Source organism: Manis pentadactyla, chromosome X (assembly GCF_030020395.1).
Source record: "Manis pentadactyla isolate mManPen7 chromosome X, mManPen7.hap1, whole genome shotgun sequence".
Classification (NCBI taxonomy): Eukaryota; Metazoa; Chordata; class Mammalia; order Pholidota; family Manidae; genus Manis; species Manis pentadactyla.
In genome coordinates, this window is record NC_080038.1 from 142,523,556 (window position 1) to 142,649,185 (window position 125,630).

The following is a 125,630-nucleotide window of genomic DNA, read 5'->3' on the forward strand; positions in this document are numbered from 1 at the left end:
TGTCAGGCTGAGCCCCTCCTCATGTCTGGGTCGGTGTTCTCAGGGAGGGGAGGGCCTGTAAGTGACGCCTGGACCCAGGCCAGCTGAGACAGCACCCCAGGCCCCGACAGGCTTCTCCATGCCAGGAGCATCGCCAGCCCTGGGCCGGGCCTGGGTACGCGTGGTCCCCACACTTCCTTCTGATCCCTTCTGGGCGTGTGTGCCCTGTTCCAAGAGCTTTGTCTCAGGCCAGCATCCGTGGGGGGTGTGGACCCTGAGCGAGCCAGGAGGGGGCAACCTTCCCTGGCCTGGCAGAGACCTCACAGAGGCAGGCCCACCCCTCCTGTCAGCACGGGGCGCCCAGGGCTGGGCTGGCGGACCTCACCCTGAGATGCCTGCTCGTGTCCTCTGGCAGGGACATCAGGAAACGGCAGCTGAAGTCCTGCGGCACCTGTCCTGAGGTCGCAGAGCCATGGAGGACCAGGCTGAGCCAGGAGACAAGGTGGGGCGCCCGACCTGTATGTGTCCTCAGGGCTCTTGCATACGGGACGGGTCCCCTCAGCCTCCAGTCCCTCATCCTCGGGCTCGGCTGGCACACCACCAGGGACCCATCATTTCATCCTTTGGGTTGTGCATGGACAGACTGCCCGCCCAGCAGGGGAGACCCCTGGGAGGCAGGAGCCCACCCCCAAAGCAGAGCCCCAGGGTCCCCGGTGCCCACTTCCCCCCGTCACCCCTGCAGGTTGCCATTCCCCTGAGCAGCGTCAGCATGCCTCTGGGCGCGAGGAGTGTGCAGTGCCTGTTGGAGGAGGCCCAGCAGGAGGCGAGCGAAGCCCAGGGCCTGGAAGGGGCCCAGCCTTCGTCTCAGGATGGGCCAGCCACCCTGGGAAGTGAGCCCCACGCCCATAGCTCCAGCAGCCATGGGGACGAGGCCGCAGGGGATGCCAGGGCCTCTCTCCAAGATGCGCTGCGCAGGAAGGAGATCCAACTGGTGACCTTCCTGCTCCACAAGTACCGCGCCAAGGAGCCGACCACGAAGGCAGAGATGCTGGAGCTGGTCGCCCAGGATCACCAGGACCACTTCCCTGACATCCTCAGCCGTGCCTCCTTGTCCTTGGAGCTGACCTACGGCATTGATGTAAAGGAAGTAGATCCCAGCAGCCACTCCTATGTCCTGGTCCCCACCCTGGGCCTCACCTGGGATGGGGTGACCGAAGAGCAGCGCCTCCCCAAGACCGGCCTCCTGGCGCTGCTCCTGGGCAAGATTTTCCTGTGGGGGGGCCGGATCCCAGAGAAGTATATGTGGGAAATACTTAGTGCCAGGGGGGTGTACTCCGGGAGGGAGCACTGCATCTTCGGGGAGCCCAGGGAGCTCATCACCAGGGTCTGGGTGCAGGAGCAGTACCTGGAGTACCAGCAGGTTCCCGACAGCAATCCTGCTCGCTTCCATCTGCTCTGGGGCCCCAGGGCCCACGCAGAGGCCAGCAGGGTGCAGGTCCAGCAGTTTTTGCTCAGGCTCCTTAGCACACCTATAGGCCCTTTCCTGTGCCCATCTGAGGAGGCTAGGACCAATGAGGAACAGGGTCCCTGAGCAGAGGGGGGCCAGGCCCAGGCCAAGCCCCCGTCAGGCAGGCGCTTCTGCTGGGCATGCAGTCAGGCCCCTTCTCCCTCTGGCCTAGGAGAGAGAGCAGCCAGCACTCTAAGGAGCGCAGGTTCTGTGCCACGTGGGCTGGAGCCTCTGGGCTCCTGTTCTCCCCGACCCCATGGAAGTGGGTCTCTGTTACCTCTGGTGTGATTCCCCCTGTTGTTCCTTTTCATAGAAAGGGCGGTTAGCTTCATCGTCTGTTTCTGTATGACATGTATCCCATGTATGTTTGGACAGTTTACCAGTTCAGTGCGTTGCTGTTTTGTAGACACATGGGGACACCTTCCATCTGAGTTTGTGACCAGAGCTAGGTCACATGGCATTGGCCTCGCCACTCCCTCCCAAAAGTGATGGAAATTAGCAGTAAAATGGACGGTGTCCCGAAATGGAGAAATAAAAGTACAGTTGGTTAATTCTTGCTCCAGATTCCTTCTCTTCTGTCGCTTTACAGAAATAAAATACATGCTGGCACCCGAATGTGCTTGCTGTGTTCAAGAACCTGGGAGGCATGTAAGACTCGCAGTTAAGACCCATGCTCCCTGGCTCATGATTCCCAGGCACTCCCTGGTCCTGTGCTCACTTGCAGGCCCTGTGTTAGCAGTGGGGTAAGGACGCCCCCCAGTCCCTGTAGAGTGATTGTCTTACTAGAGGATTGGTTTATTATAAACGGATATAACTCAGGGACAACGGATGGCAGAGACGCATAGGGGAAACTGTGGCCGAGGGTGTACAGCTTCTGTGCGCTCAGAGCATGCCACTCTCCCCAAATCGCCACATGTTCACTGACCTGGACGCTTTCTCAACTCCATCTTTGGGGGTTTTAAGGCTTCATTTCGTAGGCATGATTGATTAAATCATTGGCCTCTGTTGGTTGCACTCAACCTACAGCCCCTCCCTTCCCACAGAGATGGGGGTAGTGGTTTGGGACTGGAAGTTCCAACCCTCTCAATTACATGTTTGATTCCACTAGCAACCAGCTCCCATCCTTAGCTGCGGTACAAAGTCACCTGGTTAAGCAACAAAAGACACCTTTATTGTTCTCTTTACTTTGAAAATTCCAAGGGATTTAGGAGCTCTGTGCCAGGAACAGGGGTCAAAAACCAAATATCTGTTTCCTATTATAGATCACATATCACTGGCACATATTTGTCATCACTGATGATGAGTCTCTAAGCTCCTCAGTGAACCGTATCACCAAGTTTCATGGCTTCACATATTCCTCTCATTGAGTGTCCATTGGCTTTGTGATTTTTTGGTAACTGATAGAATGAGGCATATGTGACCGTGTTTCTTCTGCTAGGCTTAAAGAAGCCTTGCAGCTTCTGACTTGGTTTCTTGGAATGCTGTCTTCAGAATGTTTGTTCCTTTGAAATGCTCCCTCTAGGCGTAGGCAGCCGCCACAAGAAGTCTGACTGAGACCTGCAACCTGTAAGGAAGCTCAGGTTAGCGGCTTGGTGAGAGATGCCTGGCTACCACCCAACCGTTCCGGCCATTCCAGCCCCCAGGAAACTGAGTATGAAGCCATGTTGGATATTTAACCAAACTGATACTGAACCTTCAGATGAAAATAAGTCCCACACAACATCTGACTGTAACTGTGTGGGCGATCTCAGCTGAGCCCACTCAATCTGCAGAACCATCAAACATAGTAATAAATTGTTTTAAGCCATTCCCTTTTGTAGAAGTTAGGCAACAATAGATAACGAGAATACTGACTTCAACACTGATCCCTTGGTTACGATAGTATCTGCCAGGTTTCTCCACTCTGCAGTTACTACTTTTTCTTTCTAATTGATAAATAATATGTGAGGAGATGATACTTTAAGATCTCCTTAATGTCTTTTCTTTCATCAAAGTTTGAGCTACTAGCTTTAGTAAGCCAGAATCAAATGTTACTGTTTGATGGTTGCAAAACCGTGATAAAAGTTTCATTTGGTTTTTCTATATGAATTGGCATTACGTAATTAGCGTTCTGCCGCAGGAAGAAGCTTTGTCTGATTTTCTTTTTTCTTTTCAGTATATATGCGTGAATTCTTATTTTAGTAAACGAGTTGTAGTCTGTTACTAGCATCGTTTATTCTGATGCCCAAACTGTCCCAGAGTTGTCCAGTGGGCGCCCATTTCAGCTGGCTCCTTGGTGCTCTGGTAGTTTCTGAAAGCTTCCTTGCTTTTTGCTATGGACTGATGTTTTAGGCTCATCTTACATATTTCCTGCCCCAGACCTGGTATGTTTTCTTCCCAAAGATGCTGGTTTCTTGTAATAGGAAATGGGATTTAGAGACCACAGTCTGTGCCAGCATGCCCATTGCTAATGGGTTGGTCATTGTTTATAGGCTTTTGTAATGGACAGAGCTAGGAAATCCTTTTTTTTTTTTTTGGAGATAATTTATCAAGAGTTCATAGTGATATTTCTAATTCAAATTTAGGAGTATACTGCTTTTTTTCCCCTTGTTTAAAAATGTAAGTATCACTGATACACAATCTTTCAAATGTACAACACAGTGGTTCCAGTCACCCACATTATTAAATGCTCACCTCCTCTAGTGTGGTTACTGTCTATCAACATAGAAAGATTTTGCAGAATCATTGACTATATTCTCCATGCTGTACTACAGTCCCGTGACCAACTTATACTGTGATTGGGAATTATCGTGCCCATTTATCCCCCTCAACTTCCTCACCCACCCACCCCAACCCCTCTCCCTTGGTCACCACTAGTCACTTCTCAAATGTCTGTGAGTGCACTGCTGCTTTGTTCATTTTATCTTGCTTTGTTTTTATAGTCCAGAAATAAGTGAAATCACATGGTATTTATCTTTCTCTGCCTGGCTTATTTCACTGAGCGTAATACCCTCTAGATCCATCCATATTGTTGCAAATGGCAGGATTAATTTTCTTTTTATGGCTTAGTAATACTCCATCGTGTCTATGTACCACGTCTTCTTTATCCATTCATCTATTAATGGGCATTTAGCTTGCTTCCATATCTTGGCTATTCCACATAGTGGTGATAAACCTAGAGGTGCATATGTCTTTTTGGATCGGGGATGTTGTTTTCTCTGGTTAAATTCCTAGGAGTGGAATTACTGGGTCAAATGGTATTTCAATTTTTAGTTTTTTGAGGAATCCCCATCATACTTCCCACAGTGGTTGCACGAATTTTAATTCCTACCAACAGTGTAGGAAGGTTTCCATTTCTGTACATCCTCACCAGCACTTGCTATTTTTTGTCTTTTCAATAGTACACTGCCCTGTTTCATATGGTACATATTTGTTGCCTAAGCTGTTTGAAATTGAGGGTGGCCAATTATAAAATCTTTAAAATTAACTTGTTTGGAATCTTTGTGCTACTCAGTAATATACCTTGTTTTGTGATATTGGGAATATGAATATTAATTTATGTTAACAATTCTACATTATGACTCTTAATACATATTTGTGTGGGGCCAATTTGTAAATTTTTTGCATTTGTCTCCAAACTTAGCACTTGGCTCTGGTTGTCCACTTAGTTATTTGGCTTATTTGACTTGAAGGAACAGGGTGCAGTCAACAGCTTTGTCTGTCTGCTGCGGTTGAATAAAAAGGACAGAAACTAAGGAAGAATATGTGACGTTTTTACGTTGGAGAAATTTGGGGTCTTTTAAAGCGACCATTTTGGTGGGTTGGTCCAATAGAATTTCCACCTCAGGGGACTGCTGGGCTTCTGCATTTGTGTGGCTCTGAGACTGTCTTTGATTGGTATAGCTTAAACAATTACCTGTCACAAGCCATTTCTGAATGCTTTTCAGGATCTTTATTTAGAGATTTAATATTTTTGACTTATGTGTACATAATTTTGAACTAATAAGCCATGTCTCTGGTAGCTGCTGGAACCTCCTAGTTCTAGATTTTGAAGTGAGTTCACAATCTACCTAGGGTTAGAGCAGTGAAATATGTGTGGTTAAGAAACATCTCATGGTCAACAATTATGTAGTGCAGACATCCCAGTGTTCAGGCATTTGTACGTTGCATCAAACTTGCTGGGATGGGTATTGGAACGGGTGAGTATGGTGAGTGTACGGGGTTTGCTCACTAACTGTAATGTGTCTTCTTAGACGACCATGAGACTAAGTCTACACAGTGATCACTTCTGACCTGACCTGTTTGCCTTTTTTTTTTTTGGTGGCATTTTTCAGAAGGTAAATACTCTTCTGATGAAAGTGGCAACAGCTTGAGATAATTAGTCCATCCTGAACTGTAATTATTATTATTATTTTGTTACCATTAATCTACAATTACATGCAGAACATTATGTTTACTAGCCTCACCCCTTCACCAAGTCCCCCCACAAACCCCATTACAGTCACTGTCCTTCAGCATCAGCATAGTAAGATGGTGTAGAATCACTACTTGTCTTCTGTGTGTTGCACAGCCCTCCCCATGCCCCCCCCACATTATACATGCTAATCGTAATGCCCTCTTTCTTTTTCCCTGCCCCTATCCCTCCCTTCCCACCCATCCTCCCCAGTCCCTTTCCCTTTGGTACCTGTTAGTCCATTCTTGGATTCTGTGATTCTGCTGCAGTTTTGTTCCTTCAGGTTTTTCTTTGTTCTTCTACTCCACATATGAGTGAAATTATTTGGTAATTATCTTTCTCTGCCTGGCTTATTTCACTGAGCATAATACCCTCTAGCTCTATCCATGTTGCCGCAAATGGTAGGATTTCTTTTCTTCTTGTGGCTGAATAATTCCATTGTGTATATGCACCACATCTTCTTTATCCAGTCATCTACTGATGGACACTTAGGTTGCTTCCATTTCTTGGCTATTGTAAACAGTGCTGCGATAAACATATGGGTGCATCTGTCTTTTTCAAACTGGAATGCTGCATTCTTAGGGTAAATTCCTAGAAGTGGAATTCCTGGGTCAAATGGTATGTCTATTTTGAGCATTTTGAGGAACCTCCATACTGCTTTCCACAATGGTTGACCTAATTTACATTCCCACCAGCAGTGTAGGAGAGTTTCCCTTTCTCGGCATCCTCGCCAACATTTGTTGTTGTTTGTCTTTTGGATGGTGGTGATCCTTACTGGTGTGAGGTGATATCTCATTGTGGTTTTAATTTGCATTTCTCTGAAGACAAGCGATGTGGAGCATCTTTTCATGTGTCTGTTGGCCACCTGAATTTCTTCTTTGGAGAACTGTCTGCTCAGCTCCTGTGCCCATTTTTTAATAGGAGTATTTGCTTTTTGTTTGTGGAGGTGAGTGAGCTCTTTATATATTTTGGATGTCAAGCCTTTATTGGATCTGTCATTTACGAATATATTCTCCCATACTGTAGGGTAACTTTTTGTTCTATTGATGGTGTCCTTTGTTGTACAGAAGCTTTTCAGCTTGATGTAGTCCCACTTGCTCATTTTTGCTTTTGTTTCCCTTGTCCGGGGAGATATGTTCATGAAGAAGTCGCTCATGTTTATGTCCAAGAGATTTTTGCCTATGGTTTTTTCTAAGAGTTTTATGGTTTCATGACTTTCATTCAGGTCTTTGATCCATTTTGAATTTACTTTTGTGTATGGTGTTAGACAGTGATCCAGTTTCATTCTCTTACATGTAGCTGTCCAGTTTTGCCAGCACCATCTGTTGAAGACACTGTCATTTCCCCATTGTATGTCCATGGCTCGTTTATCATATATCAATTGACCATATATGTTTGGGTTAATGTCTGGAGTCTCTATTCTGTTCCACTGGTCTGTGGCTCTGTTCTTGTGCCAGTACCAAATTGTCTTGACTACTATGGCTTTGTAGTAGAGCTTGAAGTTGGGGAGCGAGATCCCCCCCCTCTTTATTCTTCCTTCTCAGGATTACTTTCACTATTCGGGGTCTTTGTTGTTTCCATATGAATTTTTGAACTATTTGTTCCAGTTCGTTAAAGAATGTTGTTGGTAATTAGATAGGGATTGCATCAAATCTGTATATTGCTTTGGGCAGGATGGCCATTTTGACTATACTAATTCTTCCTAGCCAAGAGCATGGGATGAGTTTCCATTTGTTAGTGTCCTCTTTAATTTCTCTTAAGAGTGTCTTATAGTTTTCAGGGTATAGGTCTTTCACTTCCTTGGTTAGGCTTATTCCTAGATATTTTATTCTTTTTCATGCAGTTGTGAATGGAATTGTTTTCCTGATTTCTCTTTCTATTAGTTCATTGTTAGTGTATAGGAAAGCCACAGATTTCTGTGTGTTAATTTTGTATCGTGCCACTTTGCTGTATTCCTATATCAGTTCTAGTAGTTTTGGAGTGGAGTCTTTAGGGTTTTTTATGTACAGTATCATGTCATCTGTAAATAGTGACAGTTTAACTTCCTCTTTACCAATCTGGATTCCTTGTATTTCTTTGTTTTGTCTAGTTGCTGTGGCTAGGACCTCCAGTACTCTGTGAAATAACAGTGGGAAGAGTGGGCATCGCTGTCTTGTTCCTGATCTTGGAGGAAAAGCTTTCAGCTTCTTGCTGTTCATTATGATGTTAGCTGTGGGTTTATCATATATGGCATTTATTATGTTGAGGGACTTGCCCTCTCTACCCATTTTGCTGAGTTTTTATCATGAATGGATGTTGAATTTTGTCGCATGCTTTTTCAGCATCTCTAGACGTGATCTTGTGGTTTTTGTCTTTCTTTTTGTTTATGTGGTGTATGATGTTGATGGATTTTCGAATGTTGTACCATCCTTGCATCCCTGGGATTAATCCCACTTTTTACAGCGGCTACCGGCTTTTCTGGAGCTGCAGCGCATCTCCCTGACTGGGTGGCGCTCCTCGGGTAATCTTTTCTCTGGACCATATTCTCCACCAGCAGAGGCTTGTCTCTCTGAATGTTGGAGTTGCAATAGATCTGAAACAAAATTATTTCAGTCATTCCAGGAGAGAATGTTCCTTCTTCTCCAACCCCCTCTCTCCACTCCCTCCTTCCCCACCTTCCCCCAGCATCTGCCCTCCCTCCCCACCTTCCCCCACCGTCACCTTCTCCCCATCCTTCCCCCCATCCCCACAGCACCACCTCCCCCACTCCCCCGGTCCAAATGGTCTCATTTCACTCTGGAGAAGACATCTTTTTTAAACTGCTGGCAAGTTGGATTAGGCTTTACGGCCTGAGTACGCTAAAGATCAGCAATGCAGCAGTTAAGGTGCTACTGTCACTAGTTGGGGTTAACTGGCCTCAGCCTGTGGTCACACCTGCAGGTCATCTCTAAGGGGGCTGTAGTGTAACCTGAGGATCCATCCATACTGTCTCATCTCTCGGTAAGTAACGTCTCACGAGGAAAAAAAGTCACCCTCAGGAGCTAAACCCTCTGAGCGTGACGGTCCCCCGGGTCTACTCGGGAGGGGTGGGAGTGACACAACACGGGGAACGGAAGGACTTTCTACTTTACCATCATCCTCTTGTTCCCTGGAGAGCACGCACAATTGTCGTCGGGGCGTATTTTGCTGAATCCATACAGGTTCTTTTGGCGGATGGAAGTCGTCAGGCTGTCCATTTCAAAAATTCTGTCCGAGCCACTCCGGTGAGGGATCTCCCTCTGGAAGAGGTCTTGCTCGATGATCACAGCATCTCCATGGTCGTTCCAGTGCACAGACGTGAAGGCGTCATCCTGCACTATCAGCCACAGCTTTCTTGGCAAGGGCAGCCTGAGAATGTCCTTGATGTCTCCCATGCTGGTGGTGCCTGGGTGTGGGCCTAGGGCTTGGTCGCCGTGCTGCTCCACAGTGTCCCTGGAACCCAAACGTGGATCCGGGCATGAATCGGGGGACCCCTGTGTCCGGCTCTCCGTCACCTACCAGGGCCGGCTTGGCTTTGTGTACCTCGTCGGTACTCTGGCTAGCCATGGAAGTAATCTAGATCAGGAGCATTTTCTACCCGAGACCTAACCCCAGAACGCTTGAGTCAGAAATGCCTTGGCTCAGGGCGGGGATGCCCAGTGAATACTGCCCACGACATTCTAGAGTCTTGGTAGGGGGGCAACCCGCTGCTTAGGTCATCGTCCTCTGGCTGCCACGTGATGTCACAAAGGTGGCTCCCGGCCGGCCTGTAGAGGAGCCCTGGCCCTGAGTGGGGGAGGGGAGGGGTGTGGGGCGCCCCACTTCAGTCTTTGGGAGAAGCCTCGCGTGGTGTGGTTGGCGTTCCCAGAGGGGGCTCCCATGTGCTGCCAGGCACCCAGTTTCATTCACAGGCCGGGACCCAGCTGGGCTGGGAATCCATGATCCCGTGCCCACTCCCACCCCTAGAGGTGGGGGAGTACTGTTGCTGCCTTCTCTGCTTTGCTCAAGGGCCAGGCCCTGTTTAGTCCTAGCGTGGCTACCACCAAGACCGCCCACGGCGGTTGGGTCCCGGGGGTCCTGTGCCTCCCGGGGGTGGCGGTCCCAACGAGCAGGTCAGCCTACTCTCGCCCGTTCTCCCCGCGTGCCCCTCCCCCGCCAAGCCACCCCGCTTGGTCTCTTCCATCGGCTCATCTGCTCCTGCTGCTTGGTCGGTGCTGCTCACACCAGAGTTGGGCCCAAACAGAGAGTCCTGTAGTCTTGCCCCTGGGGTCACATTGTCCGCAGAGTCGGGCTGTGCCGAGCAGGGCGGGAGAGCTCCTGCAGCTCCTCGACCTCGGTGCTAGCCACAGCCCCTCAGACCCACGGTGGCCCCCAGTGCCGACGTGTGCTCGGGTGGCCCCGTGCCTCTGCTGTGCTTAGCACGCTCCCCTTGAGCTCTGCTTGCCTCCAGATCTCGTCCCTCTGCAGATCACAACGCACTTGTCTTTAGTTGCCATTTCCTCCCCATAGAGCCTCTTCTCACTGCCCAAGACGTGCTGGCCTGGGGACCACCTGCGTTGGCCCTTTCCATACAGCTGCCCCAGACACTCGGCTCCAGCCCCCCCACCCCTTGGCGGCCTGCCTCCATCCCGGAGCCCAGTTTCCTCCCTGTGGCGGAGTAGTTTGGCTTCTGCTCCCTCGGGTTTCTGACCTCCCGCTCCTGATTCGGTCTGCTCTGGCACCTTCCCTTTTGATCACTGGATTCTGGGCTTCGGCATATATTGTTCTGCGGCATATATTGGCTGCTTCACTGCAGGCTGAGTCCTATTGTATCAGAGACCGTCGGCACCCACCTCACATTCTCCCACGTCTGAGTGTTCCAAACAGACTAGCAGATGTTTGGCCACCTAGAGCCTGCCTGCTCTGGGTACCCCAGCGAACGTCACCCCACGCCGGCCACAATGAGGTCAGGTGTAGCCTTGTGCTTCTGAGAGCACAAGCCGCTCCCCAAGCTTCTGGGCGACATCGCTTGGACATGGAGACCCTCTCCAAGTGTCCGCCTCCCGGCAGCGCCCTTGCCCCCCTCCCTTAGTCCCTCGGGCTGCTGTGACCAAATGGGGTGATCTAGGAAGTCACAGAGTGGCCGAGGGCAGGCCGCCCTGAAATGTGCCACTTTGGCATGCAGATTATTTAGGAGCTGAAAACAGGAAGGCCCAGAATATTGAGAAAGAACCTTTGACCTTCCCCGAGTGCCTGAAAAGAGTTTAGCTAGAGGACCTGCCCCTGCAAGAGAGCTGTTGCTCTAGAAGACTCCATTACAAGAAGCACTGGGGTGGTAGACAGGGAGGAGCCCAGCAAATTCTGCTGAAATTCCTCTTGTATACAGGTCCCGTTGTTGCCGTGTGGCCCCGCGAGCACCTGCTCATCAGACCTTTACTCTTTCTCTTTCTCATCTTCCGGTGAATTGCCCTCCTTCCCTGTGAAGGGCCAGGCCCCACCACCTGCTCCTTAGCCCGGGGTGGCAGCCAGGCCTCCTTGTGCCCCACTGTCTGTGGACTCCCCCTTCTACGTAATTCAGTTTGACCTTCTCTGGTTCATCCGTCTCACGTCGATTTAATTTTTAGGCCTACTTAGTAGAACCTTGATGGGTAGAGGAAAATATTTCCCCCCCAACCAGACCCAGCTGAGATCCTGCTCCTCCAGCCTTTCCTACTCACCTGTTCCCCTGTATTTAATTCGTTTTTGCTTGAATTGACTAGAATGAGTTCCAGTTATCTACAGCTAATCCCTAACTAACACAGTGAGGAACAGAGATATGTGCTTAAAGCAATAGCTGTTGAAAACATTTATTTACCTATTTGCTCATTCATTCGTTCAACAAATGCTTAACATGGATCTCTGTAATATAGTTATATCTGTGTTGTGTTCAAATTTAGGGCTTTTTCTATTGCTAGCATTGAATCTGGGCTATGTGATCAAATGGTACACGTTGCGTTATCCTTCATTGTGAGACAGGATGGACAACTGTATTAGTCAGGAGGCATTTTGCTACTAGAAACAGAAACGCTAATGCAAAGCAGTTAAAACTATCAGGCAAGTAATTATCTTGCATAATCGGAAGTTCAAATATGGGTCAAGTTTGTGGTTGGCTCAGTGATGTCATTGGGGAACCCAGGTTTTTCCTGTGCCCCTCTTCTGCCGTCCTCTGTATTGACTTCATCCTTATACTGGTAGCGAAAAGCCTGCAGCTCTTCCAGAAGCATCAGTGATCTGAGGAAAAGAAGACAATATTTCTCTCTTCAGAGTAAGGGGACTGCTGCAGCTTTCTAGCTCCACTCACAAGTGATGAACAGGATAGTAGGCAAGGGAAGTCTTCCTAGTGGGCAGAACTTTGAGCAGCAGAACTGACTGTCCCCTTGGCCTGAAAGTCATTCCATTTGCCCAGAAATAAAGGGAGGCTGTGGCAAGGCTCTATGCTGATACCTGGCAGAGGCTGCTGTTGAGCTGGATGGTCAGGGTCTTGGAAGGAGCAGGTTTGCAGGATTGACAACAAGGAAATTTGGGAAAGAAGTAGGTGAATTGACATAAAATAGCTTTTGATAACATCTGTCTTGCATGTGAATATTCACTGAAAGTTTCTCTTTTTCATAGAAGAGGTGCTAAATAATTAGGTCCGTAAGACTTTCCCCATCATCCTGTGCTTGATTGCTGGGCCCACGTGTCCTGGCCACGGGGGCAGTGATGAAAGCCATGTAGGGCTCGATAATACGGGCTACTGATGATCACTGCTGCGTGAGTACCCAATTTGCCAGCAACAGCCTCCAGCCCTTGGTCCCTGAAATGGTATCATGACCTACAGGTAGCATCCAGACGCCATGAGACAGGCGGATCACATTGGATCCCTTCTATTGTGTAATGGGCAGTGATTTTATTTCTTTACTGGAACAGATTCTCCCTCTGGATTGGATTTGCTTTCCTGCCCCCCACACCTCTGCTAGCCTAACTATCCATAGGTTTGTTGAATACCTTATGTGCCACCACTGTATGTCACATAACATGGCCTCCATGAAGGGGACTCACATTACTCCAGTAGAAGTAAAACAGGGGACTGAGGCCAGCTGGTTTCACTGGTTTTACCATGCGCCACAGCACCCAGAAAAAGTTGGCCTAAACAGAGCTACATATGATCCAACAATCCCAACTCTGGGTACATATCCAAAGGAAGTGAAGATAGAGTATTGAGGAGATACTTGCGCCCCCGTGTTCATTGCAGCATTATACATAAGAGCCAAGCCATGGCAACAGCCGAAGTATCCGTCAAGGAATGAGTGGATAAAAGGATGTGTATATATGCTACAGTGAAATATTATTCAGCCATTAGAAAGAAGGACATCCTGTTATTGGCAGCAACATGGATGGACCTTGAAAGCATTATGCTGAGTGAAATTAGCCAGACCAAGAAAGACAAATACACTTATATGTGGAACCTAAAAAAAGAAAACTAAGTCAAACTCATAGAAATAGAAGCAGAATAGAAAAGTAGTTGCCAGAGTTTGGGATGGGAGACACAGGGAGAGGTTGGTAAAAGGATACAAACTTTCAGCTATGAGATGAATAAAGTGTGAGGATCTAATGTAAAACATAGTGACTCTAGCTGATAACACTGTATTGTATAATGGTTACTTGTTAGCGGAGTAGAATTTAAATGTTTTCATAAAGAGTGAATATATTTATCTATTAATTAAGGAGGATGTCTTAACTAATGAGGTGGGGGGAATCTTTTCACCATGTATACACATATCAAATCACTACATATACACATTAAATATCTTACCATTTTATTTGTCAATTACACCTCAAAACTCAAAGGAGGTTGACTTAATAGAATGATGAAACCCTCTGTCGATAACCTAGTTATGAGACCACGAAGGGAAAACGCCCTATGAGTTTGGGGTACTGTCCCACAAGATGTGTTGTGCACTCTGAACTCGGGTCAGTAATCAGCATAAAGCATGTAAAGTCTTGCATTTTCTGCCAGCATCCACAAAACTGCATCAGGGTACCTTGTGACTACCAAGTAGAGTAAAATCTCAGACACTTCACAGTTCCTCACAGTTAAAAGCAGTAGTTTGCAAAGCTGTTAAAAAGTGTTCTGTGGGACAGGTGTCTTTTGGTCAAACTAATTTCTCCCATGCCACGATACATGGGGCTAAGAACTAAGAGGCCATGGGGAGGATGATAGGTAATGACCCACTTGCAGACATCCTTCATTTTGCTTCTCATTCTTATAACTCTGGTTTCTGCTATTTTGGAAACTTATTATCCAAGAGAAGAATATTTCTTTCAGGGGACACAACAACTGAACTAGAAGCTGAGTCGGCCACCTCATGCCGCTGCACGCAAATCAACAAAATAAGAGTTATTATGTTGGTTAGAGTGATGGGTCCCGAGCATGATTAAGTACCATGTATTAGTTCACTATAGGAATGAACTACAGTTTGTTTCCATTTCTCTACGGAGGCATCATTTACACTGTTTTCACTATAATGGTGAAAAATGAGCATCCTTGCACATGTCTCCCTGTACTCGTGGGTGACAAGATACCTAAAAGTGGAGTTTCTGTGTCACAGGGTATGTGGATATTTAACTTTATAAAGTGCTGTCAAATTGCTCCCCAAAGTGTTTACACCCATTTGCACATCCACCAACAGTGATTGAATTCCTATTTCTGCACATTCTTGTAAATATTTAGTAGTTTCTGCCAATCTGACAAGCATAAAACACCTCATTTTTGGTTACTTTGCATTCCCCTGATTACCTGAGGGTGAGCACCTTTTCATGTCTGTCTGTAACGATATGTAAAAGATTTTGTCAATTCCCAGTTTTTCACATAAACAGTAGTTCCATTCTGAACAGTGCTATGTACCATCTCATGAAGCAGTTCTTGCATTCATGCCCATGCAACAGATTTTCCTCCCGAATTAGGTCTAGGCTGGTCAGTGTCAAATTTAGCTCCCTTAAAGGATATAGGATAAAAGAAGACAGCCAGTGCAGGATTTTAAATCTGCATCTGCTCATCTACCAATGAACACTTCACAGAGCTTTTGGCGGCCGCAATCTCAAATTAGTGTTGTGTAATCCAGGGAGTGCTCAGGTCTAACCTTAGGGATTTTGTGCCCCCGAGTTCCTGTTAGTATTTTGGGTTTCCAATGGCATAATGTAGCTTGCTCAGGACTATTGCACTGCTGTAGACTGCCGTGCCTTGCCTGTTTACAGCAACCCCAAATGCCACAGTTAAGTGTAAGTCATAGAAAGCCAGAGCTGAAAGGAACCTTCATTGTCAGGTTCTTCGGTCCACAATTTGCAGAAAGGGAAACTAAGGCTCAGAGAGTACAACCCATGAGGTGGTTGGAAGCTGAGTCCCCAGTTCCTGTGCTCTGGCTTAATTCCATGGGCCCTCGGGGTGATTGCATGGTGTCCGACCGTGAGCATTTTCCACATGTGCTATGAACATGAACAAGGTTGCTGTGGGGAGGCAATTGTTCATGGGTCTCTCAAGTTTTTGCATGTCTCCAGGGAGCTTCTGTCCTTTGTCTCTGACCTGGTAGTCCTGCATTTGACGCAGTAGTGCCAGCATCTATGAAACTGCAGCAGGCTACTTTGTCACCAGCAAGTAGAGTAAAATCTCAGATAATACCTCACAGTTTCTCACGGTGGCAAGCAGTAGTTTCCGACGCTGTTAGTGTTTTGTGGGACAGGTGTCCTCGGTCTAATTAGTTTTGAAAAAGCTGAGGTAAAAAAAAAAAAAAAGGAATGATTAAAAAAAGGAAAGGAAAGGGAAGTAGGTTCTTTTCCTGTCAGATCCTTTAATAAACTCAAGAGCATTATGAATTGCTTCTGGATGTGGGCATGGGGTGGAGTGTGCTAAGTTTCAAGAATTATTTGCATAGGAAATCTTCCTCCTTCCCCCTGTGGAATTCACATGGAAAGAACACTAGAATAAAGTTAGTTAACTGTAGTCAGCTAATGCTAACTCTCATGTCACCCATGCAGCCCCAACACTCAACAGGAGGAAAGCACTGAAGGCCCCTCCAGTTCATTGTTGGCAAATGATGGGAACACAACCTAAATGTTCTGAGTCACTCTTGAGTGTTCCTCACATGCTCTTTGTTCTCAGAGTGTCCTATTGTGTCATTTAACTGTAACTCAACCTTAAGGTCTGTGAAGGCAAATACCATTTTGATCCACTTAAAAGCTCCTACTTCATCATAACATTTGAGCATCTACCACATTTCCTAGTCACTGTGCACATCCGGTGCTGCCCAACACAGCCTTCTGCCGCGGTGGAAGTGCTCCTTATTTGCACTGTCCAATGTGGTGCCATGAGCTACTTATGGCTGTTGAGGACTTGACATGTGTGACTGAGGAACTGATTCCTTAACTCCATCTAAGTATACCTAAAATTTGCATCTAACTAACCACATTTGGCTAGAGCCTCCTGTGGGAAGCACCCAGTGACTGACTGCAGTGACCATAGCGCTACAGTTCCTGTCGTAGGATTGAATCTGAGGAGGATTTAGCAGCCATGGCTTACATCTGAATTCCAGTAAGCACTTTTTATTGGTCTGTGACAAGAAGTCACCCTACTGGGCTACTGGCCTGCTCATTCATTCAGGCCCCATTCATTCATTCAACGATATTTAACAAGCACTAGAAGGGCCGGGCCTTGAGTGGGGGCGGGGGAGCATGAGAACGAGGTGACAGTTTAAAAGGGCGGGGCCTGGGCTGACTGCTGGCACGTGCCGCTGTGGTGGGGCCACGTAGGCGTCCCAGCCGCGGGGGCTTCTGGGTTACAGGTCGACCGTTAGTGTTGAGGCGGCACCTCACCCAGGGGCCCCTGAGCCATGCCTTCTGACGGAGAGCTGTGGAAGGGCAACTCCTGGTGGGACGCCCAGGCAGAAGTGCACTCCAGGCAGATGAACCCTGAGGCGATCGGCAGTGCCGAGCAGCCCGGCCCCAGGCCGCACGTAGGGCGCAAGGGGCCCCGGCGCCAGGCCGTCCTGGCTGCCGCACGGCAGGGCCTCAGGGCTTCGGCGCGACGCCATCTGTCTCAGATGTGGGCCCGCAGGCGCCTCTGCCTGCTCGTGGCCGCCATCTGCGTCTCCCTGCTGGGCTACTCCCTGGGACCCGGTGAGTGTGGGCCCAGGACGGATGGCGGGCGGCCTCTGCGGGAAGGGGGGAGGGGGGCCTCGAGCTGCCCGGGCGCCACCCCCAGTCCTCCCCGCCCCTCCCTCTCTCCCCTCCGCGCTTCCAGGAAGGCCTTCCCTCCCTCAGCTCCCCCAGAAAGGCCTTCCCTCCCTCAGCTCCCCCAGAAAGGCCTTCCCTCCCTGAGTGACCCCAGAAAGGCCTTTCCTCCCTCAGATCCCCCAGGAAGGCCTTCTCTCCCTGTCTTCCCTCCCTTTTGAATGGTAGCCATCCTTAGTGCTGTGAGGTGATAAGTCATTGTGGTTTTAATTTGCATTTCTCTGATAACTAGCGATGTGGAGCATCTTTTCATGTGTCTGTTGGCTGTCTGCATTTCTTCTTTGGAGAGCTGTCTGGTCAGCTCCTCTGCCCATTTTTTAATTGGATTATTTGCTTTTTGTTTGTGGAGGTGAGTGAGCTCTTTATATATTTTGGATGTCAACCCTTTATCAGATCTGTCATTTATGAATATATTCTCCCATACTGTAGGGTACCTTTTTGTTCTACTGATGGTGTCCTTTGCTGTACAGAAGCTTTTCAGCTTAATATAGTCCCACTTGTTCATTTTTGCTTTTGTTTCCCTTGCCGGGGGAGATATGTTCATGAAGAAGTCGCTCATGTTTATGTCCAAGAGATTTTTGCCTATGGTTTTTTCTAAGAGTTTTACGGTTTCATGACTTACATTCAGGTCTTTGATCCATTTCAAATTTACTTTTGTGTATGGATTAGACAGTGATCCAGTTTCATTCTCTTACATGTAGCTGTCCAGTTTTGCCAGCACCATCTGTTGAAGAGACTGTCATTTCCCCATTGTATGTGCATGGCTCCTTTATCGTATATTAACTGACCATATATGTTTGGGTTAATGTCTGGAGTCTCTATTCTGTTCCACTGGCCTGTGGGTCTGTTCTTGTGCCAGTACCAAATTGTCTTGATTACTGTCACTGTGTAGTAGAGCTTGAAGTTGGGGAGCGAGATCCCCCGCATTTTATCCTTCCTTCTCAGGATTGCTTTGGCTATTCGGGTCTTTGGTGTTTCCATATGAATTATTGAACTATTTGTTCCAGGTCGTTGAAGAATGCTGTTGGTAATTTGATAGGGATTGCATCGAATCTGTATATTGCTTTGGGCAGGATGGCCATTTTGACAATATTAATTCTTCCTAGCCAGGAGCATGGGATGAGTTTCCATTTGTTAGTGTCCTCTTTAATTTCTCTTAAGAGTGTCTTATAGTTTTCAGGGTATCGGTCTTTCACTTCCTAGGTTAGGTCTATTCCTAGGTATTTTATTGTTTTTTATGCAGTTGTGAATGGAATTGTTTTCCCGATTTGTCTTTCTATTAATTCATTGTTAGTGTATAGGAAAGCCACAGATTTCTGTGTGTTAATTTTGTATCTGGCAACTTTGCTGAATTCCGATATTAGTTCTAGTAGTTTTGGAGAGGAGTCTTTAGGGTTTTTTATGTATAATATCATGTCATCTGCAAGTAGTGACACTTTAACTTCTTCTTTACCAATCTGGATTCCTTGTATTTCTTTGTTTTGTCTGATTGCCATTGCTAGGACCTCCAGTACTATGTTGAATAACAGTGGGGAGAGTGGGCATCCCTGTCTTGTTCCCGATCTCAGAGGAAAAGCTTTCAGCTTCTCGCTGTTCAGTATGATGTTGGCTGTGGGCTTATCATATATGGCCTTTATTATGTTGAGGTACTTGCCTTCTATACCCATTTTGTTGAGAGTTTTTATCATGAATGGATGTTGAAGTTTGTCGAATGCTTTTTCAGCATCTGTGGAGATGATCATGTGGTTTTTGTCCTTCTTTTTGTTGATGTGGTGGATGATATTTATGGATTTTCGAATGTTATACCATCCTTGCATCCCTGGGATGAATTCCACTTGGTCATGGTGTATGATCCGTTTAATGTATTTTTGAACTCGTTTTGCTAATATTTTGTTGAGTGTTTTTGCATCTATGTTCATCAGGGATATTGGTCTGTAATTTTCTTTTTTGTTGGGTTCTTTGCCTGGTTTTGGTATTAGGGTGATGTTGGCTTCATAGAATGAGTTTGGGAGTACTCCCTCCTCTTCTATTTTTTGGAAAACTTTAAGGAGAATGGGTATTATGTCTTCTCTGTATGTCTGATAAAAGTCCACGGTAAATCCATCTGGCCCGGGGGTTTTGCTCTTGGGAAGTTTTTTGATTACCGCTTCAATTTCATTGCTGGTAATTGTTCTGTTTAGATTTTGTGTTTCTTCCTTGGTCAGTCTTGGAAGGTTGTATTTTTCTTGGAAGTTGTCCATTTCTTGTAGGTTTTCCATCTTGTTAGCATATAGGTTTTCATAGTATTCTCTATAATAATTCTTTGTATTTCTGTGGGGTCTGTTGTGATTTTTCCTTTCTCTTTTCTGATTCTGTTGATGTGTGTTGATTCTCTTTTTCTCTTAATATCTGGCTAGAGGCTTATCTATTTTGTTTATTTTCTCAAAGAACCAGCTCTTGGTTTCATTGATTTTTTTCTATTGTTTTATTCTTCTCAATTTTGTTTACTTCTTCTCTGATCTTTATTATGTCCCTCCTTCTGCTGACTTTAGGCCTCATTTGTTCTTCTTTTTCCAATTTCGATAATTGTGACTTTAGACTATTCATTTGGGATTATTCTTCCTTCTTTAAATATGCCTGGGTTGCTATATACTTTCCTCTTAAAACTGCTTTCACTGTGTCCCACAGAAGTTGGGTCTTTGTGTTGTTGTTGTCATTTATTTCCGTATATTGTTTGAGCTCTATTTTAATTTAGTCGTTGATCCGTTGATTACTTATGAGCATGTTGTTAAGCCTCCACATGTTTGTGAGCCTTTTTGCTTTCTTTGTGCAATTTATTTCTAGTGTTATACCTTTGTGGTCTGAGAAGTTGGTTGGTAGAATTTCAATCTTTTTGAATTTACTGAGTCTCTTTTTGTGGCCTAGTATGTGGTCTATGCTGGAAAATGTTCCATGTGCACTTGAGAAGAATGTGTATCCTGGTCCTTTTGGGTGTACAGTTCTGTAGAAGTCTGTTAGGTCCATTTGTTCTAATGTGTTGCTCAGTGCCTGTGTCTCCTAACTTATTTTCTGTCTGATTGATCTGTCTTTTACAGTGAGTGGTGTGTTGAAGTCTCCTAAAATGAATGCACTGCATTCTATTTCCCCCTTTAATTCTGTTAGTGTTTGTTTCACATATGTAGGTGCTCCTGTGTTGGATGCATAGATATTTCTAATGGTTAGATCCTCTTGTTGGATTGACCCCTTTATCATTATATAATGTGCTTCTTTGTCTTTTGTGACTTTCTTTGTTTTGAAGTCTATTTTGTCTGACACAAGCACTGCAACACAAGCTTTTTTCTCCCTATTAGTTTCATGAAATATCTTTTTCCATCCCTTCACTTAAAACTAACTTACCAGTGATCTGTTAACAATTTATATTTTTCTGCGGTTCATCTAGAATTGAAAATGTTATGTTAAATAACTTTGTGGTAATTTCTTGTTTAGCTTGTATTTTTTCAGCGTTCATCACTGTTTGTATACGCCGTTCAATCACTTCTTTAAGTGTGCCCAGCTTAAATGTTTTTCTTTCTTTTGTGTTTTGTCCTGCAGTAATTATTTCATTAGGGAAAGTACTTATTAACTGTGCTGATTCTCTTTCTTGGATTCTGTTTCCAAAAGCATGCATTCCAAAGGGGAGTCAGGCGGCGAAGCCTTGCAGGGAGAGAAAAGATCTTAATAACTGTGACTGTTTGAGAGAGAAATGCTGTTATTCATCATCCCAGACCAGCAGCTTCAGATGTTTTGCCCCTTTAAAAGATGATAAGTTCATCCTCTTACATTTGTTATCGTTCTATTTAAGAAAATCTGACGAACAGCTCACAGTGGCTTACGTTTAAATTCATATCTCCCAGGTTACCACTTAAAGGGGGCCACCAGCCCTACAGCAATGCTGTCTGTAGGAAGTCCTGATGTGCTTAGGCCGCTATTCATGAGCACTTTTTGCTTAGCCCTTAAATGTGACTTGGGCAATTTGAAATTAGTCTCTTTTCTCTTGCTTTATTTATCATCTCTCTCATCCCAAAGATTCCAGGCTCTAGGAAATGTAATTCTCAACGCCTGGGAGAAGACAGCATTGGGCATGCCTTATCTCATCTTCTACTTATCCCATCTTCTCTTCCTGAGGAGAAGTCTTCCTATTTAACTTGTCTTCAGCATGTCAGTATGTGACTGTAGACTTGAATGTTTCTTCTTGAAGTCTGTTTATTAGTTTCTCTTTTTTTCTATTGTTTTTGAATTAGGTTCTTAAAACTTTTTTCCTCCACAAATTTTTGAGAACTAGACCATCTGTTTTGGCTCCTTCATTTGGATAGTGGGGATGTATTACCGGTTGGTTCCATGATAGACTTAGTTGATATGATTAAACACTAACAAATATGACAAAAGGATGCATGCAAAACAATGCCTTAGGTTAATAAAGTCCCTATTCAATTACAGCTCTGTGTTGAGCATCTAGTATTAAAAATGGAAACTGAAACCTGATCATGAATATAGTATTACAGTGTTAACACTGTCACATGGTATTTATAATTCATTCATCAGTGTAGTCTTTATGTTATGTGTGAAGACACATTTGGTTCTTGTAGAGGTAAAAATTGAACCGTGACTTACAATTCCCACATCATATTAGAATGTATTTCCAAATTAATATAAGAATAAAGTATGCTTATTCACCTGCAAATTTTTGATTTCTGGTTTAATTTAATGTTTTATAATTTGGAAATGAACAGTTAAGAAGCCATTCCTTCATCAAGTTAACTATTCATAGATAAATTCACTCCTTGAGTGCTCTAGGATGTATAACATATGTGCAGAGAAGAAAACACATTTGGGCCATGGGAAGAAATGTATAGTATGAATCATAATAATCTGATAACAAGACTTCCATTGGAGGATGTGTAATCAAGAACATGTCATAAACGTCTGCTACTTACAGAGGAGCAGTGATATTTACCTGTCATATAAGTATACCCCCTTATTTTACTTTATTAACTAATAGTTTTTTAAATAAAGACTGTATGAAAGAGCTCAGATTTGCCTCTCTTGCTTAAGTCATAAAAGTAACAGGATACAATTACCCCAACAGAGGATATCCAGATGTTCCAGATGTTTGTGCTTAGTGTGACCAGCATGATCATCCTGGGATGCCTGCCCATTTATTGCTGTTATTTTTGCCGGAAGAGGTAGGAAAACATAAACTCTTATTTGCTAATTGCTGAGTGTACTTGGATATTTCTGAGTAGACACATTTATTTGTATGCTTCGGAAACATGGGGATTATGTTTGGATCTCTTTTATTTAAAAGAAGGTAGCTTGGGAAAAACCTTAAAGTAGAGGTTTTTTAAAAATGCGAATTATTTAAAAATTTTTTTAAAATGTTTTTTAAGAGGCATGTTATTATATTTTCCTATAATTTTAAAACTATCTCTTGCATAGTCTAATCATTTTCTCTCATCCAACAAAATCCTAATGAGAAGAAAAAATAAATCAGTGGGCTGGGGGTGTATGGAGTTGAGGTGGTTATTAACTGCAAATCAGAAAGATGTCTAGAAGTGTTCTGCGTCTAGTATATGGTCATCTACCATTGGGTCTTAAAGTCTTGTTCTGTCTTCAAGCCATTTGTGTCAGATTTCTTCTTAGCATTTTATAGAAAATCCCAGTGTGCTATTAGCATGATGCTTTTAAGGTTTTTTGTTTTTTTAAGTAGCTCGCTGTCTACCGGGAGGACATTGAGTGTAGAGGTGGAGAGCAGGGCCAGGGCCAGGGTGAAGGGAATGAGGCCCTTGGGGCACAGAATTTAAGGAGGCGTGTGTTCTCAGGTGTGTGCAAGTGCAGAGCCAGTGCTAGCGTGACCCTGAGAATGAGTACCTCCTTAAATTCCCTAGTAAAGAGAAGGTGTCTTTTGAGAATTAAGCATCTTTGATGTTTTTATTCCAGTAATAATAAAGTGGTATTTGAGTTCCAAAAGAAATTGTTACCAAGAAATTTCACTGGAAGATTTTAGATTATGCATATATTGTGTTTTCTGTAAAGATCATTAAGTCTTTTTTTTTTCTGTATCTTTTCCTTGAGTCTGATGGATGTGTCATACTAATCATTGTATTTTCAGCTCATAGCAAGATGCTTCATATATACTGGATGCTTAATATATTTTTGTTGATTAAATGAGTGGTTTCAGAAATAAAAAATGTAGTGGTGGCATTGGCTAGCCTGGAAGGCAGTCTTACACTAATGTAAACTTTCTCATTGCTTACGTCCCTTTCTCAGGCCATTTTGAAGACACTGTAGGGTCACAGCCTTTTAACTCGTCCAGTTTGCATATGATGGTTGATTGTTTTCTCAGTTTTAACTTAGTTTCCTATACTGAGTGTGTAATCTCTCTCTTAGGCCTCTTTGTTTTCTTTCTTTTCCCAGGTAATTGGGAACAGGAGTGGAACTTTTGACTCTAACTTCTTCCCTCCAAAGCTTGATTTCATATTAAAGATAACCCATGAACAAAGGGGAAATAACGTTTGCTAGAAATTGGTGCCATAGGATTATGCCACGCACTTTGGAGTGTCCCGTAGAATAAGACTGGTAAACCACTTCATTAAGGCTCTCTGTGGCGCCCCTGCCATGGAGTTTTATGGGGATGTTCAGGTACACTGAGTTTTGCTCTAAAATGAATTAGAAAGGATTATCCCCTGATACGAATATATGTTCTTTTTTCGACATAATACAAACTGCTTGAGAGACTTGAACAATATGAATAGTATATATACTGAGCATCATGAATTTTGGGTTACTGTAACTTTTTGTTTATTTATTTATTTGTGTTACGTAAGGGTGGTATGTTCCTTCAGTCGTCCTGAGCTGCTTGTTGCAACTCCAGAACAGGTGTCAGTTTCAGTTTGCTGCTTAGCTGAACTGCCAGGAAGAATGGGTGACTGAGGGCGGATGGGGCGCTGTCAGCTTTTCCCGGCAAGCTGATTTTTGAGGCAAGGGGAGTCATTGTGGCAGAATGAAGGTCCTACCCGTGATACCAGGGAAGGAGCTTAAGTGGAGGCAAAACCCGCTGCAGCCCCCCTCTTTGGGGTCAAGCTATTTCCGTAGAACTATCCCCTTAACTCACTCCCTGTTCTTCATTTCCAAGAATAAAGCAATAGATAAAATATTACAGGAAGTAAAGTAAATGACCCCATAAAAGGGAAATAGACACGGCAATAACATCAGCATGTAGCTGTTTAAAATAGCAAAGAAAGAAGCCAAACACAGTTTTCTAAATCAGAGAGACTAAAAGCCAAATGCAGGTCTGCGCTACCCTGATCCGGGCCTCTCTGTTGGCAGAACTCCTGGGGCTGTGGAAGATACCCCGCAGCTCCTCCCCTTGCTGGGTCGGCCCTGTACATGCAATACGCATTCCTTCAGGAAAAAGCCCCTGTAGCTGTCCCCTCTTGGCCTTTAGTTGGAAGCCCAAACCAATGATGTTCTGACATCCCCCCGCTCCTGCAGTTCGGGCAGTGCCTAAGGAGCTCACAACGGGAAAGAGCTGGAGGGATGGAAAGGGAGAATATGAGCAGGTGGTGGAAATGAAAGCAGTTTAGGTGAAGAGGATAACCACTTTCCAGAGCTAAATGTTATTTCATTCTTTTGGTGCCTAATTCATGCTTTCCACAATTGACCATATTCAGTCACTGCTTGTGTGAGGTACTGTGGAGGATCCAGAACCATCTAAGACATTGGCCCTACTTTTAATGAGCTTAAGGCTACCTTAAAATAAATCCCAAGATGATATATTAAATAACAATATAAGATGGAATATAACTAAGGACTAAAATGAGTAGTGGCAATAATTGATGAAAGTTCTGAGGCAGTAGGTGTCAGGATGAGGGGGGGAAAGCAGGGTGGGCTCCATGGTGGAGGTGCTGTTTGAGCTGAGTTTTGAAGGGAGGATACGATTTGGGTTAGGTGGGAACAGGGCTCTCCCACAGCATTCATTACATTCAGATGGAGTCTCCTCACGATAGACCCTTTAACTTGTTGTCATTTCTAAGCAGAGGTGGCTGAACTTTGTCCCCGGAACAATCTATAACGGAATATCCAGTTTACTTCTACTTGACTTGAGTTTAGGCGTGATTTGAACAAGGTACACAGAGAACCCAAGCCAGCTTGAACTGCTTGCACAGATACAAAAGGGAGTAGACAGCATTAATGGAAAGCTCTCTAAGAATTTGCTACTAATAGCCTTACAAAACTCACATGTGAGTTTTCACATTCATTATGTCCTCAAGGTTATACAAGATCTATTTTTATTCTCATGAATAGGGATGAGAAGACTCGTTAGCTTTAAGTGTCATTGGTGGGTTTAAGACTTATGCAGAAATGAAGGAAAAGATCAGGTAGAGGGAACAAAAGGAAGTTGGGGGAGGCCCGCCCTCAGGGGAGAAGGCGGGTGGCTGAATTGTTCCTGTTACAGTAATAGAGTACCAGGAAGGGTAGTCTCAAGTGCCAAATTCAGTTTCTAATCTTTATCTGTTTCTAGATAAAGTTTAGCCTGTATGCATATGCCAGTTAAACATCTGTGTGTTGTATAGTGATATGATACTTGTGTGAACATAGCTTTGTTAAAGTGGAAAATTCAAACATTTTAATACCATGCCTATAAAACTCAGATGAAGGCCATTTTCATGTTCTTTTTCTTCCTACCAGATGCAGTTTGTAACTCTGAATTAAAAAGAAATTCAAAACTCAGTCCGAAAATGACAAAACTATGTTTCCTTTTACCTAATAGAAAAGCCCTGTTTTTTTAAGATTATAGGTCATCTGATATACAGATGATGTAAACAGCACCCCCCCCCCACTCTTAGTGTTCCTATTTCCCAGATGGCTGTTACTGAAAATTTCTACATTTAGACAAATCCTGCTACGTGTTTCTCTGTATTATAATGTGGTTTTCATTATGCAGATAGTTTTAATGCCACTTACTTTCTTAGAATGGGAGATACAGAACTGGGGATAAATGTGTCAGAAATTGCCTACAAATCATCACCCATTGACTTGAGAAAACAGGCATTTATACTTTCAAGTCCCCATGTTTGTGCGTTTCACTATACTGTGCAATATAATTAGTAATGTTATTTTGGAAAGCTTTATGCAGCAATTAGCCAACTGCTGCAAGGCTTGAAATTCCTAGGATTATATACATGTGAATTCTATAAAATCTATAAATTTTAAAAGTGTGGCTAGGCTCTAAGAACTTTGATAAAATAGAATCAGATGAGAGCCTGAACAAACTGGAACCCTGCTCTAACATGAGTCACTCTAGATTTGAAATTCACGTAAACTGGTTGTTTTTGGACTCAGTACAAGGTAATTTAGTTACTGAAATAAGAGAACCTCATTGCATGTGGATTATATGTCTGAGGTGTTCCAATTGCAAGGACGTCAAGGGAAACATTTTAGAGAATTCTGGAATGATAGGCACAATTAGAAAGAACAGCTTGTTGCCAAGTAACTAATAAGCTCATTGCAAAATGCAACGGCCTTTCCTCAGTTCCCATCCAGCCTGACCTTTCTGTCACATAGCACACTTGACTCCCCCTTCTTGACACTTTCCTTCCTTGGATTTCATTGTTCCCCTTACCGTTCTGGTCCATCTCTGTTTGTTTTCCTTTGTTCTTCCAGCTGTGGCTGTTTCCAAAGCCTTAATTTCATCTGTGAGAGAATATTGAAAGTATGTAGCAGAAAGAACAGTTAAAAAGATCTCTGCTCTCATTCTTCCTTTACTACCATTTTTCTAATGAGCTTAACTTCTTTTGGTGTTGGTTTTCTCATGAAAAAATATTAAAGGATTGGGTTAGATCATTTCTCAGGTTCTTTCTGACCATAATATTCTGGGCTTCCCTGAGTGAGTGAAACTGTTAAGTTTGAATTCTGAAATCTTTGCCTATTCATGTTCCATATTCCAGCTGCCCTCGTGATTTAGATGTTCTGTTAGCACCTTAAATGCAACATATGCAAAACTGTCTTCTCTTTTTCTCCCCAATCATCTCCTCTTGACACCTGTCCATTTCTGTCAGTGATTTATTTGGTCTCCCAGGCTAGAAAGAGACCTTGGGGTCATCTGTGACTGTTTACTTTCCTTTATCCTTGGTACGTGATCTATTCTTCGTCTCCCTGTCTGGTTTCCTTTGGAATGAGTCTGGGCTTTTCCTCTTTTCCCATTTTATTGTCCCAGCTTCGTCCAGGCCTTGTATGTTCTCAACTGCTTCCTGGGTAAGTGGTTTTTCAGGAGAGGAACAGAAGGGAACCAAGGTGTACTCGACTCTTAGGGCCCCCATAACAAAATACCACAGGCCAGGTGGCTTAAACAATAGACATTTATTTTCTCACAGTTCTGCAGGCTAGGAGTCCATGGTCAGGACGCCAGCTGATTGGGTGGCTGATGAGGGTTCTCTTCTTGGCCTGCAGATGGCCACGTTTTTTGCTGTGCGCTCACATGGCCTTTCCTTGACGCATGTGAGAGGTGGGAGAGAAAGAGCAAGCACTCTGGTTTTTAGTAAAAAAACAAAAACATTAGTTTTTATAATGACACTGATTTAACCAATCAGGACCTCACCCTTATGACCTCATTTAACTTTAATGACTATCTTAGAGGCCCCATCTCCAAGTACAGTCACAGTGGGACTTAGGGCTTCAACATACGAATTTTAGGGACACAAGTATTTAGTCCGTAACACAAGGCTAACTAGCATCCATATGCAAAGGCAGGACTGGGAACTGAGGAGGTCATTGGAATGAGATGGCCAATCCAAAGAGTTCACACAAGAGAAATAATAACTAGGATGGGGCTGCAACTGGGGTTGGTTTGGAAGATGGCTAGGATTTGGGTCCTGGAGAAGTTTCCTAGCGTGTCAGTAGGAATGTATGGCTGTGCCCTTACAATAGAGAGTGAGTCAGGATGCTTGCCAAGCCAATTTGGGTTTACACCTGGACTTTTTAATATACTCTCCTTGTAATCCAGCCTATTATGTCCTTCCTAAAATAGTACAATTTCATTTCATTGTATCACTTAAGAACTTCTAATACATTCAAGAACATCTGGATTCCAGTTCTGGTCTAAGGTGGGATAAAGGACAAGAATGTGCTTCAGATCATGCTCTGTGCTCGTAAGGGACACCGTCTAGTAAGGGATATATACAGGTATCCAAGGTAGAAATTCACACTCTGTAAAAAAGGTACAGACAAAAAAAATCAGCATGTCTGTCCTTTTCCAGTTTATGTGAAGTTTTCACGTACATTGTCTTATATGACCTTCGAAACACAGAGGTGCGGGGAGGTTTGGCCTTTTGCTCAAACTTACATAGTGACACAGCAAGAGTTCCAACTTGTTTTCGGAGTGCCTTGCCTCTTCTACTAGAGGGAATAGGAACGGAGAAAAGGTATGTAAAAACACAAGGCCACTCAAAAAGCTTTGGCTTTCAAAGTTTTTCATATTGGACTCATTCTATAATTCCAGTATTTCGTAAAACCCTCCATCTGTCTTTTGCTCCAGCCAGGGAGCTGTCTGTACTTTCCTTGGCATACCACATTTGTTCCTGTTATTTTGCCCATGCTGTTCCCAGATCTTGGAATTGTGCTTCTCCTTCATCTCTGTGTATTTGCATTCTTCCTAACCTTCAAACTGAAGCTGCCCCAACTCTTCCATGAAGTGCTCTGCAATTGCTTCAGATCCCGATGTTTTCTTTTTCCCTGGGACCTCTTCCTGCGCTTGTATTCTTATCCACATGTAACACGTAATTATCCTTTGTTTCCTATTATTAGTTTTCTTTCTCTGGTTAAATTGTAACTTCCATGAGGACAAGGAGCCAAGTTTTATACATCTTTGAGTCTAGAATTGTGGTTCCCCAAATGGGGTTCCTGCACCCGAGTCATCATCATCCCCTGGGAACACGTAAGAAATGTACTCTTAGGCCCCACTCCAGACTGACGGACTCTGTCACTCTAGGTTTAAAGCCCAGCAGTTTGTGTATTAGCAGTCCCAACAAGTGACTCACGGACACGTAGGTCTGAGGACCACAGGTCTCTCTACGCCATGAGGTAAGCAGCTCAGCACATGAATGGAATAATCTAGTCAGTCATTTCTGTGGATTTTCTGACTTTCGTCATGATGTTGCAAATGGTATTAAACTTGTAAAGTTTCCCATCTATAAAACTGATGTTATATTATTTAAATATCTTAAAGGGTTCATATTTATATTAATGACTGAAATGCTCTTCTACTTCTCCCCCTCTCCACCCTTCTTTGTCTGGCTCACTCCACCCGGGATACAGGCTTCAGCTTAGATGCCACCTCTGCTAGGAAGCTTTCTCCAGACCTCCTGCCCAGGTCAAGCTTCTTCTTGTTTGCCTCCACCTGCCTCTACTTGGGACATCTCGGTGTGATGCAATTATCAGCTTATATATCTGTCTTTCTTTCTAAATTTTAAGCTGCTTGAGGGAAGGTGCCAAGCCTTATTCATCTTTATGTATCTAGTGTCTAGAATAGTGTTCACTTCATAAATGAGCAAATGTATCAGTGAGTGAGTGAGCATGGGATAAGTTGATCTGTACCTTTCAAGTGTTAGTATGCTGGCCACAATATATGGTACTTTATATGAAAAGAAGAAAATCCCCTCTAGGACACTGGACAGATCATTTCATCCCTACTTTCCTCCTTGGGAATTCTCATTAGATATTGGGTAGAATATCTCACTTTAGATCTTAGTAATGAGTGTTGGAAGGCTAAACCTCAAACCAAGTAAGTCCCCCAAGAGATTGAGAACTACATAGTTGTTTCAGTTATTTTTTTTGAGACTATAGTTAACAGCACTACAACATAAAGAGGCCAAAGGTAAATCATAAATATATTTTGGGCCTTCACCCACTATTTCATTTATGCCTGGAGACTTTCTGATGATTAATTGAGAAAGAGGTGTTCATATGCTACAAGTCTGTCTTACCTAGTGGAGCACAGTGGGTTTAAAAATCCTAAGACCGTGTTGCATTCTTCTTTGTTAGTTAAGGTGAAATGAACACCATTAAATTCATAGTAAAATCTATGGATAAAGATGACACAGTCATCTTAACTAAGCGAAGTAAGATACGTTGAAGTCACAGCATTACAAAAAAGTGTAAGTCCCAAATTTCTTAACAAAAGTTCTGAAATTTAAAAAGTTGTGCAAACCTGAAGATTTTTTCCTTACTCATTTGGCCGTAAAATCTGATCTGACCTGACCCCGAGACACTTTCTAGTCATTATTTAATGCCTACAGTGAATATTCATATATTTTGTTGTAAACATATTTCCGTTTGATCATGAGATGCTGTCCCTGGCCCCATGGGAGTGTCACGTGGTATTCAGTTATCATGCCATACCGTCTTTCTAAAACCCAAAATATTCTCTATTCTGAAATGCATCTGGCCCCCAAGAGACTGAGAACTACATAGTTGTTTCAGTTACTTTTTTTGAGACTGTAGTTAACAGCACTACAACATAAAGAGGCCAAAGGTAAATCATAAATATATTTTGGGCCTTCACCCACTATTTCATTTATGCCTGGAGACTTTCTGATGATTAATTGAGAAAGAGGTGTTCATATGCTACAAGTCTGTCTTACCTAGTGGAGCTCAGTGACAATCCAGTAATGCAGATTTAGGAGAGAAAAGTGAGTGTTACCTTCAAAGTCAGTATTTCAAAGCAGGCTTATCTGTCTCTGGGCCCCACATGCTCAGCACCTGGCTGCTCTGTATAGCTAAGTAGCACTGACAGAGGCCAGGCATCCTCTTCTGTACACTACCTAGACATTGAACTGAGGATAAGCACATGTATCTGTCACTACCTCTTGATAATATTGTGTGCATAGCTTCCCCTCTTTCTCTTTTGGGTTTCCATTCTTAAACTCTGCTTTGAGCAACCCTGTTTTTTTCTCCTTGGCTTGTATTTAGGTCTCCAGAAAGTAGAAGCTCTATAGACGAAAATAAACGAACATTTTCTGAGCCCTCATGGGGTGCCAGGCTCTGTGGGGTATAGAAAGTTACAAGGTATTTCTCTAGCCTAAAGTTATTTCCAAGCTTGAGGGGAAAAAAGACAGGTTAGTATAGTGGGTGAGAGATTGTGCTTCAGATTTAGGCAGGACTGGATTTGAATCCTGGCTCTATTATTGAGTGGTCTGATGACCTTGGGCAAGTTACTTTCCTTCACAGTGCCTCAGTTTCTTCATCTGAAAAATGGAAAGGATAGAAACAGTCCCTGCCTTCCCATGTCATCACGAAAACTAAGTAAAATCATGCACGTAAAGTGCTTATGCACAGGCCTTGGCACATAGGAAGTCTTTCATACTTGTCATTATTAGCCATTATTCACTAGTGCTGCAGTGTGGTCTAATGGAAGGAGTCTGTACTGTACAGTCAGGCAGACCTAGGTTTAAATGCCAGCATCTACATTTACTACTATGTGTGGCCTTGAGTGAGCTCTCTTACTTCTCTAAGCTCCAGTTTCATCATTTGCAAAATAGGAAACAAAATACACCTTACCCGTTTGTTGTGAGGATTAAATGAGATTAAATACGTAAAGCATCTGGCCTAATTCTTGATGATAGGCTCTCAAGGGCCCCCCTCTGCCCACTGTCCACACAAATGCAAGGAAGTTCAGGACTGACTATCAAATAGAGCAACAGTGGATGAAAGTGCAGAATTGTGAAATTGTAGCTGATAATGTGTTGTGGGCTATTACTGTTTAGTTTTGAAGTTCATAGGTGGGAGGGACCCCTTCAGGCCAGGAGGGAAAGGGAGGGCTTCCTAAGAAACTACGTGTCCAAGCTGAGCCTTGAGGGGCAGGTAGCACTGATGTCAGCAGAGGGAAGTAAGACAGCATTCCTTTTGTGGAGGAATCAAAACTATCAAAGGATCAAAAGGATGCTATACAGAGTAATAACAATGGTTACAGTGACAAAAATGAGTATTCTTAATACTTTCTATCAGATTTATTAAATCTGATAGTGCTTTCTATCAGATTTATTAAATCTGCTGAGTTCAACAATCAGGTGGGAATGTGTAAAGATCGCTATGTGGGCAGAGAGAGTTTCTTTGTAATCTGCCATTGTTATTATTCTGTCACTGCTGAGAAATGAGTATTCGCATTGAACTTTTAATATTACAGGAGACGGTTAAATCCTTTACGAAGAAAAGTCAACAGAAATGTCAAGGGTTTGAAGAAACAAAGAAAATGCAGAGGAATGCTGAAATGTTAGAGACAGCAATGAAAGATGAGGAGGGACTAGGCGATGACGGAGAACCAGAGACCACAGGTAACTGACAATAGGATATGAGGTTGGAGTGTTTGATATTTGGTTCTTGTTAATCATGGTTCAGTTGGTGCTTATTTTTAACCCTGTCTATGTTTGGCCCACAGGAATATCGGTTTCTGAAACGATATCACCAGGGATGTTTGGATGGTGGGAAGGTAGACAAGAACTGTGCCCGAGTGGGGTGCCACGTTATTTGGCATACATAGTTCAGTTCAGCCCTTCAGGGGAAACAGAAATGGACTCGGCTCACTCTGATTTTGAGGCGCCATGGTAGACACCCTTGCTAAATAATAATGGCCAGAGTCCCCCGTGTGTGGTGGCCCCAGCACATATCCAGGGGAAGGAGCGTAGCCTCAGGAGTCTGACAGACCTGGAATTGAATCCTGAGTCCCCGCTGTCATGTCAGCTACCTGCTCTCCAGGCTTACACAATGCAGTAGCAGGAAAGGTTGACATTGGGGAGCCCAGGGACTGTCTGGGCTTCCCTTGCACAGGCTTACAGATCCCCTAGTCTTGACTTGGGCCTCCTCCTCGTGAAATAATTACAGAGGGCCAAGTAAGAATGAAACGGTCGGTGAGAAAAAAAGTATACTTCAGGGAAGCGAGTACTGCACCGGGAGTCAGGATACTCGGGCCATTAACTGTGGTGTTTCCACGGGCAGGTAACGAATCTTTCAGCAACTTCATACCCTCCGCTGAGATTTTGTGCGTAGCTTGAGCAGTGTAATGTGTGCAAAAATGCCTTGAAAATTGGGATGCGTTACTCAAATTTAAGGTGTTAATTTCCAGCCTCAGTTACAGAGAAGCAGGGTAGAATAACAGCCATTGAACTTAGCATCAGGCGACGCTGGCTCTAGTCCAAGTTCTGCCATTATTTACAGTGGGAACTTGGGCAAGTCCCTTAACTACTGGGCCTCGGTTCAGCAAGCTGCAAACTGAGAGGTTTGGACTAGGTGAACAGGGAAAGTGACTCATCTCAGAAGTAGCAACAAAAAACATCTCATTTCAAGTTTTATGTATGTGTATACAAGTCATGCATTATTTATATAAAGTAATACATATGTAAGTGTAATCATACTTGCATATTAGACATACCTGTATATTTGTATAGGTTTAGTGCAGTACATATGTGTGCATATGTAAGCATACACATATATGACATAACTAGACTAACAGAACTTGATTTCTATGGGCCATTCAGGGGCCATGAAAGTTTCCTTTATGTGAGTTAATCGTAACAGTCGATATATAGAATTTGAGAACTCTGTTGCGGTCATTTTTTTTATAACAAAGTGTGATGTATGTATACTAGTCCTTTCAAGTTAACCCTACTCTACTTTCCTCCTGTAGCATTATTTTCTTACTGAGAAGAATGCAAATCCTTCAGAGCAGAGGAGACTGTCCCAGTCATCTAAACATGATGGAGCGTCTTAGAAGGAAAAAAGTTAGTTCTTATTGCTGTCATGTTTAATTCCAAATATAAAATAAAGTTGATAGTTCTGTTTTTCTGCATTAAAGCAGACTGTGAATTCTTCTTATTAAAAATATTTTCTACAGAATTTAAAAATCCATATGAAAAGCACTGGTGGCATTTCAGGTCCCAGGCAGTTGTGCGATTTTATGCAACTTGGGTTATGTCATCAACGTACACTTTTGTTGGTGTTAAAAAAGGCACAAATTTCATATTATGCACCTTCCAGCAAAGTGGGAGAACGTATTTCACCACATAGTGCTTATTTTGAGGAAAAGATGTGAAAATATTTTGTAGTACGGTTCTTTTTTTATTTTATACTTTAAAGCATTTTTTTCCACCATAAAATGAGACACTCATAATGGAAAATTTGGTAAATAAGATTGTGTAGGAGAAAGAAAAAAAGTGAACTCTTATTCCACCAGCCAGAGCTGAACACTATTGTTATGTTTTCTTTACTTTTTAAAGAAAACAATTGTATTCTGTGACACACATACATTGGTTTTTTTTAAAGAAGTTTTATCTTTTTTTGGGAATTGCTTTCCTTTTTGAAATGTGCAGGGCTCAAGTTTAGCTTGTTGTTCATTCTTTCAACACACACTGATTGAACACCTGCTATGGGCTATGTACTTTCTATGTGCCGGGGACACAGTCATGAGCAAGGTAGACTTGGCCTTTCCTTCATGGGACTCCCGGTACAGCTGAAGAGAAGCCAGATAAAGAAGTAACGATGCGGCTACGATAGGAGGAGTGCCCAGTTCTGTGGGAGCACATAGCAGGAGCGCTGGCCCGGACTTCAGGAAGAGACAGGAAAGAAAAGGTGAGAAGGGTCAGCAGGCTTCTGTTATGTAATCACCGCATGGTGGGAGGAATGTTTCGGGCGTGAAGGCCCAAGCACATGGAGTACTTGGAGCCCTGCAAGTTGTTCAGAGTGGCAGCTACTTTGAATTAAATGTTGGATCGGCAGACCTTTATAACCTACATTGAAGAGTTGGATTTTATTCCGTGGACAGAAGGGAACCAATGAAGGGTTTTAAGCAAAGGAATGATGTGGTTAGATTTATAGCCTGAGAGGTTACTCTGGCTGTTGTACGGAGAATTGGAAGTGAGCAACACTGGGGTCAAGGGAACCAATAATGAGGTTATTGGGTTAATGCGGGTGAGAAAATATGGTGTCCTGGACTAGGACAGTGGCACTGGGGATAATAGGACAGTGGCACTGGGGATAAAAGTACAGTTGACGTGTGAACAGCGCGGGTTTGAACTACGCAGGTTCACTAATATGGGCATTCTTTTCAATGAACACATTGGAAAAGTTTTTTGAGATCTGCAACAATTTGAGAAAAGATCTCCTTTTCTCTAGCTTGCTTTATTGTAAGACTATGGCATATAACGCATATAACATACGTATAAAATACGTGTTAATCAGCCATTTTGTTGGTAAGACTTCTGAATATATGCTATTAGTAGTTCAGTTTCTGGGAGTCAAATGTTATACACAGATTTTTGACTTTGCAGGGTGGGGGACAGGGGATGTCATTGCCTCTAACGTCCTGGATTGTTTAAGGGTCAACTGTAAATCCATTTGAAGGCTGTCAGAGCAAGTGGCATCAGTAGGACTCGGTGATCTGTGTTTGTGGGGGAAGAAATGAGGGGGTTAGAAATGTAGATGGCCAGGGCCTACAAGATGGCAGAGTGGTTAGGGTAAGGGCTTCTAGTTGCACTATTTGCTTTCCCCTTCATTATCCTCAGGGTCAGACCCCAATTTTTAAGGTGAATATTTCTGAAATTTCAAAAATGGATACCCCTAATGTTACACAAACTGTTCCAGAAAGTAGGGTAGAAAAGCTGCCCATCGCTTTTATGAAGCTAGTATGCTGTAGGTACCACAACCAGGAGAAGACAGTGCAAGAAAAGAATCTTAGCGGTTAATTTAACTTAAGGATATAAATATAAAAACCTTACGTGTGTGTGTGTGTGTGTGTGTGTGTGTGTGTGTGTGCGCTGAATCCAAGAATGTATTAAGTAGGCTTTGTTTCAGGAGTGCAAGGATGTTTTAATGTTGGAATGCATAGAAATATAATTACATTAATGTGCTGAAGGAGAAAAACTATGTGATTTTCTGAAAAGGCGTAGAAGAAAACAGTTGATAAGTATCAACACCCATTTATGATTTAAAGAAATCTTAGCAAACTAGGAGTAGAAGGGAACTCCCCCTAACCTTACAAAAGGAAACAAAAATGAACATATTTATTGGAGAAAATTTAGAAGGTAAAAAACAAAGCACTGATGTCACTATTTAACACAACACTAGAGGATCTAGCCAAAGACATCATTTAAGAGAAATAAGTTACTTGCAAAGATTGAAAGAGGCAACTTCTGTCATTTGCATATAATATTAAGATTTACATAGAAAATTCAATAAAATTAACAAATAATTGGGACCAATAATAGAGTTACGAGTGCTAGGTTCGGGCCCTAGAGTCCGTATCTGACCTGAAATGCCTGCAAGCCCACTGTATGTCAGCTTCCTTTTACTGTTCTGGCTAAGGATGGCCACTGTCCTGGTTGCCTAAAAGTGAGGGGTTGCCCTGGATGCAGGACTTGCCATGCTAAACCTGAGACGGTGACCCCGGCTCTGGCTCTGATTTCTTTTTTCCTTATGGCCCCTGGAAATTTACTTTCAAACTAGGCTTGTTTGGGTATTATAAATTTTTTCACATTTTTTCTTAAGGCATTATTGGTATACACTCTTACGAAGGTTTCACATGAAAAAACCATGTGGTCACTACATTCACCCATATTCACCCGCCCCGCCCTGGGGGAAGGCTCCCCGCCCCGCCGCCCCAGCCCTCACCAGCTGTCCTTTCCCGGCCGCCAGGAGAGGAAGGACCACCGCGTCGGAGCCGCCTCCGCGAGTCCGGACGCAGGCGGAAGCCGCTCCCCAGCACCCGCAGCTTCGCGGGGGCCCCAGCCGCGCGCAGCTGCCTGTCTGCCGAGGCGCGGTTCTCTGCCAGCAGATCAAAAGGGAAGGACGCCCTTCCGCGCCGCCAGCGCCTCGGGGCGAAATGGGAGTCCATCGTGGACCCCCTCTCACAAATGGGTACTAGGTACGCAGCTGGGCGTGGGGCGTGATGGGGGCATCTAAAGCCAACAGAGGGCATAGCAGCTTCTGCCCGCCACAGCGTCCTGCATGCTGGCAAGAGGCTGAGGTTTTAATGGGCAATGCGTAACAATTAAATCAACAAAGTCATTACTACTCTACTGTAACCAAGGCTGTAGGGACACATGGAGTAGGCAGGTCATCTGCCCTGGGTGAAATCAGGACCACTTCTCACCTTCATTCGCTTCTCCATCACTGCACCCAAACCCTCACATGTCTAGCTGATGCTTGACAGTCCACATTTTGAGCTTCATGCGTTGGCTTAGGCCAGACCCATTAAAATGCCAGCCAAGGATCCAAGGGAAGAAAAGCTAAGCTTTATTATATACTGAATCTCAACCTATACATGCCTTCTCCTGACAACAGTTCTTGAGGAACACCTGAGAGAGGAAAAGGCACCAGACAGGGGCTGTGGGGAGGGTACAGAAACGGGACAGATGGCTGAATTTTACTAAAGCGAGCATTCAATATACAAACAACTTGAAAGCAGACTCTTGAAGGCTTAAGATTTCTGATGCTAAGCAGCACGAAAACAAATGCTTAATGTAAAAAATGATTAAAAAGCAGAAATTTCACTATTTAGCAACATTGGGAAAAAAAGAAAATAAGATAGCTCTCGGAAATAAACAATTGCTGGAAAAAAAAATGAAACAACGAAAGACAGTAAAAATCCCTCCAGAACATAACAAGCAAAAAGATGAAAAACATGAGACATGATAAATGGAATTCTGCAGTTCTAGCATCGATTAGAAGTTCCATAAAGGACAGAGAAAACTTGGAAAAAATTATCAAAGAAATAATATATAACACCTCCAGGACCAGAAAAGGATGATGTGCAAAACACACCAAGTACTAGCCTGAATTAAAAGGCCCACTCATTTGTTCAGAACACCAATATCTTTTGAGATCATGCTTCCAGAGAATACTAACTTTGAATCGAGAAATGTAATAACATGGTGAAAGGGCATGTTTATTCTTCCAGAAAAGAAAGAAAGAAAAAAGAAAAGAAAACTATAAGGTGAACAAAGTGCTAAAAGAATATGATCCAAGTTTAAATAAAGCAAATTGGTATATGGAATAGTTTTGATCAGTTTTCATTTGACCCCGACATACATAATTCTCCCTGGAAACAAAGAGGTCATAAAATTGGAAAAACAGTAAAAGTAATCAGAATTGGTTCATTGGCCCATTTAGCAAGCAATATTTACATAATGTAAACCCTGCTATTATTATCAATTTTAGAATTGATCTAACCAGGGAGACTTTATAAAATAGAATGAAAATGTTGACATTGTACAGAAGTTGCAATATAACCAGGGAGACTTTATAAAATAGAATGAAAATGTTTACTTTGCAGAAGTTGCAATGTGAAAATCTGTAACAGAAGGAAGGAGAAAGGTGCCTTTATCAGCTCACAAAACATACTTCCAACTAGATTACTTAAAGTTACCGAGCAACTAAGAGTGAGGTGAGTTAAATCCTTACCTATGGTACATCAAGTCAAAAGAAGTCTAAACTTGGTGAGACAAAAATAAAATACGTGATGGCAACCACCAGAAACAGTTAAAGGCAGTTGAAGTGTGGGATGTACAACAGCAATCATATGTGTATCTCTTACTTTGATGATTTTACAAATCATTCGTATCTATACCTAGAAATGAGGTAATTGAACAAAGGGACATTTACAGTTGGTTTGAAATGATAGGATTATGTATTATTACCTTTCCCTTTTTACATTTGATTCAGTAATACTATTATGATAATTGGACAAATCAAATTCAAAAATATTTTCAGAGCAATCAGGCCAGCTATGAGCAAGCTGCTCTTTGAGGATATGAAGAAAAAAAAAAGACAGAAATGTCCTATAAATGTTCTCTATGAACAAAATGGAGGAGAAAATTAAGACACATAGATAGTACATATGCACAAACACCTTCATTCAGCCTTTCCCAAAAACGAGTTTATGGAGATCAAGTTAAATATTTCCCATATTTTTATTAGTTGAACTCCTCTTTCTGAATTGTCTGTTCTTTAAGCATTCACCTATTGCTATCCTACACACACACATATAAAGAACTACACATTGATAATCCATGGCAGTGACAGTAGTATTCCTCATCTGCTATTCACTTTTGATATGAGCAACTAAATCCTTTCGTGATCAAATCTGTTCATCTCCTTCATGATTTATGATCTTTGAGTTTAACGTCAGCTTAACATCAGACTTTAAAGGCTTAATATTTAATTGTTTTATAGTTTTAATTTTGATAATTCACACAGAATTTTGAATATAGCATGGGGTAGGTTATCTAACTAATCCCAACAACATCTTTTCATATGTGATGTTTCATTTACGAAGCAAATTCCTATAATAAGATACATGTTGGGGACAAGATGCTTTGGATTTTTTTTAAGTGATCACTGACATATATATAACACTGATCATTTTTTGTCTCCCCAATATTTACACCTCACTTGTTTTATGTCTTAGTGTTTTGGTTCATTCATTTAATGACTTAAGAACTTCTTCCATTCTAGTAGATAATGTTAAGTTGAAGATATGTAATGGTAAATGAAAAAAAGATTCCCCTGAAATAATGATGGCAAGAGTGAGCAGCATTGTTTCTTATTGATAAGAGTCTGAGTTTAAAGAACGATTTTCATTATTTAAGATATGTATTAATGTACATTATACCGTAATATTTGTTTAGACTCTTTTGTTCACTTCATCGGTTTCCCGATGCAACAAAATTTAAAATACAGAACTATGATAGGTAACAAAGAAGAACTAAAAGCGCTACTGGAAAACTTAAGGGGAAGAGTGTTTCATCCTTTATTTTCAAGGAAAGTCTACATATTATGAAAACAAGCATTTGTTATATCATTGAGTACAGAGCTCACATAGCAAACATTTCACCATTTTTATCATATCGGATGATCTAGAATCAAAATTGTCTTAACAGGCTTATGTCTTTCACTGCTTCATGACAATCACGTTACCATATTTTAGTGAAACACTCTATCTAGCTTTAAGGTTTCCTTTTGAGTAAAAATGAGACCTAACAATTTTTAACCAAAAATGTATATATGCTATTGCTTGTAATAGGATCCGTAAACACTATACTAAGACTTAGCATTTAGACATGAAACATGTCTAAAACCTCTGAAGAATACTCTAAAAATAAGCAAGACATCTATAATGCTTTAATCTTTCCAGGTAACACCATTTATATCAGTAACTGCAACGCTGTAACTTTCAGCATTTCACATAACTAGTCAGGATATATATTTCTTTAAGGGTGGGAGTAAGAACAGAAGAGAAGAGATACAAGTGTCAGATTTCACAGTTCTGTTAAAAGCTCAAAAATCAAAACTATTGTCTTCTCCGCATCAAAACTGTGCCACAAACTTGAAGGCTGTTTCAGCTTTAATCCCATGACTCACCACCTACTGGATTGGGAGCTTGTAACGAAGAAAACCCTGTTGTGTTGAAAGTGCTCTTGCCCTGGTAATCCTTAAAAAAAAAGGAAGAAGGAAACATTTAATTTTATGACATCTCTAAAATTACAATGCCCAGAGAGCAGGGACTCAAGCTTTCTACCACGTCTTCCCAAAACACATATACATATATATAAAACGTTCTTCTCACTAAATTCAGTCCATCTGAAAAAAGGACCATATAACCTTGGAGGTCTGAACTGTGCACAAAATATTTCAGGAAAAAACTTTTTTAATCCAATAGTTTTGACAAGTAAAAGAACTTAAAAGCTCTACACTTCAGTGATTAAGCATAAATATTCAATGACTAATATGCCCATTATCTCTGTATAAAAGTAGTGATGCCTATAAACTGACACATCAGAAAAGATGTGTAATTCATTATCTCAAGTCTTTTATCTTGATTAATAATGTAGTCACAATTCCAAAAGTAAAGAATTCCTACGGAAAATTTGTAAGACCCGAAATCAGAATTTGAAATGCCAGCAAACCTAGGAAAAGAGGATATTTGAGCATAAAATTCAAAGTCAATTCCTCACCTTTAAGACCAAAAATATACATGTACACAGAATTTTAGAAATACTACAGGAATCTTCTAGGTAAGAAAATAATGACTTAAATTATTGAATGTTTAGTTACTTCCCATTATTAAGTACGACATTCACAAAGAGAAACTGTAAGCCAAGTTCCGAATTCTTCCCCTCAACTAACCTTTCTAGTATCAACTGATGCAAACACATTTCCTCTTGTACTACCACTGGGGCCCGAACGTGTACTACAGGCAATTTCTTCCAACCATGCAGGAACATCCTGTTGAGCCTTAAAAAAGAGAATTTACTTCATATACTATACCATGCTTAAGAAAATCTCAAGGATGGCACAGATTACTCTTCCTGAATATATGTATATATAAAATGTCTACTTTTAATGATAAAGAACACCATCACTTCAGTTTTAAAAATTTGGAACTTACATCTGACAATACTTTCACCAGAGGCTGTGCCAAATGGTTATCTGATTCAGGATCAAAAAAGGAAATAGCTCTGCCAGTATTTCCACAACGACCAGTACGTCCAATTCGATGGACATACTCCTCAATGGTAGAAGGAAGATCAAAATTGATAACATGTTGAACATTTTCAATATCCAGCCCTCTGCCTGCTACTGAGGTAGCAACAAGAACCGGGCACCTTCCACAGCGAAAATCCCCTAGACTCTGCTCTCTCTCTCGCTGCTGCCGGTCACTGGAAAGAAAAGAGACCATGCATATGGACAGTACTCGAAAAAAATATTACAGAGAACCAGTAAAGTTCACATTAATTTCTTTTTAATAATGGTAAGAATAGCAGCATTTAATATCAATGTCTCTCTCTTATATGCCAGGTGTTATACTGATTGCTTTCAAGCCATCATTTTATTTAATTCTCAGAATGACACTCTGAGGGTGGAACAATGATCTCCACACAGGCAATGCAGAGAGCCAAAGTGCAGACTAACATATGACAAACATCAGAGCTTACCTATTAATAATCTCTTTCTAGTCTTAACAAAAAAATACACGCTTCATGATGAGAATGCTTCACAAACAGAAGGTTTTTTTAAGTACTAATCTCAAACTTCTACCTGTTCAGTGACTATCTTAGATCCATTAGTAAAGTGTCAATAAAGTTGTGTTAATATGACATTTTTAAGCGTGCCAATACAAAACTGTCAGGAAACAGAAAGATAAGAGTGAGCAAAGGACAAATTTAGATGTAAGGACAAGAGGGTGTTAAGTGAGATCTGTTGAGAAGGTATCACTACTCATAATGAGTCTAAGAACTTGCCCCCATCCATTCCCACCATTTAGTCCTTACAGAAACTTAAAATGAAGATGAAGGGCAAGTTTAGATCTTGAAGCTTCTGAACCCTAATCCTAGGATTATGTCATATTAGTTATATACACTGATGCTTTTGAACAAATGACAAATAGAAGTCCCCCCCGACTAGGAAATCATATCAATCTACTTACCCATGAATACTTGTTGTTGATATTTTCTCTTGACAAAGAAAACTGGCAATAAAGTCTGCTCTTTTCTTAGTTTCAACAAAAACCATGGTTCTTTCATCACCTAGAAGACAATGCAACAATGATTAACACTCAAACTACAAAATCAGGAAATGGATAAAAAGGTGGGGGGTGGCGCTCACTAGGAAACAAGCTCATCTACCACTGTACTCCCAGCACTCTGACGCAGCCTGGTAGCTAATAGGAACTCAACTATCTCCTGAACGAATGAAAGATAAAAAGACAAGGGACTGTCTTCCTACTTTAGGGACAAAAAAAATCACCTTGCCCCTTATCTTCCCCAGCCAACATCAGAAAGAAGAGACTTAGGTAAGGATAGATGATATCTAACTGCCAGCTCCTAGTGATTCCAAATTCTTCTCAGGCCCTTTATTTCCCTCTCTATAAACAAATGCCTTTGTTTACTTCCCAAGATAAGGCAATCTTTCACCTGCTTTTATTGCCCAAGGTAGCTATCATACTGACATTCAAACAGGGCTGATAAACCCTACAATATTCCATGTTCCAACATTACCTTTTATTTCAAAAACCCTTTTATCCCCAAAGTATCTCATATATAAAGAAAATGAAATAACTGGGCTTAACACATCAAAGAACATTTACTTGTGAGCTTAGTATTTAATTGATAGAAATTCAAGCATAAGTCAGAGATTTTTCTACACAAGAAATTTCCCTATAAAATGTTAGAGACAGCTACTACAAAGCCACAGTAATCAAGACAATGTGGTACAGGAACAAGAACAGACACACAGACCAATGCAACAGACTAGAGAGCCCAGATATAAACCCAAGCATATATGGTCAATTAATATATGATAAAGGAGCCATGGATATACAATGGGGAAATGTATGGGAGAAAATATTTGTAAATGACATATCCAACAAGGGGTTAACATCCAAAATATATAAAGAACTCACATGCCTCAACGCCCAAAAAGCAAATACCCTGTGAAAAAATGTATGGAGGGTATGAACAGACACTTCTCCAAAGAAGAAATTCAGATGGCCAACAAGGCATATGAAAAGATGCTCCACATCGCTAATTATCAGGGAAATGCAAATTAAATTAAAACCACAATGAGATGTCACCTCACACCAGTTAGGATGGCTAACATAGAAAAGACTAGGAACAACAAATGCTGGCGAGGATAGAGAAAGGGAAACTCTCCTACACTGCTGGTGGGAATGTAAGCTAGTTCAACGATCGCGGAAAGCAATATGGAGGTTCCTCAAAAAAACAAAAAATAGAAATACCATTTCACCCAGGAATTCCACTTCTAGGAATTTACCCTAAGAATGCAGGAGCCCAGTTTCAAAAAGACATATGCACGCCTATGTTTATCACAGCATTACTGACAAAAGCCAAGACATGGAAGCAACCTAAGTGTCCATCAGTAGATGAATGGATAAAGAAGAGGTGGTACATATACACAATGGAATATTATTCAGCCATAAGAAAGAAGCAAATCCTACCATTTGCAACAACATGGATGGAGCTAGAGGGTATCATGCTCAGTGAAATAAGTCACGCACAGAAAGACAAGTATGAAATGATTTCCCTCATTTGTGGAGTATAACAGCGAAGCAAAACTGAAGGAACAAAATAGCAGCAGACACACAGACTCCAAGAAGGGACTAGTGGTTACCAAGGGGGAGGGGTGGGGGAGGGCTGGTGGTAGGGAGGGAGAAGGGGATTGTGGGGTATTATGATTGGTGCACATGGTGTATGGCATGGGGGGTCAAGGGGAAGACAGTGTAGCTCAGAGATGACAGATAGGGACTCTGGCATCTTACTACACTGATGGACAGTGACTGCAATGGGGTATGGGACTCGATAATAAGGGTGAATGTAATAACCATTGTTCTCCTTGAGAAACCTTCATAAGAGTGTATATGAATGTTACCTTAATAAATAAATCCATCAACATCCTCCACTACATCGACAAAAAGGACAAAAATCACATGATCATCTCCATAGATGCTGAAAGAGCATTCGGCAAAATTCAACATCCATTCATGATAAAAGCTCTCAACAAAATGTGTATAGAGGGCAAGTACCTCAACATAATAAAGGCCATATGTGACAAACCCACAGCCAACATCATACTGAACAGCGAGGTGCTGAAAGCTCTTCCTTTAAGATCGGGAACAAGACAAAGGATGCCCACTCTCCCCACTTCCATTCAACATAGTTCTGGAGATCCTAGCCTCCAGAAATGAGCCAGGCAGAAAAAGACAAGTACCAAATAATTTCCCTCATTTGTGGAGTGTAACAGCAGAGCAACAACTGAAGGAAAAAAACAGCAGCAGACTTGGACTCCAAGAATGGACTAGCAGTTACAAAGGAGCAGGGGTGGGAGGGGGATTACGGGAAGATGGTGGCGTGAGTAGTTCAGAGGAAATCTCCTCCCCCAAACATATACATTTATGAAAATACAATAAATAAACAATTCCTAAGAGACACCAGTGGATGCAGTACAACAGCTAGGATACATCTACATCTGTGAGAACTCAACATCACACGAAGGGGGTAAGGTACAAGCCGCGGCCAGGCGGGACCCGAATGATCCCCCACCCCAGAACCCGGTGAGAAGAAAGGAGTCAGAACGCGGAGGGAGGGAAAGCCCAGGACTGCTAAACAACCAGATCTAGAAATCCGCCCCTGGAGCGCAGACACAAGGTGCACAGGGTGCTGGATATCAGAGAAACGAAAAAGAAAAACCTGTGGGTAGGTCCACGCAACCGGCGCCCCTGAGACAAAAGAAAAGCAAGTGCTTTCTGCAAGTCTTAAAGAGACAGGGACCGCATAGCTGGACGAAGTCGTCCCGGTACACTTAGACAGCAGCTAGGAATCCCGGGGAAACCTTAGGCGCCCTAAACCCCGGGGAGGCAGTGCAGCTCTGAAGCCCCTCACGACACTAAGCAGCCTGCCAGTCATTCCTCCAACTGGGGCGGACCCCGACACACCAGCCCAATAGCGGGAGAGTGGCAGCGCATGCTGGGGGCAGCGGTGCCAGAAGTGACCAGGAGTGGATCCCGTGCACCAACGGTGCCAGAGGGGACCAGGAGAGGCTAGTGCGAGTCTGTAGCGGAGGCAACCAAACAGCCCGGGTGTGGCTCACATGCACCGGCAGCAGTGGAACCAGAGGGAGCAGGTGAGCTCCCAGCAGTCAACCAGAATCCCAGCCCAACACACAGCCACCCAGCAGGGGTGCCTCTATCACGGAGGAGTGCACCTGGCATGCCTGCCACTCACCAAAGGGCTCCGCACTGCTCTGACGGAGACCCAGCCCACAGCACCTTAGGGGATTAACCCGGTGGCTGCTCCAGGAGTGCGGGTAAATGACACAGGCAGTGGAGAATGGCAAGGCATCCAGCAAGCAGGAAAGGATTTTCTTCTCCCAGCTGACACACCCACAACCTGCCTACAGCCACCGCTATCACCATGAAAAGGCAAAAATGTTTAGTCCAGTCCAAGATAGTCCAGACAACAGCTGAGAGAGGTTCTGCAGAGACAGACCTAACCAGTCTCCCTGAAAAAGAATTCAAAATAAAAATCATAAACATGCTGACAGAGCTGCAGAGAAATATGCAAGGGCTAAGGGACGATGTCCGGAGGGAGATTACAGAAGTGAAACAAACTCTGGAGGATTTATAAGCAGAATAGATAAGATGCAAGAGGCCATTGATGGAATAGAAACCAGAGAGCAGGAATGCATAGAAGCTGACGCAGAGAGAGATGAAAGGATCTCCAGGAATGAAACAATATTAAGAGAACTGTGTGACCAATCCAAAAGGAACAATATCTGCATTACAGGGGTACCAGAAGAAGAAGAGAGAGAAAAAGGGATAGAAAGAGTCTTTTAAGAAATAATTGCTGAGAAATTCCCCAAACTGGGGGAGGAAATAGTTGCTCAGACTACAGAAGCACACAGAACTCCCGAGAGACGGTACCCAAAGAGGACAACACCAAGACACATAGTAATTGAAATGGCAAAGATCAAGGACAAGGACAGAGTATTAAAGGCAGCCAGAGAGAGAAAAAAGGTCACCTACAAAGGAAAACCCATCAGGCTATCATCAGACTTCTCAGCAGAATCCTTACAGGCCAGAAGAGAGTGGCATGATGTATTTAATGCCATGAAGCAGAAGGGCCTTGAACCAAGAAAACTTTATCTGGCAAGATTATCATATAAATTGGAAGGAGGGATTAAACAATTTCCAGATAAGCAACAGCTGAGAGAATTTACTTCCCACAAACCATCTCTACAGTGTATTTTGGAGGGACTGCTATAGATGTAAGTGTTCCTAAGGTTAAGTAGGTGTCACCAGAGGTAATAAAAAGGGATAGACAAAGAGTACAGAGTATGACACCTAATATATAAAGAATGGAGGGGGGAAAAGAAACTTTAGATTGTGTTTGTAATGGCATACTAAGTGAGTTAAGTTAGACTCGTAAGATAATAAGGAAGTTACCCCTGAACCTTTGGTAACCCCGAATTTAAAGCCTGCAATGGCAATAAGTACATGACTGTAGATAATCACCCTAAATGTAAATGGTCTGAATGCACCAATCAGAAGACATAGCGTCACTGAATAGATTAAAAAAAAACAAGACCCATCTATATGCTGCCTACAAGAGACTCACTTCAAACCCAAAGACATACACAGACTAAAAGTGAAGGGATGAAAAAAGATATTTCATGTAACTAATAGAGAGAAAATATTATACAAGTATTGTTCCATTTGGCTTGGTCACATAGCTCTCTTAATATTCTTTCATTCCTTGAGATCCTTTCTTCTCTGTCTTCCTCTGATTCTCTGTATTCCTGTTCTCTGATTTCTATTCCATTTACCATCTTCTCTACCTCATCGAATCTGCTCTTAAATCCCTCCATGGTATGTTTCATTTCAGCTACTTTATTTTCCAACGTGTCTATCTCTGTCTTGAATTCATTCCTTAGATCTTGAATATTTTTCTGTAGCTCCATTAGCATGTGTATGACTTTTATTTTGAATTCTTTTTCAGGAAGATTGGTTATTTCAATTTCACTGAGTCCTCTTTCTGGTGTTTGAGGGGTTTTGGATTGAACAATGTTCTTCTGCCCTTTCATAATCCTTGAGTGATGGCAGGGGTCACAGGTAAGCAGTGCCATTGCCTACCCAAAGGAGAGAGCTCTTTGCTGCTTCCCAGCCACAGTGCCTGCCTCCACTGTCAAGGCCAATGAGCCAAACACAGGGAATAGCCTCTGTGTTAAGCCCCTAAGGTGCATAGGCAGGGCTGCCATCCAGCCGGCCTGGCACAATGGCAGAGGATGCAGGTTTGAGCACAGGTGCTGGAAGGGAGGAAGGAGTGGCAGGCTGCTTATTGCAGTGGGGGTCCTTGGGGCTGCATTGCCAGTCAGGTGCATGGAGCACCTGCAGCTCCTGCAAGTTCCCAACCTGCTGGGTTGAGAGTGCCGGGATGATTTTATCCACCTGTTCCTTCTCCTGGGCAGTTAGCTCTGTGTAATCCTTGCCCCTTCAGCAGCCCTCTCACTGTTGGGAAGTCTTTCAAAGCGCCCACATTTCTTTTGTCCCAGAGCAGCTGGTTGTGGGAACCTGTTCTCCACATGCAGCTAGAATCTCAGTCTCCGACATTACTTTTCAAGCCCTCTAATCTCCAGAGCACCATGCAATGTGTTTGCGCTCCCAGAGTAGATCTCCAGGGCTGGGTATTTAGCAGTTCTGGGCTTCTACTCCCTCCCCACTCTGTTTCTCTTCCTCCTGCCGGTGAGCTTCCGTGAGGGAGTGGTCAGGTCTCGCTGGGTTGCGGCTTTGTTACTTTACCCTTTTCTGTGAGATGTTCTCTTTCCCCAGATGTAGACTGGCTGGTGCCATCTTATTTCTCGCCACTCCTTTAGGATTAGTAATTTGCTGTCTTTTCGTATTATATGTGGTTTTGGGAGGAGATTTCTGCCTCACTTCTCACGCTGCCATCTTTTTTCCAACTGTCTACATTTATTTTTAAATGCTCGCTTGTCACTTCACTTAAACTGGTAACCAACTATTGTTTCTCATTCACCAATGATCCTACACTAATCAAATGTTACGGCTCCCCCCTGACAGCTCTTGCTTTTGCCCTTTTAAAATCAGGTCATACATTTAGAAAAAGAAATCCACCTAAACTACCTTGAGATTTTCCAGAGAACCCCAGGAAAATATAAACCCCAGGAAAATCCCAAGAATGACATTCAAACTGAAACAGAAGTAAGAAAACTGAGGGATGGGGAAAATGTACAACACGTAAGAACACTTAACCTGTGAGGTACCAAAGTATTAAAATGGCCATATCAGAAAGTTTTATTTGCAGGTACAAACTAAGTCTACCTCAATCAAACAAAAAAATATGACTTCCTTTAAAAATTGTTTTTTTGTATGGGAAAGGAGTAGATTTCTTAACAGTATTATGAACAGAGGGACCAGATATTTAAAGTCCCTTCCAGCTCTAAAAGTCTTTGAATCTATGAATATATGATGCTTATGAAGCAACAACCAGGAACCAGAAATACAACAAAGAATCCACTTTTGGAGGATTAGTTTCATGTAAATACACATTACTAAGCCTTTCCATTTTCTGAAATTAAAAATTATACATATGTTATTCTCTAGAAATAGTTTTTAGTTAAATACTGTTCAAGTAAGTCTCAAATCCTTCCCATTTTTAATCTCTATGGAGGAGAAAGAATTATACTGCTACGTAATTTACACAGAAAACTGAATCATAAAACATTTTATACAAAGAGCTTTAGAGAAAGAAGAAGCAATGAAAACTTATACTCATGCCAAAGAATTCTTAATTTTTAAAATTTAGTCATTTTAAAAGCATCAAAATCATGCAAAAAATATTTATATAAAGATAAGATACCTGTGGTTAGTAGAATTCCAACAAGTTTCTCTCTTTTTGAGTACCGGCCAACTGGGAGAATGATCTGCTGAACATCTCTACATGCTATCCCCACTTGTCCAACCACAACAAACAAGTAATTCCGCTTCAAAAACTTACAAGCCAACCTTGAAAGACAAAAGATTATTCCTTTATCCTCTTCCATTAATACTCGTAATATTCACTGAATTCCTGCAAGAATTACTTCAATATCAGACAGATTATAGCAGATAATAAGATTAGGTGGATACTATGTCATCCTAATGCTATTCTTAAAAGTCAGTATAAAATGTTAAGATTTTGCAAAATACAATTACTAGCGAAAAAGTGTGTGTCAGATTATGAATATAATTTCAAGTGGATGTGCTGACCGTGTAAAAACTACATAAAATGTGTATGTAATAACAAAAAGTATGCTAAACCAAGCATTAGACTACAGCAAACAGGAATTTTTATTAAAAATCGAAATGTAAGCCTATGAAAAAATTCTGTTCTTTGCTCACTGCTTTTATGTATGTTATTCCCAAAACTTGTTTTCCGAAAACACTACTTACTAAATTAGTATACTTGAAATCAACTATTACGCGCTAACCAGATTTTAGGAATCAACTATTACGCGCTAACCAGATTTTAGGTCAGTGTTTTTCATGTCATGAAACATACAGAAAATGGTATTTGTAGAGCAAAAAAATGGGCAAAAAAAATGAAACAAGAAATCAAAGGCCTAGGGGCTAGGCCCGCACCCGATTGTGTATGCTCACTCCAAAGGTTAAGGGTAACAGCATCTGACACACAATAAAACTCACTGACAGTGCACCATTAAGGCCTGTTTATATCACCCAGAGGTGGGGAACTTCCAATTACAGAACTTTCTTTCTGGGATTAAAGATGAGGTCCAAATCTATCATCAGTCCTCCTCTCTCCTAAATAGAGGCCCCTTATTTTCTAGCTGCCTCCTAAAATATCATTGTAATAATTTAAACTCAGGCTATCCAGAATCTTAATAATCACTGCTTCTTTCCTCTCACTTGCATTCTTACCATAAAGGAGAAAGAAAAGCTGCTTTTTTATATACCTCCATCTAAGTCAAGCATACTCTCATCCAAGCACAAACCTTGAAATTACCTACAATTCGTTGTCCATCATCGTTTTCATTCACTAAAACATTTAGTGAGTGCCTTGTGAAGGGCGTATATGGCTACAAGGTACCGGAGGCACAAAGATAAATACGATAAAACTTCACCAAAAAACTACTGGAATAAATGAATTCAGTAAAGTCACGGGATACAAAACCAATATGCAAAAATCTGTTGCATTTCTGTATAAAACTGACCAGCTACCGAAAGAAAAACTAGGAAAACAATCCCATTTGCAACTGCATTAAAAAGAATAAAATACCTAGGAATAAATCTAACCAAGCAGGTGAAAGGCCATTATTTTGTATGGAATCACAGAAGACCCCCAAAAGACCAAGCAATCTTGAAAAAGAATGAAGCTCGGGGAGGACCACATTTCAAACTACACAACAAAGCTACAGTAATCAAGACAGTATGGTACTGGCACAAAAGTAGAGACATAGACCAGGAACAGAAATAGAGAGCCCAGAATTAAACCCATGCATATAAGGCCAATTAATATGTGACAAAGGAGGTAAGAATGCACAATGAGGGGGCGGGGTCGGCACCGCGGGAAGTGCCAGCAGAAAGGCTGGGTGGCTGCGTGGGTCATGGCCCTCTCGGTTCCCGGATGCTCGCCCGGTTTCAAAAAGCCGCCGGAGACTTTGCGGCTCTGACGGAAGACGGCCTGGAGCCTTGGGGCCGCCGCTGTGCCCAGGGAGCTGCCCGAGCCGGTGCCACGCCACGCCGCCCTGGCAGCCGGGCTGCCCCTCCGCCCCTTCCCGGCGGCGGCGGACAGAGGCTGCGGTGGCGGCCTGGCCGCGGCCCGGAGGAACCCCTTCGCCCACCTGGACACCCGTCCGCGGGCCTCCGCGGAGCCCCGCTACGGGCCACCCTGCGCCGAACAGGCAGTGCCGGGCCCGTTTTTAGATTCTAATCAAGAGAATGATTTGTTATAGGAAGAGAAGTTTCCTGAAAGAACAGACGTTACTGAATTACTCCAGACTCCCCACATATCATCCTCCGAATCTGATATTCCATCCTCAGAAAGTACTGAGTTACCTGCGGACTGGAGTATTAAAACTCGACTCCTTTTCACCTCTCCTCAACCCTTTACCTGGGCAGATCATTTGAAAGAACGGGAAGAGGCTCAAGGTGTGGTGCAGCGTTGTAGGGCAACAGAACTTACTATGCCTCAAAGTATCCAGGTCTGTGAGCTTCACTTCTCTATATAATCTTCTGAAGACAAAATTTTGCCCCTATTTCTACGTTTGTACCTATCAGTTTACTGTCCTGTTCCATGCAGCAGGATTCACAGGAAATGATGTAATCACAGCTCTCATATCTCCTACAACTAGAGGCATCAGAGAAGCTATGAAAAATGAAGGTATTGAATTTTCCTCGCTTTTATTAAAAGAAAATGGCCATGAGAAGAAAAAAGCATCTGGAACAAGCCCTGGGACATGAGGAGGAGCAAGTAATCAGTGATGAGGATGAATAAGAAAGTTTTTCCTGGCTGGAAGAGATGGGTGTGCAAGATAAAATTTAGAAACTAGACATGCTGTCTATCAAGATGAGCTTAACTGCTACCTCGGGTCCACAGGCAGGACTTCCACCAACCCTCTTATCCCCTATAGCTTTTCGGGGTGCCACAATGCAAATGCTGAAGGCACGAAGTGTAAATGTGAAGACACAAACTTATTCTGCATACAAGGATCAATTTAGTTTGGAGATTACAGGTCCTATCATGCCTCATTCTCTACATTCAGTGACCATGCTACTCAAATCTTCACAGAGTGGGTCATTTTCTGCACGACTGTATACACAGGAGTCAACTGCTGTATTTAATATATGCCCACCAATAGAAAAAGTACTGGATAAGGAGACCACTCCTGAGGAGCTTGCCAACTGTGGATTGCACCCTAAAACTCTGGATCAACTTAGTCAAGTACCAATATTGGTGAAATCATCATTACGGCATGTGGAAATGAGTGACTACATCTATAATTGGAGATCCTGAACATCAAAGTAAGCCTAAAAGGAATCTTTGAGGAAAAAAGCCTTCTAGCAAGGAAATTCAAGATTCCTATACCTTTGGCTTTAAAGTTCATTTTGGAAGTTAAATGAACATTACCTTAAAAGTGTTAAAATGTTTAAAATGTTAATCTATGACATTAACTTTTATTACACGCATTAAGCAATAGGATTGAGGTTTTAAAGTTTTACCATTTTGGTAAGAGTCTGATATGAAAGTACTCCAACTTCTTTAAAAACTCAATGAGAATTTTAGATTCCCTAGAACGTAATTATAAAACAAGCAGAAAACTGTTTCTTTGCAAATGGGAAATTGAGGCTAACTTAGTATCAACTGTCTCATGGCATTCTGACTAATGGCATTAGGGCAAAAGTGTATTTGTAGGGCAAAACGATTTTGTAGGTTCTAGTTTTATGAAGGTAGAAAACAAACGTAGTCAACATGTACGGAGCTGGCTATTGATGCTTCTACCCATAGTTGCTTTCCTACTGATTTACAATTCCTCTATTCTCAAATATATTAAACTTGTTTTTATAATGCAAAAAAAAAAAAAGAATGCACAACGAGGAAAGGGCAGTCTATTCAGTAAATGGTGTTGGGAAAACTGGACAGCTACACCCCCAAAAATGAAACTGGATCACTGTTTACACCATACACAAAGATAAAACTCAAAATAGGTTAAAGAACTGACTCTAAGACCTGAATCCATAAAATTCCTAAAAGAAAACACAGGCAGTACATTCTTGAACATTGGCATTAGTAATTTTTTTCCTGAATATGTCTCCCTAGGCAAGGGAAACAAAAGCAAACGTGATCAAGTGGGATTACAATAAAGTAAAAGGCTTTTGCAAATGAAACCATGAACAAAATGAAAAGGCAGCTTACACCATGGGAAAAGATATTTCCAAGTGGTACATCCAATAAAGGGCTAATATCCAAAATAGGTAAAGAACTCATATAACTCATCCACCAAAAGAGAATCATTGGTAACTGTTAGTCCATTCTGATAAAAAGATAATCTGATTAAAAAGTGGGCAGAGAATCTACACAGATATATACCCAAAAAAGACAGAGGGGTGGCCAACAGACACATGAAAAGATGCTCAACATCACTAATCATCAGGGAAAGGCAAATCAAAACCACAATGAGATATCACCTCACACCAGTCAAAATGTCTAGTACCCATAGGACAATAAATAACAAACTAATAATAATAATAATAATAAAATAAAAGTGTTTGCAAAGATGTGAAGAAAAGGGAACCTCTGTGTGCTCCTGGTGGGAATGTAAATTGGTACAAAGCCACTATGAAAAACAGTATGGAGATTTCTCAAAAAACTAAAAATAGAATTACCATATGGCCCAGTAATTCTACTTATAGGTATTTACCCAAAGAAAACAAAACCACTAACCTGAAATATGCACTCCTGTGTTTACTGCAACATTATTTACAATAACCAGAATATGGAAGCAACCTAAGTGCCCATCAATGGATGAATGGATAAAGAAGATGTGCTACACACATACAATGAAATATTACTCAGCCATAAAAAACAATGAAATTTCATCATTTATAACATGACATGGATGGGACCAGAGGTTATTATGCTAAGGGAAATAAAAGAAATATAAACCTTATATGATTTCACTTATATGTGGTATCTAAAACCAACCAACCAATGAACCAACCAACCAACCAGTAATGTTCCTATAAAAATAGAGAACAGACTAGTGGTTGCCATCAGGGGAGGGAAATGGAAGGACAAGTGAAATAGCTGAAGGGGAGAAAAAACTGAGAATATTTGATATCTTGATGTTGGTAATAGTAACATGTATGTACACATATGGCAAAATTCATCAAGCTGTACGTTAAGATTTCTGTATCTCAATAAAAAAATCATTTAAAAACGAATACAATCGCCTCTGCCTCTGAGGTGCTCAAATCAAGTAGGATAAATGTATAAAAACAATTACCATAATTTAAAAATATTTAATATACTTTAATACTTACATATTTTAATTATATATTAAGTATTTAAAAAATTAATACAATAGTCTAGTGTTACAATAGGTGACATCTACTGAACACTAATTATATTCCAAGAATGTACAAAGTTTTTTAAATAGTTTTTTCCCAAGATACACAGGCATGCAATAGACAAAATGATGTCTATTTAGCAAAGTCTTCAAGTTTGCAGCATCTCTAAGGAGCAGCAAGCAAGGAAAAGCGATGACTCAGGAAAGGCATACAACACAGAAGGAGAGGTGAACAAGAACAAATAATTAGAAGGGGCAGAATTGGCTTGCTCAGCCAATAGGAAAGAGTTTTCATACACCAGAAACATGATTCCAGGTAAGAAAGTGGCAGATGAGGCAGAGCTTATGTCATGTGTAAAACACCTTGAAAGTTGGTTAGTCCATGGACATAGGAAGACATAGAAGGGTATTTTTTGTTGTAGTATCACTAATATACAATCACATGAGCAACACTGTGGTGACTAGATTACCCCCATTATCAAGTCCCCACCACAAACCCCATTACAGTCACTGTCTATCAGCATCAGCACAGTAAGATGCTGTAGAATCACTACTTGTCTTCTCTGTGTTGCACAGCCCTCCCCGTGCCCCCCCTTCAAATTATACATGCTAATTGTAATACCTCCTTTCTTTTTCCCTGCCCTTATCCCTCCCTTCCCACCCATCCTCCCCAGTCCCTTTCCCTTTGGTAACTGTTAGTCCATTCTTCTGTTCTGTGAGTCTGCTGCTGTTTTGTTCCTTCAGTTTTTGCTTTGCTCTTATACTCCACAGATGAGTGAAATCATCTGGTACTTGTCTTTCTCTGCCTGGCTTATTTCACTGAGCATAATACCCTCTAGCTCCATCCATGTTGTTGCAAATGGTAGGATGTTTTCTTCTTAGGGCTGAATAATATTCCATTGTGTATACGTACCACTTCTTCTTTATCCATTCATCTACTGATGGACACTTAGGTTGCTTCCATTTCTTGGCTATTGTAAATAGTGCTGCGATAAACAGGGGTGCATCTGACTTTTTGAAACTGGGCTCCTGCATTATTAGGGTCAGTTTCTAGGAGTGGAATTCCTGGGTCAAATGCTATTTCTAATTTTAGTTTTTTGAGGAACCTCCATACTGCTTTCCACAATGGTTGAACTAACTTGCATTCCCACCAACAGTGTAGGAGGGTTCCCCTTTCTCCACATCCTCACCAGCATTCGTTGTTATTTTGGATATTTGTTATTTTGGATATTTGGACATCGTCTTTTGGATGTTGGCCATCCTAGCTGATGTGAGGTGATATCTCATTGTGGTTTTAATTTGCATTTGTCTGATGATTAGCAATGTGGAGCATCTTTTTATGTGCCTGTTGGCCATCTGAATTTCTTCTTTGGAGAAGTGTCTGCTCAGGTCCTCTGCCCGTTTTTTAACTGGATTATTTCCTTTTTTGTTTGTTGAGGTGCTTGTGCTCTCTATATATTTTGGATGTCATCCCCTTAACAGAAATGTCATTTACAGATAAATATATTCTCCCATACTGTCGGATGCCTTTTTGTTCTACTGATGGTGTCCATTGCTGTACAGAAGCTTTTTGTTTTCATATAGTCCCACTTGCTCATTTTTGCTTTTGTTGCCCTTGCCCAAGGAGATATGTTCACGAAAAAATTGCTCATGTTTATATTCAAGAGAGTTTTGCCTTCGTTTTCTTCAAAGAGTTTAATGGTTTCACAACTTACATTCAGGTGTTTGATCCATTTCGAGTTTACCTTTGTATATGGAGTTAGACAGTAATCCAATTTCTTTCTCTTACATGTAGTTGTCCAGTTTTGCCAACACCAGTTGTTGAAGAGGCTGTCATTTCCCCATTGTATATCCATGGTTCCTTTTTCATTTATTAGTTGACCATATATGCTTGGGTTAATATCCAGACACTCTATTCTGTTCCATTGGTCCATGGGTCTGTTCTTGTGCCAGTACCAAATTGTCTTGCTTACTGTGGCTTTGTAGTAGAGCTTGAAGTTGGGGAGCATAATCTCCTCTGCTTTATTCTGCCTGGAAGGGTTTATTTTTATTAAATGTCTAAAAGGATCAGACTTTATTTTGGAATTGCAAAGCAAAAGTGAGACTAGAAGCAGGGAGAGAAGTTAGAAAACTGCCAACAAGTAGAAGGAAACTAAAAAGGACTTAAATTAAGGTAGGAAACACAGAAGAAACTAACAGATTTGGAATATTGTAGAGGTTACTTCCAAGTTGGATATTTTTGAAGGGCAGAGAGTTAATGTAGTGTGAGGGAGGAATCAACATGACTCAAAGGTTTTTGGCTTATAAAGATCATGACGCCAAACACATAGTGAATCTGTGGCATCTTACTTCACTGATGGACAGGCACTGCATTGGGGTATGGGTAGGGACTTGATAATATGGTAAATGTAGTAACCACATTGTTTTTTTTTCTACATTATTTTTTAATTTGAAACCTTCATAAGAGTGTATATCAATCCTACCTTAATAAAAAGTTAAAAAAAAAGATCATCATGCCTAAAAGGAAAACTATAAAGGACAGGGAGAGTTGAACACATTGAGTGTCGGACATAACGGACAAGAGTTACTGATAATACATCTAAAAGGAGAAACACTCCCAAAGTCTGGAAGTCAAGAGAGAGATTAGGGATATACAGGTAATACATTCGGAAGTGTTAAAGACGAAGTACCCGCCAGATAAATGGATGCTGCAATGGTTCAATGAACATGGAGAATGAGAAAAGGGGACTTTAGACCCAATAATAGGGAACTTGTAACATTTAAAAGCAGACAGTGAAGCAAAGGAGTCTTCAGGAACTCAAGAATATAAGCAATTCAAGATCTGGGACTCTACCTTGTTTACCATATATCCCCAGGGCTTATCATTAAGTAAGGCTCATAAGAAGTCCTCAACAAGTATTACTGACTGATGGTAGTACACATTCGTCATTGTGGCTGGGCAATATCCAAATACTTCCCTATTTCAGGGGAAATCAAAAAGTAGATAGGCAGCAGGAATATTACCTACTGTTTAGGTAGGCAGTTACCTAATATTAATCACCAAAGATGATAATGGGACTATGGACATCTCATTTCAAATTTATGACACCATTTAAATATAAGAAATTATACTTTATGAAGCACTAAGAAAAAAAAACCCTGCCAACTAACTGCTTTCTTATGATTTAGACTTTTTCCTCAGTAAAGAGCTCTGTTGAACTTTACAAGAAGACTCTTCAAATCATCTATCTAGTAAAATAAATTAACAGCCAGCACCAGTGTCTGATCCTGTCAGACCAGGGAAGCCACTTTACCTCAAAGGAGTCACTGGAACAGGCCTTTAACCATGGGGTCATAGGTCATATCACAATACCTAGATGCTGTCAGCTTGACAAAAATTGGAAAGCCCACTTAAAGAACACCTAACAGGCCAGCTTGGAGTGATTCTTTACGAGGACTGTGTATCATGCAACGAGGCAGAGTAACTCCTTGAATCAAAGATCTTTACATGGAACATGGGTCTGGGAACCAAGAAGTGAAAGAAAGAGTGGCCCACTTACCACCATTCCCAGTGACCCACATGAGAAATCTGTGTTTCCCATCCCCCTACAACTCTAGGTTCTACAGATTTGGAGGTCCTGAGTCCCAAAGACAGAAGAGTTCTGCCAGAGAAAACAGCACGAATCTTACTGAATTACGAGCTAACGTTGCTGTCCGCACTCTTGAGACTCCTTGTAGCCAAGACAGCAGCAGGCAGGCGGAAGACTCACCGTGCTAGCAGCGATGTGTCATACTAATCTCAGAATTCACCAGACAACACGGTATACAGTATGATACTCAATATTTGTCAACGATCGGTATGTCAGTTTTCTACCAAAGGCCCAATTCTCCCAAGCTCTATAATTTTCGCTTGAAGAGAAGATATCAATATAAAAGTAACTACATTTAGAAAGTTCTACTAACGTGTTGCTGACATTTTCATTTCTAGCCTACAAGGGAACAACACATAAAATACTGAGTCATTTACAAGCTTTCGATTATTATCACAAGCCACAATCTGTGCTGATTCTTCTGTTTTTTTGTTTAACTTTTCTTTCTAGTAAAAAAGTGGGCTAAGTAAACAGTCATCTGAAAGGAAAACAAATATCTCTTTCTCCAGTACTTCTAGCATCCTGTCAATACTCATTTCTGCCCTACTGAATTATATTGGTTGTGTTTATAAATGTCTATTTCCTAGTGTCCTTTATGTATAATTCCAGGCAAGAAAGAAGAAAATGAATGAATGAAAACTAAGACAATCCTTTGCTGAAAGAAAATAACATTAGTGAAAAAAAATTAACTGAATTTATTAAGCATTTATTTAATCCTAGCTAGGTGCATGCTATTATAGACACAGTACACATTTTAAATAAAATCTAATGCTAATGTAAAGCCAGGAATTAAAGCAAAACAATGAAAAATATGGTAAGCTTTTCAGAATACATCTACTTTTTAAACTACCTATTTAAAAATCTTAAATAAAAAAAAATCAAGTATCTCAAAAATAAGAATATTCACATTGCTTTTCCTTCCATAAAAGTATTTCTGTACATAACAATCATTATTAAGAAGAAAAAACTTTTACCTCCAAATTTCTCCTGGAAATGTTGCACTAAACATAACGGTTTGACGCTGCTCCTTTGGTGGCATTCCTGGGCAGGAAATTAACTTTATCATTTCTGGTCCAAAGCCCATATCCAGCATGCGATCAGCTTCATCCAAAACTAAGTATCTGACTTGTCCGAGACCAATCTTTAGGAATATTTAAAGGTTAGAGCAGAGAATGCATAGTATTTAATATATTAAACTAAAATATTCTCCACAATTCCCACTAATATTAAGGACAAAAATTAGAAATCAATGCATGAAATGATGAGAATTATGCATAGAAAGTACTATTACTATTTATTTCTGTTCTCAGTTTTTCTCTGCTATAAAACATTTTGTAAGTTAAAGACTAAAAGAAACCAAAACATCTAGGATCAATGCTGCACAACAGACCTTTCTTCAATTACTTAAAAATTCTTTACCTGCTACGTGTTAGCTACTATCCACATGTAGCTTTTAAACACTTGAAATGTGGCTGCTGTGCCTTAAGAACTAAATTTCAATTTTATGTTATTTTCCATTTAAATAGCCACATGTGGCTAGTGTCTACCATACAGAACAGCACAGATCTAGACTGTATTTTACCTGATACAGTTAGACTACAATGTACAAAAAAATTTTCTAACAAAATGACATATTCAAATGTCTTATAACTGGTAAACTTATTTCTAGCTACCTTAAACCCTTAATAAATTCTCTATTCTCTAATCACTCAGGAACAAGTGGGAAACTTCTCTCACCGTTGCATGAACACTTACTGCTTTAAACAGAAGCACACAGTTGCAAAAGGAAAACAAGTGACTTTGGTACCACTGTGGAAGATGTTTAGTGAAAAATCAAGGTGCCATTATCTAGATACTTTTAATGTGATCCTGAGAAAAATACGTTTATGCAGAAAAAGCATGTTTTGAGTAACCCCTTTAAAGAAGAGCCTAAAAAAGGCAAACCAGGTTCATGAAAGTGAACTTAGAGTACTGATTTAGAGATGTAATAATGTGCCATGTGAATATCTAACGTACATGGCCTCTAACATCTCTTTTTAAAGACTTAGAAAGTTAACCTCCTAGTTCATACCACTCTCATGGTTAGACAGGAGACAAAATTACTGATGCCACAAAGGCTTTCTTCCAGGAAAAAAATTATTTCATTGACATATATATGAAACTACATAAAAGCACTTACTGCATTTTTCTCCAAGTGTGGTGGGGTATATGATATAGGTCCTAGAATCAGATCCAGATTCTAACTGTAGCTTTATTGAGCTAACTGAGGGATTTTAAATAATTTACATAATCTCACTGAATTTTTTTTCCAAGTACAGAATGGAAAATACTACTTATCTACTGTTGGAATTATTTTAAGAACTACATAAGAAAACATTCAAAGAATCTGATGGGAACCTAACATATAAATGGTGCTCTAATAAACATATCCACCTTTATGCCCTTCTTTCTCTTTCTCATACATAAAAAGTTTTAATCAATCCCACAACTTTCTCCCTCTAGGGCCTACCTTTTCTTTGCCTATGATATCCATCAGTCTTCCAGGAGTAGCACACAATATATTACAGCCTTGCACTATCTGACGGACTGAATGCCCAAACTGGGTTCCCCCATATATACCAACAGCTCTTACACGAGTCCTATTCATAGGAAAAACAAAAGCCATTGTCAGCTTATTTGCAAACTAGACATTTGTTTCTAACAAGATGTAAAATGAAATAAGTAAAGAATCCTAATACATGGAATTATCTATAAAAAAATCAAATTCTTCCCAGGAAGAAACCAAAAAACAAATTAAATAACTGTGGAAAAATTTTGCTAACTATCTGATAAGGCTTTTCAAAAGCAATTATTAGCATTACCACTCCCCCCAAAAAATAGCCAGAAATACAAAAAATAGCCCATAAAAAATACAAATGACTTTTAAACCTTTTTTTAAGTTCAACATTACTTTAAAAGAGAAGAAAAATGAAGACTAACATGTTTTCCCTCAAGTATAATAATATCAAGTTGGCCAAGGTATAGAGAAATTGGCACTCAAGAAGGTAAACTGATACAATCTCTTTCACAATTTTAGTTCTATTAAAATATAAAAACTATCTCTTGTCCCAATAAATTCATATGTAGGAACTCACCATTCAGATATGTCCCCCAAATGGACAAAGATACCTGTACAATAGTATTCACTGCCAACATTATTGCTCACACCAAAAAGGTTGAAACTCGGTGTCTAACAACAGAAGACTTAAAATTATAGTCCACCCATAAAAAAGGTATAGTGCATTCTTAAAAGGGGGAACAGTTCTAAATTAAGCATTATGTCTAACATACACCATATTAAAGAATAGGGTGACAAGAACTTAGTATGTTACCATTTGTTAAGAGGAAAATTAAAGTGCACACATGTACATCAGTTATTTCCATGATAATTCATAGAAAACTGTTGATCATGGGTATCTCTGAAAAGGAGAGTTAAAGAACTGAGGGTTAGGGAACTCAAGAGGGTGGCGTGAGTAGAGCAGCGGAAATCTCCTCCCAAACACATATATATTTCTGAAAATACAACAAATACAACTAATCCGAAGAGAGAGACCAGAAGATACAGGACAACAGTCAGACTACATCCACACCTGCGAGAACCCTGTGCCTCACGAAGGGGATTAGATACAAGCCGTGGCCCGGCGGGACCCAAGCGCCCCTCACCCCAGCTCCCAGCGGGAGGAGAGGAGTCGGAGCGGGTAGGTAGAGGGAGCCCAGGACTGCTAAACACCCAGCCCTAGCCATCCGCACCGGAGCGCAAAAACACAGTGAGTGGGGTGTTGGATACTAGGGAAACGGGACAGTAAAATCTGCGAGCAGGTCCCCACAGCTGATGCCCCTGGGAAAAAGAAAAGAGAGTGATTTTTGAAAGTCTTAAAGGGACAGGGACCACACAGCTGGATGGAAGCGTCCCGGGATACTTAGCCCAGCATCTGGGAATCCCAGGGAACTCTAGGCGCCCTAACCCCCTGGGCTGCAGCGAAGCTTGGAGGCCCCTCATGGCAATAAACAGCCTCCGATATGCACAATGGAATATTATTCAGCCATAAGAAGTAAACAAATCCCACCATTTGCAACAACATGCATGGAGCTAGAAGGTATTATGCTCAGTGAAATAAGCCAGGCGGAGAAAGACAAGTACCAAATGATTTCACTCATCTGTGGAGTATAAGAACAAAGAAAAAACTGAAGGAAAAATACAGCAGCAGACTCACAGAACCCAAGAATGGACTAACAGTTACCAAAGGGAAAGGGACTGGATGGGAAGGGAGGGGCATTCTGATTAGCACACATAACATGGGGGTCACAGGGAAGGCAGTACCGCACAGAGAAGACAAAGTAGTGACTCTGTAGCATCTTACTACACTGATGGACAGTGACTGTAATGGGGTATGTGGTGGGGACTTGATAATGGGGGGAATCTAGTCACCACAGTGTTGTTCATGTGACTATATATTAATGATATCAAAATTTAAAAATGCCTTGGAAAAAAATAAATAAAGTAAAATATGTACACAAATCCTTCCTTCCTTCAACATGGATCCTCACTGCCTTCCCCTTAACTATGTGCAAAGCAGGCTTCATAGGTGTGCAACCTATGCAGTCACAAAGGGACCCAAGGCTAGAAGATCCCTAAGCTTGGTTTCATGCTGTGCTATTTGCTATCTTAAAATTCGTAGTACTTTTTGAACCAAAGACCCTGCATGTTCATTTTGAACTAGTTTCAGCAAATCACATAACCACTCCTGAATCTGAGCCAGACTTAGCGACTCGCTTAGTGATGGAAAGAATATGGCCAAAGTCATTGAGACCATTTTATAAAGGCCATTGTGGCTGCTCTTTGCTCTCTCACTGATCAATCAGAGGGAAGCCAGTTGCCATTTTGTAAGGACAAACAGGCATCCTCATGGAGAGGTCCAGTCACATGATGGCAATCCTGCCTTACGCCCCATCTGCAACCTCTTGAACCCAAGCCAGAATCCCCCCATTAAACTGTTGCGCAATTCCTAGAACTCAGAAACTGTTTAATATTTATTTTTTTGAACAAAAAAAGGTATTAGCTATTGCTGCTTAACAAATTACCCTAACTAATACAATACCAAATGTTGGCAAAGTGTACAGTGAAGTTGGCATTCTTATATTCTGCTGATAGTACACTGGCTCAGGCTTTAAATTAAGCTCATACTCTTTAATATTAAATTTATAAAAATCTACCCTAATACGTAAAACAGAAAAATAGAAAAGCATTATACAGCAAGCTGTTCATTGTAATTTTATTTATAGTAGCCCCAAATTTGATTCAACCTGAATGCCCCAAACTAGAGAAATAAAATAGATACACATGAATAATCTTAAAAATCACTTAAAAAATTAGGTATGATTATGAAATAAGCTGTTATCCATATTATAAAGTTATGTGTAAAAGAATAGAGAGTATTATTAGGAGCACCCTAAGTTCATTTTTCAAACATGCATTAAAATGTTAAGTTTTTATGTTCACTATTTTCTTATCTTTTTCTATTATCACTTAATTTATAATAAGCATAGTTCTTGTTAGAAATAAAAATAAGGGATTTGATAAACAAGATTATGAAAAAATACACTTCAACCAAGCAATACCAATTACATGAGTGCAGTATTACTGAGTCCTTCCCAAAAATGCTAAAAAAAAATCTCTTAAGAAAAACTTGTTCATGACTAGCATTCTTGATATACTTACCCAAAAGAAAATTTTCTGGCTTCCAAATAGATCTGCCTGATTAATTCTCGAGTTGGTGCTACAATAATACACTCGGGTTCCTGCAGCTCTTTAGAACGACCGGCAGTTATTCCAGCACTCATCATATGAGCCAAAATTGGCAAGAGAAACGCCGCCTAGAAGTTAAATCGCATAATTTACAAATTTCTAATGCATCGTCCTTCTCCCTTTATCCTTCTACTTATTCCTCCTGCCCTATGGCCTTTAGGTTTTTCTTCCATCTTGCTGGTAAATTTAAGATTAGAGAGCAAAACAACTTGGGTTTTTAACATATAGGTCTTTATGCAGTTATACAGTACAAGACGTTAGGTAAGTATTTTTTAGTTCTTAGGTTTAAAAAGCAGATCCATGAATTCTAAATACATCAACTCCATTAACTTATTTATAGAGGGAAAAGAAGGTATAACTTAAGGAAATTACTGCACTTAGCAGTTATTCTGAATGAATCCTTTTGGGATAGTAACACAATCATTACTCAGAATGCATGACGAGGTGGCCCACAAGAAGAACAAAAACTGGGAAATCATTCATTTGGACTGTTACCACATCACCCTTATTGAAGTCTGTCTGGCAAGAGAAATTTAGTGCTACAGTTTTCCTTAAGCTAATATGACGCTAAAGTCTACCTCTAAAACAATGTTTAAGTCACATATTAGCTGCTATATTACACAACTCACCTATTTTCCCTTCAACTCTACTGTGGAGGCCGATTAAGACTAAAATAGTATGAACCACAACTCTATGATCTGGAAATGACAGTCTCTATTACTCATCTCATGGAACCTTATGTTTAGTAGACAAATGCCACAGATTAGTCCTAAAACCTACCTGGTTTCATCAGAGTTCTTTCAGATAGCATAAACTGAGAGTACTCTTATATTATCCTTATGTTATTTATATATACACACACACATATACATATATAATGTTATATATTATTCTTCATACTAAGGACCAGGTACAACAAGTATGACTATTTATCATTCTTTGGACTCCAAAACTGTATCAACTGTATTACATAAATCACTTTCTTCCTCTGTTTTATAACTTCTGGTGCTTCGACCCTCAACTATTTTGTTTCAGATACACTACCATGAGCCAGAAGGAGCTGAACACACTTAGAAACAGACTAAACATCTATGAACTGCAACGTTACTCTAGAAATAGTTCAAAAGTTTTTTTTCAGGAGTACACAAACCCCAATAAAACCAGAAATCAGGAGCAAAAACACGATTATTTACGACAATTCACTGAAACTATGTACAAAGCTTCTATCCAATAAAAGATAGTCAAGCTACTTGGGAGGAACCAAAGTTCGAAACATTCAATAGTTTGAATATGGGGCAGGACACATGTGGCAAAATGACTTACAGTCTTTCCAGACCCTGTTTGCGCACAAGCTATCAAATCTCGTCCTGCTAGGATAATAGGAATACTGTATTTCTGCACAGGAGTAAGCTTAGTATAACCAGCTTTGGCAATGTTGTCATTCAGTGTCTGACAGAGATTAGCTTCTTTAAAAGTCTAAAAAAAAAAAGCAGTGATTAAATTCCATACATCATAAACATATTCCATCTGAATTAGTTTCAGGATTTTGCTAATTACACTTTACACACTAAAGTTACTTTATCAACAGGCCCTCACTCAAAAGTAATACCCAGAGCCTGTGTATTATTACTTGGTAGAATTAAGGAGTGTTCCCTATGGACAGTGGATCTAAAAGCACTTTTTTCTGCCCGCTTAGAACCTGTGAGATACAAATAACTCTGATCAGTGACGATCACTCATTAACAACAGGGGACTGTAGGCTCTCGCACTTAGAAAATCAGTCCCCTAGGACATACTTTGTCACATACTCAGAAATCCTAGGAAATTTAAATAAAGTTCTCATCCTGGTTTGGGGAGGTAGGGATGTACCTTCTCTTTCAACATAGCAATTAATTCTACTGTAGATGGTAGACATGGCTCTAACTTTCCAAGCTGTCATTAGATACTAAAGATGACATTTTTGTATTCTTTAATATTAACTTAAAGTACCATATGTCTGAAAACCAAAGTTTGCTACAGAGTCAATTCAGAAATAATTATTACACTGACCAGAATCGGTGGTGGTGCATTGGGTCCGGATACGTCTACAAGAATACAATCGTATTTGCCAAAGTTTCTCCCTGGTTGATAATGTGCAAAGATGGAGTCCTCATCCTCAGGTGGAGGAGGTGGTATATAGGTTACTTTTGGTCCTCGGAATTTAAATAAAAAACAATATACATTATAAGAACGAGAAGAAAAGTAAGAGGAAAAACAAAAACCTGACAAAGTCCAATTTTTATCACAGTAGAACTTCCCTTGCTTAAAGTTTTTACTTAAAATTTAAAAAAGTTAACTCTGCCTTTATGTATTCTGCATAGAAAATAATTTTCATAATACAAAATCATATATACTGTATTTTCTTTATTCCTTACATCAAATCAAATAACTATCTCACCAGAAAGGACATACTGCTTTCATACAAGAATTTATACATATGGGTATACCTCAGTTTTTAACATTTGCACAGTCTCCCATTTTATGGTTATATTAATTAAACAGTTATTTACTGATGAATTATAGGCGATTTTCAGGTTTTACTTATTATAAATGGGAGCTTCAGTGAATACCCCTCATACATGTATTGAGCAAATACATGTACAGTATGTCATTCCTCTACTGCAATTGCTGGATTGAAGAGAGTTAAATAACTCTCAAAAGCAGGCTGTGAATACGTACACTCCGCAGAGTGTATAGAAGCAGTAACAGCTACCTTTAACTTCAAAAATTAAACTTGGATTACAGTAAGTTTGATCACTTAAAGGTAAACCAAGTGAGAACGCACCTCGTCGACTTCCTCCGCTACCTCTGCTTTGGTAAGTGCCACCGTGACCTGTAAAGCATTGTTTTGCAGAATATTAAGAGAAAACACAGCTCCTCCCCAAGCACATAAACCATATAGCTATTTCTCTTCAAATACTGAGTAATTACTCAGGATTCCTAGTCCCTTCATCCACCCATCTCTTAATTCTACATTTGACTTAAACCTTTTCCTCATTTGAATGTTTTGTTTAAAGACTTCCTTTTTCAGAGCAATTTCAGGCTCACAGAAAACTCGAGGCAGAGGTACAAAACTTTCCCATATACCTCCTGCCCCAACACCTGCACAGCCTCCTCCACTACCAACATCCCCCGCCATGGTAGTCCGCTGGCTAGAACTGATGACCCTACGCTCACCACGCATCATCACCCAGAGTCCATCGTTTACATTAGGTCTTCCTCTTGGTATTGTACATTCTGTGGATGTGGGCAAATTTATGATGGCATGCATCTGTCATTATGGTACCATACAAAGTATTTTCACTGCCCTAAGTCTCCATGCTCCACCCATTCATCCCTCCCCTGGCGACCTCTGATTTTTTTTACCCTTCTCCATTGTTGTGGCTTTTCCAGAATGTCATATAGTTGGAGTTATACTGCCTGTAGCCTTTTCAGATTGGCTTCTTTCACTTAGTAATATGAAATAAAGGTTCCTCCATATCTCTTCACAGCTTGATAGCTCATATCTTTTTAATGCTGAGTAATATTCTATTATTTGGATGAATCACACTTTATCCACGTTTGTACACATTTCATCAATTGTTTGTTTTTTCGTTGTGTCCTCAAAATCCCTTTGTTTGAAACCAGCGCAAACCTCCTTTTCCTTCCTCCAATTAAAATTATGATTTATACCCCAAATTAACTGGTAGAAAGAACAGAACAGTGTACAAATTATGCAACAGAGGCAAATTTGTTCATGTGTTTTTGCCTACAGATACAAAAAGGAGAGAAAATCAGGAGCCAATCTAATATACTTAAATATATTTTAGGCTTACTAATCCTAGAGCTAAAAGCATATACAAATGATTAATATTCAGTAATAAATTCAATTTCTCATCTGCACCACTTAATGCTGATCTTCTAGAAACAGAAAGGCCACCAGTGCGTTGTGTCCCCTCATCTTGTTCATATTCACTATCTAGATTCATAAACAGTAAAATTAGATTATGTTACTTTTGCAAAGTTTTTAAATAATAAAGAGAAGAAATCAAGTTGTGGTATCTGAAGTTAAATATTCAGGGTAAAATAGTGTAATTAAAAGAAGTCACAATGAGTATTTTTCTAAGTACTGCACAAACAATTTCACCACAAATTATTTTCTTCAATTTCAAATTCCTTCCTCAGTATTTTTACTTCATTAACATTATTTTATAAGAGACGTTAGGCCCAATGCTATGTCAAAATATGACAAAAGCCAAAGTTAAATCACCTCCCAAAGGTAGCACTATTACTGCCCCAAAAACTTCACATTGTGTCAACTCACTCATTTTTCTCCAGAGCCGAACCCCTCACTCCCACTGTTGCCAAATCAAACCTTACCAGTTCCGAACAGTGACCCTTCAGATCCCTAGTTTTTAGAAGTGAAAATTCACCAATCGGCTACACATATATTAAATCATTATTATAAATTAAGTTTTAGCTTTCAAACTCTCTGATCTGCCCTCCTCTCTTAAGAGATACATGCAATCCAACAGTGACTTCTGAAGACAATACCTTAAGCTCCAAGGGATGATGGCTGTAGGAATTTAAGGTAGAAAGCCATACTGGTACAGGAAGGTATATTGCGGGGTAGAGCCTTGGAGAAGGCCACCTATTTATAAAGTCAGCCATCATTATCAAGATTCTAAAACAACAGTATGTAACATTGAAGAACTGCGTCCCACAAACTTCTAATAATATTCCAACTTATTATCTATGCAATTACATTATGTATCTAAAAAATAATATATACAATGTAGGTGATTATGTACTAGCCACTGTGTTAAAGTATTCTCAATAGTCCTCATTACAGCCTTACGTGAAAGGTATCATTTTTTATTATTTCTTTCTTATCAAATGAAGCACACCATTTGCAATAATCTACTTTCTTGGACTTCCTAGACCAAATCTTCCACGGCAACCTCGGAAACTACCTCTTCTGGATGACCCTGAAGCTTCTGAATCATTTCCACCTTGAAAGCATGTAATATTAAAACACACATACAAGAATAGTACAGAACAACAAGGAAATCTTGGGGACATGACGGCCAAATTTAATTTAAGCCTTGCCTAATTCAATGATTTTAGGTAAACATTTTAAAGCATTAACAGATAGTTACTAAAAATAAATGTTCAACTTTTCTAACATAAATACGTATGGATACAATTTTTAAAACCCACTGCTTGCTTTGGGAATTAAAACTAAAAATGACTAAAAGGAAAAAGTGTCACTTGTAAAACACTGCAAGTTGCCACATCTGCACCATTAACAGGATTTCCGCAACCTACAGAGGGATTAAATAAATCTAGGCTCACGTTTGTTCCCTCTAGAAAATAGTACACATCTCATTCAAAGCACAGACATGGAGATGCACACACAAAGTCTGATTTCCTTTATAAACATATTTTTCATTCAACTGAATACAAAAAAAATGAGTAGAAACAGTGAAACAGTTCAAGTGAAATCTCATCCCATCTGGATGGAACAACATCAATTCAAAACCAAAAAGCCAACCAGCAGGAAATAAAGTTATTGAGATTATTTAGTTTATGAACTTGCAACAATCTACATGTAAAGAAACTGATCGATCAATAAAGGCAAAAATTCTACATGCTGTTTCTTGATATTAGATTATATACACTAGTAAAGCCTGTTTATAAAATGAAGCAGAATGAATTCAAAGTAGATTCATGATACTTACACATATTTTACCTAAACATTACAGAGCACCCCTCAATGTAGGAATAATTTATCAATATTTATACCTAATTTTTATTCTAAATTATTTATTTGCGTATGCTTATTTTTTAAGAAACCTTGCCAGGTTTTTATCTTTTTTCAAGAAAGAGTTTATTTTTCGATTTTTTTTAAGATTACAAAATACTTAAATATATATATATATATTTTTTTTAGTTTAAAATACAAAATGAAAACCCATGGACCCACCACCCAATTTAAAACTAAAATGTTCCCAACACTTTTGCAGTCGTCGTCTTTTTGCTCTATCGTGGTTCCTTCCAAACCCTTGAGCACCTCCCCATCACATAACCAATATCCTAAATTGGTTTTCACTTCCTTGCTCTTATTTTTACCAATTATGTACATTTTTTATACAGCATATTGTTTTGTGTTTTAGCTTTATATGATGGAATCATACAGAACAGTCTCCAGTTGCCTCTTTTATTCAACTGTTTCTGTTCTTGTGTGAAAGGTCCTTCATTCACTGTTACTGCTAAATAACATTCCACTATATCTATTCCATTCGTGTCTCTTATTTTCACTTGCTTCTGAGTTTTCTTCCTTTATTTATTTATTATTAAGGTATCATTGATATACACTCTTCAGAAGGTTTCACATAAGCATCACTGTGTTTACTATATTCACCCATATAGTCAAGTCCTCCACACACCCCAATGCAGTCAGTGTCCATCAGGGTAGGAAGATGCCACAGAATCACTACTTGTCTTCTCTGTGCTACACTGTCTTCGCATGACACCCGAACATCATGTGAGCCAGTCATAATGCCCCTCAATTCGCTTCTCCCTCCCTCAACACCCACCCTCCCCTCCCCTCCCCTTCCTTTGGTAATAGCTAGCCCCTTCTTGGAGTCTGTGAGTCTGCTGCTGTTTTGTTCCTTCAGTTTTTCTTTGTTCTTATACTCCACAGATGAGTGAAATCATTTGGTACTTGTCCTTCTCCGCCTGGCTTATTTCACTGAGCATAATACCCTCTAGCTCCATCCACGTTGTTGCAAATGGTAGGATTTGTTTGCTTCTTATAGCTGAATAATATTGAAGTCTATTTTGTCTGATACTAGTACTGCAACACCTGCTTTTTTCTCCCTATTGTTTGCATGAAATATCTTTTTCCGTCCCTTGACTTTTAGTCTGTGCATGTCTTTGGGTTTAAGGTGAGTCTCTTGTAAGCAGCATATAGATGGGTCTTGTTTTTTATCCATTTAGTGACTCTATGTCTTTGATTGGTGCATTCAGTCCATTTACATTTAGGGTGATTATCGATAGGTATGTACTTATTGCCATTTCCTGCTTTAGATTCATGGTTACCAAAGGTTCCAGGTTACTTTCCTTACTATCAAAGAGTCTAACTTAACTCACTTAGTATGCTGTTACAAACACAATCTAAAAGTTCTTTTCCATTTCTCCCTTTTCTTCCTCCTTCATTCTTTATATATTAGGCATCACATTCTGTACTTTTTGTCTATCCCTTGATTGACTTTGAGGATAGTTACTTTAATTTTGCATTTGCTTCGTAATTAGCTGTTCTACTTTCTTCACTGTGGTTTTATTACCTCTGGTGACAGCTATTCAACCCTAGGAACACTTCCATCTATAGCATTCCCTCCAAAATAGACTGCAGAGATGGTTTGTGGGAGGTAAATTCTCTCAGCTTTTCCTTATCTGGAAATTGTTTAATCCATCCTTCAAATTTAAATGATAATCTTGACAGATAAAGTAATCTTGGTTCCAGGCCCTTCTGCTTCATGGCATTAAATACATCATGCCACTCCCTTCTGGCCTGTAAGGTTTCTGCTGAGAAGTCTGATGTTAGCCTGATGGGCTATCCTTTGCATGTGATCTTATTTCTCTCTCTGGCTGCTTTTAGCACTCTGTCCTTATATCCTTGATCTTTCCCATTTTAATTACTATGTGTCTTGGTGTTGTCTTCCTCGGGTCCCTTGTGTTGGGAAATCTGTGGATCTCCATGGCCTGAGAGACTGTGTCGTTCCCCAGATTGGGCAAGTTTTCAGCAACTACCTCCTCAAAGACACTTTCTATCCCTTTCTCTCTCTCTTCTTCTTCTTCTTCTGGTATCCCTATAATGCGAATATTGTTCCACTTGGATTGGTCACACAGTTCTCTGAATATTCTTTCATTCTTAGAGATCCTTTTTTCTCTCTGTGCCTCATTTACTGTCTCCTCCACCGTATCCAACCTGCTTTTAATACCCTCCATCGTGCTCTGCCATGATTGGATCTCTGACCTGAATTCATTCCTGAGTTCTTGGATGTCTTTCCTTACCTCCATTAGAATGTTGATGATTTTTATTTTGAACTCCCTTTCAGGAAGAGTCACGAGGTCCATATCATTTAAATCTTTCTCTGGAGTTGTATTAGTAATTTTACTCTGGACAAGGTTCCTTTGGTGGTTCATGTTTGCATATGGCGCCCTCTAGTGCCCAGAAGCTCTATTCTGGAGCTGCTCAGCCCCTGAAGCAATGTCGGGGGTCGCAGGGGGGTGCTACTGGTGCCTGGGGGGAGGGAAGAGCTGTTCCCTGCCTCCGGGCTGCTGTGCCTGTCTCCATTGCCTGAGCCAGTGGGCCGGGCACACAGGTATAAGTTTTTGTCCCAGAGCAGCCGGCTATGGATCCCTGCTTTCCACAAGCGGCCGGCATCCCAGTCTCCCCAGGAACTCTGCCTGTATTAACTTTCCAACCCGGTAGTCAGGCGAGTCTCATGAAAGCACCATGAAATGTAGGTTTGTGCTCCCAGAGCAGATCTCTGGAGCTAGGTATTCAGCAGTCCCAAGCCTTCCACTCCCTCTGTGCTCCATTTCTCTTCCTCCCGCCGGTGAGCTGGGGTGGGGGAAGGGCTCGGGTCCCGCGGAGCCACAGCTCTGGTATGTTACCCTGTTTGGTGAGGTCTGCTCTTTTCTCCAGGTGTGTGCAGTCTGGCGCCGTCCTCTTTCCTGTTGCTCTCTCAGGATTAGTTGCGCCAATTAAATTTTCTAATTGTATCCAGTTTTAGGAGGAAGCCTCTGTCTCTCCTCTCATGCAGCCATCTTTAATCCAATCTAGCTGAATAATATTGAATTGTGTATATGTACCACCTCTTTTACCCATTCATCTACTGATGGACACTTCCACATTTTGGCTATTGTAAATAGTGTTGTGATAAACATACGGGTGTATATGACTTTTTGAATCTGGGATCTTGTTTTCTTCAGGTAAATTCCTAGGAGTGGAATTCCTGAGTCAAACGGTACTTCCTGAGTCAAAATGGAACTTCCACATTACTTTCCACAATGGTTGGATTAATTGAAGTCAGGGAGCATAATTCCCCCAGCTTTATTCCTTCTCTTCACGATTCCTTTGGCTATTCAAAGAGTCTTTTGTGGTTCCATATGAATTTTAGACCTATTTGTCCTAGTTCACTAAAAGAACACCATTGTTATTTTGATAGGGATTACATTGAATCTGTACATTGCTTTAGGAAGGATGGCCATTTTGACAATATTACTTTTTCCTATCTATGAGCATGGGATGGATTTCCATTTATTGGTGTCTTCTTTCTCTTGAGTGTCTTCAGGGTATAGGCCTTTCACTTCCTTGGTTAGGTTTATTCCTAGGTATTTTATTCTTTTGGATGCAATTGTGAGTGGAATTGTTTTCCTGATTTCTTTCTGCTAATTCATGATTAGTATATAGGAACGCAACAGACTTACGTGTATTAATTTTGTATCCTACAACTTTGCTGAATTCAGCTATTAGTTCTAGCAGTTTTGGGGTGGATTCTTCAGGTTTTCTATGTACAATGCCATGTCATCTGCAAACAATGATAGTTTAACCTCCTCCTTATCAATCTGCATGCCTTTAATTTCTTTGTGCTGTCTGATTGCTATGGCTAGGACCTCCAGTACTATGTTAAATAAAAGTGGAAAGAGTGGCCATCCTTGTCTTCCTGATCTTCAAGGAAAAGCTTTCAGCTGCTCACTGTTAGGTATGTTGGTGGTGGGTTTTTCATATACAGTCTTTATTATGTTGAGGTACTTGCCCTCTATACCCATTTTGTTGAGATTTTTTATCGTGATTGCATGTTGAATTTTGTCTAATGCTTTTTCAGCATCTATGGAGATGATCATGTGGTTTTTGTCCTTTTTGTTGATGTGGTGTATGATGTTGATGGGTTTTCTAATATTGTACCACCCTTGCATCCCTGGAATAAATCCTACTTGATCATGATGGATTTTTGAATTCAGTTTGCTAATATTTTGTTGAGCATTTCTGCATCTATGTTCATCAGGGATATTGGTCTTTAATTTTCTTTTTCTGTAGTGTCTTTGCTTGGTTTTGGTCTTAAGAGTGATGCTGGCCTCATAGAAAGAGTTTGGAAGTATTCCCACCTCTTCTACTTTTTGGTAAACTTGAAGGAGGATGGGTATTAGGTCTTCACTACATGTTTGATAAAATTCAGCAGTGAAGCCATCTGGTTCAAGGAAATTCTTCTTAGCTAGATTTTGATTACCGATTCAATTTTGTTACTGGTAATTGATCCTTTCAGATTTTCTGTTTCTTCCTGGGTCAGTCTTGCAAGGTTGTATTTTTCCATAAAGTTGTCCATTTCTGCTAGGTCATTCAATTTTTTAGCATACAATTATTCATAATATTCTCTAATAATTCTTTGTATTCTGTGGTGTCCATAGTGATTTTTCCTTTCTCATTTCTGATTCTGTTTATGTGTGTAGATGCTCTTTTTTTCTTGATAAGTCTGGCCAAGGGTTTATCTATTTTGTTTATTTTCTCGAAGAACCAGCTCCTGCTTTCATTGATCCTTTCTCTTTTATTCTTCTCAATTTTATTTATTTCTGCTTTGATCGTTCTTATGTCTCTCCTTGTACTGACTTTCAGCCTCATTTGTTCTTCTTTCTCTAGATTCATTTATTGTCAATTTAGACTGTTCATTTTGGACTGTTCTTTCTTGAGGTAAGTATGCATTACAATATACTTCCCTCATAGTATGGCCTTCACTGCATCCCACAGATTTTGTGGGATTGATTTACTGTTTTCCTTTGTTTCCATATATTGCTCGATCTGTTTTAATTTGGTTATTGATCCATTGATTATTTAGGAGCATGTGGTTAAGCCTCCATGTTTCTGTGGGCTTTTTTGTTTTCTTTGCATAATTTACTTCTAGTTTCATACCTTTGTGATCTGAGTAGCTGGTTGGTACAATTTCAATTTTTTAAAATTTACTGATGCTCTTTTTGTGGCCTAGTATATGATCTATTCTTGAAAAGGTTCCACATGCACTTGAGAAGAATGTGTATTCTACTGCTTTTGTTTTGAGTGTTCTGTAGATGTCTGCTAGGTCCATCTGTTCCAATGTGTTGTTCAGTACCTCTGTCAACTTAATTTCTTCCTGTTTGATATGTTCTTTGGAGTGAGTGGTGTGTTGAAGTCTCCGAAAATGAATGCATTGCTTTCTATTTACCCCTTTCATTCTGTTAGCATTTGTTTCACATATGTAGGTGCTCCTGTGTTGGCTGCATAGATATTTATAATGGTTATATCTTGTTGGACTGACCCCTTTATCATTATGTAATGTCCTTCTTTGTCTTGTTACTTTCTTTGTTTTCAAGTCTATTTTGTCTGATACAAGTACTGCAATACCTGCTTTTTTCTCCATATTATTTGCATGAGGTATTTTTTTCCATCACTTCACTTTAAGTCTGTGTGTCTTTGGGTTTGAAGTGAGTCTCTTGTAGGCAGCATATGGATGGGTCTTGCTTTTTTTATCCATTCTGTAACTGTATGTCTTTTGACTGGTCCATTCAGTACATTTACATTTAGGATGATTATTGATAGATATGTACCTATTGCCTTTGCAGGCTTTAGATCTGTGGCTACCAAACGTTCAAGGGCCGCTTCTTTACTATCTAACAGCCTAACTTAACTTAGTATGCTATTTCAAACACAATCCAAAGGGTTTTTTTGTCCTCCCTTCTTTTTCTTTCTCCTACACTCTTTATATATTAGCTGTCATATTCTGTACTCTTTCTGTATACCTTGACTTTGTGGGTAGCTGAGTTTTGCATTTGGTTAGGAATTAATTGGCCTACTTCCTTTACTGTGGTCTTATTTTCTCTGCTGACAGCTATTTAGCCTTAGGAGCACTTCAATCTATAGCAGTCCCTTTAAAATACACTGTAGAGATGTTTTGTGAGAGGTAAATTCCCTCAACTTTTGCTTTTCTGGGAATTGTTTAATCCCTCCTTCAAATTTAAATGATAATCTTGCTGGGTAGAGTATTCTTGGTTCGAGGTCCTTCTGTTTCACTGTATTGAATATATCATGCCACTCCCTTCTAGCCTGTAAGGTTTCTGCTGGGAAGTCTTATGATAGCCTGATGGGTTTTCCTTTGCAGGTGGCCTTTTTTCTCTCTCTGGCTGTTTTTAGTAGTCTGTCCTTATCCTTGACCTTTGCCACTTTAATTATTATGTCTTGGTGTTGTCTTCCTTGGGTCCCCTGTGTTGGGAGATCTGTGTACCTCCATGGCCTGAGAGACTATTTCCTTTGCCAGACTGGGGACGTTTTCAGCAATTATTTCTTCAAATACACTTTCTATCTCTTTTTCTCTATCTTCTTCTGGTACCCTTATAATGCATATTTGTTCCGTTTGGATTGGTCACAGAGTTCTCAGTATTATTTCATTCCTAGAGATCCTTTTTTCCCTCTGCCTCAGCTTCTTTGTATTCCTGTTCTCTAATTTCTATTTTATTGACCATCTCTTCTACCTTATCTAATCTGCTTTTAAATCCCTCCATGGTATGTTTCATTTCAGATACTCTATTTTTTAAAGTTTCTTGAAGTCCTCCCTGAGGTCTTCAATATTTTTCTGTAGCTCCATGAACATGTTTGATTTTTATTTTGAAATCTTTATCAAGATTGGTGATTTCAGTTTCATTAGGCCCTCTTTCTGGTGTTTGTGGGATTCTGGTTTGTACCAGGTTCTTTTGACATTTCATATTTGTAATGAATAATATGGAATAATAACTTTGTGTAGATGGTGCCCTCTAGTGACCAGAAGCTCTACTCTCTGGAGCTGTTCAGCCCCTGGAGCTATGGCGGGGGTTGCAGGTGAGCAGCGCTGGTGCCTGCCAGGAGGAAAGAGCTCTTTCCTGCTTCCCGGCTGCAGTGCCCATTTCCACTGGCAGGGCCAGTGGGCCGAGTATGCAGGGAGCAGCCTCTATGCTGCTCCCCTCTAGCTGCCCTAGGCAGGGCCACCCTCTGGCTGGCCTGGCGCAATGGTGGGGGCAACAGGTTTGCGTATGGTGCTGGTCGGAAGGAGCAGCAGGCTGCTTATCACGATGGGTGGCTGCAGGGCTGCATTGCCAGCCAGGGGGACAGAGTGTCTGAAGCTCCCAAAAGTTCCCAACCTGCTGTGCTCAGTGCACTGGGACAATTTTTTCCACTGGTCCTTTCTCCTGAGCAGCAAGAGATTGATGTGCAATCCTTGCCCCTTTAGCAGCTCTCTTCACTGTTAGGAAGTCTCTCAGAGTGCCCACCTTTCTTTTGTCCCAGGGCGGCCAGTTGTGGGTACCTGTTTTTCACAAGTGACTGAAATCTCATTACTCTGCATGTTCTGCCTTCCTTAGCTTTCCAACCCCACTAATCTTCAGAGCACCTTGTAATGTAGGTTCGTGCTCCCAGAGCAGATCTCCAGGGCTGGATTATCAGCAGTCCTAGGTCTCCATCCCCCTACCTGCTCCGTTTCTCTTCCTCCCGCCTGTGAGCTGGGGTGGGCGAAGGGCTTTGGGTCCCACTGCATCGTGGCTTTGCTACTTTTACCCTTTTCCATGAGGTCTTCTGTTTTCCCCAGATGTAGGCAGTCTGTTGTAGCCTTCTTTCCTGTTGCTCTTTCATGATTAGTTGTATTTGCTATATTTTCATACTATATGTGGTTTGGGGAGGAGGTTTCCTTTTGTTGTTGTTGTTTTGTCTTGTTTATTATTATTATTTTTTTATTTTTTATTAAGGTATTATTGATATACACTCTCATGAAGGTTTCACATGAAAAAACAATGTGGTTACTACATTTACCCATATTATCAAGTCCCCACCCATACCCCAATGCAGCCACTGTCCATCAGTGCAGCAAGATGCCACAGATTCACTATGTGCCTTCTCTGTGCTACACTGTTCTCCCTGTGATCCCCCACACCATGTGTACTAAACATAATACCCTTCAATCCCTTTCTCCCTCCCTCCCCACCCGCCCTCCCACACCCCTCCCCTTTGGTAACCACTAGTTCCTTCTTGGAGTCCCTGAGTCTACTGCTACTTTGTTTCTTCAGTTTTGCTTCATTGTTATACTTGGGAGGAGGTTTCTGTCTCACTTCTCATGCCACCATCTTTAAGCCCCTCTCCATTTTCCTCCTTTTTAAATTAATGAAACTGAATACTTAACTAATTTCTTACATGGATGCATTTAAGATTATGAATTTCCCTGAAAAGCTAGCTGTTTTAGCTGTGTCCCTTAAGTTTTGATGTGTTTTTACTGTCATTCAGTTCTAAATATTTCATTATTCCCATTTGAATTGTTATTCATAAATTGAGAGAGTCAGGTTGGACTTTCTGTTATTGATTTTGACTTCTACTGTACTTTAACAATAGGACATGTCTATGACATAAATTTTATGGTCTATTTTGGGACTTCCTTTTGGCTCTAACAGATGGCCAAATTATATTTTCCATATAATGGAAAAGAGTAACTTATAAAATGGGGGCATATTAATTATTCCAAACAGAAATACGAAATCAAGCTTAGTAACTGTTATTCAAATCTTCTATAGTTCACTCATTTTGGATCTGCTCAGTCTCTCAGTATCTAAGAGGAAAATGGTTTAAGCCTAGGATTAATGGTTTAACTAGGATTTGTATATTTTAGCTTATGTCTGTTTTTGCTTTATATATTTAAAGAACATATTAGACTCAAATGTTCAGAACTGTAGTATCTTCCCAGTGAATATGCCTTTTATTATTAATTATTTATCTCTAATATGTCTCCGTAGAGTCTATTTTGTCTACTTCTATTCCACTTTTGTTTAATATTGGACTGACATTTTTTCTTTTCAACTTGCATTGAAATGTTTACTGTAAATATCGTATCATTACTGATAGTTTTTTGTATTTCTACCATCTTATTTTACATTTCTCCTTACTGAATTTTCTCAGTGCTTTTGGTTTTCCTTTGTTCTTTTATTATATTCCCCCAAATGCTACTTTTAATGCTTTTAGTTATATCCTTCAAGTTCACCATGAATATTTATGAAATATTTACATTATTTTCAAATTAGTCCCCTTCCTTCAAACCCTATCCTACTGTATTCCCTCCACCTGTTATACTTTTATCCTTTTACTTATTGCCCTTCGATTTTATAATATTTAAGAACTCTTTATGTTAGTTTCAATCTATTCTCCTTCCTACTGAGCTGGCAAAAACTTCATTAAATCTTTTCACTTGCTAGTATTTTAGTTCTTGTTTCTAAAACCTTTAAATTAACCATCATCATTATTACTAGTTTTTATACTCAATACTTAGATTTACCATTATGTTTACCAGTTTTAAAATCTGCACTCATTTTTGGCTCATCACTGCTTCCTACTCCTTCCTGCATTCAGTTTCTTCTAATATATACATATACACACAAATACACACCATCCTCATCTGAATGGTATTATTTGTGACACCCAAATTATCTGAATGAAGCAATGTGGGTTCAGAACTATTCTCCCTCAGTATTCTAAATTTTACTATATTCTGATCTCTACCTTTCTGAAAAAAGAGGTCTGCTATCAACCTATTGTTCTTTTACACGTGGATCTTTTTGCTCTGGTAGTTTTAAAGATTTATTTTTGTCTTTGTAATATTGTAATTTCAATGTATGCATAAGGGTATGTATTTGTTTTTATTTCATTTGCTCAGGACTCTTCTCTCTTTAACTCTGGAAAAGTCCCATCTATTCTCTTTGAATAGTTTCCTTTCCCCTCCTTTCCTATTTTCTCTGTTCTCTCCTCATGAAATATTTAGACAGATGTTTTCTATCTTTCATTTCATATTTGTTAAAGGCTTTCATGTTTTCCACGTCAGAATTAGAGAAATTTCATCAAATCTAGCTTTAATTTATTCTTTTCATCTGTGTTTAATCTGTTTAATTCCAGTATGTTTTCAATTACTCTCCTCTATAAGTTCAATTTGGTTCCTTTTCACATCTACCTTCTCTGCTGAGCCAATGACTATATACAATGCTTCAGTATCTCTACTATCTAGCTTAATGACTCCATACACAGGAGAAACTCAAACATTTAAATGAACAGTCTTCTTTTCCCATAGTTCATGTCAATTCCAAGTGATAGAAGAAGACTAATAATTATAAGTGAAAAGAACATGCATGAATCAAAAGTGTGCATGATCTTCTGATTTGAAGGTAGGAGCAGAAACTCCATGTATCCTACATGGTCTCAAAAGTAATGATTTTTGTTAAATAAATGAGTTAAAGTATGAAACACCACAGAAATTAAAATGAATGAACTAGACTTATACTTTCAATATATAAATCTTAAAAAAAATGTTGAACAAAAGTCACAAAAGGATAGATATGATATTAAACTTAATAAAAATATGAAGTATATCCACTAAGGTCAAAAGAAGTTACCTCTGGGAAGGGGAAGATGCAAAATATAAAGGAGGATGGGTCTTCTAACAATTCTCTAAATTTTTTCCTATTTTTGAATTAATATGACAAAATGTTGCTCTTATGCCTGGATAGTAATATAAAGGTAATAGAATATTCTGAGTCCTTGAAATTTCAAACTTCACCACTTTAAATGTCACCTCTCACAAAATAACATTTACATATTTTTAAAGGAGACTGAGTCCTTCCATGAGGTATATTCTGCATTTCATAAGGGAAAGTTGATAACCTCCCACAGTTCCTTAGAGGTCCAGTAACAATCTACAGGAAGGAATGAGTTTATAACTCATTTAAACTTTGTGTAAAAGAAACATGAACATCTTTGTTCCATTTAAAGTACTTACCACAAACTTAGTGAGGTCACTGTAACTTCGATATACAAAATGAAAATATTTTTATGATACGGATCACTGACATCACCAAAATGGCAGAGTAAGGATCTCCAAGATCTGCTACACCAAAATTGTACAAAACCTGTCAGAATTAACATTTTCCAACTCTGAAAATCAGTCAGATTTGCAGCAACCCAGAGAATTTTTTTTTAAAGACTAAGTGTCAGTAAGAACAGTGAAGTCTGTGGCATATTTTAACATACCCCAATCCCATCCCCTGGAAATTCCACTTCTAGGCATATACCCAAAGAAGCAAAAACAGGGACTCGAACAGATAATTGTATATGAATATTCATAGAAGCGTTAATAGCCAAAAGGAATAAGAACACTCAAGTGTACATAAAAAATAAATGGATAAAATGTGGTGTATACACACACACACACACACACACACACAGGGCAATTATTCAGCCATAAAAGGGAATGTAGTTCTGATATGTACTACAACATGAATGAACATTGAAAATGTTATGCTGAGTGAATTAAGCCAGACACAAAAGGGCAATTATTGTGTGAGTCCATATATACAAAATATCTAGAATAGACAGATTCAGAGAGGCCAATGAACAGAAGTTACCAGGAACTGAGAGGAAGAAGGTATACCACATAATGGATACAGGTTTCTGCTTGGGTGCTGAAACATTTTGGAAATAGACAGTGCTGACCACAGCAATGTAATGTATTAGGGAAGGGATACCAACTCTCCCATGCAGTTGAAAATCCATGTATAACTTTTGACTCCCCAAAAACTTAACTAGTAATAGCATACTACTGACCAGAAACCTTACCAATAACATAACAACACTTATGTTGAATGTTATATATAATATATTCTGTATCTTCACAATAAGGCTAGAGAAAAAAATGTTTTTTCAAATTGTCACAAATTTCAAAAAGAATTTTCCAATTCATTTATTGAAAAATTTTTTCTGTAAGTGGACCTGCACAGTTGAAACCCATGTTATTCAAGGGTCAACTATACTTAATGCCACTGAATGATACAGTTAAAATGGCAAACTTTATATCATAGTTATTTTACCACAATAAGATAAGAAAGCAGAAAATTTCCCTAATTTGATGAAAAATATTAATCTACACATCCAAGAAACTTAAATTCCAAGTAAGATAAATGTTGAGATCTACACCAACACACGTCAATATAAAACAAGAACAAATGGTGATGGGACAACTAGATAACCATGTGCAAAAGAATTAAGTTGGACCACAACCTCATTCCATTTACAAAACTGAACTCAAAATGGACTAAGGGTTTAAACAGAAGAGCAAAAACTATATAATTCTTGGAAGGAAACATAGGTGGAAATTTGCAATGACTTTGGAAAATGCAAAGGTTTTATAGATATGACACCAAAAGTACAAGCAACAAAAGAAAAAAATGGGTAAGTTGGATTGCATCAAAATTTAAAACTTGTGCTTCAAAGGACACCATCAAGAAAGTGCAAAGACAACAGAAAATATTTGTGAATCATGTACCTGATGCCACATGTATCAAGAGGACATAAAGAATTCTTACAATAATAAAAAGGCAAATAATTCATTTAAATGGGCAAAGGATCTGAATAGACAGTTCTCCAAAGCAAATATGCAAATATCCAATACACACATGAAAAGCTGTTCAACATTATAGTCATCCAGAAGTGCAATTGAAAACCACAACGAGATGCCACTTTACACTCACTAGGATGGCTAAAATCAGAGAGAAAATAACAAGTATTGCTGGAGATGTGGAAAAATTGGGACCTTTATACATTGTGGATGGAAATGTAAATTGGTTCAACTATTGTGGAAAACAATTTGGCAGTCCCACTCCTAAATATATAATCCTCTAGAAAAATAACATATGTTCACACAAAACTTGTACACAAATGTTTATAGCTGTATTAGTCATATAGGCCAAAAGCAGAAAACATGTAATGTCTGTCAGCTGATGAATAAACAGAGTATGGTATGCCTACAAAATGGAATGTTATTCAGCCATAAGATAGAATTAAGTACTATCACGTTACAACAAGGACAAACATTGAAGACATCATGCTAAGTGAAAGTAAGACACAAGACTGCATATTATATAAGTCACATACATACGAAATGTCCAGAACTGGCAAACCCATAGCTATAGTAGACTAGTGGTTGCCAAATGTTGAGGTGAGGGGTGAGAGGTGACTAACTGCTGATAGGCACAGGGTTTCTTTTTGGAGAAAGGAAAATGTTCTGGAATTAGACAGAGGTGATAGACATACAACAGAATCAGTATATTTGAAACCACTGAAGTATTATAAACTTTAAAATGGTGACATTTGTTATATGATGTATGAGCTCAATGAAAAAAATATGCATCACAAAATGTCAAATACTCAAGTATAGAAAGTATAAGGACTCTAGTGAAAACCATAAAACATAGCTAGGAAAAATTAAAGACCTAAATAAATAGGGATATTCATGGACTGAAGACTCAATAGTGTAAGCATGCTCATTCTCCTCAAATTAATCTACAGATTAAATGCAATTCAAATAAAAATCCCATTAGGCTTTTCTTTTGGAAACTGATAAACTGATTCCAAAATATCACATGAAAATGCAAAGGACTAAGGATAACCCACAAAATCTGAAAAACAACTAACTTGGAAGACGTACACTACCAGATTCCAGGACCTATTAAGAAACTGTACTAATTAGACTATCTGGCAATGGTGCAAAACTAGAAAAACTTACCAATGGAATGGAACTGAGTCCAAAAACACTTTCGCATATATACTACCACCTAATTTAGGATAAACGGAGCCTTATAGTGTAGAGTAGAAGGGACAATCATTTCAATAAGATACAGATGAAACTGGACATTCTTATGAAGAAAAAGACATACCTTAATCCCTAACTTATACCATACACAAAAATAAATTCCAGGTGAATTATGATCTGAATGTGGAAACCTAAAGCCAAGTTTTAAAAAGAAAACAGAGTATCTTCAAGTCTTCAGAGGAAACAGTGTTTCTTGCACAGGATCATTACCCCCATCAAAAAAATGAAAAAGAGTACTAACCATAAAACATAAACTAGTAAACTGAGACTGATTAAAATGAGTAATTTTTATTCATTAAAAGACTTCCAATACAAATGTCACACAGGAACTGTCTGTACTATTCTTTCCACTTTTCTGTAAGTTTAAAATTATTTATAAATGAAAGGTAAAAATAGACATTATCTCACCTTAGGGTTTCAGCCCTGGGCAAGTTCACTCTGGATTCAGTAAGACCCAGAAATGACAATGGAAAGTTCTTGGGGTAAAAAGGTTCATACCCAGCTTTATTCTCATGGTGGCAGGTCAAGCGCTAGAATCCCATCTGCCTCAGGACAAGTCTGCAGGCAGCAGGCTGCTCTCTGCCTCTGCGCCTCGCCACCACCTTGCAGCCCCAGAGCACTAGGTGGAGCTCTTTATATAGAGTCAGTACTAACTTATTGCCCACACGTGTGCAAGATTGCACCTGAGAGCATTACATGCACAGTGGGCACGTAGACCAGGGTGAGAATCTTGGCCATGGAACTTCCATTTTCTCTACAGACATCCAACAGAAGAGTGGACAAAAGATTTGACTAGGCACTACAAAAAAGATGATGTCCAGATGGCCAATAAATATATGAAACACTGCGCATTTCATTAGTCCATCAAGGAAGTGCAAATTGAAACCGTAATGGGATACACTATCACATACTCAGCAACTTAAAACTGAAGAAAAAGAAAATGCCAAGTATTGGTGCAAATGTGGGAGTGTACCTTAGTATATCTACTTTGAAAATATTTTACAACAGCTATTAATGCCAAAAATATACAAAACTATGACTACACAATTCTACATCTGAATACATACCAGTGTCAGCAAGGTAATGTACTAGAATATCCGGACCAGCAATTCTTAAATAGCCCATAACTGAAAGAAACCAAATAACCATCATTAGAACAGAATAAAAGAACACTATATGACAATAATGATGATCTCCAACTGCAACCAAAAATCAACAAATCTCACAAATACATTAAGCAAAAGCCAGACATGAGTATGTATTATATGATTCTAGTTATATAACATACAAAAATAGATGAAATTAATCTATGCTTCTAGAAGTCAGAATAGAGGTTAACCATGGAGGTGGGGACAAGTTAGTGAAAATAACATGAAAGGGACTTCTCAGGTGCTAGTAATTTCTATTTCTTGATCTGGAAGCTTGTCAACCTACTGAACACAAGTTCAGTAAGTGAAAAGCCATAGCTATAGATTTGATATATGTTCCTTTCCAGTACTATATCATGTCAGACTTCAATGCAAACTTAGATATATATGATACACATATTTACTGAGTGACCACTCTGTGCAAATGTATACAATGCAGAGAACAGCAATCAGGGATACCCTAAAAATGACTGTTTCTCTGCTAGTCATCCTACCTTACTCAATAAGCCAGGATCAAGCACACAGAGCTGCAACTGGCTTTTGACTACCTCAAATTTGAATTAAATTTAGTTTAAAAATATAACAGCAAGGAAGGTATTTGTTGTTCTGCAGGAAACCAAAACTTTCAAAATAAGAGCAATGTCTGAGGAACACTAAGTGCCAAAAATTGCTTGTTAAGGGGGGAACATGCAATGTTAACAGAGGAATCTGCTTTTCCTCAGCTAAGTTCCTCCCCATCATTACATGGCTCCCTGACATTATCATATAAAGGCTCGGTTTATGAGATGAAGGCCATTCCTCTTTCACCACCAAAGTCCTCGTCACCTTACAGCCCTAAGAAGGCTACACTGAAATTCACAGCAAGTCCCAGCTTCACCGGAGGGATGGGGGACCTGCTATTCAATGAGCTAACCAGCTAATGAGCAAAGGAAAAGTATATCCCCAACGTGCAGCAGAAACACTGATGTATCTCATTACCATACAGTTCCAAACAATAAACTCTCTTATCGTAAGCAGATTTGTACATCTGTAGCAATTTTTTAAGTTCAGTATGATTTTTGTGGGTTTTATTATTTTCCACAGTGGCCCATAGATTATCAATAATTAGGCATGATAATTTTTGTACCATCTCACCTCACCTTCATTAGAGACAGGATTAGCAGAGTATGGTAGACTACTGCTAGACTTGAACAGAAAACAACAAGCAATTTCTTCCCTCCCCGACACTGCCTATGACCCTAGTCAGAGAGACAAAAACATCCCAGTTCATGTGTTTGGTGACTGACACCAAGATTCACACAGTTCTCTTCTGTACTACATAGCACAGACTGGAGATTTTAGAAAAAAAAATCCAGTGACGTTAGAGAGTGGAAGAAGGGATACCAACTGAACTTCACTCACGTATTAACGGCATGAAACATAAGCCAAATATTTTTCCTCAAACGTTTTCACCACCACAATTTTTCTTTCACCTTCCAAAATCAGTTGTCAGTTTTAGTATCTCTGTTTTAAGTACAAATTGTTTAAAAACATGGCCCTTACTGCCTCTCCTCTCCTGGAAAACCCTCTGTTCTGTGTTTGATTATCTTCACTGCCATCATTAGACTCGAATAAAAACTTAACATGTGAATATTACCTAAATAATTAACTTTAAAAATGTAATATCTAAAGAATAGCACTTTCACAAGATGGACTGGTAAGAAAAATTAATATTTTCCTAAGTTAAAATATGAATTTTTAAATTCTTGAAATAATTTAGCAGCAGAAATATAGACATTATCCAATCAACACCCTATTCAAATTAACTAATATATCTAAATGTTAAGTGTTGAACTGGGAACCCACTATTTGCCAAATCTAAACTCCAACAAAAATTAATAATTTCATAAATTTCAGTTTCACTAAAAATAGTTTCAGAAGTATCTATACTACTAAGTAGTCAAATGGTTCTTAAATACGGTCCACAAACCACATGATTTTATAATGCCATTATTTCTAAAATTTGCCTTTCTTCATAAACCTGAAGCATTAGTAGTTTTTTAAACTATGCAAACTTTTCCCCATTCATCCTAATGGAAGAATTTGGGGACATCCTGGCTTTTCTGTTTTTAATGACATTATCAGGTAACATTACCAGGTTTTCTAACTAATGGTGTAAGAATCACTACACTGAAGACTGCTTAAGAATTATCTGGAAAGTTGGTTAAAAATAAATTCCTAGAACCCACCACGAGAGATATTGATTTTAGAAGTATAGAGTAATTGCAAGAAATGAATACTTTTACAAAATTTAAAAATTGTTATTAATATAACTTTCAGTAATCACTTTAAGCTTTCTAGAAGATTTCAGCAAAGCTACATTTGGGAAAAGAGATGGTTTCAGGGATCGTTGTACAGAGTCAATAGACTCTCAGTGACTAAATCTGGAGGGTAGGTTTTCAAATCATTTTATTTCTTTTTACCTCTACATTTAAAGGTATTCTGTTGCCTACGGGTTTGATGTTTAGATTATTCGCTTAGTATACATACATTCATTGGCCTGGTATGTATTTCTGTAATAAGAAAATCTATTTCCATGGAAAAAATTTTTAGTTAAAAAAGAGCTACAAAGCACAGAGAAGGAACATAGTGGATCTGTGGCATCTCACTACACTGATGGACAGTGACTGCACTGGGGTCTGGGTGGGGACTTGGTAACATGGGTAAATGCAGTAACCACATTCTTTTCTCATGTGAAACCTTCATGAGAGTGTAAAGGAAAAAAAGGAATTGGAATGGACGGAGATAACCTCAGTTTTTCTTTAGGGTTCTCTGGACATTAAATTTTAAAAGTCATTACAAAAAACACTGAACTTACCTCTCCAGAAAGCAGAACGATCAGCTTCTTCAAATTCGTTATTGGAGAAGCCTATACAAAATATAAACTCAGACTTGAAAATTTCTGAAAACAACTATTTCCTATACCTGTGTAGTTTAAAAAACAAAAACTTATAGGGACTACCAGTTATCCCCTTGAAATAACATAAACCACATACAAGTTGTATCAGTACTGAATGAGAACGTATAGAGGTTGTATTACAATTTCTGCCTTGTGTTAAGGTTAAAATGTCAGCCAACGTTATATGACCTCAAATGTCATATATATTCTTCGGTATGTGTGGGGGCAAAACAGAGGAATATGTCAATGTCAGTATAACCAGTATGTACTTTCTATTCAAAATATCAGATAATTAAAAAATTTTATAAACTAATTATCTCGTCATTAAATTATAATCCAATATTTAATAAATTTTCTCTTCTCAGAAATAAGGAAATTCTTGCAACTTTTTTGTTTACAAAATATTTTAAAAATCTTCTGTCAAGCTGTGCTTTCAAATTTCTAATTTAATAAAAACCTATGTATAGATTTATTCATCTCTCTAGCATATAGACATACCCCTAAAATTAAGTTTAAAAGCATCTATCAGTAATATTTCATAATATTTGTAAATGCTGAATCTTACTCAATAAAATGATCTTTATTAAAAAGGCAACCAGGGAGTAATATATCTTAAAATTAATTGTTAATATAGGATGCCTGTCAATCATTACTTAACCTAAATTATAAAATATTAAAGATATTAAATTATCCCTTATATAATACAGAGACTAATGAATTACAGTTTGACAGCTGTTAAATTTGTATGTAAAATGTATACATAAAGTCACTTAACATTTCAGGTTCAAAAAAATCTAACATCCCTTCTAACATAAAACTCCATAGAAACTTAGAACACAATTAGGATATAAAAATAAGTATATTATTACCTCAATATATGATTGGATGACAAAAAAGCTTTTCCTTGAGCCAATATATAATTTCAAAATAAAGATAATTTGTACAGAAAGCGTATTATCACAAAAACTAAGTTTTGAGTTACTTCATTTAAATATCTGCAATCTTTGAAGATGGTTCAGAAAAGGATTACATTCTGTCCTCTACAATTGCCCCTTTCTGTCCATTCTACCCTCCCCAAAGTAGCCAAGTGACAGTTTGCCAAAATGCTTAGGAAAGTCTTCCACTTACATACACACTGTTGGTCTCTGCCTAAGTTCTGATCTACAGTTAATTTTTAAGGGAAAAAACGTAATTTCAAAGACTCTACTTGTTCTTTGTGCAACTAAGAAGGAGACTCAAATTCATCTTCGGAAATATAAGATGGATCTCCTGTTGGGGAGGGAAGAGAGGATCTTGAGTACAGAAGAAAACTGGGGTTCACCTGTGGCATAAATCAATTTGAAGAGGTGTTTCAGCAAATAATGTGGCTATTTAAAAGAAGAGAAAAAACTAAATGGAATAGCAGACACACCCAAAGCAGCATAAATGGCTGCACTTGACTGACTAGGAAAGTGGAAGCATTCCCTTGTGATCCCCATAAATTCTTGGAAAAGGCACATACTTTCTATGTATATTTAAAGGGAAATATAAACTCAGGAAACATGGGGTCGCTCAAGTTTTGATTGTAAGATATCACAAGCAGGTTACCTCTGTTTCCAAAACTCTTTCCAACTCCAAAACCACCCACTGTGGATGTATTCTCTCTCTTATTAAACGTGCCAGCATCTGAAAAAGTTCAGCTAGAGTAAAAACTATTTAAAACACAAAATTTAATCTGTCATAAAAAACTAGAAATTAAATGAATCTTTGGGGTAAGCGGAATTCCAAGGATGGGGACAGAGTAGTATAGGAATTTATATAAAGATATACCTGCAATTTCTTAAAAAAAAATAAACCTCTCATTTAAATTCTGATACCAAAGTAAAAGCATAAATATCCTACTGGTGGACTACATAGCTTCCTATTAGTTGTTATTTTACTAGCAACCTGTAATCAGGAAATTCAACTCTGTGGTTTTCTGTAAATTAAAACCTCACCCTGATAGAGCCAGTTATTTACACTATGCCCCTGTGTGAAAGTCATTGTTGAAAACTTTATACTTTTGTCCTGTTTTTTAATTATTCTACTTATTTTTATTCATCTTTCTAGTACTTACGTCGCTCTCCACCTTTCCACTTTTAAAACTAAAATTCAGAAGGAATTACATAATTAAGAAAAAAAACGAATGCCGCTCCCCTAGTCACCGCCCCACCGCTCCATGGTATTTCCCCAAATTATCCTTCTGAGCTTTATCTCCAAATACACAACTCTGAACACCCAGTATTTTAATTCACCACAAATAACTTCCCATACTCCACATTGTGAACTTGTAACATTTTGTACCTTCCTACCAGCTGTTCCTTCAGAATGGCATTCCCTACTTTCCTATTTTTCCCATCAAAATTCTTTTCACTCTTCAAAAAGCCGGGTTCCAAGGCCACCTCTTGTCTGACGTCTTCCTTCAGTCCTCCAGTCCTCATCAATTATTCCTCACAATCCCACAGCACACTATCTTTTAGGTAGTATTTCTTTCCGTGTGTTTCTCTACCATTAGTTTAAGAATTTGAGGGCATAGTAGCTATGGCAAGGGCCATGGTTATTTAAAACAAAAAATTAGAACGGACATCCAAAATGGCATAAACTGCCACTTTAACACCGTCCTTTACAAAAAAGTAAAGCAAATTTATGAGACTCTTGTGATCCTCATAAACTGCCTTATTATCTCTGTAATATCCTAATACAGGGGAGTTAAGGACTCTGTGACACTTTAAAGTCACATGCAAAATTGTGTATGAACAACTCTCAGTATTTTCATCAGCTTCTTAGTTGTGTGCGATTCAAGAAGCGAAGGCTATTTAGGCCATACTTCACAGAACATGAATTGCTAATCAAGATTATGTTACAAGCAATTAAGAATCAATTTCAAAAAGGCATCACCAGCTATGCAAGTTTTAAGAAAAAATATCATAGAGATTGAAACTAAAATGCTGGATGAATCATAATGGAAAGAAGTTACACTCATGGGTCTGTGAATTTCCAGGATTATATGCAATATAAAGATAACTTTCTCAAGTGTTAACTTACAACAGAGTTTTGATCAGAAGTTTAATATGTATTTCACCTATAACATATGAAATTAACAATTTGCAGTAAAATCTGTTTCGGTGATGGTTTTCTCATTTAAAAATTACATTTTCTTTTTGCTATTACAAAAAGAAATAATTTTCACTGTAATTCAACAATGTTTATTACAAGTCTGTAACAAAACGTATCACATAAGAAAAATCACTTAACCTATTCTAAAACAGGAATATATCTAAATATTAAACATTCCTTTAAGTATAATGTTAAGACATTTATTATTTCTAATGTTAGTAGTAGCAAACAAACCCACACTTGAAGCTCTTAGCACAATTACATGATCCAGATCATTAATGCTTCTTAGTTATTAATATGCAGGCTTAAAAAACAAAATGCATATGCACACTGAAAAAAGCAGGAATGTGTCAAAATACAAAATTCACATTTGTATCAACTGTCTCTAAACAAGAAATTAAGTTTTCCAAATATCAAATGAAATACCACATATCAACACCTTTAGTTTCTAATGAATAAAAATATCTAGAAATAAAATTCTTCCAAGAATAACATCTAATAAATTCAAGAATAACTGCTATATATGCTTAAAACTACCAGCTGGCCCTAGCTTATGACATCCCATAAAAGAAACAAATGGTCATATGTATTTTCAAATTTAATTTGAGGTTCTATATAACATTTGATTGCATTATAATAAAACATAGTGCAGAATATTTTCAGCCTTTTAGTATCAAATCTAAAAATGCACTGTAGAAAGTATTTTGCTATGCCATTATCCAGTCAAATCAAGGGCTGGGTTCTTCTAAAAGTAAAAAATTCCAGGCCTAGGAAAATAACCTTTTAATACTAATGAGCTAAGAAAAAAGCTTCCTGTTCTGCCTTTTCTTCAAAAATACAAAACAAAAAAGAGGTCCTTCTCACCCTAATTTCTGAGGCTTTTACATTCTTCCCATCACAATTGTTGGAAATCAATAATCAAAAACACATTAAGCAGCAGCTCTGTGAAGCAACTATCTTTAACCGACCAATCTAATCAATTTAACTATTTCCTACTATCCTATTCTTTACTAGAGTAAAAAAGCAAAAAGAATACCACCATTCAAAAAAATGATGAACTCATCCCAAAGTCTACAATGCTTTGAGTTGTATGAGATGCAGCTTTGCAGTAAAGAGCCATAAAAGCCTCTAGTCATTCCACTATTCAACAGTTGAGAAGACAAAGATACTTACCTCTGTTTCCCAAACTCCTCAAAGAGGCAAATCCCCTTCTCATGAAATGATCTCTTTGAGAAGGTCCATCATCCATTTCTAAACATAGCAAATAACATTTTGAAGCAGATCAAAATAACAGTATCTTGATGGTATGCGAACTTTAAACCTTTTCAATGTGCCACCCACATGGCAAATGAGAAATGCTACACAACAATAAGAAAAACAAATAGTTCTAGTAGAAAAATGGGCTGTAAGAATAGGTATTTCGCCAAAAGAAAAATAAATGACTAAATGTCACTCATAGGTAAAGAAACTGGAAATCAAAAGAAGGAGATGGCTTTTTTGAACCTTGGATTGTTAGGAAAGCAGTTTTCAATTTGCTAATACCAAGAATAGTGAGGATATAGGACAACAAGCACAAATAAATCATACACTACCTTGAAGCTATAAACTGGATCAATCTCAGCACAAAAAAAAAGGACACACAGATCAACGGAACAGAGTAGAGAGCCCAGAAATAAATCCAAACTTACATAGTCAATTAATCTATAACAAAGGAGGCAAGATATATATATATACTTTTCCATGTCAGACAGTATCATCAAACTGGACAGTTAACTACATGCAAAAGAAAAAAGAACAGCACTTTCTTACACCATACACACAAATAAACTCAAAATGGATTAAAGACGTAGATATAAGACCTGAAAATATAAAACTCCTAAAAAAAAGCCTACACAGGGAACTGTGGTGGGGGAGGTTTGTCTCCCCAGGGAAGGGAAAACAAAAGCAAAAATAATCAAGTGGGACTACAACTAACTAAAAAGTTTTTGCAAAAGAAACCATTAACAAAATGAAAAGGCAACCTACTGAATGGGAGAAGATACATGTGAATGATACATTCAATGAAGGGCTAATATCCAAAATATATAAACACAAAAAAATATGATTAAAAAATGGGCAGGGAACCTGAATAGACATTTTCCCAAAGAAGACACAGAGATGGCCAACAGACACATGAAAAGTTGCTCAACATCACTAATCATCAGAAAAACGCAAATCAAAGCCACAATGAGGTAACACTTCACATCAGTCACATGGCTAGTATTCAAAAGACAACAATAACAAGTGTTGGCGATGATGTGGAGAAAAGGGAGCCCTGTGTACTGTTGGTGGGAATGCAAATTGGTGCGGCCACTATGGAGAACAGTATGGAGGGTTCCCAAAAATGAAAAATGAACTACCATATGATCCAGTAATTCTACTTCTGGGTATTTACCTAAAGAAACTGGAAACACTGATTCAGAAAGATATATGTATCACTATGCTTACTGTAGCTTATTGACAATAGCCAAGATACTGAAGCAACCTAAGTGTCCAACAGTAGATGAATGGATAAAGATATGGCATATATACACAAAGGAATATTAGTCATAAAAAAGAATGAAATCTTGCTATTTGCTATTGCAGTGGATGGATTTAGAGGGTGTTATGCTAAGTGAAATAAGACAAAGAAAGACAAATACCATATGATTTCATTTACATGTGGAATCTAAGAAAACAAGTGAACAAACAATAGAAACAGACTAATAATAAATACAGAGAACAAACTGTTGGTTGCCTGAAGGGTGAAGGCAGAGAGAAGGGAGGAGTAGGTAAAGGCATAAAAAGGTACCAACTTCCAATTATTTTAAAAGAAGAAATAAAAGCTGGATCTTGAACACAATTTAGAAGAATACATATTTTTTTAAGTATACTCAAATGAATTTCTCCTCTGGATATACTGAGACAGTAACAAAGATACACATAAAGAGGTTGTTATAAGCACTAGTTCTAATAGCAAAAAAAATGATCAAAGGAGAATAAGTCAACTGCAGTATCCTTAAATTACTGTGGATTTTCACAAAACTATATAGCATCCAACATTAAAGAACTGACATTCTTCAACAACAGACAGAATGTTTATAAAAACTACACGAAAGACCACAATGCAAATACAAATTTCAAAAATCAATTATCAAAACCACAAAATTCTCTAATCAAAATAATTCAGTGAATTAGAAGTCATTAAATACAAAAATTCTTATTTAAAAATCCTCTTACATTTGGAAATGCATATTTACAATATTTCTTATAAACCATGGATCAAAGAAAAAAATTACAATGGAACTTGAAAAATACTCAGAATTGTCTGACAACAATGTTACTTACCAGCACTAAGATTTTTATACTGGAAAATAAAAACTCAAAATTAATGAGCTAAACAGTCATCCCAACTAGTAAGAATGTTAGAAAAAGAACAAAATAAATCACACAAAAGGAAGGAAAAAAGAAAAGAGCAAAAATTGATCAAATGGGAAACAAAATGAAGTGGCTCAACAAAGGCAAAATCTAGTTCTTTGAAGAGAACAATAAAGACTTGCTGGAGTGACAAATCACGAAGAGAGTGATCAAGGGAGGGGGAAAAAAAGAACAGAAAAGACACAAATGAACACTATTAGGAATGAAAAAAAGGAAAAGGAAATGACCTCTAAAACTATGGGAGCTGCTGTTAAATGGGTATAAAGCATCAGTTATATAAGACAAAAAAGTTCTACAACTCTGCTGCACAACAATGCGCTGTTTGTGGTTAACAATAAAACTGTACTGTACACTTAACGTTAAGAGGATAGATCTCACGTTATGTGCTTAGTACTACAGTAAAAACAAAATTACCATGAACAAATGTAATCTACGAAAATTAAACCTCAAAATTAGAGGAAATGTTCCAAGAAAATTAACTGAAAATTGATTCAAGAAGCAATAAACACAAACCAAACCAAATTGTCCTCAGAAATTGAATCAGTACTTAAATCTCTGCATCATGCCTAGATACAGTTTTGCAAGTGAGTTCTACCAAACAGTCAAAGAACTAACCATTCCAGCGTCATACAAATCTTCCAGGAAATTGGCAGTGGAATTATACCCCGCTCATTCCACAAGGCCAACATAACCTTCATGTGACAAGGACAGACAAAAACCTCTCTTCCGTACAAGTGGATGTAAAATCTCAAAAACAAATATTAGCAAACAAAACCCAACAGTACAACTGAATACATGAAACATTATGACCAAGTTGGATTTATGCCAGTATGCAAAATATTATAACATCAGAACATATTTTAAAAAGGTATTTAACATTAACATTAAAAAGAAAAAATTATCTCCATAAATAAAAGTATATGATATAAACCCCTGAGAAGGAGTCAGACCTAACCAGTCTTCCTGAAAAAGAATTCAAAATAAAAATCATAAACATGCTGATGGAGATGCAGAGAAATATACAAGAGCTAAGGGATGAAGTCCGGAGGGAGTTTACAGGCGTCCGGAGGGAGATTACAGACTCCAGGAAGAAGATTACAGAAGTGAAACAAACTCTTGAAGGATTTATAAGCAGAATGGATAAGATGCAAGAGGGCATTGATGGAATAGAAACCAGAGAACAGGAATGCATAGAAGCTGACACAGAGAGAGATAAAAGGATCTCCAGGAATGAAACAATATTAAGAGAACTGTGTGACCAATCCAAAAGGAACAATATCCGTACTATAGGGGTACCAGAAGAAGAAGAGAGAGAAAAAGGGATAGAAAGTGTCTTTGAAGAAATAATTGCTGAGAAATTCCCCAAAATGGGGGAGGAAATAATCGAACAGACCACGGAAATACACAGAACTCCCAACAGAAAGGACCGAAGGAGGACGACACCAAGAAACATAATAATTAAAATGGCAAAGATTAAGGACAAGGAAAGAGTTTTAAAGGCAGCTAGAGAGAAAAAGGTCACCTATAAAGGAAAACCCATCAGGCTATCATCAGACTTCTCAACAGAAACCTTACAGGCCAGAAGAGAATGGCATGATATATTTAATGCAAGGAAACAGAAGGGCCTTGAACCAAGGATACTGTATACAGCACGATTATCATTTAACTATGAAGGAGGGATTAAACAATTCCCAGACAAGCAAAAGTTGAGAGAATTTGCTTCCCACAAACCACCTCTACAGGGTATTTTAGAGGGACTGTTCTAGATGGGAGCACTCCTAAGACTAAACAGATGTCACCAGAGAAAACAAAATCACAGCAAAGAAAGCAGACCAACCAAATACTAACTAAAGGCAAAATATCAAATCACTACCCACTAAAAGCAGTTAACGAAAACACGAAAGAACACACAATAAAACAACCAACATATAAAGAATGGAGGAGGAGGAAAAAGAAGGGAGAGAAGAAAAGACTCTCCAGACAGTGTATATAACAGCTCAATAAGCGAGCTAAGTTAGGCAGTAAGATACTAAAGAAGCTAACCTTGAACCTTTGGTAACCACGAATCTAAGCCTGCAATGGCAATAAGTACATATCTTTCAATAGTCACCCAAAATGTAAATGGACTGAATGCACCAATCAAAAGACACAGAGTAACAGAATGGATAAAAGAGCAAGAGCCATCCATACGCTGCTTACAAGAAACTCACCTCAAACCCAAAGACATGCACAGACTAAAAGTCAAGGGATGGAAAAACATATTTCAGGCAAACAACAGAGAGAAGAAAGCAGGGGTTGCATTACTAGTATCAGACAAAATAGACTTCAAAACAAAGAAAGTAACAAGAGATAAAGAAGGACATTACATAATGATAAAGGGCTCAGTCCAACAAGAGGACATAACCAAAATGAATATATATGCACCCAACACAGGAGCACCAGCATATGTGAAACAAATACTAACAGAACTAAAGGGGGAAATAGAATGCAATGCACTCATTTTAGGAGACTTCAACACGCCACTCACCCAAAAGGATGGATCCACTGGGCAGAAAATAAGTAAGGACATGGAGGCACTGAACAATACACTAGAACAGATGGACCTAATAGACATCTATAGAACTCTATATACACATGAAACAGGATATACATTCTTCTCAAGAGCACATGGAACATTATCCAGAATAGACCACATACTAGCTCACAAAAATAGCCTCAGTAAATTCCAAAAGATTGAACAAAATTCTACCAACCAACTTTTCAGACCACAAAGGTATAAAACTAGAAATAAATTCGACAAAGAAAACAAAAAGGCTCACAAACATGTGGAGGCTTAACAACATGCTCCTAAATAATCAATGGATCAACAAACAAATTAAAATAGAGATCAAGGAATATATGGAAACAAATGACAACAACAACACAAAGTCCCAACTTCTGTGGAATGCAGCGAAAGCAGTCTTAAGAGGAAAGTATATAGCGATCCAGGCACACTTAAAGAAGGAAGAACAATCCCAAATGAATAGTCTAACGTCACAATTATCAAAACTGGAAAAAGAAGAACAAATGAGGCCTAAAGTCAGCAGAAGGAGGGACATAATAAAGATCAGAGGAGAAATAAACAAAATTGAGAAGAATAAAACAATAGCAAAAATCAATGAAACCAAGAGCTGGTTCTTCGAGACAATAAACAAAATAGATAAGCCTCTAGCCAGACTTATTAAGAGGAAGAGACAGTCAACACAAATCAACAGTATCAGAAACGAGAAAGGAAAAATCACGACAGACCCTGCAGAAATACAAAGAATTATTAGAGACTACTATGAAAACCTATACGCCAACAAGCTGGAAAACCTAGAAGAAATGGACAACTTCCTAGAAAACTACAACCTTCCAAGGCTGACCAAGGAAGAAACACAAAAGTTAAACAAACCAATTACAAGCAAAGAAATAAAAAAACTACCCAAGAACAAAACCCCTGGGCCAGACGGATTTACCTCGGAATTATATCAGACATACAGAGAAGAAATAATACCTATTCCCCTTAAAGTTTTCCAAAAAATAGAAGAGGAGGGAATACTCCCAAACTCATTTTATGAAGCCAACATCACCCGAATACCAAAACCAGGCAAAGACCCCACCAAAAAAGAAAATTACAGACCAATATCCCTGATGAATGTAGATGCAAAAATACTCAATAAAATGTTAGCAAACCGAATTCAAAAATATATCAAAAGGATCATACACCATGACCAATTGGAATTCATCCCAGGGATGCAAGGATGGTACAACATTCGAAAATCCATCAACATCATCCACCACATCACCAAAAAGAAGGACAAAAACCACATGATCATCTCCATAGATGCTGAAAAAGCATTCGACAAAATTCAACATCCATTCATGATAAAAACTATCAGCAAAATGGGTATAGAGGGCAAATACCTCAACATAATAAAGGCCATATATGATAAACCCACAGCCAACATCATACTGAACAGCGAGAAGCTGAAAGCTTTTCCTCTGAGATCGGGAACAAGACGGCGATGCCCACTCTCCCCACTGTTACTCAACATAGTGCTGGAGGTCCTAGCCACGGCAATCAGACAAAACAAAGAAATACAAGGAATCCAGATTGGTAAAGAAGAAGTTAAAGTGCCACTATTTGCAGATGACATGATATTGTACATAAAAAACCCTAAAGACTCCACTCCAAAACGACTAGAACTGATGTTGGAATACAGCAAAGTTGCAGGCTACAAAATTAACACACAGAAATCTGTGGCTTTCCTATACACTAACAATGAACCAATACAAAGAGAAATCAGGAAAACAACTCTGTTCACAAATTGCATCAAAAAGAATAAAATAGCTAGGAATAAACTGAACCAAGGAAGTGAAAGACCTATACCCTGAAAACTGCAAGACACTTTTAAGAGAAATTAAAGCAGACACTAACAAATGGAAACTTATCCCATGCTCTTGGCTAGGAAGAATTAATATCGTCAAAATGGCCATCCTGCCCAAAGCAATATACAGATTTGATGCAATCCCTATCAAATTACAAGCAACATTCTTCAACGAACTGGAACAAATAGTTCAAAAATTCATACGGAAACACCAAAGACGCCAAATAGCCAAAGCAACCCTGAGAAAGAAGAATAAAGTGGGGGGGATCTCACTCCCCAACTTCAAGCTCTACTACAAAGCCATAGTAATCAAGACAATTTGGTACTGGCACAAGAACAGAGCCACAGACCAGTGGAACAGATTAGAGACTCCAGACATTAACCCAAACATATATGGTCAATTAATATTTCATAAAGGAGCCATGGACATACAATGGGGAAATGGGAAATGACAGTCTCTTCAACAGATGGTGCTGGCAAAACTGGACAGCTACATGTTAGAGAATGAAACTGGACCACTGTCTAACCCCATACACAAAAGTAAATTTGAAATGGATCAAAGACCTGAAATGTAAGTCATGAAACCATAAAACTCTTAGAAAAAAACATAGGCAAAAATCTCTTACACATAAACATGAGTGACCTCTTCTTGAACATATCTCCCCGGGCAAGGAAAACAAAAGCAAAAATAAACAAGTGGGACTATATTAAGCTGAAAAGCTTCTGTACAGCAAAAGACACCATCAATAGAACAAAAAGGTACCCTACAGTATGGGAGAATATATCTGTAAATGACAGATCCGATAAAGGCTTGACATCCAAAATATATAAAGAGCTCACACACCTCAGCAAACAAAAATCAAATAATCCAATTAAAAAATGGTCAGAGGAACTGAACAGACAGTTCTCCAAAGAAGAAATTCAGATGACCAACAGACACATGAAAAGATGCTCCACATCGCTAATTATCAGAGAAATGCAAATTAAAACTACAATGAGGTATCACCTCACACCAGTAAGGATGGCCGCCATCCAAAAGACAAACAACAACAAATGTTGGCGAGGCTGTGGAGAAAGGGGAACCCTCCTACACTGCTGGTGGGAATATAAATTAGTTCAACCATTGTGGAAAGCAGTATGGAGGTTCCTCAAAATGCTCAAAATAGACTTACCATTTGACCCAGGAATTCCACTCCTAGGAATTTACCCTAAGAATGCAGCACTCCAGTTTGAAAAAGACAGATGCACCCCTATGTTTATCGCTGCACTATTTACAATAGCCAAGAAATGGAAGCAACCTAAGTGTCCATCAGTAGATGAATGGATAAAGAAGATGTGGCACATATACACAGTGGAATATTATTCAGCCATAAGAAGAAAACAAATCCTACCATTTGCAACAACATGGATGGAGCTAGAGGGTATTATGTTCAGTGAAATAAGCAAAGCGGAGAAAGAGAAATACCAAATGATTTCACTCATCTGTGGAGTATAAGAACAAAGGAAAAACTGAAGGAACAAAACAGCAGCAGAATCACAGAACCCAAGAATGGACTAACAGGTACCAAAGGGAAAGGGACTGGGGAGAGTGGATGGGTAGGGAGGGATAAGGGGGGGAAGAAGAAAGGGGGTATTATGATTAGCATGCATAATGTTGGGGGTGGGAGAAAGGGGAGGGCTGTGCAACACAGAGAAGACAAGTAGTGATTCTACAACATTTTGCTATGCTGATGGACAGTGACTGTAATGGGGTTTGTGGGGGGGACTTGGTATAGGGGAGAGCCTAGTAAACATAATATTCTTCATATAATTGTAGATTAATAAAAACAAAAAAAAGAGAAAGAAAAGGGGGATTACTCCCTGAATGGATAAAACTAACTGCAAATCAACGAGTAATGCATGCTTTACATATCCTTAATTTTGATCTTTTAAAGGGTGTCAGATGATCAGCTAAGGAAGTACATTTTTCTGATAATATTCCTTTCTCTTAAAAAAAAAAAGGCAGTTCCTGTGTGGTGATCTCCAATAGGTTCTTCACAATGGTATAAAGGTCATATCAAAGTGTGGGCAAAGGGTTTGTTTGTGTCTATACGGAGGATCAAAGCCTAATTTGGCTACACAGAAAACGAATTAAGATACGATATGAAGAAGAACTTCCAACATCAACATCTTCTGGAAGAGTCATTCCAGAAGATGATCATCAAAAAGCTTCAACAAAGATCCTGGCGCTGCTGCAGTTGTAGCAGCATTCATCCCACCGGTTCCTGGACTTGCCATTGGAATGAAGAAGGAGATATCTAAGCTGGCCTGTGCATACAGTAAAACAACAAATTTGACTGGATCTATACTGTCGGAACTCAACCAAGAATTTGGAGAAGTGCAAGTTGCAGTGCTCCAAAATCGTGCAACTATAGACTATCTACTGTTAAAAGAACATACTGGATGTGAAGAGTTCCCAGGAATGTGTTGTCTTAATTTGTCTGATTTTTCTCAAACTATTCAAATTCAGTTAGACAATATCCATCATATCATTGATAAGTTTTCACAAATGCCTAGGGTACCTAACTGGTTTTCTTGGTTTCACTGGATATGGCTGGTAATTGTAGGTCTGCTTTTGTTATGTAGTTGTTTTCCTATTATGTTAATGTGTGTGTGCAATTTAATTAGTAGTTTAAAAACTATACATGCTTATGATTCTCTACAAGAAGATATGTCAAAGAAACAATCAATCTTCCCATGTTTTCTTCCATATGCTACTTCTATAGCTTTTCTTCTTCCTTCCTAATTACAACCCTTTAGTAGAATTCGTGTCTCATATCGAAAATTACCGAGTATCATAATTCTTCCAAGTGGTAAAGATACCTCAAGACAAATGCTGGGCATAGAAGCCACAGGGCATAAATCTGCAAAGAAGTAAAAAGCTAACCTTTTCAAACAATATTGCTTCTCTCTCACTTACCAACTTTACATTTTTCTGTATGGCCCCTGGAGATGGCTGGTTAGCCAGAGACGGGTAAGATTCCTCAAGGGAGGAACAGCCTAAGACAGGCACAGTCACAGAGGGGCCATCAGGAGAGAAATTGGGGATCAACAGAGGAGAGGCTTAGAACCTCATCAACCCTGTTTTGAGAGAAATCTTCTGCATCCGTGGATGTTTTGTTGCCCTTGTCTAGCTTGGATTAATACTTAGTCTATAGGCACAGACCTGATCATCTACATTTGCCCTCTTACAGCACTAAATTATGTTTTCTACCTTTATCTTGCATCTACCTACCACTTCAGCATTTTATTAAAAAAATAATAACAAAATAAGGGAGAAATGTGGGATTCACATATAAATCAAGTATAAAAATCAAACGAGTAATCATATCTGACTTGATTGTTTATAGTTCATGATGCGTGATCAAAACCGAAAATTTCTGTGATATGACTGCCCTTGCACTGTTCACTATGTAAGAACTTATTCACTATGTAAGAACTTGTTTGTTATGCTTCAGAAGATTGGAGACTGTTGAGAAATAGGCTTGGGGTTGATTAATGACTGTGCACTGAGTCCCCTATACAGAATTTTATTGTTGTTAACAACCATTTGATCAATAAATATGAGAGATGCCCTCTCAAAAAAAAAAGTATATGATATAATTCAACACCATTCATAACTCAGAAGCACACAAGCTCGGAAAAAAAGGAATATTCATCGCACCTTTGCTCATAACAGCAAAAAAGAAAACTCAAATGTGCATCAAGAAGAGAATAAAAATATGTGGTACAGTTGCACAACAGAGTACTATTTATATTGTGTTCTATATCATGTAGTATTATATACATTATACATGTGTGGTATATTTGCACACTAGAGTATGATTAACTGGAAACATACATAAGCGTTAGTAACAATATTGAATAAAAGATTCAAATTGCAAAACAAAGACTATTAAGGTGTCATTTTTATAAAACTCAAAGAAGCAAACTTAAATACAGTGTTTGGGAGGATATACATATGTGATAACGTTTTAAAACGGAAGGGAAAGAAACAGTGCAAGATGGGGACTGGACAGGACAGATTAAGAGTACATAATCTATCTAACAATATTAGTAATGTTCTTAGAATGGGTGGTGGTTCAAAATATTTACAAAGCTTTATAATTTATGCATGTGACATTTTTAAATATAGTAGGTATTTCTTTTTATAAAAAGGTCTTCAATAAACGTTCCACAATAAAACCACAAGACAACAATTATTCTTTGAATTCTTAACTCTTACTAGTTGCCACATATTTAACAGGGTAAGAAAACTCTCCAAAAATAAAAAATGCTAAAAAATATTTAAGTGACATATCCCTCTCTTCTATACGGTCCTCCTCTAGCTAGATTCTCACATCATAACTCATACCAGTTTCCTTCTCCCTTGATGAGGCTACACATTTCATCAAGTAACCTAAAGCATGCTGAGTTCTAGGCGGCAGTAATCAGGTTACACTGAAATGCTCTCAGATCATGGAAAGCCCAAACCAACTTGGATAGAGTGAAGGTTCCTGTAGCCAGAATTCTCACCGAGCTGTAGCTGGCTAGCTCACTACACATACGTGGGCGATATATGTGGTTATTGACTCTATATAAAGAGCTCTGTCCAGTGCTCTGGGCGACAGAGTGGTACAGCTGCAAGGCTGCAGGACAGAGGAGCAGAGGCTGGAGTGGTGGCAGTGCCACAAGGATAGAGACTGAGGCGGCTGCGGGGGTATAGAGGCCCAGAGGCAAAGACCGGCTTGCTGCATGCAGACTCCCTCTGAGTGGACGGGATTCCAGTGATTGATGTGCCACCGTGGAAATAAAGTTGGGTATAACCCTTTCACCCCAAGAACATTCTGCTGTCAATTCTTTGATCACATTGAATCCATGGTAAACTTGTCCAGGAGTGAAACCCATTGGGAAGACACCAACTTGAGAAAGATCTACTCAAAATGTAATTGATCCAACGTTCAAGGGATCCCAATATGAAGGAAGGATCAGTTTCACTATCACTAAGGAGCCAAGCTTGTGGCAAACAGTAGAGAGGAAGGGGAAAGTGACATTACAAAGACAAGAACATTCCAGGCAAGGACACAGACAGAAAAATTAATAATTCTCCAAATGCTAGCTTCTAATGTGTGCAAGGCTCTCCCCAAATTTATGGCTACTGAAATTCCAAACTAAATTAATTAAAATGAAATTAAAACTTCCGTTCTTCAGTTCTACTAGTCACATTTCAAGTGCTCAACCATCACATGCAGCTTGTAGCTATTAAGCAGCTAGACATTATTACCACAAACCATCTGTGCAGTCTATTCTGGAGGGACTGCTATAGATGGAAGTGTTCCTAGGGTTGGATAGCTGTCACCAGAGGTAGTAAAACCACGGTAGGGAGGGTGGAGCAGCTGATTGCGAGGCAATGCAAAATTAAATTGACTATCCCCAAAGTCAATCAAGGATTAGGCAAAAAGTACAGAATTTGGTTCCTAATATATAAAGAATGAAGGAGGAAGGAAAAGGAGGAGAAATAGAAAAGAACCTTTAGATTGTGTTCGTAACAGCATACTAAGTGAGTTAAGTTAGACTCTTAGATAGTAAGGAAAGTAACCTGGAACCTTTGGTAGCAACGAATCTAAAGCCTGAAATGGCACTAAGTACATACCTATCAATAATCACCCTAAATGTAAATGGACTGAATGCACCAATCAAAAGACATAGAGTCACTAAATGGATAAGAAAACAAGACCCATCTCTATGCTGCTTACAAGAGACTCACTTCAAATCCAAAGACATGCACAGACTAAAAGTCAAGGGATGGAAAAAGATATTTCATGCAAACAATAGGGAGAAAAGAGCAGGTGTTGCAGTACTAGTATCAGACAAAATAGACTTCAAAACAAAGAAAGTAACAAGAGATAAAGAAGGACATTACATAATGATAAAGGGCTCAGTCCAACAAGAGGACATAACCAAAATAAATATATATGCACCCAACACAGGAGCACCAGCATATGTGAAACAAATACTAACAGAACTAAAGGGGGAAATAGAATGCAATGCACTCATTTTAGGAGACTTCAACACACCACTCACTCTAAAGGATAGATCCACTGGGCAGAAAATAAGGACGGACATGGAGGTACTGAACAATACACTAGAACAGATGGACCTAATTGACATCTATAGAACTCTATATACAAATAAAACAGGATATACATTCTTCTCAGGTGCACATGGAACATTCTTCAGAATAGACCACATACTAGGCCACAAAAAGAGCCTCAGTAAATTCAAAAAGACTGAAATTCTACCAACCAACTTTTCAGACCACAAAGGTATAAAACTAGAAATAAATTGTACAAAGAAAGCAAAAAGGCTCACAGATACATGGAGGGTTAACAACACGTTTCTAAATAGTCAGTGGATCAATGACCAAATTAAAATGGAGATCCAGCAATATATGGAAATAAATGACAACAACAACACAAAGCCCCAACTTCTGTGGGATGCAGCGAAAGCAGTCTTAAGAGGAAAGTATATAGCAATCCAGGCATATTTAAAGAAGGAAGAACAAACCCAAATGAATAGTCTAACGTCACAATTATCAAAATTGGAAAAAGAACAAATGAGGCCTAAAGTCAGTAGAAGGAGGGACATAATAAAGATTAGAGAAGAAATAAACAAAATTGAGAAGAACAAAACAATAGAAAAAAATCAATGAAACCAACAGCTGGTTCTTTGAGAAAATATACAAAATAGATAAGCCTCTAGCCAGACTTATTAAGAGAAAAAGAGAATCAACACACATCAACAGAATCAGAAATGAGAAAGGAAACATCCCAACGGACCCAACAAAAATACAAAGAATTATTAGAGACTACTATGAAAACCTATGTGCTAAGAAGCTGGAAAACCTAGAAGAAATGGACAACTTCCTAGAAAAATACAACCTTCCAAGACTAACCAAGGAAGAAACACAAAATCTAAACAAACCAATTACCAGCAAAGAAATTGAAGCGGTAATCAAAAAACTACTCCCCCAAAAAAACCCCCGGGCCAGATGAACTTACCTTGGAATTTTATCAGACATACACAGAAGATATAATACCCATTCTCCTTAAAGTTTTCCAAAAAATAGAAGAGGGGGGAATACTCCCAAACTCATTCTATGAAGCCAGCATCACCCGAATACCAAAACCAGGCAAAGACCCCACCAAAAAAGAAAATTACAGACCAATATCCCTGATGAATGTAGATGCAAAAATACTCAATAAAATATTAGCAAACTGAATTCAAAAATATATCAAGAGGATCATACACCATGACCAAGTGGGATTCATCCCAGGGATGCAAGGATGGTACAACATTCGAAAATCCATCAACATCATCCACCACATCAACAAAAGAAGGACAAAAACCACATGATCATCTCCATAGATGCTGAAAAAGCATTCGACAAAATTCAACATCCATTCATGATAAAAACTCTCAGCAAAATGGGCCTGGAGGGCAAGAACCTCAACATAATAAAGGCCATATATGACCAACCCGCAGCCAACATCATACTGAACAGCGAGAAGCTGAAAGCTTTTCCTCTGAGATTGGGAACAAGACAGGGATGCCCACTCTCCCCACTGTTATTTAACATAGTACTGGAGGTCCTAGGCACGGCAACTAGACAAAACAAAGAAATACAAGGAATCCAGATTGGTAAAGAAGAAGTTAAACTGTCACTATTTGCAGATGACATGATATTGTACATAAAAAACCCTGAAGACTCCACTCCAAAACTACTAGAACGGATATCAGAATTCAGCAAAGTTGCAGGATACAGAATTAACACACAGAAATCTGTGGCTTTCCCATGTATTTCTTTAATAAGAAAATTTATTTCCATGGAAAAAATTTTTAATTAAAAAAGAGCTACAAGCACAGAGAAGGCACACAGTGGATGTGTGGCATCTTACTACACTGATGGACAGTAGCTGCATTGGGGTACGGGTGGGGACTTGACAATACGGGTATATGTAGTAACCACATTGTTTTTTCATGTGAAACCTTCATAAGAGTGTATATCAATCATACCTTAATAAAAATAATAAATAAATAAATAGATATATAAATAAATATAAGTCAATCAATTAATCAATCAAGCTACTAAAGAAGTTGCTATCCAGAAGAAGGTAAGCAGGCAATCTACATTTTTCATTACCTGACTTCATTTCACTAGCCTGAACAGTCAGAGATCTAATGCTAAGCCTTGGCTCTTGGTTGGTGGCAATTTCAGTCTAGCTTCTTGAAGATTTCGCCACAAAACAATGTTATGCTTTAATATACTATAGACCTAAACTTTCATTCCTTTACAAAAATTGGCCTCTGACACCTCAAAGAACAAGGTTTCTCCTGACACAGATAAACATGTTAAAAGGTGTGGATTACTCTCACCCATATGTATTTCAGCTACACACATGTGCATGTGGTTCACATGGTAGAACCTTTTACTGAGGGTTTTTAGCCTTTTACTGAGGTTTCAGCAGGCAGCAATTTGAAGGAACTTTTCAGAATCTTAATATTCCATATTAAACCACTTCATTTAAGTGTTTATGAAAGTTAAATGTATCTTGACAATAGCAAAAGCATCTCTTGTAAACTTAACTTCTATCAAGAGAATTACTCTGAAATTAAGGTGAGCACGGGAATGAAATTTGCTTTAACCTAATGAACTCTATTCTCAAACCCCCCTTCACATTTAGAAACTACCTTCCACAGGTTTTTTCACTTTAAGACAGGCTTCAGTGAGCCAGTAGCTCCCCGGAGTATCAAATGTTTTATTTCATTCACTACCTTTGGATGAAGGAAATGATGAAACTACCTGGTGTACCAGGCCCTCTCTCTTGCACTAGGAAGACTTAATAGTAGTAGTGACTCAAATTCAGAGACTCGTAGTAAGTTCATCAGTAACTCAAATTTATAGAAAGTAGGATGGCGGCTTGCCAGGAGCTGGGGAGTGAAGAGAATGGACAGTTATTGTTTGACAGGTGTGAAGTTTCAGTTTGGGGAGATGAAGAAGTTCTACAGGTGGATGGTGTTGATGGTTACACAACAATGTGAATAAACAATGCCAATGAACTGTATACCTAAAAATGGTTAATAAATTTTACGTGTATTTTGCCACAGCAAAAAAAAATTGAAAATATATACTAGAACTAGCATTTCAGCCTGCTTTGGACTTCAACAAAATGGAAGACTAAGCCATGAGTTTAACTTCCTAGTCCAAGTTTTACCACCTGCACCCTTCTTCCCATCCACATCAACTCTATAAAATATTGAGGCAACCCAGTGGAAACAGGCTGGGGAAAACCAGTGGCTCCCTTATCCTGACTTGCTTCTCTTATTCTCCTAGGACATTTCCCAAATCAGTGTTCAGATCCCAAAGTCAGGAAATCTCGATGGTATGGCAGGTTTGGTTTAAATAACAGGTATCCTGACAGGTCACTACCACTGCCTCATCAAACTTAGAGTTCAATCTCCTCCTCCCTTGTGTCAGGAACCCTAACATTTCCCTAGCAACCTGAAAGCCAAATACGCAACTTCCTAGCTGGGCAAAGAGGTTTACAGGAAACCCACTAAATCAAATAACATAGTTCATAGTACTACACTCTCTCCACTGTACAATTCTCTAGCTACAAGTGGCCCCCATCCCTAAATATCCACGTCAGAATGAATTCTCACTAGGAAATTGTTTAAATAGCCTCGACAAGATGTCTACTACTCTGCTCACTAACTAGATGAAGCCTTAACCTAGAAAGGGTTCCACCTTTTTGGCTTAACACATACCTGGTGATGAAGCTGGAGTCCTGTTAGAAGTGTCTCCATTTGCTCCAGAAGAATATGTGTCCTGTAACAAGGAAGGAAATACCAGTATATCTTTGAATAATGAGAATGGGTCATCTAACTCACAAATACTAGAAAAATTTAACAACTGGGTTTTACTCAAAACAAAACAGCAGAGTGAAGATCTTCTGGGTCACTGGATATTCCTTTATTAACATAAATAACTTTAAAATTAACATTCATTAACTTTAACATTGTATGTATAGCATATTCATATATCACTGAAAACAGTGGTCGGCAAACTGCAGCCATGAGCTCAATCTGGTGGGCCACAAGTTTTTGTAAATAAAGTTTTACTTGAACACTGCCACCCTCAGTATACCTACGGCTGCTCTCTCACTACGATAGCAAAGTTGCAACAGACACCAGAAGTCCTGCAAAATCTAATCTGGCCCTTCTGGAAAGAGTTTGCTGACACTTGACTTAGGTTTAGCCACCCAAAAACCTGAAAAGTACAAGCAAATACTATTATTAAATAAAATATGACCAAAGAAATACATGAATAAATCAATGCCTGCCAATATGCAACACAGTTTACAGAGTTTGGTGTTTCACAGTATACTCATCAGCACTGCACAGGAGAATAGCAGACAACTTCTATAGTAAAGTACTACAGAAATCTACTCCTAAAACTTTTCAGTTGTGTTTATATAAAGTGAAACAAATTGTGTTCACATTTTTATAGAAGGAATTCACTCTAAAATAAAACCTCACACATGCACTAAAAACCATGTGTGTTTGAGTGTGTGCATGTATGTTGCAGGGGCACTACAAATGCAGTGAAGTGGTGTATGTCACCTACAGGGTCAGGATACTCATGGTTAATTTCAATCAAAATTTTTGCAGCAATAGCTGGAGATTGCCCTTGATCTTAAATACTGACTGGCCCTTTTTCTCTTCTTTAGTCCCCCCTCCAAATTTATTTGTTATTATTGCTTATGCATTTTACAATAGTAAAATGGCTGTTGGACTCAGAAAATTCAACTTGAATAGCATCAGCAGCTAAATGTCAACTTAATTTTGGACTCTTCCAACATTTCTTAGGGTGTGTCTGGGTTAACAAACCTTGAGTAACTTTCTTCTCTCACTTTTACCTCCTACGGTGTCCTTATCATCATTAATCTACTCCTTTATTTCCCTTCACATAAGCTTCTATTTAGGGCAAAACTTTCAGAATAGAACTCTGAAATTTTTGCACATGAAAATCAGAATTCAATAACTTAAGAATGAAAAGTGACCTAAAATTTACAGATGATACCTTATAATTAACTGACTGCATTACAATGGTCATGATATTCCTTCAAATAATTTCCTTTAAATAAACCCAAAGCTGGAGGGAGTGCACTAAGGTAGGTATCTTCAGGTAAGATTTTTTTCTAAAATTTCTTTCACAAAAGACACTAAAATGACTTCACCACCACTTTTATAAAGGTTTAGAGTCACCCAATTACTTTTCTGTTATTAAAAACAGAAAGTGCATCCTTAAAATGCCTTGGGATTTTGTTAATTACTACAGTTCAAAGTTCCAATTTATGGTGACCATAGACATTAATAAGACAAATAAGAAGAGTAACCCAGTTTCCCTATTTAAAGTGAAACCCTGAGGACTTCTTTCTCTTTTCTAGTAGCCAAAGTATCATTGAGTGAATAGAACCAAAAAGGGCTGGTTTTGTTAAGTGTTATAAAGCTGACAAAAGGTAACGAAACACTTTGGCACTAAAAAAATGAAAACCTACTATTATTAGATGATCTTCAAGCTATGGAATTTAACAACCCACGTACATGGAATTTATAAATTCCAAGTCAAATTTTGAAATAAAACATCTGAATTTTTTTCTCACAATTCACCATAAAAAAATTCTTAACCTTTTTCATTACCTTAAAAATGACTTTATATTCTCTTCAGCTATTGCACCACTTCTCTGCCCCTCTGAAAACAAAACGTCTATAGTTGCTGCCCTCCTCTCTCTCATATCCCATTTCTCCTTCAAGGCACTCTAGTCTAGCCTCTATCCTCAGCTCTGCACTGAAAACGCATTTAATAAGGAAATCATGCAATAGAATTACTACTTTTATGTTTCATACAACCAGAGCTCTCAGCCACATTAGAAATGACTATTTCCTTCCTCTCTACAGCATTCTTTTTTTTGGCTTAAGAAACACTCCCCATCAGCCAACCCCTCTTCGAACTCCTTTGCTAGCTCCTCTAGTGGACCTCTAAGGTGGAGTGTCCCAGAACTCATGGCAAAGCCCTCTAAATCTGTTTTATACCATCTGACTTTACCTAATCCCATAACTTTAAATCCATTAACATGCAGAAAACTCCCAAATTTATATCTATGGCACTGATCCCTCTCCTAAGCAAAAAATTCGTATAACCTACTGACTGGCATCTTCACTTGCTTTCATGGGCATCTCAAACATAGCAAATACAGATCTCTTCATTTTTTTATTCCCTCCCAAATCTGTTCATTTTCCACTGATGCCCCATTTCAGTTACTGGCACCATCGTCCATCTAGTTGCTTATGTTAATCACCCTTGATTACTCTTACTCCCCCGCCCTTACCTAGTACATCCAGTCCTATTAACTCTGTCCACAACTGCCTCCAGGTTCCTTTCCTTCTCCTTCTCCCATTCCTTCTCTGCCTTCATTGTCTACCACTCATCTTATCTCCCTGCTTTTTAGCCGTACTAACTGTAGTAGGCTGAAAATGTCACCCAAAGATAGGAAACGCTAAGTCCTGCAATTTATAAATATTATCCTATTTGGAAAAAGGGGTCTTACAGATACAATTAAGGATTTTGAAATGTAGTTACTCTGGATTATCTGGATGGGCCTTAATTGTCATCACAAATGCCCTTCTAAGACAGGCATACAGTAAAAACTGGAACACAGGAGGCCAGATGAAGACGGCAGAAAGAGATGTAGCTATGAGCCAAAGAATACTTAACAGCCACCATAAGCTAGAAGAAGAGGCATGGATTCTCTCCTAGAGCCTACAGAAAGAGAACAGCCCTACTGACACCTTGATTTCTAATTTCTGACCTCCAGAACTGTGAGAGAACAAATTCCTATTGCTTTTAGCCACCTAGTTTGTGGTAATTTGTTACAGCAACAGTAAGAAACTAACACATTGTATTTCTTCCTGTTATCCTGATATCTTAAGTTTGCTCCCTACTCAGGCCCTCAGCATGTGATGTCTGGCTGGGCTTCCTTCAGGTCTGGGATCATTAGTCATTGTCTCAGGGAAGCTTTTCCTCTCTACCTAATCTAAATCCACGTCACCCTAGTCACACACACACATTTTCTAATTTCTTTTTCACAGCCCTTTTCACTATTTATATTATTATTTGGTTCTTAAAAACGTGCTTGTTCTGGAGGATTAAAGATGGCGGTGTGAGAGGTAAGACAGAAACCTCCACCCAAGACCACATATATGGAAATATAGTTAATACAAGTAATCCTGAAAGAGCAACAGGAAAGAAGGCTGTACCAGACTGCATAGACCTGGAGAAAAGAACAGACCTCACAGAACAGGGTAACATACCAAAGCTGTGATCTGGCAGGACCCAAGCCCTTCCCCCATCCCAGCTCACCAGCAGGAAGGAGAGAAACGGAGTGGGGAGGGGGTGGAGGCCTAGGACTACTGAAAACTCAGCCCTAGAGATTTGCTCTGGAAGCAGGAACCTACATGGCATGGTGCTCTGGAGATTAGTGGGGTTGGAAAGCTAAGACAGGTGGAATACGGGGAGAGACTGAGATTCCAGCTGCTTGTGGAAAACAGGGATCCACATCCAGGTGCTCTGGGACAAAAGAAAGGTCTTAGGGTTAGGGTTAGGGTATACTAGAATACACTTCTTTTGGTCTTTTATCTTCTCAAGGAAATGAATACTTGTAGAGGTTTTTTTGTTTTAACATGGTAGGGATTTGCTCAAATATCTGTCAGGTCTGCTATTCAAATGAACTTACTGGACAATTTATGAACCTTGAAAATGCCTCTTCACTGTCCAGTTTAGGGTACCATTCGGACACTTCCACATTTTCCTTCCCTAGCCCTTAAAAGATTTTACTAATATCTCTTTCATTTTATGCTCAGAATCCTCTGAAATGTATCAGAGTATTTCATCAACTTTTACAGAATACCAAGATTTCGTCTTCTATTCTAGGCTCCATGTCAAATAAAACTGAGTTAGGTTGTCCAAATAAACTGATCAGACAGCTTACATGAGATAGTGAGTCATATAAAATTAGAATTATGAGGAAAATCGCTCTTTCCTCCTTTAGTCCCACCCAGAAGTTTAAGTCCTAAAATGCAAACAGTATCTTCCTTCATCCCTTCATTTGAGTAGCTAGTCCCAGCTAGAAATCAGCCCTATTCAGATCACCAGCTGAACTCTGGTCCCTTCTTCAGTTTCTCCAGCGTTGCTGCATGGAGTCCTCTTCTAAAATTAATGGAACTCCTTCAGCACCTCCAGAGCTGCAGAACTCCACCTCTGAGTCACATGTGTCACACACAAACCCTGGAAGCTATCAGGTCACACAAAAAAGAGCAAGGCACCTCAAAATTCAGATATAACTAAAGCCAGGAACAAATGTGACTGCTCCAAGAGTTTACATCCTAGGCCAAAATTTCTGTATGTGAGAGCATTCTTGAAATAAAAGTGTTACATTCTTTTCCTCAAGCAAAAACACTTTACCATCAAAACTCATACTGAAGAGAGGAGGAGCCAAGATGGCAGCATGAGTAGGGCAGCAGAAATCTCCTCCCAAAACCATATATATTTTTGAAAATACAACAAATACAACCATTCCTAAAAGAGAGACCAGAGGATACAGTACAACAGCCAGGCTACATCTACATCTGCGAGAACTCAGCATCTCACAAAGGGGGTAAGAGAAAAGCCGCGGCCCAGCGGGACCCGAGCACTTCCCCTACCCCAGCTTCCTGGAGGGAAGAAAGGAGTCGGAGCAGGCAGGGAGTGGAAGTGCAGGACTGCTGAATAACCAGCTACAGTTATCCACACCTGGAGCGCAGACACACATTGCATAGTGTGCTGGATATTAGAGAAATGGAAAAGTAAAATCTGCGAGCGGCCTACAGTATGGGACAATATATTCCTAAATAACAGATCTGATAAAGGGTTGACATGCAAAATATATAAACAGCTCATGCACCTCAACAAACAAAAGGCAAATGATCCAATTAAAAAATTCTTAGACGAGCTGAACAGACAGTTCTCCAAAGAAGAAATTCAGATGACCAACAGGCACATGAAAAGATGCTCCACATTGCTTGCCATCAGAGAAATGCAAATTAAAACCACAATGAGATATCACCTCACACCAGTAAGGATGGCTACCATCCAAAAGAAAAACAACAACAAATGTTGTCGAGGTTGCAGAGAAAGGGGAAGCCTCCTACACTGCTGGTGGGAATGTAAACTAGTTCAACCATTGTGGAAAGCAGTATGAAGGTTCCTCAAAAAGCTCAAAATATAAATACCATTTGACCCAGGAATTCCACTTCTAGGAATTTACCCTAAGAATGCAGCATCCCAGTATGAAAAAGACAGATGCACCCCTATGTTTATCGCAGCACTACTTACAGCAGCCAAGGAATGGAAGCAACCTAAGTGTCCATCAGTAGATGAATGGATAAAGAAGAGGTGGTACATATACACAATGGAATATTATTCAGCCATAAGAAGAAAACAAATCCTACCATTTCCAACAACATGGATGGAGCTAGAGGGTATTATTGCTCAGTGAAATAAGCCAGGCGGAGAAAGACAAGTACCAAGTGATTTCACTCATATGTGGAGTATAAGAACAAAGAAAAAACTGAAGGAACAAAACGGCAGCAGAATCACAGAACCCAAGAATGGACTAACACGTACCAAAGGGAAAGGGACTGGGGAGGATGGGTGGGAAGGGAGGGATAGGGGCAGGGAAAAAGAAAGAGGGCATTACGATTAGCATGTATAATGTGGGGGGGGGCATGGGGAGGGCTGTGCAACACAGAGAAGACAAGTAGTGATTCTACACCATCTTACTATGCTGATGCTGAAGGACAGTGACTGTAATGGGGTTTGTGGGGGGACTTGGTGAAGGGGTGAGGCTAGTAAACATAATGTTCTGCATGTAATTGTAGATTAATGGTAACAAAATAATAATAATAATTACAGTTCAGGATGGACTAGTTATCTCAAGCTGTTGCCACTTTCATCAGAAGAGTATTTACCTTCTGAAAAATGCCACCAAAAAAAAAAGGTAAACAGGTCAGGTCAGAAGTGATCGCTGTGTAGACTTAGTCTCATGGTCGTCTAAGAAGACACATTACAGTTAGTGAGCAAACCCCGTACACTCACCATACTCACCCGTTCCAATACCCATCCCAGCAAGTTTGATGCAACGTACAAATGCCTCAACACTGGGATGTCTGCACTACATAATTGTTGATCATGAGATGTTTCTTAACCACACATCTTTCATTGCTCTAACCCTAGGTAGATTGTGAACTCACTTCAAAATCTAGAACTAGGAGGTTCCAGCAGCTACCAGAGACATGGCTTATTAGTTCAAAATTATGTACACATAAGTCAAAAATATTAAATCTCTAAATAAAGATCCTGAAAAGCATTCAGAAATGGCTTGTGAGAGGTAATTGTTTAAGCTATACCGATCAAAGACAGTCTCAGAGCCACACAACTGCAGAAGCCCAGCAGTCCCCTGAAGTGGAAATTCTATTGGACCAACCCACCAAAATGGTCGCTTTAAAAGACCCCAAATTTCTCCTACGTAAAAATGTCACGTATTCTTCCTTAGTTTCTGTCCTTTTTATTCAACCACAGCAGACAAACAAAGCTGTTGACTGGACCCTGTTCCTTCAAGTCAAATAAGCCAAATAACTAAGTGGACAACCAGAGCCAAGTGCTAAGGTTGGAGACAAATGCAAAAAATTTACACATTGGGCCTACACAAATATGTATTAAGAGTCATAATGTAGAATTGTTAACATAAATTAATATTCATATTCCCAATATCACAAAACAAGGCATATTACTGAGTAGCACAAAGATTCCAAACAAGTTAATTTTAAAGATTTTATAATTGGCCACCCTCAATTTCAAACACCTTAGGCAACAAATATGTACCATATGAAACAGTGCAGTGTACTACTTGAAGAATAACAAGTCAAAAATCTTAGACTAAGAAAAAATAAAAATTCAGACAGGTGATTGATTATTAAAGGCCAAGTGGAAGAAAGTCTGTATCTGTGATTAAACTTTGTATTATAACAAATCTATGGAGAACTAGAATCGGGTGTACCACCATATAATATCCTTTGACCAACTAATTACATTTTTGAAAAAATACTCCCAAATTAAAACAAATAAGCTATAGATATGTATGACAACATTACAGTGAAAAGCTAACAACACCTTAAATTCCCAACGAGCTGGAAAGCAATATTGTGGTAGACCCAGTCGAATACATATTATGTAACTGTAAGAAATTATTTTTAGGAAGTCCGTTGGAATATGGAATAGTGCTGAAGAGTGAAAAGGCCAGAATTAAAAACTACTGTTTATTATCTTTGGCAGAAACAGAAGAAAATTTAATAAGAATTTAACAGCAGTGTTTTTCCTAGTGAGCAAGATTCTCAGGTGCTTTTTTTCTCCTCTTTTCCCGATACTGTTATAATACTTTTATGATGGGAAGGCAACTATTTAAAAAATCCATACAAAAGGTGTTATTCCTAAAATAAGTTCCAAAACAAGAAACATAATAAATTCAGATTAACATCTTAGGTAATTTAATGTCAACTTTACATACACATGAAATCCAAGTAAGACAAAGGACTGCATATTTTCTACTTGTGTGTGAATAAGAACTTCCACTGAGACATCACTTGGAATCAAAAAGTGCTAGAATTGACTAACATTAACGCAAACTGTAAAGTCTAAAGGAAAAATAAATCTCTTGGGAGACATTTGCAGGCCGATAACATGCAAAAACATTCCCTCAAATATATTATTTTCTAAAGTAGAATCCTCACTGTTCTGTTAGGTCAATTTTCCAGTCAGAAACCCAGAAACCTGCTCCAGGGCCCCTTCTGAAGTATAACGTACCTCTCTAAATGACATTAAGGAAAAAGGTCTGATGATTTGTACATTTGAACACCAACTGGTAATACCATCTGAATCAGCCTGACATACTTATCTTGAAAGCCCCCTTATATGAAACCAGTGTTCAGGATTCTAAATCTCACCCAGAACCAAATTACATTTTTCAATTTACAGTATGTTTCTCAGACACATTCAACTCTATTTGTACAAGCTTGCCTTCACCCACAATAAGTTCTGAACCATTTACGTTTAAATCAAGTTAATTATGACATACATTTTAGTTTTTAATTATCAAATTACCTCAGACTATTTTATTCTATTTGAGGCTTAGAGTGCCTCCTCTTCATTCCCCATAAACTAGTAAGAATCAGATGGAGATAAGCACGGCACACGGAAACAAACTGTAATTAAAAACTTGGCCACCACTGTGATTTTCAACTTCGATCAAATTTGTAACATTTAAATTCTAGGTTTGCAAACTTTAAATTTACTACCTTCTCAAATACAGGAACATGAGAATACATAGAAGATTTGATCATTTCTGCTTCCCGGTCTGCATCTCCCATTGTGGCTTCCAGTTCTATTTTTATAAAAAAAAAATAGACGCACAAATCAATTAGATCAGACTCATACCTTTAGAAGCATAAACTATCATCATTTCACATACACCTGGATAGTAAGGGGAGAAGTCCTTCAGGGACTGTTTGAGGTTTCTCCCTTCGCGCCCCTCCTTCAAAGGTAAAAATGTTTGGTTTGAGGTTTTGTATCGTTTCTTGGGAGCACAAGAAGCTGGGGACTGCGGCCTTTAAGTCTGGCGAGTAAAGGCGACGGGTTAGGTGGCCCAAAGTCTTCCAATAAAGGGCGGTCTCACCAAGGCGCGTTTACACCAATGGTACTACAGCCTTCCCTGTTCAGAGAAAAGGGCGCGCGGGGGCCGGGCGAAAAGGCGCCTTCCCCTCCTCCTCAGGCCTTGAGCCCAGATCTGGGTCGCCCAGCGGGCTTCAGGACCTTCGGCCGGGAGGCGGAAAGGCCCCAAAGCACGGCTTCAAAACCCAGGCGGCTCCTCGCGCTCTTCACTGACCCAAAATTCCAGCTTCTGGGAAGCCCACACAGTTGGGTTGAGGCCCGTCTCCCAGATAAAGCAGACGGCTTACTCACCTCTCCGCGGCTTGTTCTCCGGCGGTTCTCAATGGCGCCAACGCCGCTTCAACGGCTGCACGTGCAGGGCGACGCAGACTGCGTCAGGAGCTCAGCTCCGACAACAAATGGCACGGGCGACGAGCGCCATCAGCCAATCAGCGCTCAGAAGACCAGCATCGTCCCGCCCCTGTCTCCAGCGCTCATTCCCTACAAGCAATCATCGTCGCCGTGCCTGTTTTGAAAGTGGCACGATGAGCCTGTGGGTAAGAGGCTGGCCGTGGGCCTCTTGTCTCTCCCTTCTTGTATGGCGCCCTCAATCTTGAGAGGCTGTAGATTTTCCCTGTGCATGTCCTGCAACGATATCCACCCCCTTTTTCTAATAAAAGTAAGCCGAAAATGCAGTACTGCCCTCCCTCTTACCCCTTTAGAGTTCTCTCCTCTTTCCGTACAGCAATCCCTCAAAGTGGGCCCCTCTGGTTCTTTATTTCTGAGCACTTGCTTCACTTCAGGGATTTCCCCGGGGTCTCGATGCGCCCCTGGCACCCACGGAGATGGTGCGTTTCCTTCTGCTCCCGATGAGGGCAGGAATGAGACTCTCCCACTTGTACCCAGTTAGTGGTAAAGAAAATTAGCCTGTCTTGTAGAGTAGGGGTTCCAACTTTTGGGGATGGAGAAGCCCTCTGATCCAGAAGGAAGAAGAATTGTGCTGGGTAGGTCATTTATCAGAGCACTCTAACAAGTACCTTTAATGTCAACGTAAAATGGGTGAAGGAGGAAAAGTCAGATACCGTGCCAGGGTACTTTGGACAATTCTTCCTAAAATTAAGGGGTCTTCTTGGCCCTTTGTTTCAAAAGAATATTTTATCAGTGAATTACGGAAGGTGGTGAATAATCACTACGAAAGCATAGTATAATTCTAGCTATACCTAACAAAGAAAACTGACTCTTCTGTGTCCCAAATGGCAAAGGAAAACTGATTTTGTGAGTGTCATCACTGTCAGTCATCCTGGTTATAAAAGAGGGAAGCATTTCACCTCAAGAGGAGAAGTAAGGAGCAGGTCCTGCCAATGAACCTCGACCAGGGATGAACTTCATTTCGTCTACCCCTCCTAAGACTGAAGAGTAAGAGCTTTCAAACAGAGAGGAAGCTTTCAAATAGTTAGCAATCGGCTGACAAGTCAGCATTTGTAATTTCTGGTTGTCCATTTATTAACCATGTGACCCTGAGCAAGTTATTTAATCTCTCGCTTTGTAAAATGGGAGTAAACAGGGCTACCAGATAGAGTGCTGAAGATTGGGTCCTACCCAAAGGCACAAAGCCAAAAGGCAACAAGGAGCTAAACTCAGCCTGCACTCCACTTGCCAAGTGGTGCTCCTGCAAAGTCACATGTGCCTACAGGAGGTTCAATTTTCTAATTCTCACAGAGGTTAAATTCCCTCTGTTTTAAATATTCATAATGGCTTCTATTGTCCTGGTTGTTTCCTGACTGACACAGGGATTTTACTGAAAATAATTTTGTCTGCAATCTGTCTTTTAGAACTCTGATTCTTTTATATGACGCCTAATAAAAAGACCTTATTATTTAGGACCTCACAAGGTGTCACCAACACTTGCTCTTTCCACTTCCCCACCTTCTTTCATTCCTGAACCCACTGAAATCTGGCTTCTGCCTCATTGCTTCACTGAAATTGCTATTGGCAAGCTCAATAACACTGACTTCCTTGTTTCTAAACAGAATTGGCAGTTTTCAATTCTTAATCTAGAAGATCTCTTCACAGCCCTTGATACTGTTGATTCATATTCTTTACAAAAATACTCTATAAGTAACTGAATAGCCATATGGAAAAAGATAAAATTGGATCTGTTCTTCACATCATATAACAGGATATGTTCAAATGTGAAAACAACAAAACCATACTAGAATTACTAGAAGTACTAGAAAAAAACACTGGAAGAAAAAAGAACTGTCCTTTACTTGGAGAAACATTCTACCTATGATTCAAAATCCAGAAGCAATAATTTTATATAGTGTAACTACATAAAGATTAAAAATGAAAACTTTTCAAGACAAACAAAAAAATAATAAAGCCAAAGAAAAATGACAAACTGGGAAAAATTATTTTCAACATAATCCAGAAAATGTGGTAATGTCTGTAATACAGAGAGGGCATCTAAAAGTGAAAAAGGAAAAGGTCAGCAAATCTAAAACATAACAAGAGATATGAACAAAGAAATCACAGAAAAAGAAAAGCAAACAGCCTTTAAATACATGAAGAGACGCTCAATTTCATTCAAGAGCTATGCAAATTACAACTGTGCTAAAGCACAATTTTTTGCTTACAAAAATGGCAAATGTTTGATAATGCACTCTGTTAGAGAGGCTGCCAGGAGGCTGAGTGTCCTTCTTGCACTGACTGTTTTTCAAGTACCTTTAATTCAAAATAATCAATATGCCAAAGTGGCATAGTTTGGAAGGGCATATTCTGCTCCCCTTCAGAGTACTCTGCAGCTGTAGAAAGGAAAGATGATTATCTCCATGTATTGCTGCGCGGTGATCACTAGCATATGTTACTGGAAAAAAGCCTGGTGCAGAGTAATGTGTCCAGTGCTCTATGTCTAAAGAGAGACACATTTGCTCATATTTTTTTAAATGAAGGATAAACCAAAAATTTATAAAATGAATACCTATGGGAAAGAAAAGAGGGAAGAGCTTAAGAAGAATAAGTATGTATGTTACACTTCTCTGAGTGAATGTACTTGAGTGTGAAGCCATGCGACTGCTCTGCAAAATTATAAAACAACATTAAATCAAAATTTAGAAAGCAATATGAAAATGTAAAGCAAAAGGAAACAAATACACATAAATAAATATCTATTCAGTTAGTGGCTTAACCACAAAAGAGAAGAGTCATTTCAAGTGATTTAAAATATAGTAATTTAACCATACGTCCCTACTGGAATATATAATAAGGAAAAAACAACTGCAAAAAATAAACCAATTCTGTAATCATATTGTTAGTAATAAAATGGTATATAGTTAATGTTGTTTATGAAATAAGATTTTCAGTGTGAGAAAAGAGATCAAAATAGAATATCAAAGAGATTTGTTTTAAAGTACACTCCGTCAAAAATGAACATGAAACAAAAAAAATTCTGTGCAGCAGAGGGCACCATCAGCAGAACAACAAGGCATCCTACAGTATGGGAGAATATATTTGTAAATGACTCATCTGATAAGAGGTTAACATCGAAAATATATAAAGAACCCACACACCTCAACACCCAAAAAACAAATAACCGGATTAAAAATGGACAGAGTACCTGAACAGACATTTCTCTAAAGAAGAAACACAAATGGACAATAGGCACGAGAAAAGATGCTCCACATCACTAATTAGCAGGAAATGCAAATCAAGACCACAATGAGAGATCACCTCACACCAGTTAGAAGGGCAACTATCCAAAAGACATAAAACAGCAAGTGTTGGTGAGGATGTAGAGAAAGGGAAACTTTCCTACACTGTTGGTAGGAATTTAAATTCGTGCAACCACTGCGGGAAGTATGATGGAGGTTCCTCAAAAAACTAAAAACAGAAATACAAATTGACCCAGTAATTCCACTCCTAGGAATTTACCCAGAGAAAACAACATCCCCGATCCAAAAAGACATATGCACCCCTATGTTTACCACCACTATCTGCAATAGCCATGATATGGAAGCAAGCTAAATGCCCATTAATAGATGAATGGATAAAGAAGAGGAGGCACATAGACACAATGGAATATTACTTAGCCACCAAAAGAAAAAAAATCCTGCCATTTGCAACAACATGGATGCATCTAGAGGGTATTACGCTCAGTGAAATAAGCCCGGCAGAGAAAGACAAATACCATGTGATTTCACTTATATGGAAGCAAGCTAAATGCCCATTAATAGATGAATGGATAAAGAAGAGGTGGCACATAGACACAATGGAATATTATTTAGCCACCAAAAGAAAAGAAATCCTGCCATTTGCAACAACATGGATGAATCTAGAGGGTATTACGCTCAGTGAAATAAGCCAGGCAGAGAAAGACAAATACCATGTGATTTCACTTATTTCTGGAATATAAAAACAAGGCAAGATAAAATGAACAAAGCAGCAGTACACTCACAGACAATGAGAAGTGACTAGTGGTGACCAAGGGAGAGGGGTTGGGGTGGGTGGGTGAGGAAGTTGAGGGGGATAAATGGGCACGATAATTCCCAATCACAGTATAAGTTGGTCATGGGACTGTAGTACAGCATGGAGAATATAGTCAATGATTCTGCAAAATCTTTCTATGTTGATAGATAGTAACCACACTAGAGGAGGTGAGCATTTAATAATGTGGGTGACTGGAACCACTGTGTTGTACATTTGAAAGATTGTGTATCAGTGATACTTATATTTTTAAACAAGGGGAAAAAAGCAGTATACTCCTAAATTTGAATTAGAAATATCACTATGAACTCATGATAAATTATCTAAAAAAAAAAAAAAAAAGATTTCCTAGCTCTGTCCATTACAAAAGCCTATAAACAATGACCAACCCATTAGCAATGGGCATGCTGGCACAGACTGTGGTCTCTAAATCCCATTTCCTATTACAAGAAACCAGCATCTTTGGGAAGAAAACATACCAGGTCTGGGGCAGGAAATATGTAAGATGAGCCTAAAACATCAGTCCATAGCAAAAAGCAAGGAAGCTTTCAGAAACTACCAGAGCACCAAGGAGCCAGCTGAAATGGGCGCCCACTGGACAACTCTGGGACAGTTTGGGCATCAAAATAAACGATGCTAGTAACAGACTACAACTCGTTTACTAAAATAAGAATTCACGCATATATACTGAAAAGAAAAAAGAAAATCAGACAAAGCTTCTTCCTGCGGCAGAACGCTAATTACGTAATGCCAATTCATATAGAAAAACCAAATGAAACTTTTATCACGGTTTTGCAACCATCAAACAGTAACATTTGATTCTGGCTTACTAAAGCTAGTAGCTCAAACTTTGATGAAAGAAAAGACATTAAGGAGATCTTAAAGTATCATCTCCTCACATATTATATATCAATTAGAAGGAAAAAGTAGTAACTGCAGAGTGGAGAAACCTGGCAGATACTATCGTAACCAAGGGATCAGTGTTGAAGTCAGTATTCTCGTTATCTATTGTTGCCTAACTTCTACAAAAGGGAATGGCTTAAAACAATTTATTACTATGTTTGATGGTTCTGCAGATTGAGTGGGCTCAGCTGAGATCGCCCACACAGTTACAGTCAGATGTTGTGTGGGACTTATTTTCATCTGAAGGTTCAGTATCAGTTTGGTTAAATATCCAACATGGCTTCATACTCAGTTTCCTGGGGGCTGGAATGGCCGGAACGGTTGGGTGGTAGCCAGGCATCTCTCACCAAGCCGCTAACCTGAGCTTCCTTACAGGTTGCAGGTCTCAGTCAGACTTCTTGTGGCGGCTGCCTACGCCTAGAGGGAGCATTTCAAAGGAACAAACATTCTGAAGACAGCATTCCAAGAAACCAAGTCAGAAGCTGCAAGGCTTCTTTAAGCCTAGCAGAAGAAACATGGTCACATATGCCTCATTCTATCAGTTACCAAAAAATCACAAAGCCAATGGGCACTCAATGAGAGGAATATGTGAAGCCATGAAACTTGGTGATACGGTTCACTGAGGAGCTTAGAGACTCATCATCAGTGATGACAAATATGTGCCAGTGATATGTGATCTATAATAGGAAACAGATATTTGGTTTGTGACCCCTGTTCCTGGCACAGAGCTCCTAAATCCCTTGGAATTTTCTAAGTAAAGAGAACAATAAAGGTGTCTTTTGTTGCTTAACCAGGTGACTTTGTACCGCAGCTAAGGATGGGGGCTGGTTACCAGTGGAATCAAACATGTAATTGAGAGGGTTGGAACTTCCAGTCCCAAACCACTACCCCCATCTCTGTGGGAAGGGAGGGGCTGTAGGTTGAGTGCAACCAACAGAGGCCAATGATTTAATCAATCATGCCTACGAAATGAAGCCTTAAAACCCCCAAAGATGGAGTTGAGAAAGCGTCCAGGTCAGTGAACATGTGGCGATTTGGGGAGAGTGGCATGCTCTGAGCGCACAGAAGCTGTACACCCTCGGCCACAGTGTGCCCTATGCGTCTCTGCCATCCGTTGTCCCTGAGTTATACCCGTTTATAATAAACCAATCCTCTAGTAAGACAATCACTCTACAGGGACTGGGGGGCGTCCTTACCCCACTGCTAACACAGGGCCTGCAAGTGAGCACAGGACCAGGGAGTGCCTGGGAATCATTTGCCAGGGAGCAGGGGTCTTAACTGCCAGCCTTACATGCCTCCCAGGTTCTTGAACACAGCAAGCACATTCGGGTGCCTGCATGTATTTTAGTTCTGTCAAGTGACAGATGAGAAGGAATCAGGAGCAAGAATTAACCAACTCTACTTTTATTTCTCCATTTCGGGACACCGTCCATTTTACTGCTAATTTCCATCACTTTTGGGAGGGAGTGGCGAGGCCAATGCCATGTGACCTAGCTCTGGTCACAAACTCAGATGGAAGGTGTCCCCATGTGTCTACAAAACAGCAACGCACTGAACTGGTAAACTGTCCAAACATACATGGGATACATGTCATACAGAAACAGACGATGAAGCTAACCGCCCTTTCTATGAAAAGGAACAACAGGGGGAATCACACCAGAGGTAACAGAGACCCACTTCCATGGGGTCGGGGAGAACAGGAGCCCAGAGGCTCCAGCCCACGTGGCACAGAACCTGCGCTCCTTAGAGTGCTGGCTGCTCTCTCTCCTAGGCCAGAGGGAGAAGGGGCCTGACTGCATGCCCAGCAGAAGCGCCTGCCTGACGGGGGCTTGGCCCGGGCCTGGCCCCCCTCTGCTCAGGGACCCTGTTCCTCATTGGTCCTAGCCTCCTCAGATGGGCACAGGAAAGGGCCTATAGGTGTGCTAAGGAGCCTGAGCAAAAACTGCTGGACCTGCACCCTGCTGGCCTCTGCGTGGGCCCTGGGGCCCCAGAGCAGATGGAAGCGAGCAGGATTGCTGTCGGGAGCCTGCCGGTACTCCAGGTACTGCTCCTGCACCCAGACCCTGGTGATGAGCTCCCTGGGCTCCCCGAAGATGCAGTGCTCCCTCCCGGAGTACACCCCCCTGGCACTAAGTATTTCCCACATATACTTCTCTGGGATCCGGCCCCC

The 125,630-nt window shown here is 39.6% G+C and overlaps 2 protein-coding genes and 1 pseudogene across 8 annotated transcripts in view; 2 read left to right on the forward strand and 1 right to left on the reverse strand.

Annotated features, from left to right (window-relative positions):
* The window catches only part of LOC130681899 (melanoma-associated antigen 11-like), a 10,451-nt gene extending 8,414 nt beyond the window's left edge, over positions 1–2,037 (forward strand). For 4 of the 7 annotated variants that reach the window (XR_008995169.1, XR_008995167.1, XR_008995171.1 and 1 more), the window contains exon 4: positions 395–416. Coding sequence is in view for 2 of the 7 variants with exons in the window: in XM_057495675.1 (XP_057351658.1) it covers positions 452–481; positions 722–1,570 (879 nt within the window). In the remaining 5 variants the exon portion in view is untranslated. Of the gene's footprint in view, positions 1–43; positions 155–394; positions 482–721 lie in introns of those variants that run through there. The other 3 variants (XM_057495675.1, XM_057495674.1, XR_008995168.1) reach the window with 3 other exon arrangements.
* A 37,936-nt stretch (positions 2,038–39,973) lies between these two features.
* LOC130681895 (ATP-dependent RNA helicase DDX4-like) lies at positions 39,974–118,584 on the reverse strand. The gene is made up of 14 exons (XM_057495666.1): positions 118,388–118,584; positions 117,724–117,809; positions 109,042–109,102; positions 67,174–67,221; positions 66,399–66,541; positions 65,673–65,825; positions 64,263–64,417; positions 61,014–61,143; positions 59,479–59,645; positions 49,649–49,794; positions 42,685–42,784; positions 41,647–41,917; positions 41,385–41,492; positions 39,974–40,689 (listed from the first exon to the last, which is right to left on the reverse strand). Exons 2-14 carry the CDS (start codon positions 117,793–117,795, stop codon positions 40,603–40,605), a joined length of 1,641 nt encoding a protein of 546 aa, XP_057351649.1. The 5' UTR covers positions 117,796–117,809; positions 118,388–118,584; the 3' UTR covers positions 39,974–40,602.
* On the forward strand, positions 51,393–53,357 carry LOC130681897 (protein downstream neighbor of Son-like; annotated as a pseudogene).
* Positions 118,585–125,630: the final 7,046 nt, after the last annotated feature.

Bases quoted from the DNA above. Each gene is read 5' to 3' on its own strand.
- LOC130681895 (XM_057495666.1), bottom strand. From the start codon at position 117,795: ATGGGAGATGCAGACCGGGAAGCAGAAATGATCAAATCTTCTATGTAT. The intron at 42,785-49,648 runs GTATCTTATCTT...ATTGTCTTCTAG, and splicing joins TGGAATTCTACTAACCACAG to GTGATGAAAGAACCATGGTT. The intron at 41,918-42,684 runs GTAAGTAGATTG...TTTTCTTTCCAG, and splicing joins TCAACAACAAGTATTCATGG to TGACCGGCAGCAGCGAGAGA.